We start from the raw sequence: 120,915 nt of genomic DNA, 5'->3' as shown, positions 1-120,915 counted from the left end.
GTTTTCAGTGTACAATTTGTGATTCATTACTAGTATACAGAAATAAAATAATCTTTGTATATTGATCTTGAATCCTACGACCTTGTAAATCAAATTCGTTTTAGTAGTTTTTTTGTAGATTCTATGGACTTTTTTTTTTTTTTTTTAAGTCAAAGCCTTGCTCTGTCGCCCAGGCTGGAATGCAGTGGCTTGATCTCAGATCACTGCAACTTCCGCCTCCCGGGTTCAAGCAGTTCTCCTGCCTCAGCCTCCAGAGTAGCTAGGATTACAGGCGTGCACCACCACGCCTAGTTAATTTGTGTGTGTGTGTGTGTGTGTGTGTGTGTGTGTGTGTGTGTTTTAATACAGAGTTTCGCCATGTTGGCCGGGCTGATCTTGAATTTCTGACCTCAGATGATCCGCCTGCCTCGGCCTCCCAAAGTGCCAGGATTACAGGCATGAGCCACCGTGCTGGGCCTCTATAGGCTTTTCTTCATAGATAATTGTGTCTGCAAGTAAAGAAAGGTTACTTCTTTTCCAATCTGAATGCCTTTTATAACATGTTAACCTCTTATTGCACTGGCTTCAACCTCTAGGACAGTGTTAAATAGAAAGGGTAAGAGGACATCTTTACCTTGTTTCCAGTCATGGGGTGGAGGTAGTCTTTCGGCCTTCCTCAGTTTTTATCCCTCCTGGCAAGTTCTTGAAAAACTCAAGTAGGTGGCCTTATCAGGATTGACTGGAAAACCGCAGAGTTTGCCTCTTAAGTTATTCACTACTTTGGGTGATTTGCTTTTCCCCACCCCACTTCGTTCATTTTTCACAATTGAGATACAGTTTGCATACTATAAAATTCACATTTTAAAGTGTACAATTCAGTGTTTTTACAAGGTTGTACAACTGTTACTAATATCTGACTCCAGAATATTTTCATCACCCCAGGAAAAACTCTTTTACCCATTAGTAGTCAGTTCCCACTTCCCCTTCCTCTCAGTCCCTGGCAACTACTAATTTACTATCTTTATGGGTTTGTCCATTCCGGACATTTCACATAAATGGAATAATAAAATTTGGCCTTTTGTGTCCCGCTTCTTTCACTTATTACTTTCAAAGTTCATCCAAGGGACAGCATGTATCACTACCTCATTCTTTTTTATGGCTGAATAATATTCAGTTGTATGGATATGCCACATTTTTGTTTATCCATTCATTAGTTGATGGACATTTGGGTTGTTTCCACTTTTTGGCTATTATGAGTAGAACTGCTATGAACATTTGTGTACAAGCTTTTGTGTGAACGTATGTTTTCTACTTTCTTTCAGTAATAGGGGTTGCAGAATTATTGGATCAGAATGGCAACTCTCTGTTTAAGTTTTTGAGGAGCTGCCAAACTTCCAAAGCAGCTGCACCATTTTACATTCCCATCAGCAGTGTATATGGTTTTTAATTTCTACACATCCTCACCAATACTTATTATTGCCCACCTTTTTTTATCGTAGCCACCCTAACAAAATCTTTGCCCTTGTTTTAGAACAAGTATGAATTAGGATCAAAATTATGTTTATTGAAGTAGTCATCCCAATCCACTGCTTAATTACAGAAAATAATTGGTCCTATTTTGCCAGGCACTGTGGCTCATGCCTGTAATTCCGGCACAGCAGTTTGGGAGGCTGAGACAGATGGATCACTTGAGGTCCGGAGTTCAAGACTAGCCTGTCCAACATGATGAAACTCCATCTCTACTAAAAATACAAACATTAGCCAGGCGAAGCGGTGCACACCTGTAATCCCAGATTCTTGGGAGGCTGAGGCAGGAGAATTACTTGAACCTGGGAGGCAGAGGTTGCAGTGAGCCGAGATTGTGCCACTGCGCTCCAGCCTGGGTGACAGAGCAGGACTGCATCTCAAAGAACAAAAAACAGCTGATACAAAAGGGACACCCTGGCCTTTTTAAAAATAAAAACAAATTGGTCCTATTTTACAGATGGGAAACTGATACAAAAGAGATCTAATGGCAGGTAGTAAGATTAAATTTTAGGCTATTTTTGAACTTGGGTCACTATTAAAAATAGAATATTAATTCAGGTTGCTTTGTAAGTCTCCTGTCTGGTTTGTGTTTCCTGTACTGTGAAGCATACCTGCAGTGGCAGAATTTTTCTTACCAAGTTCCTTCCTTGTGCAATGTGGTACTGGAAATTCTACAGTAAAGTAATCCAGTCACACTGAGCTCTTCCTTCTCATTGACCTGAGTCTATTTCAAAACATGGCTTAGGTTTTACCTCTTCCTGAAATGTTCTCGAGTAACCCTATTTGGCCCTTTTAATACCTTTAACACTTGAACATTTCATTGATGCTGTTTTCTCCTAGGAGAGTCTCTTGCACTTGGTGTTACTGCCAGTTTTTTTTCCAAATGAAGTATGAGCTCATTAAAAGCAGGGGCTATCTTTTTAAAAGTTTATCCCCCACAATACTTATTCAGAGCGTAATAAATAGTGTCATTCACTGGCAGTGCTTATGCAATTCAGATGTTAATTATTGCATCCCCAGCTTCTATGCCAGTAGATCGTAAATTCTAACTTCCCTAAGCATCATACGAGAGATTTTTAGATTTCCAACCCCCTAGATTGTAAGATTCTCAAGTGACTCTGTGCAAACATTTCAAGAACTACTGTTTGAGAAATATTTAGAGTGTCATTGTAAACATTTCTGTAATAGGAACTTCCTAATCTGAACTGTGGAGACAAGAACACCAATGGGGCAATGTCCTCTGGATTCATTTATTCAGCAAACTTTACTAAGCATCCATTAGCCTATACCAGACTCTGGACTTAGTGTATTGGTTCATCCTCAAAACAATGACAGATTGGAAAATAAAGATGCTATTGCAAACATTCTCTGTAGCTCAAGTTGTGGGGTAACCGCTTGGCTGTTGTACCATGACTAATTTCCAGGAGATGGCACCAGAGGTCCAAGACTAACTGCTTCTCTCTATATTAATATTGCTATTGGAGGGATCTTAATATGTGCCTCTTCTCCAGTAAATAACTATTAAGGTGTCCATACTATTTGAAAAGAGGTTTCTTACGTTTTTCTAACACATTGATGAGATCATTATACTTAAGAAAGCAGTTAGACACATGGAAGGAAAGATAAGGTGCTTATCAAATAACAGAAGGCATTTTACATTAACCACATAAACCAGCAACCCCAAATGGTAGGAAGATACCCCATTTTGCAGACAAGGAACCTGAAGACTGCAAGCTCATACAGCTCCTAAGTAGAGCTGGGATTTGATACCAGGTGTATCTGATGCCAAAGTCTGTGCTCTTAAGCAGTTTCCCAGAGGAAAAGGAGAGGTGCTGAGAGTCTCTTGCTTTTCATTGATTCTTCTGATATCAATTGACTTTCAGCCACTTCTTTGATTTTTGGCAAAAGGCATCAAAATCTATAAACTCAGCTGGGTGCAGTGGCTCATGCCTGTAATCCCAGCACTTGGGAAGGCTGAAGCAGGAGGATCGCTTGAGGCCAAGAGTTTGAGACCAACCTGGGTAACATAATGAGACCCTGTCTCTACTTTAAAAAAAAAAAAAAAAAAAGCCGGGCATGGTGGTGTATGCCCGTAGACCCAGCTACTCACGAGGATGAGGCAGAAGGACTGCTTGAGTCCAGGAGGTTGAGGCTGCAGTGAGCCATGATTATGCCACTGCACTCCAACCTGGGCAACAGAGCTGAGACCCTGTCTCTAAAAACAAGCAAAAAACCTATAAACGTGACGAAATTCATAGTACTCTAGAGATAGATTTCTCCTTACAGACATCCCTTGATAGAGCTCAGGCAGGAGAATTCTGTGACTTGCATATCAGTTTTTAGGGAGTCCTTTTGGTCTGAGTGGTACCTACAGGCTAATAGGAAAGTGAAACAAATTCCAACTACACACTTTGCTCCATTCTCTCTCTAGAGAGCAAAACCCATGTTAGGAAAGAAACTATAAGAAAATATATTTGAAATCACTTTAACAACATGCTATGTCATAACTCATGCTTAAGCTCTGCACATAACATAAAATCAAGCCTTCTGAACTACTTCCCGGGAGGCCTCTAGTGAATAGTATACTACCAATAGGCATCACCACTTGGTAGGATAAAGGGAGTTTTCACGATGATGCCTAAGTGGACATGAAAAGGTTAAGCTTAAAAGCTTCATGTCTTTGAAGCTTTCCTGACAAATAACAAATTCAATATATCCATCACTTTGCAGTCTCAACTTGTAGAGGCCTTTTCATTTTAAGATCTTGCTCATGAAGGAGGCACTCTCTGAATTTGCCTAGATTATGGCTCAGTCTGAGCAGTTAAGAAATATAATAGCCTGTCTAGACTCAACATCATAGCTGTCCTTAAGGTTTGCTTTCTTTGCCTTCCAAATTTCACCTTTTCCCTAAAATCCCAGATAGCAAAAGGGCCAAACCAGTCAGTTTGTCAGCATTTCACAATACATAATATCCTTATGTGTGTTCTTATTTGGAGTTCAACATAAGTGAAACGATTTAGATGAGATGATCTGTAACAATTCTCTCCAGGCTACAATGTAATACAATTCTATGACTAAGAAAAGGCTGCTGGGGGCCGGGCGCGGTGGCTCACGCCTGTAATGCCAGCACTTTGGGAGGCCAAGGTGGGCGGATCATGAGGTCAGGAGATCGAGACCATCCTGGGTAACACGGTGAAACCCGGTCTCTACTAAAAAATACAAAAAATTATCCAGGCGTGGTGGCGGGTGCCTGTACTCCCAGCTACTCGGGAGGCTGAGGCAGGAGAATGGCGTGAACCCAGGAGGCAGAGCTTGCAGTAAGCCAAGATTGTGCCACTGCACTCCAGCCTGGGCGACAGAGCAAGACTCTGTCTCAAAAAAAAAAAGGGCTGCTGGGTTTGATCAAGGATGTTGAGAGGAGTTTTAATTCAATAGTGATGGGAGGCAGAAGCCAAAATTCCTTCAAAAAAGGAATCAATGAGAGGTGGGGAAAATGGAGAATGATTTTATTTTTCATTTTGTCTTGTAAACAAAGTTATCCAGTTTTGAAAGCAATGGTATAAGGAAAGGTGGAAGGTTGAGAAGAACTTTTCTTTAGGTGAGGAATAGCTACATAGGTTTATAGGCTGAGAGGATGGCAGCAATGAAAAGGGAGATATGAAAGTATTATTCTCAGAGGAGAGACCTAGAAGAAAAGGGAGGGATAAGATTGGGGTCAGCATTAGAAAGGAGGGGTAAGACTACTTTCAGAGAGGAACAGTTGGAGGCAGAGGATCTGGTGATGAGTCAAGAGGAGGGGAAGCTGATTGGAGCAGTCCTATGGGATGGTCCATTACTTCAGTTAAGATCAGGAGCCTGAGGGTGACCATGGGAGCATGTGGTAACAACTCCAGAGGCCAGACATTAAGAGGCTGGACATAGGAGGTATGGAATCCTGCATTCAAGATCTGCACACAGGAAACTTTCACATTGCCCACGAGCCAGAAATAGTAATGACATTAGTCTCTTAAAAGTGTGCAATTTAGGAAGTATTTTCATGTTATTTTGCAACAAATTTGTCATCCCAGATGATATTTATCTAACATTCAAAAATAAGCAAACTTAAGCCCAGAGTGATTGTGATTTGCTCGGATGTTTTACACCTAGTAAATAATTGTCACACAGTTTTAATTCAAGGGCTTTTCGTTTCTTTCCTTTCCTTTTCTAACATTTTGTCTTTCACCCTTTTTGTCTAGAAACTTTGTTCATAAAGTCCCTAAGGCATGAGTTAAGCTCTGATGATTAAATGACCCACACTCTGTATAGAATTACTTTTGAGACTTTTCTCCTTCCAGATACACAATTTACAGCAAACCAATTAGATATAACAAGTGCTGACATTCTACTAAAATACTTTAGGTAATATATGTACCCACAAATATAATTATAAAATTACTAAGCATCATTCATTCAGTGAATAACTTACTGAATCTATTATGCCAGGCATTTTGCTGAGCACTGTGGGAAACAGAACTGAACCAGATATTTTATGTCAGACAAGTAAACTCAAAAACACCAAAACAATGTGGGTAAGACATCCTGTGCAAACGCAGTTAATCTTGGGTGAGTGTTCCATGTTTGTGTAATGAAATGTCTGCCAGGATGAAATATTAGATGTGGGGACTGAGAGCAAGGGAAGTTTAGAAGCCCAGGTTTCTTAGGCCAGTGTGTGAATGCTGGTACCTTTTGTGGAACTATGGGATAAGTGAAGTCTGAGTTTCAGGGAACAGAGAGTTCCATTTAGGGCATGTATAGTTACAGTATCTGAGACATCTGTGTAGAGATGAACAGTTTGAAGTTGGCTTTACAGGTCGAAGCTCAGGAAAGATTTAAAGGCTGAAGAAAGAAGAGAATCAGAAGCAGACTGAGAGGTTAAGTGTTTGGGTATAGTACAAACAATAAAAATCTCAGTGGCTTAACAAAAAAAGCATAAGCTTGTTCATTCTGTGTGTCCAATGTGGAGTGGCAGAACCCTGCTTCAAACCAGCATTCAAAGAACCAGGCTGACCGAGCCAGTCATCTTGTAACTGCACTGACTGCAACAGGAAGCCTTGTCACTGTAGCAAGGGAAAAGATCAGGGAGGGTTTGGGGCCAGATCTTGCATACTTTGGCTCAGAAGTGACACATCACTTTTACCTAAACCCTACTGGCAGAAGTAGTCATGTGGCCCCAACCAATTACAAAGAGGCTGAAAAGTACAATCTTGTGTATGCTCAGAAGGGGAAGAAAACCAGGTCTTAGTTAAGAGTAGAATGCCAGAGTATAATTAAAATTGTGATATTTTCTGCCATTTTATATGCAGCATGCAATTTTCTGTTCTATCCAGCTGTCACACAAGCCACATGTTCCAATAATATTAAGATTCATGCAGTTCTCTGAACATGCCAAGTAACTTCACACTTTCATTCAACCTGCACCTTCAATATGCACTTTGATACCCTTGCATCTCGTTTCCTCTGCCTGGCACGTCCTTTTCTCTTATCCATATGACATACTCAAGCTGTGGAAGAACTGTGCCCCATAAGAAACCTTTCCTAACCCTCTCTCAGGCAGGCCTGGGCATTCCTCTTGCTCTGTGTTACCACTATAAATACCAAAATTGCCAGTTTACATTCACTGATCTGCTTTTACTCATCTGTAGCTGTTAAGGAATTAAGGAACTGAACCATTAGTCCATTCACATATTTAATATTTTCTATTACACAGCACAGAGTATATGAACTCAAAAGATAGACTGCCCAGGTTTGGATCTTGGAGAGCACTTGCAACATTTGTAAATCCTCATTAATTTATACAACCTTCTGTTCCATTGTTTCCTCATCTGTAGCAGAGTTACGAAGATTAAATTAGACAATGTGTGATAAATGACACACAGTGCCTAGCACAAAGCTCAACAAAATCACCTACAGTTATTAATGTCACTGTGTCAGGCACCAAAAGAGAAAGTTCCCTTATGTCTCTAAAGTTAATTTCAAGTTGCTTTGTATAGGAAAAGAGTGGTCCCATTTCTGTAAGTAAACTCCATACATAGGATACGTTTCTAACAATCCACGATTTACTTTTATAAAAATTCAGTCACATTAAAAAGGAAAAATTTTGTTTGAAGACTAAAGTCCCATTACAGATTTTTCACTTATGAACAAAGAAAGCAGTTTCAAAGAAAAATGGCACAGTTTGAAAGATACTGTTTACCCAAGATGAGTTAAAATATTCTGTAACTATAAAAGATTAGATAAAATAATAATGAATATGGAAATAGTAAACGTGATACTAACTTTTATCTTCACTTCTAAGTGAATGAGAAAATGCTCCAGAAAGGGGGAACGCACTATAAACCGCAGCAATAAATGACAGTACACTGATGGAGATTGAAATTCCTTCACTTTGACCCAGTCAACAAAGGAGCTTTCAACATATATGAGTTCTTCATGTTCTTTCTTTTACAGTAAAGGAATAAATACAGTCATAAAAGCAGAAAAAAATGGGGGGAAGGGGGACATTCAAATATTTGGTAAAATATGGAGGTAATAATTCAGATATAAATGCAGGCTTAGTTTGCTTTAATACAGTGGTTGGTTTTTTGCTTATATAAGCAATATATAAAGGAAAGTAGCTTTTTAAAATCTAGTAAAAAGTGGTAGAAATTTTTGGCAATTTTTGTTCTTACCTATTAGGCAATGTTTCCATATTAGAAAAAATAAATTCCTCTTATAGCTCTAAATATTTCATTTCTTGTTATAGACTTCAGTGTTGCATTTCATTTTAACTGACTGCAATCCACAAGTACTAGTACAAAATGGGATTTATGTGTATCTTAGCAGGATATGTGATATAATAATCACTGTTAATGACTTCCACTTTTAAAAAAGCCTGTTAAAGAAATTCATTTCTATCAAACTTAAGAGGACTCCTTCATAGCCCAAAGAAATGCAACTTAACTCAAAATTTTAACAAGTAATTAAAATAATATGTATATTATAAATTAAAATGTATTTTTAACAAGTTTCAAATATACTTATTTGGCTCTGGTACATAAGAAAATATTTATAACTAATAAAAAGCAGATTGTAGAATATACATGTTCTATGTAGGAAAATAAGTAAAATGTTTTATAGTGCAGACCAAAAGATCTTTTCTAGGCCAGGTTTTATCCATGCAACTCTGTTACAATACCATCTCATTAACATGCCTGGAACACGTACATGCATGGAAGAAATCTAATTATCTTGATTTAAAGCTCATACTGCCTTTTTAGGGCTTGTATATCTTCTAAAGTAAAATGGTTGTTTGGTGTGTCTGAAAGGTCCTTAAACAGCTGTTCAATTAGCTCCTCTTGGCCCTTGCTAATTAGTGTCAACATCATCTAAAAGAAGCAAAAAAAGAAAAAAAAAAACTATGTGAGCATAAGTAACATTTTTAAGTTACAAAAACCCTAATAAGACCAATCTCTATTAATAAAATACTTAGCCACTTACCTTAAACCTTTCTGCTTTACTCAGATATAAAAGATGCTGATATACCAGTGAGGGATCTTTTTCAATAAGATTATTTTTCAGAGACTGAATGAGGAGGAGGAATGTGTCCCCTTCAAGTTTGTTACTTAACAACGTCGGCAAATCTTTTGGTGCAGTGATGGCTAAAAGATGTGCACAGGCTTCTTTATCCTTCCTGGTACTGAGAGCATTTATAATCTGACCAAATTCATAGGCATTATTAGGCTTGGCTATCGGAAGTTTCTCAGGGTCTTCTGGTGACCCACTGCTTTTGTCTCCCTTCTCAGAAGCAAGGCATCCTGTGGAGACCTCCCCTGTGGGTCTTCCAGGCTCCTCCTCATTGCCTTCATTCACCTTCATGAGGTAAAAAGAACGCACTGTGACACCGAACCACAATCACCACACATACCCTAAGTGCGTCTGTCCGAATGAGAATTGAAAACTACAAGTAGACTGTATTGTAGTCCAGTTCCAAGTGAAAAATTTTTAATAATTTTTTTTAGGAAGAGAAGTTTTAGGGTATAAGATCCAATTCATAAAAGTTTTTAAAAATTATTTGACATTGAAACTATGACAACAAAATTTAATTTTTAGACCTTCCCATAAATACAATTGTTGTATAAATGCCTATATCAGTTTTATCTCCTTTTCACAATAAATTTTAACAGACAAATTAGCTTACATTGCTCGATTATCCTAAAACAGTTTTTTCTTCCTTCCTTAAAGAGAGAGAAAAAAAAAAACCTTCCTAGTTTCTCTTACATATTAGCCTCTTACTCTTAGTGGAAATGTGAGACTATAAATGGGGTATTAGCATTCATGAATGTACAGGGATTCACAGCCTAACATTCTTCCCTAATATTAGAGAAAAACATTTTAGTTATCTGAATCACAAAGGCAGTTTGATCCTGAGGTGGTTTGAGATCTCTGATGAGACAGTCATATTTCAGAGTGCTAAAAAGGTCTGAATCAAATCTGAAAAACCTCTATGAGGTGAGGTTTTCAGGGCCCCTGTAACAAAATCAGTCCCATCAGGATTCTCCAGGTCTACCCTGAAGCAAAGTCAGTGGCCGTTGGTTCCCAGTGTACTCTGGAGTGGGAGCAGTACAGATGGAGGCCAAAGAAAGGAAGAACTGCAGTAACGCAGAGATTCCCAGTACCATCCATGGACCCACGTTGGGAAATACAATGGCTATCATTGCAAAGGAGACGTTTTGTTGCTGGTTAAAATTTTGTCACTGATCATCAGAATAAAAATTAAAAATCAAAAATGTTTTAGAACTCATAGGAACATGACCTTAGAATCCAGTCTAAGGTCCCCAAAAGAGTACTTTAAAAGATAATCAAAATACAAATACCTCTTGAATCTCAATTTTCCTTCTCTCCTTTTCTTTGTTGAATGATGCTGTCTTATCCTTAAGATTAAGGAGTCTAGTTACCTCTTCCAGTTCCATCTTTGCCTCAATAATACTTGAGTCTAGTAGGAGAACTTTATTGAGATCAATTAAGCTTTTCTGATAATTCTGTAAGTAGGAAGACAAGAAAAAATAACTTTCATAAATAGAAGGAGCCTAGAGTAACCTGAGTGGGAGTGGGCTTGATGAAGTGAGTTGTGCAGTATCTGTGCAGGGTCCACATTAATACCACTCTTATAAAAAGTGAGCCTAAGGAGTGAGTATGCAGCTGAAATATTATAACCCATAATACAGTGAACATCTACTATAAGAGAAAAAGCACAGGATCTGGAGTTAGAAAACGCAAGTTAAATTCTGTATCACCACAACCTTCCCAGTCCCTGACACATTAAGCACTTGTTGCTTGCTGAATGAATGAATGACAGAATGAACTCATTCTTGTATTAGCACCTACTAGCAATGAAACTTAAACAAGATCCTACTTAACCTTTCTGGGCTTCAGTCTTCTTATCTTTAACATAAGGGGAACAAAAGCTCTATTCAAATTTTTACAAGGCTGTACCAAGAAATAAATGAATAAATGATAAGTGGCTTAAACCTATAAAGGACTACGCAAATGGTAGTTATTATTATACTTTTGTTCCATAAAATCCTTCCAGGTTGTTTATTCTTTGAAATTGGCTAAAGTCAACATTTAATCTTCCATGAGTCACACAATACATTGAAGAAGTTGAGGGGAAAGAAAGGGATTTAACAAGACATGACCACTGAATCTAGTAGCAGAGACAGATGCCCCAAAGTCAGTCTGCTGTGACAAGCTGTGTTCTAAACTACAGACTAGACCCATGTTTTGAATAAACCAAACTGTGAAGAGGCAAAGAACTGCAAGGATGTGTAACCTCTTTAAGTATTCATGACACATCAGTAACAGCATGCACAAGAGGCTGAGCACAGATAAGCTGAGCTAGTGATTATATGACATTCCTGGGGCCTAGCTGTAATCCCACATGCCTTTCCCCTCCCCCACAACAACACACCAGAGCAAGAGGGATATATTTAAAGGGATAACCTTAAATCTGCTCTAATTTATAAAAGTAAATTATTTACAAAGTATAACAAATCTCCAGATACCACTGTCCTACACCAGCACTGCAACCTACTAGGGGGGAAAATGACACTGTATTTATATCCTAAGTGTTCTAGGCAGGGAGCCATACCTGAAAGGCAAGGGAGTGGAGCAGGAGGGCAAGCTGAGGAAGTAATAAAAGCTAATTCTTACCATTTTAAGCATTTTACAAGTATTACTTTACTCTCCCAACAGCCCTATAAATATTACCTTTTATTGTTCCCATTTTAAAAATGAAGAATGGGATGGTCACGACAGCAATGACCAGAAAGTGGATGATTACACAGTGTGGAGCTCAAGGGAAAGGACTGGAAATAGAGACCTGTGAGCCACAGCCTTGGAAATGGAAGCTCAACACCCTAGGAGTCAGTGGGATCATTTTCATGAATCCAGAAAGTCTCTGCCTAAAGAGCAGCCTGACTGGAAGAGACATAAGAAAACAAAAAATGCACATTGACAAGTGTTAGCACTGCAGACAAGCATGAAGAGAGGGTAGAATGGCAGCAAGGGCGTAGACAGAATTGGGCAAGGAGGCAGCTAAGAGGGGGCCAGGCTCATTCACTCACAGATGGTCTCTGAGCATGACCATGTGCCAGGAGCTACGAGGACCACGGACAAGACGAGGAAAACAGACTTAGGCCTTGCATTTATGGAAGCTTACGTCCTATGAGGGGAAGCAATTAAAAACATGTAAACAAATGAATAAATAATTACAGACTGTCATTGATGCCATGAAGAAAACTAAAGGTGGAGATGGATACTAACAAGAGAGCCTCCTTTTTCTATAGTTACAGGTGTCAGAGAAGTCAAGACCTGAAGATAACCCAGCCATGCAGTGTAGAGGGAAGAGCAGAGCTCATACAAACAGAAAGTGTGTCCCAGCACATTGGGAGGCTGAGGTGGGTGGATCACCTGAGGCCAAGAGTTCGAGACCAGCCTGACCAACAAAGCTAAACCCTGTCTCTACTAAACATACAAAAATTAGCCAGGCGTGGTGGTGTATGTCTGTAGTCCCAGCTACTCGGGAGGCTGAGACAGGAGAATCACTTGAACTCGGGAGGTAGAGGTTGCAGTGAGCCAAGATCATGCCACTGCATTCCAGCCTGAGTGACAGAGCAAGACTCTGTCTCAAAAATAAACAACAAACAATAACAACAAAAAACCAGAAAATGTGGCTTTGACAAGAAAGGCAATAAAAGTTGCTAACAACCTCATTAGGCCTTTAAAAAGGGATGTATTTTGATCACATGTTTGTGATAATATTTACCATTAATAGTTTTGCTGAAACCATAAAAGCAATAGTTATTTTATGATATTATTTTTGATATTTGTATTGATACATAACAATTGTATGTATCATCCTCTATAGCATCCTCTTTTGGGTGGATCTTGCAGCATCCTCTCTTGGGTGTAAATTCCCTAAGTAGGCATCATGTCTTTATTCACTTTTATACTCCTAACACGTAGCACATAATTGGCACTCAATAAGAGAAATAAATTGTAAATAAAAGCAAAATGTTCAGTGATCTTTTCTTACAAAGAATAGCTATACATTAAAGAAAGCTCATATTTTTCAAAGCTAGCACCATTAAAAATAACTATTAAAGTCAGAAAACAAACAGAAGATCTGAGAAAAGCATAGTGTGGAGCTGGGAGCTAAAGGCAGGGCACCTACCACTGTGAGCCCCTGTGCCACTTCCTCATTGCAGTCACACTGGGCAAACAGGCCTGGGTGTGAGTTCTGACACATTCTGTAAGCAGTTGTGGCCTTTGAAGATCCTGAAATTAGGCCAAGCATGGTGACTTACATCTGTAATCCTAGCATTTTGAGAGGCCAAAGTGGGAGGATTGCTTGAGGCCAGGAGTTTAACACCAACCCTGGCCAACATAGTGAGACCCTGTCTCTCTTAAACATTTTTTAAAATTCTGAAATTCACCTGGCACATACCTCAAATTACTGGACAACAAATCAAGCTGTAAGCTACCAGCCTCATAATCTGGTGGGATAGGATTACTCAAATTTGGGATTATTTTTGTGCATCATAATACAATTTCTAGAATTCATTCCAAGGAAATAGAAAAGTCCAATGAAGTATTAATGATGATACCCACACAAATTAAAGTCCAGTCTTTCATTAGGGTGCAGCTTCTGACCTTTAGTCAGCTCACCAGGTTCAGAAAGTCAGGCAGCCACTAAGAGGTAAACATGCTCCAAGAGTTTGGCCATCTGTAAACTCATAAGTCATATAAATCCTCATTTACCAAATCTACTAAGCTCAAAGAGGTGAGTACATTTCAAGGAGTCTCTTTTAATTTGTGGTGCCATACACCATCTAGGAAATTTTTTTACAAGTGAGTGTGTTGCTAACCAAAAAAAAGAGGGCCAGCGGGGAGGCATGTGTTAGGGTCACATGGACACTGTGTGGCTCTGTCAGCATGGGGCGGGGGTCACAGGGCAGCACGGGGGTCCTGGCAGGACATGCAGGCATGACTGCACTACAGCCAGAGTGGATCTATGATCTGGAAAAGCTGGCCATTCAGTGCACCTGGGTGGTCCTCATTGCTATCCTATGCAACATGACTGCTCTTCTCCCTGCAGAACCTAGATAGTTCCCTTTTCAGTGATGGGCATGGAATTAAAACAACTATCTCAGACTAAATCAGTCAAAACAATCCTCTCCCCACTCCCAAGCTGCCCTGGTCCTGAGTGCTCCCCACTATCACACCACTGCCCTCAGCCACCCAGCCAGAACCTGGGAGGCATCCCCTTCATCACTTCCCCTAGACATTTGACTGCTATGTCCTGTCAACTTTACCATCAGCCCATGAATTGGCCCCTTCCCTTCTGTTATGGGCTGAACTATGTCCCCACAGAAATTCCTGTGTTGAAGTTCTAACCTCCAGTACCTCAAAATGTAACCATATTTGGAGACAGGGCCTTTAAAGAGGTAATCGAGTTAAAATCAGTAGGCCCCACCTAGTCCAAGATGACTGTGACTTTATAAAAAGAGAAGATTTGGGCACACACACACATAGAGGGAAGGCCACATGGAGACCCAGGGAGAGGACAGCATCTGTAAGCCAGAGACATAGGCCTCTGAAGAGAGCACCCCTATTAACACCATACGCTGAGACTTCCCACTTCCAGAATAGATTTCTGTGGTTCAGGCCACCCGGTCTGTGGTGCTTTGTTATAGCTGCCACAGCAGCTAACATACTTCTCCCTTTCCTTGGACATTACTTTCCTTCAGGTACCTGCTTCTCACCTTGATGATCTCTCACTTGCCTTCCTCCTCATCCTGGGCCCCTCTGATCAACCTTCCATGAGGTCCCCAAATCTGATCCATTACACCACCATTTACCCTGCTCTGGAGGTTCTGCCACCTTCAGAATTAAGTCCAGCCTTCTGAGCATGGCCTACCAAGCCCCTCAGGATCTGACCATCTCCCTCTATCCCCACTCCTAGTCGCATCTGGCCTCCAGCTGTACAGTTTGTAAACAAGTCCATCCATTAAAAATGTGCACAAGAATGTCACAGCAGCTTTATTCCTAACAGCCCCAAACTGGAAACAACCTAAGTGTTATCAACTGGTGAATATATACATAAATTGTGATATATTCATACAACACAGTCATAAAAAGGAACAGTTCCTGATACCCACACAGTATAAACAAATATCAGGTTATGCTGAAAGAAGCCAAACAGTAGAGTCCATTCTATATGATTTATGGTAATGTCCAAAAGAATCAAAACTAATCTATAGTGGTAGAAATCAGATGAATGGCTGCCTGAGGGTAGGGGCAGAGGGAGGGAGATTTGTTGTACAGGGGCACAGAGAACTTTCTAGAAAGATGAAAATGTTATTTTTAATTTTTAGCACACAGCACCTTCGGAAGAAAATGTTCTTTATCTTGATTGGGATATTGGCTACAAAAGGATATGCACATACCAAAAGTCAATGACCTGCATACTTACAATGTATGACCTTCATCATATTACACCTTAATAAAATTGAGTTTTAAGAAAATTATTTCAGGAAATACTATTTTCCAGTATGTTCTGGTTTTTCTTTGTGATGTTATTTTCTATAAATATGAACACTCATTCATCAGGATTTCCATGCAGAAGAATCTGCATGAAGAAAAGTGTAATTACACAATGTCCACTTTCTTCTAAACTAATGGTATGGTTTTCTTAGAGAAGAATGGCATTTTACAGACGTACACTGACCATCAGCTGGTTTAAGGTCCAGATCACTAAAAGCTTTCAAGTCACTGACATGTCTCAACTTCCGCTGGGTCACCCATCTTCCATTCTGATGCCTTCCCCACCCAAACTCCAACACCAATCCTTGCTGGAGGAACCAGCAGCATTACCACTAGCTTTGGCTAATTCAGTACCAAACCTTCCTGTATCTTAAAATGAACCTACTAACAATATTCCTCAGAAAACTAGAGAATAAATCATCATTTTGGAGCTGGAAGGAATCTTAGAAGCAATCTAGTTTCGCATTATGGTTAGGGGTGAAATCTGAGGCCTCTATCAAGGTTTTAGAACTGGTTAGTACAGTTCTAGGATTAAATCCAAGAATAATCTCAATCCCATCCCAAGATCTGGAGATTTATCCTTTGAAAACCACTTGATTTGTTCAGAACTGAAGTTTATGCATTAAAATGAAGATTTCCTCACCTTGAGTCCTTTATGAGCCAGAGCTCGTCTATAGCAGGCTTTCACGTTCCCATCATCTAGCTGAAGTGCCTGATCACAGTCCTGCTTTGCTTCTTCAAACTGGTACAGCTTCAAGTAACAGAGAGCTCTGGCATAATGCAACGGAACTCAGTATTATGAAAGGTAAAGATTGGATATCTATAAGTTTAGATAGCTAAGAAAAATCAGAAAATAGCTGAATATGTCTGTTTCTATACCACTGCGGTTTCCATTGAAACTTAACATTTGATTTAATTATATGGCACTGGGGATACAACTGCAAACAAAATACAGTCACAGCCCTCAAGGAGGATGCAATCAAGTGGAAGAGACAGACCATTAAAACAAGTGAACACAGTAAAATCTGTGCAAAGTACTCTGGGAGCACACGGCTGAGAACTACATCAGATTCAGTGGGGCTGAGACAAGGCGCAGAGCAGGCAGGCAAGGAATAAGTGACATTTAAGTCAAAATCTAGAGTACGAAGTTAAGAATTATCCAATGTAAACGCACTGGGTTGAAAGAGTTCAGACAGAGGTGGCGGGGACTGGGGCCAGGACACAGCAAGTACCCAGCCCTGCGGTGGGAGAGAATCTGGTGTTCTTGAAGAATTAAGAAGAGTTCCATATGGCTGGAATGCAGGGATGGGGCTGGAAGAGCAGGCAGGCCAGATCATGAAGGGCACTGGAAGTCACGGCAAGGAGGCTGAGCTTTATAAACTGAGCTTAATGGAAGTCCGATGAAGGGTTTTTAATAGGGGCTGACACGTTTGCCATGTTTGAGACAGTCCCTCTGGCTACAGCTTGGAGAATGAGATGATGGAACAAAGCTATGCAAGGACACCAGGACGGTGCTGTGGACATTTAGGAGAGGAAAGTGGCCCAGAGCAAGGGAATGACAGGAGGGTGGTGGCAAGGAGACAGGGTCATGCTGAAGATGGGTTTGGGATTTGGAAGGTAGGAGCATCCGAGCTTGCTGACTGCAAGAGGGAGGTCGGGGATGATATCCAGCCCTGAGTGCAGAAGAGACGGGGAGCGCTTCGGTCTGGAACTCAGAAGACAGAGATTTGGGAGACATCATTGTAAGGCAGTAAGTGGACCTGGGGAGAGGATGCAATGGCTTCTAGAGTATGTAGAAAGGAAAAAGGATCTAGACCCTCAGAACTATGAGAATTCTAGGGAAAGAAAAGCCTACAGAAGGAGAGGGAGAGGAAGAGAACCTGGCAATGAGCTGCCTGCCTCCTCCTCTGCAGCCAAGAGGAGGAGGAGTCTTCACAGAAAACTGAGTGGCCAATAATGCCCAATCCTACAGAGGCTGAACAGGAGAAGGGCAGAAAAACATCTGTTGGATTTAGTGACATCTTTTGGATTTAGTGACATCTTTTGTCCAATATTCTATCACCATATTCTATATAGGTATCTTTTACCATGTGGTAAAGATGGTACCTGAGCAACAATCTGTCCATTCCTGCTGCACACTATCAATGACGCTGGTGCCTTCCCACAGCACTTCAGAAGGAAAAGGGCATTCTCCGTAAGACACTATTTTGAGAGGTCATTGATTCCTGCTCCTCCCACACTGGACAATGCCCAGGCCCAGCTAGCTGCAACGAGGCCGGCAAGCCAGGAAATGCTGAATCAGAGTTGCACAAGCCAAAGCAGCCATGGTCGCTTTTGAGAACCTGGTGGCACATACTATGTCAGACCTCCCATCCCGCCCACACCTCAGGCTTCCAGTCTCTGTAGAACTCCCTCAGTCTCATTTCTTTCAGAAACCCTTGGTTAGGACAGCTTGCTATAGAAATTCCTAGAACCATCACAAAAACTTTGGCAATTATTTGTGTTAATAAGTTACTTAAAATATTTTTAATCAAAACTATTAACATAAGAAATATATAAAGTTACAAAGAACTTGCCTGTTTGTATATATGGCACATTCCTTATTGTTAATCTTTAAGCATTCGCTGTATTTCCTGAGGGCGTCTTTATAGTTTTTGTCATTTACACATTGATTTCCTTCTTCCTTAAGGGCTTTAAATGTTTTTTCATCTATAGAACAAAAAAACAAAAAAGAGGAAGTATTTGTACAAGGACCTCTATGAAACCTTAAGTAGAGCTGTAAGTAAATCCTCTATTGCAAATTAACTTGACCACACAGCATGCAGAGCAAAAATCTAAATGGAACAAAACTTTGTAGACAAATTAAAATGACAAATAGGCTATAAGTAAAAGTAATTATATAATTATGATACTATTATTTTCTAATTAGAAAATAAGATACAAATGCCGTGTGTGGTGGCTCACACCTGTAATCTTAGCACTTTGGGAGGCCGAGGCGGGCAGATCACCTGAAGTCAGGAGTTCAAGACCACCCTGACCAACATGGAGAAACCCCATCTTAACTAAAAATACAAAATTAGCCAGCGTGGTGGCGCATGCCTGTAATCCCAGCTACTCAGGAGGCTGAGGCAGAAGAAGCGCTTGAACCTAGGAGGCGGAGGTTACGGTGAGCCAAGATCATGCCATTGCACTCTAGCCTGGGCAACAAGAGCAAAACCCCATCTCAAAAAAAAAGAAAAAAGAAAAAAAAGATACAAGTAATAATTTTGTCATGTTATCCATCTTGACATGCCATCTTTTCTCTACTAGGATTCTAAAGACAGTAACAGAGGCCAGAACCACCTTAGAGATGGAGAGAATTGAGCAAACAATCCTAACAGGGCTCAGGTGACTATATGACAAGAGGCAGAGTCTCCAGTAAGGCTGCACATGTGAACTAGCAACCCTCAGTGTTTTCTGTCATCTCCATCTATGCTGCCTCACACAGCACTTTTACAGTGGTACAGGAGCACTTCAGACCTCTGGTTAAGCTTGGATATGACAGAACCTGTCCATGAAATGGGATACTAATATCCACAGTGTTCTGCTTGGCAACTATTTTGTGAATAGTGAACACTCCTCTTAAAGCCTGAAGTGAACATCTATCCGGCACCCCAAATTTCCTTGGGAAATCGTATCTCTTTCATTCTCTGCTCCTTTGGTTTAAGTGAAGCAAACCTCACTCCAGCCCTAACCTTTGGGATAATCATTTTATTAATCAGCACATCAGTCCTATGGCCATAGTAATCCAATTGTTCAGGGATGGGTCTATAAGAGCTGATAAAATGTTTTGAAAGATTCTTGTAAAATAATTCTTGTTCTTTCCTGTGGAATTTAAGGCTCAAAAGAGGAGCTATTTTGCCATCTTGTGATAAAAAGGGATGCTGTAAGAATGGGGCCATCAGAGCAAGTAAGAGGCCAAGATGGAGAACTAGAATCTCTGAGTCCTGAATCCAGCCATCCCTGCAACCACTCCATCTGTGGACTTGTCCATAGTAAGTGCCCATAAACAGTTTTTTGCTTACTTGAGGCATTATAAGTTGGGCTTTCTGTTATCTGCAATCAGAGTCTGAACTGCTCATTACCAGAATTACAGACTATCCCTATTATCTTGCCGTGAACATTGCTGACACCCTGCTCAGAATCTGTTTCTGGGACCTCAATATTCATTCAGCTATCACCCCTCTCCTATTCAGAGCACATGTTCAGGGAAGGCTGACCTCACAGGTCAAAACCCCAGGTCTAAGCCAGTCAGTGCATGGGGCGTTTCCTCATCAAAGAGATTGGCTCAGGGATGGGCACATGGCCCAATTCAGATGAATAGAATAACAGATTTAAAAGCCTGGGCTTTGAGGAAATGTACTTCCTCATTCTTTTGGTGTTTTTTTTTGAGACGGAGTCCCGCTCTGTTGCCCAGGCTGGAGTGCGGTGGCGCAATCTTGGCTCACTGCAAGCTCCGCCTCCCAGGTTCACGCCATTCTCCTGCCCCAGCCTCCAGAGTAGCTGGGACTACAGGCGCCCGCCACCGCGCCCGGCTAGTTTTTGTATTTTTAGTAGAGACAGGGTTTCACCGTGTTAGCCAGGATGGTCTCGATCTCCTGACCTCGGTGATCCTCCTGCCTTGGCCTCCCAAAGTGCTGGCATTACAGTCGTGAGCCACCAAGCCCGGGCTACTTCCTCATTCTTAATGCCATCAAAAGCAATGGTTTCCCTCTCTCTTTGGACATTGACATGCGCAGCTGTAAAGCCTAAAACTGCTACAGTTCTATTGTTTCCTGCTACAGCCTAAGCCTTGATGAGCTGAGCCTGATTTACAGCCTGTCTGGGCCCTTTCAGTGACATGAGCCGAGACCGTCCCTTACACTTTAAGTCAACAGATTTTCTGTTACTTACAACCAAGTTTTCAAACATATACAAAATATTAAAATTTTAAGTTTTAAACCTAGGTAATAAGTTTATCCTATGGAATAATCTGATATATAATAAAAATCCATAAATTAAACTTTTGGATTTTGCAATCTTAAAATCTTCTGATAAATTTATTTTTTTTATTATTATTTTTTTGAGATGGGGTCTGGCTCTGTCACCCAGGCTAGAGTGCAGTGGTGCAATCTCAGCTCACCGCAACCTCTGCCTCCTGGACTCAAGCCATCTTCTCACCTCAGCCTCCTAAGTAGCTGGGACTACAGGCACATGCCACCATGTCCAGCTAATTTTTGTATTTTTAGTATAGACAGGGTTTTGCCATGTTGCCTAGGTTAGTCTCAAACTCCTGAGCTCCAGTGATCTGCCTGCCTCAGCCTCCCAAAGTGCAGGGATTACAGCCATGAGCCACCGCACCCAGCCAATTTTTTTTTTTTTTGGTAGAAATGGGGGTCTTGCTTTGTTTCACAGGCTGGTCTTGAACTCTTGGCGTCAAGCGATCCTCCTGCCATGGCCTCCCAAACTACTGGGATTACTGCCAAGAGCCACCATGCCCAGTCCCCTAAATTTATAATGTAAACTCAGAATGTAAACAATAATCTTATTTGTCTCTCTGCACAAATTGTATAAAATGCTAGTTTACTTTTCATCTTTTATTTCAAATCACAGAATATTTCTGCCCATGTTTCATGTTTCAAAAGATCTCACACAGTCTAGGCTACTCATACCTGTTACCCCAGCACTTTCAGAGGTTGAGGCAGAAGGATTACTTGAGCCCAGGAATTCGAGACCAGCCTGGGCAACATAATGAGATCCTGTCTCTATAAAAAATACAAAATTAGCCAGACATGGTGGCACACACCTGTAGTCCCAGCGACTCAGAAGACTGAGGTGGGAAGACTGCCTGAACCCAGGAGGTTGAAGCTGCAGTGAGCCAAAATTGCACCCCCACACCCCAGCCTGGGCAACACAGCAAGATCCTGTCTCAAAAAAAAAAAAATTCTGACATAATAGGGTTAAATAGTACTTTCCCAATCCTGGTATATAAACCCTGAAATAAAATATTAGGGAAGATTTTGCTGAAAAATTTTCCTCAAGCTTTTATCCTCCAGTGTCTTTAAACCTTTGGTATCCATTCTCACTATCAATCAGTAAACAAATATGGACAGAAAAATTCAAACACAGTTGATTATACCTGTGATATGGTGTGCTAACTCACAGCTGTAGATGCATTTTGTTAGTAAGAAGTAGCTCTTATTTACTGAGCAAATGCTTTGTGTCAGGCCCTATTAATAACGGGCTCTAGAAAACTACAGATCTCCAGATCATCTACTTGGCAGATGTCCCCTGTCTGCTCTTTCTTGGCAGTAAAGAAAATGAGGGTTCAACACTAGCTATCTGGACATCATGGCTCAGGAACCTCAGGGCATCTATAAAATGAAGCACAACTTGGGGACACATATGGAGTTTCTAAGCTTTGTGGGAGAAATGGGGCCTCAGCTGGCTTTAAAGCAGAAGGCAAGGGTGAAGTCACATTTATTAAATGCTTACTTACTGTGCTCAAAGTAATAATGTAGGCACTAAGGAATACAAATTTTTTTAACAACTACGATAAAGGCAGAAGGAAGTACCTGCATTACACAGTCATTCATCACTCAACAATGGATACGTTCTGCGAAATTTGTCATTAGGCAATTTTGCTGTTGTGCAAACATCATAGAGTGTGGCTACACAAACCTAGATGGTATATCCTACTACACATCCAGGCTGTATGGTGCAAGCTAATGCTCCTAGGCTACAAACCTATAACAGCATGTTATTGTACTGAATACCGTGGGCAACTGTAACACAATGGTATTTGTGTATCTAAACACAGAAAAGGTATGGTAAGGGTATAGTACAGTAAAAACACAGTAAATTTATAGTATTATAATCTTATGGGATCACTGTCATAGATGTGCTCCACTGTTGACTGGAATACCATTATGAGCACATGACTATATTTATGTTGTGGGGCTTTATTTTATTATTTTAAACATATCAGTCTTACTCTTTAGCCTCATCACATACAGGGTCTACTGTAGAGCTACATGTTATTTAACTTCTTTTTTTTTTTTTTTTTTTTTGAGACAGCGTTTCATTCTGTCACCCAGGCTGGAGTGCAGTGACACCATCACAGCTCACTGCAGCCTCAACCTTCCTGGGCTCAGGGGATCCTCCCACCTCAGCCTCCCAAGCAGTTGGGACTATACACATGCACCACCACAGTTGGCTAATTCTTATATTTTTTGTAAAGATAGGGTTTCGCCATGTTGCCACGGCTGGTCTTGAACTCCTGGGCTCAAGTGATCCACCTGCCTCCCAAAGTGCTGGGATTACAGGAATGACCAACTGCACCTGGCCTTCTTTTTCTTATTAGTTATGTTAACAATGTTTAAGAGGTTACTACAGGTTTACACAGTCAGAATATAGTATTTTATATAGACATCTCCATTTATTTCTGAGAACCTCCTTGTGAGACATTTATTAATACATTTCCCTGCCTCAAACCATGCATGGTGGCTCATGCCTATAATCCCAGCACTTTGGGAGGCTGAGCCAGGAGAATCACTTTAGCCCTGGAGTTTGAGACCAGCCTGGGCAACATAGGGAGACTCCGTCTCTACAAAAAATTTAAAAATTAGCCAGGCATGGTGGTATGCACCTGTGGTTCCAGCTACTCAGTAGGCTAAGGCAGGAGTATTGCTTGAGCTTGGGAGGTCAAGACTGCAGTGAACCATGATTGCACCACTGGACCCCACCCTGGGTGACAGAGCAGGACCCTGTCTCAAAACACAACAAAACAAAAAACCCTTTTACATGTATACGAGTAGGACACAGGAGGTATATAGCAACTTCTTAAGACTATGTAGTTTTAAAGAGGGAGAACATAATTCCAGCACTTTGGGAGGTCAAGGCAGGCAGATCATTTGAGGTCAGGAGTTTGAGACCAGCCAAAGAGGGAGAACAGGGACTTCACTTAAACCTAGGTCTGATTCTAGAATTAATGCTCTTATCTCTCTGCTTTACTGTGAAAGTACACACACAGCTCAAGGTAACCTTGAGAAGAAATGAGTGTAGGCGTCCCCCACCTGTGATGTCCTGCTGGTGATGACTGCTGGAGTCTCCTGCTTGTTTTGAGATCATCTCTGTTGCCGGATGCCAAGCCTGCAGTGGCACAGAAGCAGGCACAGCAGGAATAGGTGACAGCTTCTCCCGCCAATTTGGTCCATCCAGCTCCATTAAAATTCTTGATAGCCTAAAAAGAAAATGAATTTTCTCTGTTGATCATTTAGTTTGCTTTTTATATTACTGAAGGTCAGATTAAAAGTAAAATTTACAAATGCTATGCAAATGTGTACTTCCTTATAGAAAACATGCAATCCTGAGCATTTTCTGTCCACATAAACTGTTTTCAAAAATATTTTTACAAGTTATCATAAATGATGCAACTTAGACTATTTTTTAATCAAAACAAAAAATTAAGACATTTTTAATTTGTTAAAAAAATTTAATGTATACATAATAAAATTTTATTTTTTGAGAAAGTTATAAATATGTTAATAAAACTAAAATTTAGGCCTAGAAGAAATGTCTCCTGTAATATTTAAAATCATTACTAAATTGATAATGTGTTACTCTTGAGAATGATCAGAAGTATTTTAGAATTTCTATGCCCAAACTGTACATTATGATAACCACATTACCAACTACTGTGGTTGACAACAGGTGTACAACACTGGTTGCCAACACTGGTAAGGGCTCGCTGTCATGTGAATAATGCTTTTTCTCAAAACATTTACATGTGGTTAAGATACTCTTTCTTGCTCTGTATTTTTTTCATTTCTATAATTATCAGTTTATTCTTTTGTTTGTTTGTTTTGTTTTTCAGATGGAGTCTCACTCTGTCGCCCAGGCTGGAAAGCAGTGATACAATCTTGGCTCACTGCAACCTCTGCCTCCCGGGTTCAGGCAATTCTCCTGCCTCAGCCCCCCAAGTAGTTGGGATCACAGGCATGCGCTGCCAGGCCCAGTTAATTTTTGTATTTTTAGTAGAGACAGGGTTTTGCCATGTTGGCCAGTCTGGTCTCAAACTCCTGACCTCAGGTGATCTCAGCCTACCAAAGTGCTGAGATTACAGGCATAAGCCACCACACCCAGCCCCATCTATTCTCTTTTCATATGAATAAAGATGAAAAAATAAGATACTAGATTCTACTACAAGAGCTTTTTTATTAATGGCATTTACTGATGGCCATCATAAAATTTAGATTAATATCCTCAGTGATCACTTATTCATTATTTTAAACATACAGAATGTCATAATTAGATTTAAAAACAAAATTAAAAATTATGTCTTTTGAACACATCTGGTTAAAAAGAACTGCTTCATAAGACTGAACTGGTTTACTGGCAATTAGTTAGAATAAAGTCAAGTTAGTTAAATCTAGTCGCATATACTTTTTGTGTGAAAAACTTTTATATTTACATGTAGACAAATGTAATGCACATACTTTCCCTGTAGTTTCTTAGACTTAAATTTCCATAGTGATCTTTTGTTATAATAATTGAATCTTATGCTTTAAGGTAAAAAAAATTTTTTTAATTAATGTATAACCACCCAGAATTGCAGAAGAAAAAGAAGTTTGAGAAAAAATAATTTTCAAGCAAAACTTGTATTACCAGCAGAGAGGAAGGAAGAAGCAGCTGAAAAGAGATGATGTGTTGCCAGGGAATAAATAAGTATATGCAGGGAAATTTAACATATAAGATTCCTGGAGAGGAAGAGAGGAATATGGTTAATGGAAGACAGAAACAAAATAAATACAGATGTTTAAATTAAAAAAAAAAAAGCTGCTGCTGCTTAATTTTCCATAATGAACTGGAATAGATGGAAAAGCAAGCAGAAATATGGGATTCACAAATAAGAAATAGTGAAAAATTTTAAATAGATATTGTATATAAAAATATACATGGCAAAACCAAAGCCTCCTCATCAACAAAATATCAACAAGAACCATTCAATTAAAAAAAAGAGTCTTAAAAGTCAATTACTTTAAATGAACCTTCTTGAGTACATATAATAAATATAATAGTCTTCAAAAAGTTAAACATAGTATTACCCAGCAATTCTACTCCTAGGCATATACGAAAAGGAACTGAAAGTAAGGATGCAAACAAAAATTTGTCCATCAATGTTCACAGCAGCACTGTTCACAATAGCCAAAAGGTGGAAATGACCCAAATGTTCATCAACCAGCGAATGGATAAACAAGATGTGATATGATATATACATGCATATAATGGAATGTTAGCCATAAAAAGCAATGAAGTACTGATCCATGCTATGCCGTGGATGAACCCTGAAGACATGCTAAGTGAAAGAAGCCCGACACAAATGCCATATATGATTCCATTTAGATGAAACATCAGAACAGATAAACCCATAGAGACAGAACACAGATTGTGGTTGCCAGGGGCTAGGGGGAAAGGAAAATGGGGTGTGGCTGCTTACTGGATACAGGGCTTCCTTTTGGGGTGGTGGAAATGTTTTGGAACTAGAAAGAAGTGATGACTGCCCAAGATGGTGAGTGCACAAAATGCCACTGCATTGTGCACCTTAGTTAATTTTATGTACATGAATTCTACCTCAATTTTTTAGAAAAACCATAATGCAAAAAGGTCAGAAATGTCAGTAATCATGGTCTCTCAGACCCATTTCTCCCTTCAACCATTCAGCCTACTATTAATTAGACTTCCTAAAATACCTTTTCATCAGGCCCTCCTCTCTGCCAGATACTTCCAGTGTCTCCCCATTTTCCATTTCACGATAACTTCTAACACTGTGAGAAGATCTTACTTTCTCCAGCCCTACCTTGAAAACTACCAAGCCGAGGATGGGGCAAATTAAAAGCAACAAGCAATGCCCCAAAGCAAAGGAGTGAACCCTGTCCTCTCTGTTTGAAAATGCACTCATTTTTATTGAGGATGTCTGCCGGACACGAGTGAACCCTGTCTTCTCTGTTGGAAAATGCACTCATTTTTATTGAGGATGTCTGCCGGACACGAGTGAACCCTGTCTTCTCTGTTGGAAAATGCACTCATTTTTATTGAGGATGTCTGCCGGACACAGACATAGGGGCAGTGCAGCAACAAAGATGAAAAAACACAATTTCTGACCTCAGGGAACACCTGCTAGAGCCACAGGAAAAGAATTTTACACAGAGAGACAGCAAACTTAAAAACAATATGGAAGCTGGGTAAAAAAAGAGGGCCCAGTGTTATGGGGGCACTGAGAAAGGGAACCTAAGGCGCACCTATGGAGTAGGGAGACAGTAGATTAGGGAAAGTAGTTTCCTAGAGGAGGCAAGTCCTTTCCTGATAGATGAGAAGGAATTCAAAGACAAAAAGGAGAAAGGGCCTGCAGGCACATAAAAGGAGGCAGCAGATGGCGCCCTGTGGGGTGGCTGTGCAGGGCCAGGTGACACTGCCTGATCAAGGCCAAGGAGGCTCAAGGTCAAGGAGACTGTGGGTGCCAGAGGTTCAGTCTCATCTCACCCCATCACAGATAATGGATGTATGTCCCTTTCTTCTAGGCAGGCTGGGATCAGACAGGTTCCCTGTGACTACCAAGAGAGCGGTTGTCAGCTCTGCCTATGTATCTTTCCAGCAGGGCTGGGACCACATGGGAAGGTAAGGTCTGATTTTAAAACTTACCTTGAATGACTATTCTCATTTTCGACAATTTTGTTTAAGGTCTCTTCACGTTCTCTCAGCATCCTTCAAAGCCCCCTCAAGTGCTCTCTCCACAAGTTCAGCCCATACAGACACAGGTGGCGTGGTCGCTCTGTGATCCCTTCCCCCAGCCTGGGGATAAACTGCTGTACACTGTTTCTACCCAGCTATATTCTAGTGTGCTTAAAGACGGAGATCATGTCATTTTTTCCCTTTTTTTCTTTTTTGAGGGGAGCAGGCCGTGGTCCACTAGACCAGCACAGGATACAGTGTAACATATAAATATTTCAGATGTTACACTTTAAGCAAATGGGATCAGAAAACATCATACATAACTAGAAATGTTATCCAACTAGTAATTTTTCAAATTTCACTGGAAAGCAATTGATGAAGTCTGGAAGTTTTTACCTTCCCATTCTCATGCTGGGGGTAAATAGGTCATAATATAAATTAAATCCAAATTATTTGCTATTTCACCATTATAAATTACTACTCATCCTAGATAAGTGTCTATTTACAAGGGCATATGACAGAAATATCTGGCAGGCTCATGAAGATATCTGTTTTCCTCAGGAGAAACAACAGATATGTTTCCACTGTCAGATATGGTGCCAATGAACACCTGCAAATCCTGTGGGAGGAGAGGATTCAACACAGCAGTTTTCACCACATTTTTGGATCTTATTCTACAGCTAGTACTGATTGATTTACTTATTTAATTTTAATTTTTTTTTTTTTTGAGATGGAATCTTGCTCTGTTGTCCAGGTTGGAATGCAGTGGTGTGATCTCAGCTTACTGCAGTCTCCACAGCCTGGGTTCAAGCAATTCTCCTGCCTCCTGAGTAGCTGGGATTACAGGCGCCTGCCACTACACCCAGCTAATTTTTGTATTTTTAGTTGAGATGAAGTTTCGCCATGTTGGCCAGGCTGGTCTCAAACTCCTGACCTCAAGTGATCTGCCCGCCTTGGCCTCCCAAAGTGCTAGGATTACAGGCATCAGCCACCGTACCCAGCTACTAGTACTGATTTTATGATATCAATGTAAATACCTTCTTATCACCACATATATTTAAGTAGCACATATGAGTTATATCCTGTGTTACTAAGACCAAAAAAAATATATATATATATATATATAGATTGAGCAGTAATAAATAGATCAGAAAACAAATACAAAGGCATTATAGCACAACTCAGAATGTATTAAGGGAGAGTCAGAAATTAAGTTAAGGAAGAGAACCATTTGATGTAATGGAGTAAAAGAAGGCAATCACTGAGGTGATAAAAGTAACTGAGAACACAGCTACACTTTGACATGTTCTTGAAGGAGGGGAAGGGAAAAACCGTACAAAACAAGTAGATTTTAGGTAGCTGCCTCAGATTAATTACCTGTTAACACTGTCATTTGCTAGCTGGAGTCCACAGTCTATCTGCAACACTGTTTTATAATCCACATAAGCTTTCCCATACTGCTCTAGAATTTCACAGGCCATTGCCCGCCGCAGAAGAGGTTTCATTGAGAATGGATGAAGTTCCAGAGCCCTAAAGAAGACAAGAATATTATATACCATTTGTTTTGAAAAATGGTCTTTCGGTTATACTTCAGTGAATAGATACTGCGTACTGAACTCTCAAATATGTACACATCCGAGACTTCGTCTTGGGAACCAGGCAACATGCCAGAAAGGCAAATCCAGAGTAAGACAGCAATCACATTTGTGTTCCTTTCTTTCAAACCAGTAGCAAAGCACTCTGCATTTACTCTTTCCCACTGAGGCGGGAGCTCCCTGGCAGCATGCCCTGGCATCCCCAGTCCCCTAACAGAGCAGCATGGCACAAGGCACAGAGCAGGGTTTCAACACATTCTTGTCGTTGACAGATTAAAAAGAAAATTCTTATTTGCATCTATGTATTTAATAATAAAGTACAGAACCATAAAAGTTGCATCACATTTTGAAAATCGGCACTCTAAAACTTATTAGTTTATTATGATTCACTTGCTGCAAACGGGCTTCAAAAACAGACCAAAAGGGAATCAAGGAACTAAACATACAATGATTTCTTCTAAGTCATGAATTTTCATCTTGCATGTTTTAGTCTATGAAGTGTTTCCAGTATCACTAAAGATGTACCTCATGGTTGTTTTTTGGTTTTGTTTGAAGTGTTTAAAGCTACTTCAGCATTTAACGTACTTCATTATATTCTGAAGTAAAACAGTAAAAAAACTGTACATATAATCCTCGATTTACAATATGGTTATGTCCCAATAATCCCATGGTAAACTGAAAATATGTTTAAGTCAAAAGGCAGCACAGAGTCTTTGGTTAAAGAATCACCAGTGCTTAAAGACTGAAACCTTGTGGTTGTGTATCCCTTTCACACCATGGTAAAGTTAAAAAACCATAAGTTGAACCACTGTAAGTTAAGGACCATCTGTATTTATGAATGAAAACTATAGTACTCTTGGTTTTAACAAAATCAACAGAAGCTGCAAAGAAGTCCTCCATTCAGAGATCCTATGAAGAGCCTCCTTTCTATATAACCTACTAACTAGCATCTGCACCAGACTGTCTACATTGAAGATTCTGGATTTATTCTTTCAGCTCATGCTATACGCAATTAATATATCAAGTAGTTAACTTTCCAGGAAAGCATGAGCATGGAAAATAACTTGTTTTTTTTCCAATAGTCTTAGAAATCTGCTCTTTATTCCTGTCTACAATGATTCAGCAATGAGGAAACATTGACAGAGTATCTGCTATGTGCTAATCACTGTAGACTTCCCCATCTAATCTCACAACAAACCTGTCGGGTAAATATTAATATGTTCATTATGTGGGTGAAGAAACAGAAACATGAGGAGTGATGTGCCCACAGGTCAGTTCTTTCTAAGGGAGCTTCGTGAAGGCAAGGGCATCGCCTGTCCTGAGCACCGCTATATTCCTAGTCCTAGATCAACACCTGGGTCATGAGAGGCACTTGGCAAACTTCTCCGTGAGCCCTCAAGAGCCTATACTCTGCCTAACGCAGTACACACAGAAACACTGCAAATGAAGGAACTCTCAGTCATCTGCCACTCAGACCACTCCCCACATCATACAGATACTCAGCTGCACTTATGGGAGCCCTTCTGGCATATCATAGAAATTATTCTAGAAATGCTGTCAAACTTAACCTGCTTCACTTCTCTGAAAAAATAACCAATTTCACTCTGCCTAGGTGTTAGGATTGTGATTGATTTTAATGATCATCTTTGTGCTGTGCTAGTTTTTTCTTAAGTTTTCTATAATAAGTAATTGGTGTTTTTTTAAACAGTAAATGTTATTTAAAATATAAAACTAAAATCAAGTAAACATATAGACACTAGACAATAGATTCGTGGGTATCAGGATTCAACACTAGACAATAGATTCGTGGGTATCAGGATCTGTCACCTGTACCACTGCCTTAAATGTAGTTTAGTTTATTGTTTAGGTAATATTAACTTTATGAGCAGAGTCACAACCATGCGACTACCTTCACTTCACAGAAGACTTCCAGTGACCAAGGTGCCATTTATCTATTCAAGATGGCCTTAAGCCAAGCTTGGGATCTAAAATTGATGAGATGATGTATTTAATTTTTAGCACTTTCTGCCCAGTAAATGCAAGATTTTTTTCTTTAACCACAATCCTGCAAATGAATATGAACTTATTAATGGAAATTCCATTAAGGAAAAAAAACACCCATGCATAAAAGTAAGCACAGAGAACTTTTGAAGCAGAGCTTACAAAAGAGGCTATCTAATCAAGGTAACACGGTTAAGACTCTAAAGAATCTTCTAATTTCAAGACTGTTAGAGTAGCAAAGATAAGAAAAAGCAGAGAACTGGCCAGGCATGGTGGCTCAAGCCTATATGTAATCCCAGAACTTTGGGAGGCTGAGGCTGGTAGACCACTTGAGGCCAGGAGTTCAAGACCAGCCTGGCCAAGACGGTAAAACCCTGTTTCTACTAAAAAAAAAAAAAAGTACAAAAATTAGCTCAGTGAGGTGGTGCACACCTCTAATCCCAGCTACTTGGGAGGCTGAGGTACAAGAATCGCTTGAACCCAGGAGGTCCAGAGGCTGCAATGAGCCGAGATCATGCCATCACACTCCAACCTGGGTGACAGAGAGAGACCCTGTCTCAAAAAAAAAAAAAAGAAGAAAAAGAAAAAGAAAGAAAAGAAAAAAGAAAAAGCAGAGAATTACTAGGCAACATTCATTTGTATTTAGTCTGTTGAAATGTCCTCAATGGAAAGTCACCAAAAGACTTTTGGTGTGGTTGAGATAAATCAGAAAGGTTCTGATAGATAAGAAGAGTGAAGTTTTTTCTTTCTCAGTGTTTGACTCCTGATACCACTTATCTGGTAATAAGAACTTTTGGGCCAGGCGCAGTGGCTCATCCCTGTAATCCCAGCACTTTGGGAGGCCAAGCCAGGTGGATCACTTGAGGTCAGGAGTTCAAGACCAGCCTGGCCTGCAGCGTGGTGAAACCCCTTCTCTACAAGAAATATGAAAAATTAGCCAGGCGCGGTGGCAAGTGCCTGTAATCCCAGCTACTCAGGAGGTTGAGGAAGGAGAATCACTTGAACCCGGGAGGCAGAGATTGCAATGAGCCGAGATCGCGCCACTGGACTCCAGCCTGGGGGACAGAGCAAGACTCAGTCTCAAACAAACAAACAAACAAACACTCATGGAACTCTCCAAAGAGCAAAAGATAATTAACTGAAAAACAAAAAACAAAACAAAACAAAACAAAAAAACACAAAAACTCCCTTTAACATGTATGCAATCTATTTGAATATAGTCACTTGAGCTAAAAAGATGTTCACAAAAGCAGAGTGGCTTCTCTGGCCTTAAACAAGATTGAGAATCACTGCTTTAGTGTAAAATCACCCCTGCTGGGCCTCATCTCCATTTCTCTTACATTGGGATTGGTAGGCCAGCTATCAAAGAAAACATCTGAGTAGATCGGTCTCTACGGAGGTCAGCACCAACCAGCAAGGCCAGGTTCCTTGCCTAGAAAACAGCTCTTAAGTTAGTTAGCACAACCTACCTAAACCAACGTCCACTTCCCTCTCAGGCGAGCCATCTCCTGCCCTCCCCTAGGACAAGCCCCCACTCTAGCTTCCCTGGACACCATGGCTGGAGTCCCATCCTTGACTTTCTCCTGTGTCTACACTGAAATGCAGCCAATTTTAGCCAGTAAATGTTCATCGCCTTAGAGGATCTCAGGTAAGGACAACACAAATCCACTCTTCTGCAGCAGCTCTAATGTTAGGGGTCTCAAGTTTTAACTAAAGTGTCCTAACCTCCCTCACTGTGGAAAGGCCTAAAACAAGTCTGAAGGGTTATGTATTAGAACCAGACACTTGAGTTCAAAGGATGTTGGCTGCAAATCACCACGGGCTTTGTATCCAACAAATCCACATGGTCTGGTCTGTTAAGAGCACTGGTAAAAGCCCTTAACAACTAGCTCTCTGGGTAAAGAAAAAAGAGGGGTGGGAAGCCCAGATTTGTGGCATTTGCTAATTTCATGGTATTAAATGGTATCCCACCATGGCAGATTTCAAAATATCAACTTGACATCAATCAGCTCACAAAATCCTGGAAAATGTAATAATTAGCAAGTATGAGCCAACACAACTGAGGATGCGGTCTCATGTCAGGCCAAAGAGAATATAAGTATTACTCACTTCAAATTTAGATATGTAAAACTGGCAAAAAAAAATCCAAGTGCCTCAAGGCCTTCTTTTTAAACTTAGGCACAGATACTAGCAAGCTTTACCCGTATTCAATAAACTGATACAGTCAATGAAAACAATAATAAATTACTCACCTTGTAAACAGTGTCCACATAATTTACTGTTCAAACTAGAGTTTCTGAGAGTATTATATGAGACAACATGGGTAAACCAGAGTTGTGTTAGTCAAACTAGGACATGACTTCTTCTTTTGGGCTTCTTATTACTTAATGGTGGAAAACAATGTTTTATTTATGTAGATATTTACCATCCAGGCAGGTAACTTATTGAGTACCATGGGTGACTAATATGCTTCGAGGGGTACAAAGCTGTGTAAGACACGGTTCCTCAGAGGCTACCAGAGGCTGGGAAGGGTAGGGGGAAGTGGGGGACAGGCAGAGATTTGTTAAAGGATACAAAATTACAGCTAGATAGGAGGCACAAGTTCTAGTATTCTATAGCACTGTAGGATGACTGTAGTTAACAATGATAGTTTCATATATATGTATACATATGTATATGTATACGTGTATATATGTGTATCTATACGTGTATATATATATGTATATATACATGTATACATGTACTTCATATATATGGATCTGTGGATATATATGGATAATTTCATATATATATGGAGAAGTTATCAGGCTTCTCCAGTGGTCTAGGAGTAATATGAAAAGAGCACGAATTAGGGCGGTAGCAGTGGAAATGAAAAAAGTTTGCACAATCTTCTATAACTCTCTTCATATATACACATACATATACACATATATACATAAATATACATACACATGTATGTGTATATACATATATACACATATATGTATATATATAAATATGTGTGTGTATATATATGTAAAGTTTACAGTAGAGTCTCTTGTCTGTTGCCCAGGCTGGAGTGCAGTCGTGGGATCTCGGCTCACTGCAACGATGTCTGCCTCCCAGGTTCAAGCGATTCTCCTGCTTCAGCATCCCGAGTAGCTGGGACTACAAGGGTGTGCTACCACACCCAGCTAATTTTTGTATTTTTAGTAGAGACCAGGTTTCATCATGTTGGCCAGGACGGTCTCAAACTGACCTGAAGCAATCTGCCCACCTGGGCCTCCCAAAATGCTGGGATTACAAGCGTGAGCCACTGCACCTGGCCACATCATATATATTGAAGCATCACTCGGTACCCCATAAATATGTACAGTGCTTAGTTGTCTATTAAAAAAAGAAAAGACATGGTTCCTAACCTCAATGTGTTTAAACCCCCTTCAGTGGATAACAGGACTTAGAGGTGTGACCAAGTGTCAGTGTAGGTGTTACAGACCTGCAGATGACCAGGAAGTCTGGGGCACCCAAGAAGGTAGAGAGAAGGGGTAGCTGAGCAAGAACTTCAGAAGCTAAGATATGCAAAGTGCATTACCACCATTAGGGGCAACCTGGGCAAGGGCTCAGAGAACAGGGTGGGCGAGAGTAAGCAAGTGGTCCAGTAGACCAAATGGAAGCAGAAACTTGCTTGGAGGCAGTGTGGTGACAGAGAAGTTTACAGTTATTTCGAAGCCAATACTGAGCCATTAAAGGCCTGATGGAAACAATCTGAACAAAGTAATGTTTCAGGAGAGTTATTCTGATGCCGCAATGGATTGGAATTAGTTATCAGGTTTCTCCAGTAGTCTAGGAGTGATATGAAAAGAGCACGAATTAGGCAGTAGCAGTGGAAATGAAAAAAGTTTGCACAGTCTTCTATGACTCTCTTCATATACATGAGATAATTTCTGATTTTTATGCGTCAATCAATTAACATACCATAAAGCTCTTAAGAAATTAGATCCTTAGGCAGAAAATTTAGGATCTTGGATATTGCATTCACCACAATGAAATTATAACAATCTCTTGACAAACCTGAAAACGTGCAGTTTACCTGTTACAATCTTGAATGCAGCCACTGCAGTTTCCTTCTTTTAGGTAACATGCTGCTCTATTTGAATATAAGATACTTAGATCATCTGCAATTTCACTTCCTAAAAATCACATTTAATTAAATACAGTTAAAATCCATTAGCAAGATCACAGTTCACCAGAATTACAAGACGGCCGAGGTCTCCGGTGGGGTGGCACTGCAGTCCTACAGACTGATCATGCAGAACTCCGCGGAGCTGCTACCCGCAATAGCCACCAAGGGAAAGCCCGGCGGGGACGGAGGCAAATGTGCCTGGCCGGGAACATGCCCGCATTCCAAGGTGCTGCTCACTGAGGTCAGGTGGCACGGCGCTCTTAGTCACCTGGGAGGAATGCAGCGATGCCGGCGCCTGTCATTCAGGAGGCGGCAGCGCCTCTCCCACGGGGCCCCTGGGGGTCGGGTGAATCGCAGCGCCAGGGGCCCGGGAAGCGGCGGGGCGCGGCGCACCTACCTGCCGGCTCCAGGAGCGCGATTGCCGCCGAGTACTTGCCGGCCGCCTCGGCGAACTGCCCGCTTCGGAACAGCTCGTTGCCCTGGCTCTTCAGGCCGGCGGGGCTAAGCGGGGCGGCGGGGTTCTCCGCGCCCAGCCCGCCGCCTGGATGCCCGGTGGCGCCACCGCCGGCCGCCGCGGCCGCCGCCGCAGAGGCCCGCCGCGGGCTCCGCTTGTCCGCGCCCGCCGCCGGGGTCTGGCCCCGCCGCGGCGCGCCCCTTGCCGGCCGCTTGCCACTCTCGGCTTTGCCAGTCAGCTTCTTCTGGATGTTGCCCATGGCGCACGGCTGGGCGGCACGCGCGGCTCCCGCCGGCTCCGCGGGCTCTGTGGGGAAGTGGATGCGGGAAGTGAGGATTTGCATCACTGGGAACAGCTGCCGCGGAGGCCGCGGGGGCGCCCAGCGCGGAGGGCGGGCTCTGGGGAAGCCGGGTCGGGCACCGCCCCTGCGGGCGGAGCTGGTGCTGGAAGACCTCTGCCGCCCGTCCGCCCAGTCTGCGCCCTCGGGGCCTCTGCGGCTTCCTGAAGACTCGGCTCCCGTGCTCCAGCCAGAAACCTACCCTGTCTAACTATTTAAGCGCTGAAGGGCCTGTGGCTGAAAACCGGCACCTCAGAGCCATCCCCTTCGTCAAGCCCACCTGTCCAGTTAGAGCTTACAAAATACGTACTTTTTTGAATGGAGTTGCAAAAACTTGAATACAATTATAGTACCTAACACGGAGGCACCTTTCCTTATTTTAAAATATTAGGAGAAAAAGCTTTGAAAGAAAAATAAAGGGTAAGTGATTTTTAAGTCATTTTAAAAGTGAATTTAGCAAAAAAGTCACAAATTAGGCACCTAGTTTTTAAGCTTAAAAGGGAGCCTTAAAAACAGTAAATTTTCCATCCCATTGCCTTATTCAAACTAAAAATTTCTTTGATTTTGATTAGGAGTTCGGGTATTAATAGCTTTAATATTTGTTGAATCTATTTTTAAATATGAAAAGGATGTATAAATATTTAATTTATGGTGTCTTATCAATATTTAAAACAAAGCAATTAATCATTTCAAAGCACTGTTAAAACGTACTTAAATATAGAGATTTCCAAGCTTTCTCTTTTAACTCTTATCTGATTCTTAATGGATATATTTTCCATTCTCTTTCATGAATGGTAAAGCCAAAATTTTAAGCATACAGACAGAGGAAATAGAAAAGCACAATTATTTAAGTGAAAATCAGTGGGTGATCACCTTAAGACAAGTATCAAGTATAAAAACACATTAATAAATACTGTTTCCTATACAGCAGAATGACATTCAATTTGGATCACCAGCCAAAGGGATCTTAATGAAAACAATAAAAAATATTTTGCTATAAAGATAAGTCTGCAGATTAAACCCAGCAGGGTTATTAGAGTAAGGCTCCAGTTTTCATCTGGTTTCTGTTAGTCAGGTTCTCCACCAGGAACTGGGTGAAAGCACAAAAGTCAGGGTCGGCAGAAACAATGGTCAGCTTGGTATTACTTTCCACCCCTTTGTACAGTATCCCCTCAGGTCTGACCAATACTATCACGGCAGTTCATTTAGAACTAATATGGGTCACAGTAATCCTAATACCAAGTATTATCATTCCCACTTTACAAATGAGGCAACAGAGAAACAAGGAAGAAGCTAAGGAATGCACTCTAGTACACAGAGCTAGAAGCCAGCATAACTCGGATTTGTTTTTATTTTTATTATTTTTATGTATTTATTTTGACACAGGGTCTTGCTCTGCTGCTCAGGGTGGAGTGCAATGGGGCCATCATAGCTCACTGCAGCCTTGACCTCTGTGGCAGGCAATCCTCCCCTTAGCTTCCAGAGTAGCTGGGACGACAGGCGAGAGCCAGCCACGATGTCTGGCTAATTTTTAAAATTTTTTATACAGATGAGGTCTTGCTGTGTTGTCCAGGATGGTCTCAAAGTCCTGGTCTCAAGCAGTCCTCTCTCCTTGGCCTCCCAAAGTGCTGGCATTGCAGGCATAAGCCACTGTGCCCAGCCATAACCCAGATTTGAACGGAATGCAAAGCATTCTTTCCTTAAGACTGAAATGGCCCTGAACAACTCTAATAGTCTCTGGACAGGTAAAGAGAGGCCCAAACATGAAAGACTTGTGAGTTCTGTTGGGTATTGGGATACCCATGGGACAATGCAGTGGAGCTGTTCAGGGGGTGGCTCCACATGTAGATCAGAGAAGTGGCCTTATCCAGAGACAGTGACTTGGGAGTTACTAATATATAAAAGTTTGGGGCCAGGCACGGTGGCTCATGCCTGTAATCCCAGCACTTTAGGAAGCTGAGGCAAGCGGATCACGAGTTCAGCAGTTCGAGACCACCCTGGCCAACATGGTGAAACCCTGTTCCTACTAAAAATACAAAAATTAGCTGGGCATGGTATCGGGTGCCTGTAATCCCAGCTACTCAAGAGGCTGAGGCAGGAGAATCGTTTGGACCCCAAGAGGTGGAGGTTGCAGTGAGCCAGGATTACACCATTGCACTCCACCCTGGGCGACAAGGCAAAACTCCATCTCAAAAAAAAAAAAAGTGTGGATGTGGAACTGGGCAAGGTGGCTTACTCCTGTAATCCCAGCATTCTGGCAGGCTGAGGCAGGATGACTGCTTGAGGCCACTAGTTTGAAGCAAACCTGGGCAACATAGCAAGACTCCATCTCTACAAAAAATAAAAATAAAAGTTTGGATGTGGATGGGATCACTCAAAGGCTCACAAGGATCCCTGAGATATACTAACACTTAAAGGATGAACAGAGGAAAAATCTACAGTGTAGGCACAGAAATGCCTAGAAATGAAAGAAAAAAACAGGAGCGCATACTGCCTCAGAAACATCGAGAATAGTTTGGGAAGAAAGGAGTCAACAATAACAACTATCAAAGGAATGAATGGCCAACAGTGTAGCCTCAAGTAGGGTAGTGTGAGCAGTTGATAGACCAAAAATCCTCAGCAAAATACTAGCAAACAGATTCAACAGCATACTAAATGGATTATACCCCATGGCCAAGTGGGATTTATCCCAGGAATACAAAGGTAGTTCAGCATTAGAAAATCAATCAATGCCAACACACCTCATTAACAGAAAAAGTGAAGAACTGCATACATGATCCCACAATTGATGCTGAAAAGGCATGACAAAATCCAACATGCTTTCATGATTAAAAAAAAAAAACTCAGAAAACTAGGAATAGAAGTGAAATTCTTCAACATAATAAGGTATATTTATGAAAAACCCAGAGCCAACATCACATTCAAAGATAAAAGTAATGAAAGCTTTCCCCTAAACATCATCAACAAGACAAGGATGCCCATTTTCACCACGGCTATTCAACACTGTACTAAAAGTTGTAGACTGATCAATTAGGCACTAAAATGAAATAAAAGGCATCCAAATTGGAAAGAAAATAAAACTATCTCTATTCATAATTATATGATCCTATTTATATTTTTAAAAAAAGAATCCACCCCTCTTCACCACCCCCACCAAAAAAAAAAAAAAACTACAGCAATAAACAAATTCAGCTAAGTTGTAGGGTATAAGATCAACAAGCCAAAATCAATGTTTCTATACACTAGCAATCAACAGAGCAAAAAGGAAATCAAGGAAACAATTATATTTATAATAGCATCCAAAAGAATAAAATATCTAGGAATAAATTTAACCAAGGAGATAAAAGTATTACTTTAAGAAATTTTTAAAAAGGCTTGAATAAATGGAAATATATCCTGTAGGCCGGGCGCGGTGGCTCAAGCCTGTAATCCCAGCACTTTGGGAGGCTGAGACGGGCGAATCACGAGGTCAGGAGATCGAGACCATCCTGGCTAATACGGTGAAACCCCGTCTCTACTTAAAAATACAAAAAACTAGCCGGGCGACGAGGCGGGCGCCTGTAGTCCCAGCTACTCGGGAGGCTGAGGCAGGAGAATGGCGTAAACCCGGGAGGCGGAGCTTGCAGTGAGCTGAGATCCGGCCACTGCACTCCAGTCTGGGTGGCAGAGCAAGACTCCGTCTCAAAAAGAAAAAAAAAAAAAGGAAATATATCCTGTAATCATGGATAGGAAGACTTGTTGTTATTAAGGTTAAAATATCAGTACTACTCAAGGCAACCTACAGATGCAACACAATCCTATCAAAACTTTTTGCAGAAATGGAAAAGACAATTCTTAAATTCATACAAAATTGAAAGGAATTCAGAATAGCCAAAAAGATCCTGAAAAAATAAAGTAAAATCAAAGGACTCTCTTTTCTCTCTTTTTTTTTTAGACAGGGTCTCACTTTAATGATATATTAGTCAGGGTTCTCTCTAGAGGGACAGAATTAATAGGATATATATATGTAAAGGGGAGTTTATTCAGTATTAACTTACACAATCACAAGGTCCCACAATAGGCTGTCTGCAAGCTTGGGGAGCGTGGAGAGCCAGACCAAGTCTCGAAACAGAAGAACTGGGAGTGTGATGTGATGTTCGAGGGCAGGAAGCACCCAGCACGGAAGAAAGATGTAGGCTGGGAGGGCAGTCTCTCCTTTTCATGTTTTTCTGCCTGCTTTATATTCGCTGGCAGCTGATTAGATTGTGCCCACCAGATTAAGGGTGGATCTGCCTTACCCAGCCTATTGACTTAAATATTAATCTCTTTTGGCAACACCCTCACAGACACACCCAGGATCAATACTTTGTATCCTTCAATTCAATCAAGTTGACACTCAGTATTAACCGTAACAACCACCCCTTGTCAACCTGAATCCATATACATTTCCCGAGATTATACATAATCTTCAAATAAAGACAATAATAAGGTCATAATTATACCTAACATAATACAACTGTCCTTTGTACAACCAGAAATGCGCCAATCCCCAACCCAAATACTATAACATAAAGTGAATAATACTTAAATGCTGATATGAAGTCAATCTTATGTCACATGATAAAGGAAAAAGGAAATAAAATGAAGACTTTTTTTAGTACAAATGTATACCTGCACAAACATGTTTTTAACAAAAGGAGAGAATACTCATGACAATTACAGTCCCCATTTCTGCAGCTGGTCACGTGGTCATAGCTGGTATTGATGACTACCTTCTTCTACTACCCATTCTGTATTCCCTTTGCCTTCAGTAAGCACCTCAGCAGGCCGTGGTTTTTTTTCTGATGGAGTGCCCCAAACCTTCATTCCTGAAGGGTCTGGGCCATTTGTAGTCCTGGCTGGATTGGGTTGTTGCAGTTTCCCATTGACCTTAATCAGAGGACATAGTAATACTAAGAGACGCCCTCATGGATCTCCTGCATTCCATTCACACTCTTCCTTACCTCCATTGTGGAGTAGACTGATTTCATCTTGAGAGTCCAGGTCAATCACCCCAGCCAACACTGTGACTCCATTCTTAGCCGGTTGACTTAAAGGTAGGAGGAGCCCGAAGTGTCCAGGTGGCAATCTTAACTTCCAGTTTAATGGGATCATTGTGTCTCCTGGTGGCAGCATTCCTCCCTCTGGAACTAAGACCTCTAGGCCAGCAGAATGTAATGTCACAGGAACAGGAAGCAAAAATTTTGCTAGTGGATTGCTAGGGGTGATGGTGAGTGGTACCACTTCCGAAACTCCCACCCCTTGATTCCTGGACCCACGAATCCTGACTATGGGAGGAAGAGTACCATATATTGGACACTGATTCAGAGCATATATGGCCTTCTGGAGAACTTTGCCCCAGCCCTGCAAAGTATTGTCACCTAGTTGATGTTGTAATTGTGACTTCAAAAGGCCATTCCACCATTCTATCAATTCAGCTGCTTCAGGATGATGGAGAACATGGTAAGACCAGTAAATTCCATGAGCATGAGCCCACTGCCAAACTTCTTTAGGCATAAAGTGAGTGCCTTGGTCAGAGGCAATGCTGTGTGGAATACCATGATGGTGGAGAAGGCATTCCATGAGTCCATGGAGGGTAGTCCTGGCAAAAGCACTGGGTGCTTCTTCCAAGTCCCTGACCATCCAGCCAAACCATTGGCTACAACCCATGGATCAGTATATAATCACACATCTGGCCATTTCTCCTTCCATGCAAAGTGTACAACCAGGTGCAGCGTTTGAAGTTCTGCCCACTGGGAAGATTTCCCTTCACTGCCATCCTTCAGGGATGTCCTAGAAAGGGGCTGTAGTGCCACGGCTGTCCACTTTTGGATGGTGCCTGCATATCGTGCAGAACCATCTGTGAACCAGGCCCTAGTCTTCTCTTCCTCTGTCAACTGATCACAGGAAACTCCCCAGGAGGCCATCAGTGCAGGCTAGGGGAGAGAAGGCAGGGTGGCAGGAGTGGAGACTATGGGCATTTGAGCCACTTCCTCATGTAACTTATTTGTGCCTTCAGAACTTGCTTGAGCCTGATCACATACAGGCCACTTCCATTTGATGATGGAAGGCTGCTATGTACAACCCACCTGGTAGCTAGATGGGTCAGAAAGCACTCAGTTCATGATAGGCAGTTCAGGTCACATGGTTACTTGATGACCCATAGTCAAATGTTCAGTTTCCACCAAAGCTCAGTAACAGGCCAAGAGCTGTCTCTCAAGAGGAGAGTAGTTACCTGCAGAAGATGGCAGGGCCTTGCTCCAAAATCCTAGAGGCCTCCACTGTGATTCATCTATGGGGGCCTGCCAAAGGCTCCAAACAGCATCCCTATCTGCCACTGACACCTCAAGCACCGCTGGATCTGCTGGGTCATATGGCCCAAGGAGCAGAGCAGCTTGCACAGCAGCCTGGGCCTGTGGCAGAACCTTTTCCTGTTCTCAACCCTGCTCAAAATCGGCCGCCTTTCAGGTCACTTGATAAATGGGCTGGAGTAACATACTCAAATGAGGAATGTGTTGCTTCCAAAATCCAAATAGGCCCACTAGGCATTGTGTCTCTTTCTTGGTTGTAGGAGGGGCCAAAGGCCCCTTCACCTTGGAAGGAATATCTCAACAGGCCCCACACCACTGGACCCCTAGAAATTTTACTGAGGTAGAAGGTCCCTGAATTTTAGTCAGATTTATTTCCCATCCTCTTGCACACAAATGTCTCACCAATAAGTCCAGTGTGTTTGCTACTTCTTGCTCACTGGATGCAATCAGCATAATGTCATCAATGTAATGGACCAGTGTGATATCCTGCCAAAGCAAAAAGCAATCAAGGCCTCTCTGAATAAGATTATGACACAAAGCCAGAGAGTTGATATACCCCTGAGGTAGGACAGTAAAGTTATATTGCTGGCCTTGCCAGCTGAAGGCAGATTGCTTCTGGTGGACCTTATGAACAAGAATAGAGAAAAAGGCATTTGCCAAGTCAATGGCTGCATACCAGGTACCAGGAGATGTGTTAATTTGCTCAAGCAATGAAACTACATCTGGTACAGCAGCTGCAATTGGAGTCGCCACCACTTGGTTAAGCTTACAATAATCCACTGTCATTCTCCAAGATCCATCTGTCTTCTGCACAGGCCAAATGAGAGAGTTGAATGGGAATGTGGTGGGACTCACCACCCCTGCATCTTTCTTTTTTCTTTCTTTTTTTTTTTTTTTTGTGACAGTCTCACTCTGTCACCAGGCTGGAGTGCAGTGCCATGATCTCGGCTCACTGCAACCTCTGCCTCCCGAGTTCAAGTAATTCTCCTGCCTCAGCCTCCTGAGTAGGTGGGACTACAGGCGTGCGCTGCCATGTCCAGCTAATTTTTTTTTGTATTTTTAGTAGAGACGGGGTTTCACCATGTTGGCCAGGATAGTCTCGATCTCTTGACCTCATGATCTGCCCGCCTCAGCCTCCCAAAGTTCTGGGATTACAGGCATGAGCCACCGTGCCCAGCCTTATCCCTGCATCTTTCAAGTTCTTGATGGTGGCACTAATCTCTGCAATCCCTCCAGGGATGTAATATTATTTATGATTTACTATTTTTTCTAGGTAGAGGCAGCTCTAGTTGCTTCCATTTAGCCTTTCCTACCATAACTGCCTTCATCCTACCAGTCAGGGAGCTAATGTGGGGGTTGGGCCAGCTGCTAAGTATGTCTATGCCAATTATGCATTCTGGCACTGGGGAAATGACCACAGGATGAGTCCGGGGACCCACTGAACCCACTGTAAGTCCTGAGCTAAAACTCCATTAATTAGCTGACCTCCATAAGCCCCTACTTTAACTGGAGGACCACAATGATGTTTTGGGTCTCCTGGAATCCATATCAGCTCAGAGGCAGTGTCCAGTAGTCCCTGAAATGACATTTCCCTTTCCCCAGTACACAGTTCCCCTGGTAAAAGGCCGGAGTTCTCCTTGGGGAAGGATGGGAGAAAGATTCACTGCATAAATTGTTGGTACTGGGTCGGGCGCAGTGGCTCACGCCTGTAATCCCAGCACTTTGGGAGGCCGAAGCGGGCGGATCATGAGATCAGGAGATTGAGACCATCCTGGCTAACACGGTGAAACCCCATCTCTACTAAAAATACAAAAAATTAGCCAGGCGTGGTGACGGGCACCTGTAGTCCCTGCTACTGGGGAGGCTGAGGCAGAAGAATGGCGTGAACCTGGGAGGCGGAGCTTGCAGTGAGCCGAGATCGCGCCACTGCACTCCAGCCTGGGTGACAGAGCAAGACTCCGTCTCAAAAAAAAAAAAAAAATTATTGGTACTGTAGTGGGGTCCTACCTCAAGGGGACCCAGCCTTCCCTTCATTCAAGGGGTTCTGGGTCTATAAACTGGCTCAAGTCTGGAAGTTAATTGAGAAGCCATGATTCTCTGTTTTTACAATTCAAATTAGTCTTTTGTCCATTTGACCTAGAAGTTTTCTGCTTGTGTAAATTAAATAGGAATGCAGTAGGCTTCCTATCAATTTCACTTCTAGGAACACCATGATGAATTAGCCAATGCCAGAGCTCTACATGAGCCAGACTATTCTGATTGCTGCTTTTGCCTCTACTGTCCATTATGGTAGCTACATCCACCTTACCTTTGACGGTTGAGTGCTGCCACTTGGCCTCCACCACCTCAGGATCCAATTATTCCCACTGTATTTAAATTTTTTTGTTGAGTGACTGCAGTTTCCACTGTTAGATCTGATATACAGAGAAGAGCAATTACACGGCTCTTCAAAGATGCAGGTGTTCCCCTCACAAATCTATTTTACAAGGCATTCATCAAGGGTATATCTTCTGGACCCTCTCAGCTGGGATGAGTAGGTCTAACGTGACTAATCCACTCCACCATCCCAATCTCCGTAAGCCTCTGGATCCCTTCCTCTACATTAAACCAAGGGAGATCAAGCATTTCTAGCTGGCTCACAGTGAGCCATCTTTTAATTCATAATGCAGCTAACCAAGCAAATAAACTATTACAACCTTTTTTTTTTAAACACTCCAAGCTGCAACATTAAAAGCAGAGTCCCTACTTCATGGGTCCAAATCAATAAATTCAGCCTGATCCAACTCTATGTTCTTTCCACCATTATCCCACACCCTTAATATCCATTCCCAGGCCTGTTCTCCAGGTTTCTGTTTATATAAATTAGAGAACTCAAACAGTTATTTTTGAGTGTAGTGCACCTCCTTATGGGTCACACTCTCAACCTCGCCTCTAGGGGTTGGCCAGAGGTCAGCCTGGCAACTGCCTCAGGGGAGGCCATCACTGTTGCCTCAGGCAGTGCAGGGTTTATCTCCTCAGACAAAGGTGGAAAGGCTGATGGCAGCATGAATGGGAGGGGATGTTGCCACTACTGGGTATGGGGAACCTGTTCCTTCTGGCAAAAGAAAGGTTCATCAGAGTTTACAAACTCAGTGTCCCCAGTTTCATCAAGATCCTCCTATACATCCCCATTCCAAGTTGCAGGGTCCCATTCTTTTCCAATCAATGCCCTTATTTTAACAGTAGACACCTGGCAAGGCTGTGCATGCGCCTTTTGTTGCAGATCAGTCAATCGCATGATGAGACCTTGTGTCTGTTTTTCCACAATTTCAGCTCTTTCTCCACAGGAGATAAGACTCTCACTCAGGGCAATCTTAGCAGATTTGAGGCTCAGTACCTGTTTCTGAAGCTGGGAGACAGAATCTCTGAGTTCACTTTCTTTCACCACTTTTTCCACTGAACTTAGGAGCAAGCAACCAACCAGCTTCATTATGTTCCTTGGTTCTTCACATATGGTCAAAGGTATTATGTATACAGTGACTAAACTCCTTGCCTCTCACAAGTGGTGAATCAGGAGTGTCAAATGCATTTATTTTGCACAACTCTCTAAACAGTTCACACCAAGGACTATCAGTATTCTCCATATTATTATAAGTAGAGTCCTTAGCATTTTTGGGTCTAATCATATTAAGCAGCCAACTCTAGAAACCCCAAAACCAATGAAAGAACTTCAACCTTAATATTCTGTTCCTCTAGAACCACTCCGGGTACTAAAATATATACTAGTCAGGGTTCTCTAGAGGGACAGAACTAATAGGATATATATACATATGTATATGTGTGTGTGTGTATATATATATATATGAGTTTATTCAGTATTAACTCACACGATCACCAGCTCCCTCAGTAGGCTGTCTGCAAGCTTGAGGAGCAAGGAGAACCAGTCCAAGTCTCGACATTGAAGAACTTGGAGTCTGATGTTCAAGGGCAGGAAGCACCCAGCATGGGAGAAAGATGTAGGCTGCTGGGAGGCTAGGCTAGTCTCTCCTTTTCACGTTTTTCTGCCTGCTTATATTCACTGGCAGCTGAGTAGATTGTGCCCACCAGGTCTGCTTTCCCCAGCCCACTGGGGTGGATCTGCCTTCCCCAGTCCACTGACTTAAATGTTCATCTCCTTTGGCAACACCCTCACAGACACACCCAGGATCAATACTTTGTATCCTTCCATCCAATCAAGTTAACACTCAGTATTAACCAGCACAAACGCCAAGGCTGGAGTGCAGTAGTAGGTTCAACATAGCCTTGAACTTTTGGCCTCAGCCTCCCAAATTGCTAGTATTACAGGCATGAGCCACTGCACCCAGTCTCACTCTTCTGGATTTCAAAACTTACTAAAAACTAGAGTAATCAAAACAGTGTAGTATTGGCATAAGGAAAGACACAGAGACCAATGGAAAGGAACTGAGAGTTGATAAATAAACCCATATGTCTATGGCCAGTTGATTCTTGACAAGGGTGCCAAGTGTATTCAATAGGAAAAGAACAGTTTTTTTTGTTTTGTTTTTTTGTTTTTGTTTTTGTTTTTTAATAAATGGTGATGTGACAACTGGATTTCCACATACTAAAGACAAACAAAAACAAAACAGAAAACAAAACTAAGTTGGATGCTGTTTTGGAAAAACTCTCAAACTGTTTTTCCTCTACTCTCACACAACCACAATAATCATAAACATAGAAAACTTCTGTGACCAAATGTGTGAGAGTTTATCCCCATGCACCAAGCAGCGGATACTAGCTGGGCATCTTCCAATTCAGTTCTGATGCTATATGCCTAGAGATAGTGTCAGATTCCACAGGATGAGGGCTCAGTTCCCAAGGCCGCCTCCTATATCAAACACCACTTACAAGTCTGGGCCTCCAAAACTTCTCACTAACAGGCTTCAAGTTAGGGTTCCCATGACCCCCGCTCTTTGAGTTCAATTAATTTGCTGGAGCGGCTCACTGAACTCCAGACATGTTTACTGGCTTATTACAAAGGATACTGCAAGGGTTACAGAGGAAGAGGTGCCTAGGGCTAGGCACCTTCCAGGAACTTCCCAGTGTTCAGCTATTGGGAAGGAAAATGTTTGGAGTCAGTATTCCTACTCTCAGGGTATGTGGCAGGACTCTCTCTGGGAGGGTCTTCTGACCCACAATCAGAAAGGCAGGGTAAGATTAGAGTCCTGCCTTGGGGAAAGCGAAAGGAGGTCTGGAGAGATTGTTTCCTGAAGCCTGAGATAGCCAGCATTAGGACAAAAGTCTGTAACAAGGGCTATTGGAGTTGTGTAAGCCAGAACTATGCCCAAAAATATATATATGGATACACACACACACATATATAATACCATACCATTTACCTCATACTGTATATAAAAATTAAAATGGATCAATAACTCAATAACCTAAATACAAGAGCTACAATCATAAAAATCTTAGACAAACACAGGAGTTGGCCAGGCACAGGGCTCATGTCTGTAATCCCAGCACTTTGGGAGGCTGAGATGGGAGAATGTCTTGAGCCCAGGGGTTCAAGACCACTCTGAGCAACATAATGAGACCCCTGTCTCTACAAAAAATAAAAATGAAAAAATTAGGCAGGGATGGTGCCATGTGTCTCTAGTCCAGGCTACTCCAGAGGCTGAGGTAGGAGGATCACTTGAGCCCAGGAGTTAGAGGCTGCAGTGAGCTATGATTGTGCCACTCTGCACTTCAGTCTGGGCAACAGAGAGAGACCTTTTCTAAGAAAAGGAAGGAAGGAAGGAAGGAAGGAAGAAGGAAGGAAGGAAGGAAGGAAGGAGGAAGGAAGGAAGGAAGGAAGGAAGGGAGGGAGGGAGGGAAGGAGGGAGGAAGGAAAAGGAAAACACAGGAGTAAATATTTAAACCTTGAATTTGACAATGGATTCTTATATATTATATCAAAAGTACAAGCAACAAAAGAAAAAATACCTGAAAAAAATCTTTCTTAAGGGAGGCTCTGAAAAAATTAGATAAATTGGACTTCACATACAAATTAAAAACTTGTACTTCAAAGGAAATTATCAAAAAACTTAAAAGATAGCCCACAGAATGGGAAAAGTATTTGCAAATCATATTTAATAAGGGTCTAGTATCTAGAATGTATAAAAAATGCTTACAACTCAACAATAAAAAGATAAATAACCCAATTAAAAATGGGCAAAGAGGCCGGGCGTGGTGGCTCACGTCTGTAATCCCAGCACTTTGGGAGGTCAAGGCAGGTAGATCACCTGAGATCAGGGGTTCGAGACCAGCCTGGCCAACATGGTGAAACTCCATCTCTACTAAAAATACAAAAAATTATCCGGGCATGATGGTGGGAGCCCGTAATCCCAGCTACTCAGGAGGTTGCAGCAGGAGAATTGCTTGAACCTGGGAGGCGGAGGTTGCAGTGAGCCAAGATCATGCCATTGCACTATAGGCTGGGCAACCAGCGAAACTCCATCTCAAAAAAAAAAAAAAAAAGGCAAAGAACTTGAATAGACATTTCTCCAAAGAGGATATACAAATAGCCAATAGGGATTGAAGAGACAGTCAACATAATTAGTTCTTAGGAAAATGCAAATCAAAACCATAAGGAGCTACCACTACATACCCATTAGGATGGCTTTTAACCAAAAAGGCAGACAATAACAAGTGCTGGCAAATATGTAAAGAAATTGGAACGCTTATTGCAGGTGGAAATGTAAAATGGGATAGCCACTTTGGAAAATAGTCTGCATTTCCTCAAAGTTAAACACAGTGTATCACCCAGCAATTCCACTCCCAAATAATGCACAAGAAAATCTAAAACATCTGTTCAAACAAAAATCTGTACATGAGCGTTCACGACAGCATTATTTATAACAGCCAAAAAGTGGAAACAACCCAAAGGTCCAGCAACTGGTGAATAAAGAAAATCTGGTATTATTGGCCGGGCGCGGTGGCTCAAGCCTGTAATCCCAGCACTTTGGGAGGCCGAGACGGGCGGATCACAAGGTCAGGAGATCGAGACCATCCTGGCTAACATGGTGAAACCCCGTCTCTACTAAAAAAAAGAAAATACAAAAAACTAGCTGGGCGAGGAGGCGGGCGCCTGTAGTCCCAGCTCCTCGGGAGGCTGAGGCAGGAGAATGGCGTAACCCGGGAGGCGGAGCTTGCAGTGAGCTGAGATCCGGCCACTGCACTCCAGCCTGGGCGACAGAGCAAGACTCCGTCTCAAAAAAAAAAAGAAAAGAAAGAAAATCTGATATTATCTACACAATGGAATATTATTTCTACAGAAAAAGGAATGAAGTACTAATGCAAGATGCAACACACATGAACCTTGAAAACATTATGTTAAGTGAAAGTCAGATACAAAAGGCTATATACTATGATTCCATTGGTATGAAATACTCAGGATAGGCAAATCCATACAAATAAAAATAGACTAGTGGTTGCCAGGGGCCAGGGGAAGGGTAAAATGGGCAGTAACTGCCAATAGGTATGGAATTTCTTTTGGGGATGATAAAAATGTTCCGAAATTAGATCGTGGTGATAGTTGTACAACTTTGTGAATATTACTAAAATTCACTGAATTTGAAAAGGATGGATTTTACTATATATGAATTATATTAAAATATTTTTAATGCTATTTTACCTCACTTTTGACAACAAAGGGAACTATTTTTTTTTTCTATCTCAGTCAATTTGATAGGAAAGAAAAATAATCTATTTAATTTTCATTTTTATGAGTAATACAAAGTTTATTGATCGTTTCTATTTCTTCATTAGTGATTTGTCTGTTTGTATGCTTTGCCCAGTTTTGTACTAGCACATCACCTTTTTCTGGTTTTGTAGAAACTTTTCATATTATAAGGTTATCAACCCTTTGCCATCTTTCCTAGTTTGTCATTTGTCTTTTAGTTTTTTTACGGCACCTAACATATACATGTTTTTCATTTTCACATAATCAAAATTATTCACCTTTCTCTTTATGATTTTGTTGATTGTTTGAACTCCTGGAAATCTCCAACTTCCACCCTCCTAATCCTGCCGGTTCTAGGACAAGAGAAATACTGATCTATGTTTTATTCTTCTGTTTGTGAGTGACTGTTTGATTTTCCTAGCTTTCATTTTTAAGTAGGAATACCAATAACACTGCAAGGGAGGGTAGATGCTCACTTTCCTCTGATTGCATCTCTGTAAGGAGATAGATGGAATAAATACCAAACTCTTTGACAGCTACAACTGTATGGTGATGGCCACTTCTTCCTTCTAAATGATCTCTACTAGTGAAGGCAAACAGATAGGGAGCTTCCAGGAAAAAGTCCATGAACTCAAATCCCCAGGTGTAATCATCCTGGCCAATAGGCAATTTGTTAATACTGGCCCTTAGAAGGAGAGGCAAAGAAAGCCTATCAATTGTCTTATCTCAGTACCTGACACAGAGTAGGTGCTCAGTAATTGTCAGTTGTTAAATTAAATCCATCAGTTATGTAATACCCTAGTCGGGATGAACTGGGCCTGGCCAATCTGAGTGGAGTTCATAAAGGGACAGCATTACCAGCCAAGGTTACAAAACACAAATTGCTGCCTTTTTCCATGGTCCTGGAACATATCCCATAACGACTGGGAATTCTTTCCTGGAATGTGATGAGATGGAGAACCACATGTAAAGATTCCAACCTGATAACTTTCCTCTGGGCTTTAACATGATTTTCCTAAAAGTGACTCAGGTTGCTTCTCTTGTGTCCAAGGCTCTAGCACCTCTTTTCACACTGTATCAAACAATGTAACTTGTCTGAATGTAACTAGTTCAATGTAACTAGAGGTGAATGTAAACTAGTTCAATTGATTTCATTTCATTTTAGGATGAAAAGATTATGTCTGAGTTTCTGGCTATTTATTCTACTTAATCTCAATTTACTTTTCTGATAAAAGGGAACTTACTGGTCTTAAAATTTATATTATATTATTTTTCTAAAAAAAAAGATGGGGTCTGGCTATGTTGCCCAGGCTGGGATTGAACTTCTGGCCTTAAGCAATCCTCAGCCTCCTGAGCTTCCTGGGACTATGAGTGCATGCCACTGTGCCTAGCTTAAAAATTATATTCTTTGTATCAGAAAGAAACTTACAGCATCCAATGCTCATAGTCAGAGGAGAAATTCTCAAATAAATATTCCAGGCTTCTGTCTTGAGAAACTATCTTATAAAAAGAGGAGCAAGCTGAGTGTGGTGGCATGCCTATAGTCCCAGTTACTCTGGAGCCTGAGGTGGGAGAATCTTTGGCCCAGGAGCTCAAATCCAGCCTGGGTGATATGGCGAGACTCCATCTCAAAATGAAAAAAAGAAAAAGAGAAGCAAATGAACATAAAAACAAGCAGAAGGAAGAATAAAATAAAGAGTAAAAATCAATGAAATTGAAAAAAAGAATTTTAAAGCAGAGAAAAATCCATGAAACAAAAGCTGTTACCTTGAAAACATCAATATACATAGCTAAACCTCTAGCCAGTTTGACAAAGGAATAAAATACAAATTACCAATATCAAAAAGGGGGAGATCACTACAGACCTACCAGACATTAAAATAACAAGGGAGTACTATGAACAGCTCTTATGTAGATAAACTCAACAACTGGAATGAAATGGACCAATTCCTTGAAACTACCAAACTACCAGGATTCAGCTAAGAAAAAATAGATAACCTGAATAGTTGCGTTATCTATGAAAAAAGTCAAGTTCTTCCTTCTATCCTTCCTTCCTTCTTTTTTCCTTTTTTTTCTTTTAAGAGATGGGATCTCGTTATGTTGACCAGGCTGGTCTCAAACTTCTGGCCTCAAGCTCCTGCCTCAGCCTCCCAAAGTAGTGGGATTTCAGGCATGAGTCACCGGCACCCATTTAGAAATAAAATTCTTAATTCAGAATATTTCACAAAACAAACTTCAGTCCTGCATGGCTTCACTGGCAAATTCTACCAAACATGTAAAACATATATATATCAATTCTGTGCAATCTCTTGCACAAATAGAAGTAGAGGAAGCACATTCCAACTCATCTTATGAGGTTGGCATTGTCCTGATACCAAAACCAGGTTTTTAAAATGAAAAAGTAAAGAAAAAAGGAATAAAAACTATAGTTCAATATATCTCATATCCAATATATTAACAGACAACAGAAGAAAACTATATGACCAAATCAAGTGATGCAAAAAAAAAGCATTTAAAAAATCAACATCAATTCAAGATAAAAACTCCCAACCATCTAGAAACAGAAGGCCACTTCATTAAGTTGATACAGGGCATCTATCAAAACCCAACACTTATCATCAAACTTACTGGTAAGACCAAATGCTTGCCCTCTAAGACTGAAAACAAGACACACATGTTCACTTCAGTGCACTAAAGCAAAAGAGAGAGAGCAAGAGAGAGAAGAAATGAAAAAATAAAACTCACCTTATTTGCAAACAACATAATTGTCTATGAAGAAAATTTTGAAGATTCCAAAGAATCTACAAAAAGGATCCTAGAACTTATAAGTAAATTAGCCAGATTGTGCTAGATCAACATAGAAAATAATCAATTATATTTCCATATTCTAGTAATGAACAACTGAATTTTCAATTTTATAAAATTTTTTAAAATATGATTTACAATAACTTCAAAAAGCTAAAATACTGAAGTATAAATCTGTCAAAGCCTGTGTAGTATCTGTATGCTGCAAAACAAAAAACACTAATGGAAGAAATCAAAGAGGACCTAAATAAATGGAGAGACATACCATGTTCATAGATTAGAAAATGCAATATAGTCACAACGTCATTTCTCCTCCAAAGTGATCTATAAATTCAGTTCCATTTCAATCAAATTCCCAGCATGACTTTTTCCCCCTGAGAATGGGAGTCTTGCTGTCACCCATACGGAAGTGCAGTAGCATGATCATGGCTAACTGCAGCCTCAAACTCCTGGGTTCAAGCAATCCTCTTGCCTCAGCCTCCAAGTAGCTAGGACTACAAGCATGCACCACCATGCCTGGCTAATTTTTTTGGATGACTTTTCTTAAATAGAGAAAAACCAATTTTACTTCTTTATATCTGCCATACTATTATTATATTCTATCATAGATCATTATATAATGATATATAGAGGAAAATCCCTTGTATTTTACAATGACTAAAAATACAAGACTTTTTTTTTTTTTTTTTTTTTTTTTTTACAGTGGCGTGATTTCAGGTCACTGCAACCTCTGCCTTCTGGGCTCAAGCAATTCTTCTGCCTCAGCCTCCTGAGTAGCTGGGACTACAGGAGTGCGCTACATGCCCAGCTAGTTTTTGTATTTTTTGTAGAGACAGGGTTTTGCCATGTTGAACTCCTGCACTCAAGCCATCCACCCACCTTCGCCTCCCAAAGTGCTGGGATTACAGGCATGAGCCACAGTGCCTGGCCCATACAAAGACTTGTGGTAAAATAGTCACCAAATATAAGTCATTGTTAAGGAATTTCATGTGATAAATAAATATAATTGAATATTAAGAGAAATGGGAGGAATACAGACCATAAAAAGTAAAATATTCAGAATCTATATCCTAGGGGAAAAAAAGGAAAATATAACAGAAAAAAACTGATTTTAAAACTATGTGTGGCCATGCACGATGGCTTACACCTATAATCCCAGCAATTTGGGGGGCTAAGGCGGGAGGATGGCTTGAGCCCAGGAGTTTGAGAACAGTCTGGGCAACATAGGGAGACTTCATCTCTACAAATAATTTTAAAAATTAGCCAGGTGTGGTGGCACACACATGCAGTCTCAGTCAGGAGACTGAGGCAGGAGGATTGCCTGAGCCCAGGAGGTCAAGGCTACAGTGAGCCGTGATCTCATCACTGCATTCCAGCCTGAGCAGCAGAGTGAAACCCTGTCTCAGAAAAATTAAAATGAAAACTATGTGTGAAGGCAAAGGAACTAGAACAGCCAAAGAATTCTGAAAAAGAAAAATAAAGCTGAAAAAAATCACACAACCTGATTTTAGACTTAACTGCAAATCTGTGTTAATCAAGACAGTGTGGTATTGACGAAGTGACAGACACATAGGTCAATGGAACAGAATGGAGTCCAGAATTGGATTCTACTAACTGGTTATACAAATGTAATCTTTTACAAAGGTGCATAGGCAATTCAAAGGAACAGATAGCTTTCAACAAATGGTTTCAGAAAACAGACCAGGTACAGTGGCTTACTTATCTAATCCCAGTGCTTTGGGAGGTTGAGGTAGGAGGATTGCTTGAGCCCAGGAGGTTGAGTCCAGCCTAGGCAACATGGCAAGATCTTGTCTTTACAACAAATAATTTTTGTTCATTTGTTTGCTTTGTTTTGTTTTTGTTTTTGTTTGAGATAGAGTCTCTCTATCACCCAGGCTGGAGTGCAGTGGCGCAATCTTGGCTCACTGCAACCTCCACTTCCCAGGTTCAAATGATTCTCCTGCCTCTGCCTCCCAAGTAGCTAGGACTACAGGCACACACTATCATGCCTGGCTAATTTTTGTATTTTTGGTAGAGATGGGGTTTCACCATGTTGGCCAGGCTAGTCTTGAACTCCTGACTTCAGGTGACCCACCCCCTCAGCCTCCCAGAGCGCTGGGATTGCAGGCGTGAGCCACTGCACCTGGCCTAAATAATTTTTAAAAATTAGCCAGATATGATGGCACTCAGCTATAGTCCTAGCTGCTTGAGAGCCTGAGGCAGGATCACTTGAGCCCTGGCGGTTGAGGCTGCAGTGAGCCATGATCACACCTCTGCACTCCAGCCTGAACAACAGAGCAAGACCCTATCTCTGAAAAAGAAAAACTTCTAAGAAAATCTTCATGACTTTGATTTAGGCAAAGTGTTCATAGATATAACATCAAAAGCACAGTCCATTTAAAAAATTGGATAAATTGTACTTCTACAAAATGAAAAACCTTTGCTCTGTAAAAGACTGTTAAAAGAATGGAAAAAGCTACAGACAAAAAAATTTTTCAAATCTCATACATAAGAAAGACCTTTCATCAAGATTATAAAAATAATTCTTGGGACTTAACAGTAGGAAAACAACCACCCAATTTTTGAAAAGTGGTGGAATAATTTCAAGAGACACTTCACTAAAAGCAATATAGAGATGGTAAGTGAACACATACAAAGATTCTCATCAGGAAAATGCAAATTAAAACTGATGAGAAACCACTATACACCTAATAGAATGGGTAAAAAGGGGAAAAAAATGCCAATACCAAATGATGGCAAGGATGAGAAGCATCTAGAACTCTCATATGTTACTAATGGCAATGCAAAATGGTATAGCCACTCTGGAAAACAGTCAGGCAATTTCCAATAAAGTTAAACATATACTTGCCATATGGACCAGCAGTCCCACTCTTAGGTATTTACTCAGGGGAAATGAAAACATATGTTTACACAAAAACCTGCACATGAGTGTTTATAGCAGTTTTTACTCATAATTACCGAATGCTGGAAATAACCCGGATGTCCTTGAATAAACGAATGTATAAACTTTGGTACAACTATTAATGGAATGCTACTCAGCAATAAAAAGGAATGAGCCAGTGGTACATGCAGCTACATGAATGAATCTCAGTGACATGCTAAGTGAAGGAAGCTAGACTCAAAACGTGACATACTTTCCAGTTCCATTTATATGACATTCTAGAAAAGGTAAAGCTATAGGAACAGAGAATAGCTGGGGTGAGGGAAGGGTTTCACTGAAAGGACAGCAAGAAGGCCTTTTTGGGTGGTAGAATTGTTCTGTATCCTGACTATGGTGATGGTTATATGAAACCATACATGTATTAGAACTGTATATTCAAAAGATCCATTTTTACTATATATAAAATTTTTTAATAATTTTAAAATAATAGGAATTAATATAGCTTATACTTCATCTTGCTTCAGATAAGATTTAAAATTATTTCCTTTAACTGTAAGACATATGGTTAATTATGCAAAGCTAAATATAAACCCTAAGAAGATTTGCTGCCAGATCGTATTTACAATCTGGCTAAAAGGCAAGTCTGAATCCTTGAAAAACTGTTTACCTTAATTTCTCCCTTTTGAATCCTTTTTTTGTTCTCTTTTCCTTCTCACTTCTCTGATTGTCTTCCTCTTTCTCCCTCCCTCCCTTTCTGTTCCTTTGTCTTTATCCTATCTTAACTGATTGTATTTTAATCTGAAGTGTATACATTACATTATTTTTGTCATGTAAAAAAATTAAAACTTGTTCTTTATTTTTAAAATGGACTGAACATTTTGTATCTCTCTCAAAATTAGAATATTCTGTCAAATTACTTACAAGTTGATTTTTACTTGTGAATGATTTTCAAAATTGATAATATCTCCCCCCTCCACTGCCCTGCCACTGCCGGTTGCTCAGGTGTTCTCAAGAAAGAGGGAAAAGTTTTTTTTTTTTTGAGATGGAGTCTCACTCTATTGCTCAGGCTGGAGTACAGTGGCACCATCTTGGCTCACCACAACCTCCACCTCCCTGGTTTAAGCCACTCTCCTGCCTCAGCCTCCCGAGTAGCTGGGATTACAGGTGCGTGCCACCACACCCAGATAATTTTTGTATTTTGAATAGAGACGGAGTTTCACCATGTTGGCCAGGCTGGTCTTGAACCTCTGACGTCGTGATGCACCCGCCTCAGCCTCCCAAAATGCTGGGATTACAGGTGTGAACCACCACGCCCAGCTGATGGAGAGAAAAGTTTTTATGTCCCTTGTCAAGTGAGGAGGCAAATCTTTCCCCTCAAAGTTGACATAACTTTTGATGTTTTATATTATGAAGATAACGCTTTATCTAGTCTAGATTCTCTCAAAATATTGTATCAAGTGTTAAATTATACTTATTTCTTTTGCATATTTAAAATATTTTTGAGAAACACACATAGCAATTTTCTAGTAATGTATTCATTTTTGGCATATAAATGGGGCTACCCATACTTGTTTTGGAAACAACACATTTGTTTGCAGTCAAGAAGATACATACAAAACAATTCTCAAAGAGAGATATTTAAGTTAACTTGCAAATGGTTTGTGTCATATGAACACAGTCATTTACATTTAAAGGTGGTGACCAGGAATTAAACTGAGCACTAGAAAAAGGTGACAGGTTAAGAAGGAAAATGGGTTTGAGAGATTCTGTCAAGCTGTATTAAGAAAAAGATGAGCGAAGCTGGCTTGTGAATTTACAAGGCAAAGCTAGAAAAACTTTGGTAGATTACGAATTTCTGTACAAATAGAAAAATTGAGCCAGCTCATCATATAAAAAGGCAATTTTTTACATAACCTAAATAGAAAAGATATTTTACTCTTATCTCCACCGCCATCTTCATGTTTTCTTCCGCTGTCTTTTCCTTCTTCATCTTCAGAGTTTTCTATTTCCTGAATAACCATCCTTTTCCCTTTGGTTTGAGTCTTAGATACAGCTTCAGAATTTTTCAGATCTCTTTCAACCTCTGACAAGGTTTTCTGCAACATAATTACCATATTAAACAAAATATTTTCCTTTAATAATAAATATAACCATTCTTTCAGGTAAAAACATAAAGATGTTGAAAAATGAATACAACTAAGACACGGCTTTTTTGGGGTGGCCTTTGTCTGATTGTAATCACACATGTCCACTGTCAAAAAACAAAAACAAAACAAACAAACAAAAAAAACCAGTGTAACAAGTATAAAAAATAAAGAAAAAAATCACCTAAAATCTTGCCACTCAGATACTACTATTAACATTTTGATAATCTTCTAGATGTTTCTATGCATATATACCCACAGAGATGTATAGTTTTACACAAATGAAATCATGCTACATATGCTGTTTGTTTATTTAAAATATAGAGATGAGGTCTCACTAGGTTGCCCAGTCTAGTCTCAAACCTGTGGGATCAAGCAATCCTCTCACCTCAGCCTCCTGAAGTTCTGGGATTACACGTGTGAGCTACCACACCCAGCCCACATTACTGTTTTACAGTAATGCTGAAAATTCTGAAATATTTTATGCTGACTCTAATAAAAAATAGATACACCATCCTTTGTTGGATACACAATTTTCAAGTATTTTCTCCCAATTTGTGGTCTGTGGCTTGTTTTTGTTTTTTGTTTTGTTTGTTGTTGTTTTTGAGACAGGGTGTCCCTCTGCTGCCCCAGCTGGAGTACAGTGGTGCAATCACAGCTCACTGCAGCCTTGACCTCCCTGGCTCAAATTATCCTTCCACCCCCACCTCCTGAGTAGCTGGGACTACAGGCCCACACCACCATGTCTGGCTTTTTAAACTTTTTGTGGAGATGAAGTTCAGCTGTGTTTCCCAGGCTGGTCTTAAACTCCTGGGATCAGGTGATCCTCCTGCCTCAGCCTCCTAAAGTGCTTGGATTACAGGTGTGAGCCACCATGCCCAGCTGTGGCTTGTCTTTCATTCTCCTGTGTTTTCGAAAAAGTAGATGTTCTAAATTTTGATGAAGTCCAATATATCAACTTTTTCTTTTACGGATTGTACTTTTCATGTCTTACATAAGAAATATTTGTCTAAGGTCATAAAGATTTTCTCTTATGTTTTCTTTTAGAAGTTTTATGTTTTATATCTTACATCAAAAAGTATATGATCCATTTTGAATTAATCTTTGTATATTGTTAAGATAAAAATTCATTTGAAACCAGGCACAATGGCTCATGCCTGTAATCCTAGCACTTTGGGAGGTGGCGTGCACCTGTGGTCTCAGTTACACAGGAAACTGAGATGGCAGGATTGCTTGAGCCTAGGAGGTGGAGGCTGCAGTAAGCCATGTTCCCACCACATTACAGTTGAGGCATCAGAGAAAGGCCTTGTCTCAAAAATAAATAAATAAACATAACCATTACAAAAAGGAAATACTAAGCCAGGCCCTAAACCTAAACCTAAAATGTTGACTTGACAAAAGCTGCTGATATTCTAGCAACATTAGCTGCCATTCAGAGACCATGGGATAGGTAACCCAATAGGTATATGTGGAAACTTAGTAACAATTTCTCCATGGGTTTCTCTTATTTCTGACTATACTGCCAGCAGAGGCACTAAACCACCTTCTTTCTGGATATCTCTAAGGATGTTTGTACTGAGAACAACCTTGGCAAACTGAAATAGTATTCATCTGCAGCGGAGAGGGCAGGTGTGTTGGCTCTCCAGTGTAATAAAGGTGATGCTTCCATATGGAGCAGAGATTGGGCAGGTTTGCTTACACCCCATCATAAAAGAAGGGAGTTTCCTAAAGTTTTGTTTGTTTGAGATGGAGTCTTACTCTGTCGCCCCTGTTGGAGTGCAGTGTTGGCCAGGCTGGTCTCAAACTCCTGACCTCAGGTGATCTGCCTGCCTCAGCCTCACCAAGTGCTGGGATTACAGGCATGAGTCACTGCACCTGGCTGGTTTCCTAAATTTTTGATTTGTCAGCCACCACATAAATCCACTGAGTGTGCAATATCCATCTGGGCCACTCTATGTCACCCCTGTGGGACTTGGGAGCAAGGGGAACTGACATGAACGTGAAGCTCATCTGCTTGGAGTAACAAAGTCTTTGGTGTTTGACCCAGGATATCTTGTCCTCTGGTAGGCCACCTTGTTCATTTGTAAGCAAGGGAAAATCTGTTCTTGACACTTAACCTCTACTCTTTAGGCCTGAATACAGATCCCCTAGGTGTATAACTGAGTCAGTCTGCTCAGTCAGGTAGCATATGCTGTCGATGATGCTGTGCTTACCATGCTAGTTACAGAGAGAAACGCTCTTCAATGGCCAAGGCGTTCACCTCTAATCCTACCTAGGAAGGTACCTTCTATACTACTCCACATGGCTCAGACAAAAACACTGCCTACAACACTATAGGAAAAAGAAAAATTGATATTTGTCTTTCAGAGGAAGGTTTACAGTTTTGAAAAAAAAATTAAGATTCTGCTTTCTTCCACTTCAAATAGATGTTAACGTTTTGGGGTGTCTGGAATATACCTACCTTTTAAAGCTGTGACCTAATCTTCAACATAATTTGTTTGGCAAGATTGATACCACTTTAAAATAAATACAGAAACAGCCAACTACACAATTAGGTGAGAAATCACTTTCTGCACTTACCTTGGCCAACTCATTATCAGGCTCAACATCCAGTACTTTACTCAAATCTTCTATAGCTTCCTGGAGCTTGTTTTGATGTTTATATGTAGTAGCACGACGCAGAAGAGCTGAACATTTACCAAAATAAAAGGTATGTTTTTTAATATTTGGCATTATGGTTGCAACATATTTTGCAAGTGGAAGAATATGAGCAGCACAGAATACTTTATGATGTAATTACCCAAAGCTCAACTACACCTATTTTCACGTTAATACACACATAGGAGATGACACTGAGGTACATAAGAGAGGCTGCATCAGGCAACTGTCCCCTCTGTAACAATCCTCTGGCCCTCTGGCAGCCCCAGGCCCTGCCAGTGTTTCCAAGGACTAAGAGATTTCATACCTCAACCCTTCACAGGCAACACATTGTATTGCAATATCGGAATGATTTTCACTGATAATAATCCTTTCCTTCTTATAATTATGGTGAGTATTATTTTGCCACTTTTTGAAAACATAAAATCCCTTATCAAAATTTAGTATATTGGCTAAGCACAGTGGCTCACGCCTGTAATCCCTACAATTTGGGAGCCTGAGGTGGGCGGATCACTTGAGGCCAGGAGTTCAAGACCAGCCTGGCCAACACGGCAAAATCCCATCTCTACTAAAAATACAAAAAAATTTTAGCTGGGCATGGTGGCACACATCTATAATCCCAGCTACTTGGGAGACTGAGGCAGGAGAATTGTTTGAGCCTGGGAGGTGGAGGTTGCAGTGAGGCAAGATTGTGCCACTACACTCCAGCCTGGGTGACGGAACAAGACTCTGTCTCCAAAAAAAAAAAGTATGTTACTGACCAGCATCTAGCTCAGAATATGGCTCATTAGTGACATCTGTATAGAATAGAAGGAGTTACTTAGCACAGGGAACTGAGAGAATCCTGATGATCAAGTCAGTTAGGTCCAGAAATTAAACACTTTGATAATTCGTATTTGATTTTTTTGGTAGGTTTCAATGTATAATTTGATAATTATTTAATACTGACAATGAATGCCTCTCTAGACTCATCATTAACTATTATATAAGGAGAACTTTGTGTAATACGTCATTACCTTGAAAAAGAATCAAGTTTGGTAATTCTGAAAAGTGGGAATTTTTTTTTTTTTTTTTTTTTTTTTTTTGAGACAGAGTCTTGCTCTGTTGCCCATGCTGGAGTGCAGTGGCACAATCTCAGCTCACTGCCTCCGCCTCCTGGGTTCAAGCGATTCTCCTGCCTCAGCCTCCCAAGTAGCTGGGACTACAGGCTCATGCCACCATATCCAGCTAATTTTTTTTGGTATTTTTAGTAGATACGGGGTTTCACCATGTTAGCCAGGATGGTCTCAATCTCCTGACCTCATGATCCACCTGCCCCGGTCTCCCAAAGTGCTGGGATTACAGGCATGAGCCACTGCACCTGGCCGAAAGGTGTGAAATTTTATCTGACATATTTTAATATGCTATTTTAAAACATAATTATAAATTTGACCAATTTGAATTTTAGTCTTAGAATGAGCTATGAAAATCTAAATGATAAATCATTTTGTTATAAATTTAATTAAAGCTGTAGCACTGCACTTTAAATATAATTTAGCTATTGCTATTGCTATGCAGATTCCTGAAGAGAATTTCCATGAAGAAATATTCATGACATAATGATTGTCCTTTTTTAAAACTTTTTATCTTGGAATAATTGGATATTTACAGAAAAGTTGCAGAGATAGTACAGAGAGTTCCTGTGTCCCTTAACCTAGCTTTACCTAATGCTAACATCTTCTTTATTTATTTTTGAAACAGAGTCTTGCTCTGTCACCTAGGCTGAAGTGCAGTGACGTGATCTCGGCTCACTACAACTTCTGCCTCCCAGGTTCAAGCAATTCTCCTGCCTTGGCCTCCCAAGAAGCTGGGACTACAGGTGCCCACCACCATATCTAGCTAATTTTTTTTTAATGTATTATGGGTTTTTTTGAGATGTATTCTCATTCTGTCACCCAGGCTGGAGTGCAGTGGCGTGATCTCAGCTCACTGCAACCTCCGCCTCCTGGGTTCCAGTGATTCTCCTGCCTCAGCCTTCCAAGTAGCTGGGATTACAGGTGCCTGCCACCATGCCCAGCTAATTTTTTGTGTTTTTAGTAGAGATGGGGTTTCGCCACATTGGCCAGGCTGGTCTTGTACTCCTGGCCTCAAGTGATCCACCCACCTCAGCCTCCCAAAGTGCTGCAATTACAAGCATGAGCCACTACACCCCTCCTTTTTTTTTTTTTTTTTTTTTTTTTTTTTAATTTTTAGTAGAGATGGAGTTTTGCCATCTTGGCCAGGCTGGTCTCGAATGCCTAACCTCAGGTGATCTGCACATCTCAGCCTCCCAAAGTGCTGGGATTACAGACATGAGCCACTGTGCCCGGCCGAGACTTGTTAAAATTAACAGAGTTAATACACGTAAAGTGCTTGGCACAGGGCCTGGCAGAGCAGTGGTATGGGGTTGGCAAAATCTTCAGTGGGCTGCTGCCTAAAGCTGGGAGCCCAGTCCTACTCTGTGACAGAGACCAGCTTGCATAAAACACAGGCCCAACAGGACTTGATTGGTAAATGGAGGGCAATCCATGACAATGACAGTGGCAGGTGATGCACCAGGCTTCCCCTTAGCACTCCCATGGCTTCTGTCACCTCTACCATGTTTATAGGCAAAAAGGGATACATTCCATGTGAAAAAGTGTTTATATTTATTTGAATCCATAAAAATTTAAAGAAATATAATGTGTCTATTACAATGTATGTCACTCCCTCTTGGAATGAATCCTTCTTGATAACAGAAAAGGAGAATAGAGTCTGATTTGCATACTTCAGGCCTGAACCATGACAAGGTGGTCAGTCACAGAGACAGGGAATCAAAATAGAGTGCAGGTTTCTGGCAGAAAGAGTCATTTTTGGACAAATTTAATTTAGAATTAAGTTATTCAAATTATTAATTTAAAGTGAAAATTAAATTATTTATAGCAAGCTAGGCTTAGTGGCTCATGCCTGTAATCCCAGCACTTTGGGAGGTCGAGGTGGGCAGATCACTTGAGCTCAGGAGTTTGAGACCAGCCTGGTTGGCACAGTGAAACCCCATCTTTAAAGAAATACAAAAAAATTAGCTGGGTGTGGTAGCACATGCTTGTAGTCCCAGCTACTTGGGAGGCTGAGGTGAGAGGATCACTTGAGACTGGGAAGCGGAGGTTGCAGTAAGCCAAGATTGCACCACTGCACAGCAGGCTGGGTGACAGAGTGAGGCCCTATCTCAAAAAACAAAACAAAACAAAACAAAACAAAAACAGGCCGGGAGCGGTAGCTCACGCCTGTAATCCCAGCACTTTGGGAGGCTGAGGCAGGTGGATCACCTGAGGTCAGGAGTTCGAGACCAGCCTGGCCAACATGGTGAAACCCCATCTCTCTACTAAAAATACAACAATTAGCCAGGCGTGGTGGTGCATGCCTGTAGTCCCGGCTACTTGGGAAACTGAGGCAGGAGAACCACTTGAACCCAGGAGGCAGAGGTTGCAGTGAGCCAAGATCACGTCACTGCACTCCAGCCTCGGTGACAGAATGAGACTCTGTCTCAAACAAACAAACAAACAAAATTATATACAGCCACCTAGGTGAAAATATCCACAAAGAAGCTGGGAGAACGTTCTAGAGGTCCAGTGTGGGCTTATCATTTTATTATATTTATAAATACCAGAAAATCTACATTAAGTTATACTTATTATTTTTTTTTTTTTGGATAAAGAGAATGTTCAAATGCAAACTTGAGATTTTTTTTTTTTTTTTCGAGACACAGAGTTCTGCTGTGTTGCCTAGGCTGGTCTCAAACTCCTAGACTTAAGCAATCGTCTCACCTCGGCCTCCCGAAATTCTGGGATTATAGGTGTGAGCCACTGTGCCTGGCCAAGATACTTCTCTTTTATTTTATTTTTGTTGTTGGTTTTTTGTTTACTAAGATACTTCTTAAAAATATATATGTATTTTATTAAATCCTCTGGGATTATTAGCTACTTCCGTACAAATAACCAGGGACTTAACTTACAAGTTAAACTTAAAGGCAACTTTGTGAAGTTGGTGATTCACATACAAAAATTTGAGTTTATCTGAAATATTTTTAATGTAAATATTGCAAGTATCTACGAATGGCCTTTATTAATGAGTCCTGCTGTAAATGTAAAAGAATTCTATAATATTTTTTACCCTTTATGTTTCCAGGTTCTAACTCCAAGACCTTTTCACAATCCTGAAAAGCACTATTCCAGTTCTGTAATTTGATTTCTGCTTGAGCTCGATTGTTATAGGCAACTACAGTGGGAAGCGCCGATATGCTCCTAGAAAAGAAACCGTTACTGGCAACAAGCAAGCCTAAGGTAAACACAAGAATGTAGAGAAATTCAGCTTAAGTTACACATAAAACAATTATAACCTGTGTATGGGCTGAATTGTATCCACCAACATTCATATGTTGAAATCCTAATCCCACAGTATCTCAGAACATGACTGTATTTGGAGATAGGGTCTTTAAAAAGCTAATTAAGGTGAAATGAAGTCATGAGAGGGGGCCCTGATCCCATAAAAGAGGTTTCCTTATAATAAGAAGATATTTGGACATACATGTATGGACAGACTGTAAAGTCACAGGGAGAAGACGGCCACCTAGAAGCCAAGGAGAGAGGCCTTGAAAAAACCAACCCTACTAGCAACTTGATCTCGAACTTCCAGCCTCCAGAAGTGTGAGAAAAGAAATTTCTCTCGTTTAAGCCGCTCAGTCTGTGGTACTTTGTTACGGCAACCTTTGCAAACGAATATAGCCTATATTATCAAAAATAATAAAATACAATTCTACAAGCATACTAAATCAATATTTAAACAGATGCTTAAACATCCAGTAAATAGCCTTAAAGTTAACTCAGGCTTTAGAGGCATTATGGGAATTTAAATACTCATAGATCTGGAATCTGAGCTTTAGTTACTGGAATTAAAATGAAGGTAGACAAAGATAAATACCTATAGATCACCTTAAAAAAAACGTTGATGTCAGTTAACATCAAATATCAAATACCAAACACATTTTTTGGAACCAGGCGTGGTGGCTCACCCCTGTAATCTCAGCACTTTGGGAGACCAAGCTGGGAGCATGGCTTGAGGCTAGGGGTTCGAGACTAGCCTGGGCAACATAGTGAGATCCTGTCTCTACAAAAAAATACAAGAGAAAATTATCCACGTGTGGTGGCTCACACCTGTAGTCCCAGCTGTTCTCAGGAGGCTGAGGTGGGAGGATCCCTTGAGCCCAGGAGTTTGAGGCTGCAGTGAGCTATGATCATACCACTGCACTCTTGCCTGGATAACAGAGTGAGACCCTGTCTCAAAAAAAAAAAAAAAAAAAAAAGAATCTGCCCAAGGTCAGATGTGGTAGTCTGAATTCCCTTAACCATTATACTATGCTGCTTTAATTCTTCAACTACATGACTCCATAAAAGAAGAAAAGAGTTTTACAACCTGTAATAGACAAGAGACTCTCTGGTATAAATCTACAAGAAAAGAAAGAACAGTTATCAAGACTGACATCCACCTCCCTGAACAGGGGAGGTTATACTAAATGAATGATCCATCATATATCCTCTTTACCTCATGTCTTCACTTAAACAGTCTGAGAAAACTTCTTTAGAGACATCAACAACATCGAAAAAAATCTATCTTATTTCCAAAGGTGGAAAAAAGATTGTACAGAGTTTAGGGCTAAGGTGGCATTGGTGATTCTATAAGAACAGTTTATCTGTAACAACATTTTAAAAACTTAGTCTACTTTTCATAGGCTGTTAAGAACTTCAGAAGTTCATATACATACTTATTGAACATCTACCATGAACCAGGTACTTTGTTGGGCCTTGGGGATACAATGATGTAAAAATCCTTGACAAATGGGTTCTGCTCTTACAAATCTTACATTCTAGTTATTATCAAATCACACAAGCTTAAATTATGCTTCTGACAAGTGTTACAAAGGAGAGGTAAGACTGCTATAAGAGCCTATAAATTGGGAGGTGAAGTGGGTGGGGTGGGATGGAGATTTAACCTAGTTTGGAAGGTCAAGTAAGGCTTCTCCAAAGAAGTAAGGTGAAGACTAAGATCTGAAGGATAAATCAGAATTAACTAGATAATGGGAGGAGGGAAGAACATTTTTTTTTTTTCTTAATTTTCTTTTCTCTTTCAAAGGCTAGTCAAGTGAAACGGTGGGAGTGGAGAAGGAACAAGGAAATCTGTATCTGGTTGTGATCAATTAGTTGTAAACACCACTGTACTCTGATCAGCCATGGGAAAAGCATTTTTGATGGAGGACCCAGCATGTGCAAAGGCCCTGTGGTAGGAAGGAGCACCACAAATACTAGAATTAAATCCAGGCAGTCTACAGTAGAACCTAAGTTATTCACTTCCATGTCATATGGGCCTTCTGTTGAATTCCTGTCAGATGGCTTCTATTTTCTCTGCCAGATAGGAAGTTAAGTCCTCTGTCAAAAGTAGGAGTGGAGTGGGAGCTTAAAGGTTTGAGAAAAGTATTGAAAAAATAGGAGAAACACAAGTGAATATATGGTAAATCACAAGTACAATACATTGAGAGATTCTGACATAGACTTTCGCTTATTTATGTATCAACAATTAAAACATTATCATTTTTTAAAAGGCAAGTTTAAACCACAACAAACGTCTGCTCACCTGGTATAATACACCACTGCTTCTTCATAATCTCCTGAGTTGAAAGCTTCGTTTCCTTTCTCCTTTTCACGAATAGCAAGAAAATCCTTTTCTTTCTCAGTTAGACCTAGAAATAAATGTTATCTGCTATATGTAAACATATAATTTAACAGAATTTTTAAAGTTTAAATCTAAGAATGCTTATTTTAACAGAAGCAGAAGAGAGCAGAAAGATCATAAAATAAACAAAAGAAAATAAAAGGTTCTTTAAGCTTAGTGATGTTTTCTTTTTAAATCATTCATAAGTTTTGAGGATTCAGAATTTTTTTAATGATTGATTTTGTCTTACTTTATAGGTGCCATTCATCTGTTGACTACAAACAAAAACAAATAAACTGGCCCATCTTTTTGTTTTGAAGCAAATAGAAAACAATTTGAGGAATTTGGAGGAAAAAGAGGATTGGAAAAAAAGGAATTACAAACAAATGAATTACAATAAGAAAAATAGGTTTATATTTTAAAGTCTTACTACATTTAAAAATTAAGTGGGTAAAAGAGAGAAGCAAATTTGTTGAATGGTCAACTGTCTGAGAAAATCCATAAACTTTTCATGGTAATCTGTGCAGTACTCAAAGACAATGTCTTCTAGATTGACCGTTTTTATTATAATTGAAAAACTTTAAAGACTACTAAATTATTATTTTTTCTCCAATTACCTGCTGTATCTATTCTTGTCTCAATTTTAGACAAGTGTGACTTGTCTATTACCGTCTTTTCTTTGTAATCTTCATCAATTTTCAAACATTCCTTTTCCACGTCAAATCTTAAATGAAAGAACAATAAAAACCAAAAGAAGTACAATACAGGCAAGAAAACAAATATATTATTGATATTCTTATATTTGTACAAGTATGCCTTTGGATCCATATTCAAAGATATGTAGTAACTTTATAGTTCAAGTCATCTGAGTTCCTTCTTAAGAAAATATACAATTTAGTGAGAGCTTAAATGTTAATCAAATCTAAACTGGTCAGAACTTTGAAATTAAAATTGTGACTAACTTATCTCAATTTTACATTTTTGTTCTTTTATAGTTTGGATGGGTATAAAAATTACATTAGGTTTTTTTTTGGTTGGTTTTATTAAAAAAAAAAAAGGATATAGTAGTTTTTTATGTACTGAAAAAAACATCGAAAGGGCTGAGGCCAGATATTCTCAGTACTCTATTGAAGTAATTTGGTATTCTTGACATGTTCAGGTTTATAATAATTATTTAAGAAATTACTGCAGTATTTTGTGGTAGATAACTTTTTTAGTGATACATTTTAAAGACATGTAAAACATACTTATCCCATTCTGCATAATCCCTTGGAGTTTTCTTTTTAGTTGGTCTTTTAGAACATTTTTCCTAAAAGAATAAAATCATATTTTATGAGATATATTTAATATAAGATTATCAGGTTTTACTGTAAATGCAATGTAAAGTATTAGGTTAAGATATACAAATGGAGGCCAGATGCAGTGGCTTACACCTGCAATCCCAGCACTTTGGGAGGCTGAGGTGGACAGATCACTTGAGGCCAGGAGTTCCAGACCAGCCTAGCCAACATGGAGAAATGCCGTCTCTACTAAAAATACAAAAATCAGCTGGGCATGGTGGCGCATGTCTGCAATCCCAGGTACTTAGAGGTTGAGGCATGAGAGCTGCTTGAACCTGGGAGGTGGACGTTGCAGTGAGCAGAGATTGAGCCACTATACTCCAGCCTGGGTGACAAAGAGAGACTGTCTCAAAAAAATAAAATAAAGATATACAAATGGAATGGATAAGAAAAATAGGTACCCTGGAAGTTACTATAACTTCAGCATTAAAGTTATTAAGAATTTTAAATTTGTAGTTAATTCTGGGGACAATCTATAGTTTTTAAAGTATATATATATATATAATTTTAAAACTTATGTGTGAATATGTTATTACTGATTTTCTTATAATAAAAAAGTACTAAATTCTGATTCATTCTTTTCAAACCTAGGCATTGGAGAAACATGAATAACTGCTATGTTAGTCAGAAGTTTGCAATGACAGTAATCTGATTTGGAATAATTACATTAAAAAAGAAGAAAGTATCAGCTTATATAACTAAACGGATGGAAGGGCAGGGGTATTGCTGGATGAGGGGATTCCTATGCCCTTTCTCCAGCTCCCCATGTCCCTCCCAGTCTCTGCTCCTCTCTACCTACTGATTTCACTTTCCCTGATGGGTACTTGCTTTCTTTATGTGGCAGGAAACATCACCAGAAGCATTCTGGAATTATAACCTCACAGCTCTCTCCACCAGAGGAAAGGGAGAGTGACTCTTCTCTCTGTCTTCAGTTAGAGAAATTCCAAGGAAGAACTGATTGGCTAGCTCGGGTCATGGGCCCATCTTGACCAAGCACTAACAGTGGCCCAAAGTAGCCACATTCCCACTGCTGAAGACAGAGGGCAGGTTCTGCACCGGAACAGAATGAGAGAAAGGCAAACAATAGCCATAATGCTCACCAATAATCAGTCTCCGAGAGAAGGTACAATTTTTTGCTAGATAAGTACTAAGGAATATTAACTTTAAAATATTTATCTATATAGTCTGAAGAAAAGGAAGTATAGCAGAATTTATAATAATAAAGTAGGTGCTGATTTGTTTTTAAACTGTTACATATCTTCATTCTTATTAGGCTCAGGTTTGCTAATAGCAATACTAGGAACTATATAAACCACATAAATGAGTACTATGCAGTCCTTACAGGCTCAAAAAGTCTCATTTGATGCTTGCACTCGATTTCCTGCTCATCAAGACAATGTTCTCAATGCTAAGATGATGTTATGGGTTGAATTATGTCTCCCAAAATAGTATGATGAAGTCCTAACCCCGGTACCTGTGAATGAGACCTTATTTGGAAATAGAGTCTTTGCAATATAATCAAGTGAAGATGAAGTCATTAGGGTGGGCCCTAATCCAGTATGACTGTGTCCTTATAAAAAGAGGAGAAGAAGTTCCAACAGAAGGAAGCTGGCGGTGTGAAAATGAAAACAGAGCTTAGAGTTGTACTGCTACAAGCCAAGGAAGGCCAGGGCTTCCAAAAGCTGGAAGAGCCAAAGAAGGATCTTCCCTTACAGGTTTTGGAGGAAGCAAGGCCCTGCCAATACCTTGATTTTGTACTTCTAGCCCCTAGAACTGTGAAAGAATACATTTCTATTGTTTTATGCCAACCACTTCCTGTGGTATTACAGCAGGCCTAGGAAACTAATACAAATGGTATCACTTAGTTTCAAAAGGCATTGATGCGAAATCAGGGGTATTTAATATTCATACGTGGCTCTCAAATACCTACCTGTGACAAAAAATATCCCCCTTTAGGGATCAAGAAATGGACATGAATTAGCTTGACTATGGTAAGCATTTCAAACTGTGTAGATATATCAAAACATCACATTGTACACCATAAATATATGCAAGTGTTATCAATTATAACTGAATAAAGAAGAAAAAAATTTCAATAAATAAAAAAATGAATGTGGAGCAATAAAAGTCTCAAGACATGGACTCAGTATATGGGATAAAATCTAATGTGTAATACTATATTTGGATATTTTAAGAAGGCAATGCTCTCTGACTTTGAAAGATTGGGACATGTGCCTACTATGTATTCTCATAACACTGCATATTTACTGTCATAATCCATTATATGCTACAGCAGTGGGGCTCAAATTTTTCAGTATCATGACACTCTCACACTCCTCAAAATTATCGGTCATTGGAGTTATACAGATTTTCCAAATATTCACAGATTTCATTATACAATTTTATAAATCACAATTTGTTAATATCCGCATGGAGCTCATCAAAAAAGACTTTCAGGTATGTTAAATAAAATTTATAGGAGGTCAGTGATTTGGACTAAGCTCCTGCACTAGGCCCCAACAAACTAAAATGTAGTCACTGGTGCTAAAGTTCCACATCACCAAACCAAAATTAACTTGCTTATCTGACTAGAGAAATCAAAAGACATAGATAATAACCAAATTTCTGCTTTAACCCTTATAAGGAAAATAACCTGTTGTTAAATAGTCTACTTTTTGTATTCCTTGTCCCTGCTCAAGCTACCTCATAAAAACCAGCTGTTCTGCCATGGCCATTGGAGCACATTTTCTAAATTTTTAGAGGAGATGTCATCCTGATTCACGAATTGTTAATATAAGCCAATTAGATCTTGAAATTTGTTGTAATGTTGTCCTTTGACAAGTATCCCCCTTAAGGGCTATTTTCTGTCACAAGCAGAAATTTGAGAAACACATAATATCTAAATTATTAGATATTATTATATTATACTAAATATTTAATACCTAAAGTCCTAATTTGCACTTTGTTTTTAGAGACAGGGTCTTGCTCTGTTGCCCAGACTGGAGTACAGTGGTGTCATCATGGCTCACTGCAGCCTTGACCTCCAGGGCTCAAGCAATCCTCTTACCTCAGTCTCCTGAGTAGCTAGAACTACAACTACAGGCATGTGCCACCACACCACACTAATGAAAAAAAAAGTTTTGTAGAGACGGGGTCTCACTCTGTTGCCCAGGCCTCGAACTCCTGGGCTCAAGTGATCCACGCGCCTTGGCCTCCCAAAGTGCTGGGATTACAGGCATGAGCCACTGCCCCACTTGCCTGGACCTAATTTGCACTTGAAAGCTCAGATTTGCTTACTAGCAACAAATACTGTGAGTTGTTCTCCTTAAAGTGACAGGCCTGCTTCATTCACTTTCAACAAAATTGTTGCCGAAATCCCAACTCTGAATAATGACAGTTTGTCAACCATTATTTCAAGTAAAAACAGCGTTCCAGGAAAACATGGCTATGCATCATATCATAACCATCATATTTCACTATGCAGGGAAGTGCTTTCTGCATACTTCTTACTTTGTCACACAAAATACTAAAAGGACATGTCCTAGAAGTTCAAGATCTAACAAAGTAAATATTCTGTTATTTTATTAAAGGTATTTTTAAGTAATATTGGAATTTGTTTTTACTGTATGTACAGTGTGGTGCCTGCCTTGCTTCATGTTAAAGCAACAGCAGCTTTATCCTCAGGGCAAATGCCAACACAGTGACAAGGACAAAGCACTAGCATTATTTTCAAAATAGCACTGACTTTCTGGATCCCCTGGAAGAATCTCTGGGACTTTAAGGGCTTCCTAGACCATACTTTGAGAACTACCGTACCACTAGTCCATCCACCCCATTGCTCCTTCAGCAATGCTTATTCATTGTTATATTTTTAGGGCACAGTCTTAGTACACAAGGACTATTCTTTTTTTTTTTGAGACAGAGGAGATAATCTCAGCTCGCTGCAACCTCCATCTCCTGGGTTCAAACAATTCTCGTGTCTCAGCCTCCCAGGAAGCTGGGAGATTACAGGCACATGCCACCACACTTGGCTAATGTTTTTGCATTTTTAGTAGAGATGGGGTTTCACCATGTTGGCCAGGCTGGTCTTGAACTCCTGGCCTCAAGTAATCCATCCATCTCAGCCTCCCAAAGTGCTGGGATTACAGGCGTGAGCCACCATGCCCGACCGACTATTCAATAAATACAATTTCATCGATTGCGGACAGTGGCATCCTCACCAGATTACTGTACACCTCAGTTACCTAAGTAATTCCTAATGAGGAGTAAAAAGATCCAGGAAGGTAAATTATCAGAGAGCAGAGTGATGAAGAGCCATGGATATTTTAAAAATAAAATTGATTCAAAGAAAAGATGAGAATAACAAGAATGAGTTAACCTAGAAATGAAAAGACTTGAGGAGTCATCTGAGAAATTACAAGGTCAGATGGATGCCAGGAAACCCAGTTTCAATCTAAAGTTAAATAGAATGGGCCTGGAACTTCAACAGGCCCCTTCTGTATGGAGCCCACGGATTAAAAAGGAGAGATCTATGTGACAAAACAGGGACCAACCACAGAGAAATGGGAATAAGGGGATAAAAACATGCACTAAATAGAGGAATGACATTTATAAGTACTGAAAGTATCTGTTTACTGTTTTAAATCCATAATTAAATTATGTAATATGATATATCCTCTGTAGCCCTACCAGATATATATATAATTGTTCCCTGAAATTTTCACACACTGAATCAGACCTTTTGCTCTCATCAAAATTGGACAGAAGAGACAGGATGTATAAAAAAAAAAAAAAAAAAAGACTAAAGGCAGTAAATAAGCCCAAGATGCAAGACTTCAAAGGAAAAAACTGTTTCATTTTGATCTCCAAGTAATGAGATACAGCCTAGTAAAGAAGGTGCTAGTTCCCAGCCAGCTGAACAAACTCCCCAACTCTCCTAGAGGACATCATACATAGGCTGCATCGATTAAACTGAGATTGTCCCTTAATAAACAGCAACAATCCTCTCCCACTACCACCCACAAAGATATCAAAAAGGCCTACCTTGCCAACATGAAGACAGCTGTTTGAACCACGAACTGGAGGCAAATTATCTTTCATTGCTGGAAATGTCTCGGTTTCATGAAAGTGCATTTTATCTTCTTCTTTTTTAATTTCCGATACCCAACTCTGAGAATAGAGAAAAAGGTAAATATATAGTGTGAAATAATTATAACCAAGCATAAGAAAGAACTATAGCTGACCCTTGAACAATGCAAGTTTGAACTGCATGGGTCTATTTATATGTGGATTTTTTTCAGTAAAAATATTGGAAAAATATTTGGAGATTTGTGACAGTTTGAAAAAAACTCACAGATGATTAGAAATATCAAAAAATTAAGATAAAGTTAGGTATTTCATGAATGCATAAAATATATGTAGATACTAGCCTAGTTTATCATTTACTACAATAAAGTATACACAAGTTATAAAAAGTTAAAATTTATCAAAACTTACCCACACAAACACTTACAGACCATAAACAGCACCATTCACAGTAAAGAGAAATGTAAAAAAAAAGACATAAGGATGCAGTATTAAATCATAACTGCATAAAACTGACTGTATTACACACTACAATACATAATAATTTCACAGCCACCTCCTGTTGCTGTTGTTGTAAGCTTTAAGTTACAAGTATCTGCTTAAAATGCCTTGTGACACTAGTCATCTCTGCAGAAGCAGTTTATCTCTAGTAAACTGCATCTTGTCATAAAAAGTGATCTCTCACAGTTCTCACATATTTTTATGATGTTTAGTGCAACACTGTAAACCTTAAATAACACCATGGGACCCATACGAAGTGTCACTAGTGATGCTGGAAGTGCTCCCAAGAAGCAGAGAAAACACATGATATTACAAAAGAAAAAGTTGAATTGCTTGATATGTGCCAGAGATTAAGATCTGGCATAAGCTACAGTTGCAGTTGCCCACCATTTCAAAATAAATGAATCCAGAATAAGGACCACTGAAAAAAAAGAAAGAAAAGAAAAAAGAGGGAGAGGAGAGGGAGAGGAAAGGGGGAGGGAAAGGGAGAGAGGAAGAGGGAGGGGGAGAGGGGGGGAGGGGGAAGGAAGAGGGAGAAGAGGAGAGGAGAGGGAAATTTATGAGGCCATCATTGCATCACTGCGGCTACACCATCAGGTGCAAAGACTTTGCACTTCTTGTGAAATGTCTTTTTATCTTGTATTGAAAATGCAGCCTTCATGTGGGTGCAAGATTGATGTAAGGAAGGCATTCCTGACTGGGCGTGGTGGCTCACTCCTGTAATGCCAGCACTTTGGAAGGCCGAAGCGGGCAGATCACTTGATGTCAGGAGTTCCAGACCAGCCTGGCCAACGTGGTGAAACCCCGTCTCTACTAAAAATACAAAATTAGCCAGGCGTGGTGGCGGGCGCCTGTAATCCTAGCTACCGGGGAGTCTGAGGCAGAAGAATTGCTTGAACCCAGGAGGCGGAGGTTGCAGTGAGCCGAGGTGGCACCACTGTGCCCCAGCCTGGGCGACAGAGCAAGACTCATTCTCAAAAAAAAAAAAAAAGAGAGAAAAAGACATTCCTATAGATTCTAATATGATTCCAGAAAAAGCAAAGTCACTATATGACAACTTAAAGCAAAAGAAGATCATGAACCTATAAAGCTGAAGAATTGAATGCCAGCAAAGGATGGTTTGAATTTTAGAAAAAGGTTTGGCTTTTAAAATGTCAAGAGAACAGGAGAAGCAGCTTCTCCCAACCAAAAGGCAGCAGACAAGTTTCCAGGTGCCATTGAGAAAATCACTAAAGAGAAAGAATATCTGTCTGAGCAGATTTTTAATGCAGATGAAAGTGCTGTATTCTAGGGGGAAAAAAAATGCCACAAAGGATATTTATTAGTAAGGAACAGAAGCAAGCACCAGGATTTAAGGCAGGAAGGGAAAGGGAAACTCAACTATTTTGTGCAAACGCAGTTGGGTTTATGATCAGGACTGACTTTATCTGTAAAGCTGCTAACCCTCAAGCCTTGAGGGGAAAAGATAGATATCAGCTGCCAGTCTTTTGACTGTACAGCAAGAAGGCCTATTCAAGAACCCTTTTTCTGTATTGGTTCCATCAATGCTTTGTTCCTGAAGTCAGGATGTACCTTGCCACTAAGGGACTGTCTTTTGATGTTGGACAATGTCCTAGGCCACCCAGAACCCCATGAGTTCAAGACCAAAGGGGTCAAGTGGTCTACTTACCCCAAAACAATGTCTCTAATTCAACCTCTAGATCAGGGGGTCACAAAGATCTTTAAGAACTTTACTGCATGCCAGCTGGGTGTGGTGGCTCACGCCTGTAATCCCAACACTTTAGGAAGCCAAGGCGGGTGGATCACGAGGTCAGGAGATTGAGACCATCCTGGCTAACATGGTGAAACCCCATCTCTACTAAAAATACAAAAAAAATTAGCTGGGCATGGTGGTGGGCACTTATAGTCCCAGTTACTCGGGAGGCTGAGGCAGAAGAATGGTGTGAACCCAGGTGGCCGAGCTTGCAGTGAGCCACTGCACTCCAGGCTGGGTGACAGAGCAAGACTCCATCTCAAAAAAAAAAGAAAGAAAAAAAAAAAAAGAACTTCACTGCATGCCCTACTCTATGGAAAGGACTGTCAACACTACAGAAGAGAACCCTGATAGAACATCATGAACGTCTAGAAGGATTACACCATTGAAAATGCCATCATCATTATAGAAAAAACCATTAAGCCAGGAGTGGTGGCACATGCACCACTAGCCCCAGTTACTCAGGAGGCTGAGGCAGGAGGATCACTTGAGCCCAAGAGTTGTAGCTGTACTGTGTGCTATGACCCTGCCTGTGAATAGCCATTGCATTCCAGCCCTGGCAACATGGCAAAATCCCATCTCTAAGAAAAAAAAAAAAAAAAAAGCCATGAAATAATAAATCCATGCTAGAAAAAAACTGTCCAGATGTTGTCCAGGATTTCATAGGATTTAAAATAGAGCAAATCAAGGAAATCATAAAAGAGATTATGAATATGCCAAAAAAAAGTTGGGGGTGAAGTGTTTCAAGATATGGATGTTGGAGAAATTCAAGTGCTAACGCCACACCACAGTAGTTAACAGAAGATGACTTCATGAAGGTAAGTGCTTCTGAACCAGTGCCAGACAATGAGAAGACACAGAAGAAGCAATGCCAGAAAATAAACTAACATTAGACAATCTGGCAGAAGGGCTCCGATTACTTAAGACTGTTTTTGACTTCTTTCACAACATCTATCCTCTGTGATATGGGGACTAAAACTAAAGCAAATGGTAGAAGAAGGATTGGTACCATATAGTAACATTTTTAGAGAAATGAAAAAGCAAAAGACAGAAATTATGATTGATTTCTATAAAGTTACACCAAGTACACCTGCCTCTCCCGCCTCTCCTACCTCTCCTTTCATCTCCTCCACCTCTTCCATCTCTGCTACCCTTGAGACAGCAAAACCAACACCTCCTGTGCCTCCTCCTCCTCAACCTACTTAATGTGATGATGACGAGGATGAAGACCTTTATGATGATCCACTTCCACTTAATGCATAGAAAATGTATCTTCTCTTCCTTAGGATTTTCCTAATAATATTTTCTTTTCTCTAGCTTACTTTATTGTAAGAATACAGTATATAATCTATATAACATACAAAATATATGTTAATCAACTGTTTATGTTATTGGTAAGGCTTTCAGTCAACAATAGACTATCAGTAGTTAAGTTCTGGGGGAGTCAAAAGTTGTAAGTAGATTTTTGACTGTAAAGGGAGCCAGTGCCCCTAACTCCTTGTGTTGTTCAAGAGTCAACTATATTTATCATAGTTTCCTATGAGTCAATTTTTTAGACAATGTGATCTTGCCATCCTCACTATCTGGAACATACTTCGTACCTTTTATTTTAAATTGTGGTAAATATGCATAACATAATAAAATTGGCCATCTTAACAGTTTTTAAGTCTACAGTTCAGTCTTGTTAAGTATATATACATTGTTGTTGCCGTTCCTACTTTTATTTATCTTGCAAGACCTTATTCATCATTCTTTTCAGCAAGATTTCCCAGAACTTCCTAGTTGGGCTAAAAGTGCTTCTCCTCCATAATATATTAGCATAAATATTTTAAAATCATCTATTGTTAGTCTCTCTTCTTACGCTGTAAATTCCTTGAGGGCAGGGCCTATATCTTAATTTCATCTTTGTGATTCAGTGTCTGACATATAGTAGGTTCTTAATGTTTATTAAATTGTCACAGGTGCCAGAAAAAAAATTGAGTAAGATATTTATTATCCGTGAAATAGTATTACTTATTATTCAGAAAAGATGTATTGAGAGTTCTAATATTTGTTAGACACTCTTAAAAGCACTGGGATACAGAAAAAAAAAAAGAAAAAACAACTATATTGTCTGTCCTATCTGTATATAGAAGGCAGGGAGGATGAAAAAGGGCAAAGAGGAGAAATATGAGAAGAAAAAGAAAAGCAATAAGGTTAGAATGGTAAAAGCTAAGAGGAAGATTTATAGAGGAGGAAGGGAGCAAGAAAGAATAGAGAAAAGGGGACAAGTGACAAAGTATGAAAGAAAGGCAAGTGAAAAGGAAACTAACTTGCGAAGTGACCAACAGGAGTTCTAGACCAGCCTGGGCAACATAGCAAGACCCATGTCTCTACAAAAAACTTAGCTGAGTGTGGTGGTGAATGCCTGTAATCCCAGCTACTTGGGAGAATGAGGAGGATCACTTGAGCCCAAGAGTTCAAGGCTGCAGCGAGCTATGATTGTGCCACTGCACTCCAGCCTGGGTGACACAGCAAGACCCCATCTCAAAAAAAAAAAAAAAGTGGTCAAGAAGAGCAAAGACACACACTGGGGAAAAACATAGGCTCTTCAACTAAAATCAAGCTGTCTACATCCTGAAAACCAGGCCAAAAAGTCTGGACATAAAGTGCTATTTTTGACTGGTAGATTAATTACCATATTTTTGAGCTCAAGCCAACAAAATGAGAAGGCTGAAAGTTTAAAAAGCAGCATTGTAAGTTACAGAATGCATATACCTCAACATTGTTTTTAGATGTTTTAAAATCATTTTTAACCCCAGAAAAATATAAATAAAATAAAATAAACAAAAAAACTGGTTCTCCAGAATCTGTGAGATACATATATTTTATATATATATGCACACACACACATATATATACACATACACACACATACATATATATATACACACACACACACATATATATATATATATATTTTTTTTTCTTTATTTTAGGCAGAGTCTAGCTCTGACTCCCAGGCTGGAGTACAATGGTGCAATCTTTGCTCACTACAACCTCCACCTCCTGGGTTCAACTGATTCTCATGCCTCAGCCCCCTGAGTAGCTGGGATTACAGGCATGCACCCCCACACCTGGCTGATTGTTTGTATTTTTAGTAGAGACAGGGTTTCACCATGTTGGCCAGGGTGGTCTCGAACTCCTGACCTTAGGTGATCCGCCCTCCTCGGCCTCCCAAACTGATGGGATTACAGGCATGAGCCACTCATGCCCAGCCCAAAAATAATTTCTTAAGCAAAATGAAACTGAAGAAACTCTAAGAAAATATAAGTAAATATGTATCTGGTGGAGAGCAAACCTTCCTAACTATAAAAGCTGATGAAAAGATCTTAAAGAATAAAATTAAGAGGATAGCATAAAAATTTTAAAAAATAAAAAACACCACACACAACATTTAAAAGGTAAACAACAAGCTAGAGGAAAATTTACAATATACAGTACAGAATTCTTAAAAAACAATGAGAAATACATTAATAGAAAAAACGCAAAAATTAGCTGGGTGCGGTGGCACGTGCCTGTAATCCCAACTACTCGGGAGGCTGAGGTGGGAGAATCACCTGAACCAGGGAGGCACAGGACAGTGATCATTGACAGAAAGGGGAACAAATGAGGTAAGCCCTACAGTTGCTCCAACTCACTCACTCACTGCAGTTTCCAAGCTGCAGCACAGTAAAAGTACCCAAACAGAACCCTGTGGTCTTGCTGAATTCAGCAGACAAAGTTTGGACGTTAGGGAGACCAAGACTGTGAGGTTTCAGGGGAAAAAAATATCAGAGAGGAGGAAGCTGTACAGAAAGAGAGCTCTAAAGATAACCTGAACAGCCTTGTATCTATTTGAAAAATTGAATTCACAGTTAAAATCTTTCCTACAAAGAAAATCCCAGGCCTATACAGTGTCAACAGTGAACTGAAAACATTTAAGAAAGAAATAATACCAATTATATACCAACTTTTTTAGAAAACAGAAGAGGAGACAATACTTCCCAACTCCTTCTATGAGACCAGCATTACCCTGCTACCAAAACCAGACAATGGCATTACAGGAAAATAAAACTACTGACCAATATCTCTCATGATCATAGACACAAAAACCCTTCACAGAATTTTAGCAAATCAAATCCAGGAATATATTTGTAAAAGATATATCACGACCAAGTAGAGTTTATCCTGGAATGAAAGGTTGGTATAATATTTGAAAACAATCTACATAATTTACCTTATTAACAGACTACAAAGAAAATCATCTGTTCATCTCAATAAATGCAGAAAAAGCATTTCACAAAATTGAAAACCCATTCATGATAAAAAATTCTCATCAAACAAGGAACAGAAGAAAACTTCAACTTGATAAAGGGCATCTACACAAAATTTAAAGCTCACATTATATTTCATAGTGAAATTCAAAATGATTTCCCTGTAAGACTGGGAAATAGGCAAGGATATCTGCTCTTACCACTTCTACTGAACTGGAGGTTCTAGCCAGTTCGATAAGGCAAGTAAAATAAATAAATAAATAAATGGCAGACTGGAAAAGAAGCAAATCTCTCATTTTTCACAGATGGCATGATCCTGCAGGTAGAAAATCCAATGAATCTACAAAAACATTCCTAGAACTAATCCATGACTTTAACAAAATTGCAGGATATGAAGTCAATATGAAAAAGCAATTAGATAAGTATAAACTTGTACAATTAAAAATTGAAATTAAAATTAGGTATCTGGAGTAGTCAAACTTACAGGAACGGCAATAGAATGGTGCTTGCTAGGGGATAGGGGAGTGGGGAAAATGGGGAGTTGTTTAATGAGTGTAGCATTTGTTTTGCAGAATGAAAAAGTTCTGAAGAGTGGTTGCATAACCATGTGAAAATGCTTAACACTACTGAACTGTACACTTAAAACTGGTAAAGATAATACATTTCATGTAATATGTATTTCACTATAATGAAAAAAAACAAACTTTCATAACTGAGGTGACAGGATGAGCAAAACATTGAAATTACAAAAATATTAAGATTTATAATAGCATGAGCTACATGTAATGTTTAGGAATAAGTTTAGCAAAACCATGCACGAACTATATACTGAAAACTATAAGACATTGCTGTAAAAAAAATGGAAGACTTAAATGAATGGAGAAATATACAATGTTCATGGATCCGAAACCTCAGTATTAAGATGTCAGTTCTTCCAAAATTGATCCATGAATTCAACACAATCCCAATTCAAACACAAGCAAGTTATTTTGTAATAAGCAAAAGACCTAAAATAGCCAAAACAACTTTTAAAAAGAACAAAGGTGGAAGACTTGCACTACCTCCAGCCTCTTTTTTTTTCCAGCCTTTTATTACAGTAAAATTTCAAGAGTTACTGTAAAACGATTGCAATGAAGACAAGAAGGTAATAAAGATGTACATTTAATATAATGAAACATGCTACTGTGGACAGACTGCCTATGGGATAGTCTTGCTTATCAAGGAGTATAAAATAAATAAATAAATATAAAAATTAAAATAATGAAACAGAATTGAGGGAGTCAGAAATAGACGCACACATAAGATCAATTGATTCTTTTTTTTTTTTTTGAGACAGTCTTGCTCTGTCATCCAGACTGGAGTTCAGTGGCACCATCTCAGCTCACTGCAACCTCTGCCTCCTGGGTTCAAGCAATTCTTGTGCCTCAGCCTCCTGAGTAGCTGGGACTACAGGCACATGCCACCATGCTCAGCTAATTTTTGGTATTTAGTAGAGATGGGGTTTTGCCACGTTGGCCAGGCTGGTCTTGAGCTCCTGAACTCAAGTGATCCACCCACCTCAGCCTCCCAAAGTGCTGGATTACAGGCGTGAGCCACTGTGCTCAGTCCAGTTGATTTTTTTAAAACAGATTTTTTAGAGATGAGGTCTTGCTGTGTTGTCCAGCCTAGAGTTAAACAGCTATTCACAGGCTTGGTAATAGTGCACCATAGCCTAAAACTCCTGGGCTCAAGTCATCTCCTTGTCTCAGCCTCCAGAGAAACTGGGACTACAGGCATGCACCACCACACCCAGCTTTGGTCAACTGAGTTTTGACAATGGTACCAAGAAATTTAAAGATAATATTTTATTAAACGGTGCTTGAATACTTTTTGTTCAAACACCAATACAAAAATTAAAACTGATTATAGACCTAGATATAAGAATTAAAACTATAAACTTTCTAGGAGAAAAAATTAGAGGTCTTGGATTAAACAAAGATTTCTTAGATAAAACACAAAAGCCCAAACAATAAAAAAAAGATTTCATCAAAAGTTAAAACTTGTACTCTTCCAAAGATACTGTTAAAAAAAAAAAAATGAAAAGAGGCTGGGCGTGGTGGCGCACATCGGTAATCCCAGCACTTTGGGAGGCCAAGACGGGCAGATCACCTGAGGTTGGGAGTTTGAGACCAGCCTGACCAACATGGAGAAACCCCATCTCTACTAAAAATACAAAATTAGCCGGGCGTGGTGGCACATGCCTGTAATTCCAGCTACTCAGGAAGCTGAGGCAGAAGAATTGCTTGAACCTGGGAGGCGGAGGTTGCGATGAGCTGAGATTGCGCCATTGCACTCCAGCCTGGGCAACAAGAGCGAAACTGTCTCAAAATAAATAAATAAATAAATAAACAAACAAACAAATAAATAAGAAAAGATAGCTGGGCATGGTGGCTCATGCCTGTAATCCCAGCACTTTGAGGGGCCAAAGCAGCCCAGGTATTCAAGACTAGCCTGGACAACATAGTGAAGCCCTGTCTCTACAAACAATTAAAAAAAAAATAGCCAAGCATAGTGGTGCACGCCTGCGGTCCCAGCTACTCTGTAGGCTGAAGTGGGAGAATTGCTTGAGTCTGGGAGGTCAAGGCTGCAGTGAGTCATGATGGTATCACTGCACTCCAGCCTGGGCAACAGAGCAATGTATCTGATAAAGAACAAGTACTTCGTAACTCAGTAAGAACACAATGCAATTTTTTTTTTAATGGGCAAAGGATGTAAAGACACTTCACAATAGAAGTTACATGAAAAGACACTCAATGTCATTAGTCATTAGAGATACGCAAATTAAAACCACAATGAGATACCTGGTAAAGTGGCTAAAACTAACAAAACTGACAATACTATGTGCTGACCAGGATATAAAGCAGGTGGAAATTTTATATATTGCTGTCAGGATTGCACAATGGTACAGCCACTTTGGAAAATATTTTGGCAGTTGAAACACAGTATATTTACGGCTCAGTATTATCTAGGTTTTAGGCATCCACTGGGGGTCTTACCAAAGGTAAGTGGGTAAACAAACTGTAGGATATTCATACAATTCAATACTACTCAGCAACTCAGAGGAATGAACTATAGACACAAGCAACCACATAGATGAATCTCAGAAGCATTATGTAAGTGAAAGAAGACACACAGGAACAACAACATACTGTATGATTACATTTACACACAAGTCTAGAAAAGGCAAAACTATGCTGACAGTTCAGTGGTTGCCAAAGCCCAGGCAGTGGGGTCTGCACTGACCACAAATGGGCAAAAGAAAATGGAAATGTTCTGTATCACATACATTTGTCAAAACTCAGTGAAATGTACACTATAAAGTTAGTAATTTTTATGGAATATAAATTTTACTTCAATAAAGCTGATTAAAAGAAATCTGTAAATATTTAAGAAATTTAAGTGACAGATCCATGAAAGATAACTCAACTTTACTAGTAATAAAAAAATATACTACAATAGTCCTCCCCTTATCTGTAATTTTGCCTTCTGTGGTTTCAGTTACCCACAGTCAACTGCAGTCCAAAAATAGGTGAGTACAATACAGTAAGATATTTTGAGAGAAAGAGAGCTCATATTCACATAACTCTTACAACAGTATGTTGTTATAATTGTTCTGTTTTTTTAGTTATTGTTAATCTTTTACTGTGCCTAATTTATAAGTTAAATTTTATCATAGACATGCATATAGAGGAAAAAACATGGTATATTTAGGCTTCAGTACTATCTGCAGTTTTAGGCATCTACTGGGGGTCTTGGAAAGTATGCCCCAAAGATAAGAAGGGACTATGGTACTACCATTTTTTCAACTATTTAATTGACTAAAAATGATTACAGTATCCAACAAAAAGAACCTAAAAATGGGCATTTTTTTTTTAAAAATAAAGAAACCAGGTCTCTCTGTATTGTCTAGGCTGGCCTCAAACTCTTGGGTTCAAGCAATCCTCCCTGAGTAACTGGGACTATAGGCACACACCACTGCACCTGGCTTGGGCATTCTTATACACTGTTGGAGTTGATGTATGAAGGTACAAATTTTCTGAGAACATACATTTGAAAAGCCTTAAAAACATTCAAACCCTTTGATCAAACAATTAAATTTTTTTTTTCTCTCTCTCTTGCTTTTTGTTTTTAGACTGGGTCTCACTCTGTCACCCAGGCCAGAGTGCAATGACACCATCACAGCTCACGGCAGCCTCAATCTCTCAGGATAAAGCGATCCTCCTGTCTCAGCCTCCTGAATGGCTGGGACTACAGGCACATGTCACCATGTCCAGGTAAGTTTTGTATTTTTGTAGAGACAACTCTGACTATGTTGCCCAGGCTGGTCTCCTGGCCTGAAGTGATCCTTCTGACTCAGCCTCCCAAAGTACTGGGATTACAGGTGGTGTGAGCAACCATACCTGACCAAGCAATTTGAATTCTAATAATTTATCCTGAGGAAATAATCAGGGAGGTGCAAAAAGTAGGCCAGGCATGGTGGCTCATGCCTGTAATCCCAGCGCTTTGGGAGGCCGAGGTGGGCGGATCACCTGAGGTCAGGAGTTTGAGAAGTCTGGCCAACATGGTGAAACCCCATCTCTACTAAAAATACGAAAATTAGCCAGGCATGGTGGCATGTGCCTGTAATCCCAGCTACTCGGGAGGCTGAGGCAGGAGAATCACTTGAACCCGGGAGGCAGAGGTTGCAGTGAGCCGAAGTCACACCACTGCACTCCAGCCTGGGCGACAAAGCGAGACTCCATCTCAAAAAAAAAAAAAAAAAAATTACAAATAAACATGTTTATTCAGCACTATTTATTGAAGATGATTAAATTATAGGTTTTTTTAATAGGATGGAATATTATTCAGCTAATTTAAATGCACACATGTATGGACGTGCACACACACGCAAATTTGCAATGTTCCCCTGGGTGTAAAAAGCGACCAATCCTGCCTAATTGACACTAGAAGCCCTTTACAGACAAACAAGAAGCCTAGGATTTCAGATAAGTAAACACATATACAATGTCTCAACAATATCTGTGGAAAATTGGTATTACTCTATACCTTTATATCATCATCAATTTTTTCCCATTCTTCAGCTGTAAAACTGGCTGCTGTTGCTGCTGGTTTATCTTTCCTCAAAGCTCTACTTTCAGGGGCCAAGGCTTGAAGGTGCTTTTCACAAAATTCTGTAAGTTCAGGATAACATCCTTCCTCGCCAGACCTTTAAAAGAAATAAATAAGTTTTAGAGTTAGCACCTTATTTAGGATCATCTAGACCAGTGGTTTGCAGGCTGGGTTCCATGGAGCCCTAAGGTTCTGTGGAGATCTCAAGGGCTGCTTCCCAGTCTCTTTCCTCAACCTGCACAGTCTCAATTTTTACCCATTAATCTACGGAACGATACAATGAAGAAAAAAAGGAACTTCAAAGAAACCAGTTTTCATCACACACTTGAAAAATTGGATAAGGGTGAGTAGGGCGGGGTGGTCCCCAGCACCGTGGAGGAAGTGGGGCTGCTCCGCGGAGTTGGCGTGGGTTCTGGGTTCATCCCGGCACCACCATGTCAATGGGTTCCTTTAAGATCACTCTGAGGTCTGACCCGCGGCTGGCATAAAAAGTACTCTGTTCCTGAAAGTACACCTTTCACAGCAGTCTTATAGTTTGCAACAGAAGAATTTCAAGTTCCTGCTCCAAGAAGTGCAATTATTATCAATGATGGAATATGAATAAATCCCGTACAGACCGCTGGAAATGTTTTTCTAAAACATGGTTCAGAACTGCGAATTATTCCTAGAGTCGTGATGGAAGTTGTTAATATTGGCCGCTTGGAACATACAATTACCTTTCAGAATAAATATTGGTATTTTTTTTTGCCGTAAAATTGAAATCAGGCATTTAAGACACGATGAAAACACCAAGAGTCAATGAATAATGAGACTCATCTGTCCCTTTTTGTTGTCTGTACTCTTCATGTGAAGAGGGAATGCATATGAATTAAGGGTAGTAGTGTCACAGAAGATTGCTACCTCACACACAAACAGGTAGTTCATTTGGGGTAAATGGATTATCCAACTATTTTATAACTGGGCGCTTCTGATAATTTTTTGGAAAACATTTGAAACATTAAAATTTACTGAATCTTACATATTTGTCTGAGTTAAAAATATAAAAAGAATTATGGATCATGGATGGCAATTTGCTTGACAGCATCTGGTTTGCAGACTCATAGTTTGATTTTTAATTAAATATATAGCTTATGATGAAGTCAATAAACATATCAATGAATAGTTAACTATATTAAATTTTTATCAGGCTGGGCGCTGTGACTCAGGTCTGTATTCCCAGCACTTTGGGAGGCCCAGGCAGGCGGATCACTTGAGGTCAGGAGTTCGAGAACAGCCTGGCCAACATGGTGAAATGGACTCTCTACTAAAAGTACAAAAATTAGCCAGGCAAGGTAGTGAGCGCCTGTAATCCCAGCTACATGGGAGGCTGAGGCAGGAGAATCGCTTGATCCAGAAGGCAGAGGTTGCAGTGAGCCAAGATCACACCACTGTACTCCAGCCTGGGTGACAGGGAGAGACTCTGTCTCAAAAAAAAAAAAAAAAAATTTGTCATTTACTTTTTTTAAGTTTCAAATCTCATGTATCACATAAATTTCAGTTTAATATCAACCAAAGAAACAAAACTTTAATAAAAATGGAATAATATTTTCTCTTCAACATATGTATGTTCATATGTTCATTTTGTACATGATATTAAACTCATAAATTCAGTATTAGAGACTGGCAGAAACATAATTTGGACTTCCTTTTCAACAAGAATTTTCTGTTCATAGTTAAATTTTTTTTTTCAAAGAGGTAGGAAGAAAATGGCAGATAAACAGCTTAAACAACACACCCTGAAATTCAACCACTCAAGGAACAGAATTCTTTCCTTAGAGAGTTAAATGGAGACATCTGTTCCTTTTATTTTAAGGAAAAGCAGTCTTTTCCCATTCTTTTGTAGGTCTGTTCATTCTTACATTTCTAGAAAAATATAAATAAATTTCATTTCCAAATTAAATGTTAAAAAACAATTCCAAGTTCAATATATTATCACTGAATTAGGCTATTCATAGAATTTCTTGGAACCAACATTATTATAACTGTAGCTTTCCAACTGTTTCATCCAATAAACTTTTCATTTTTATTTATTCGTCCTTGACCAAGTATACATGATAATATTCTGCTAAAAAAGGGAAAACAGTTGATATTACTGATTTTTCACTTTCCATCAGTGTCTGGCTGGGGAGCAACAGGGAAGACAGGAAGCTAAAGGTGATGAAACAGAAAAAGGAAAGAACTCAATGATAAGGAATAGGGATAGAGGAAATAAAGAACCGCCACAGAGCAAAAGGAATTCTAGATTCCTGGAAAGTAGCTCATGCTCCACAAGTGTCTTCTGCAATAGAACTCTGGTCTCCAAATGAAAATAGCTCAAGAGATCCAAAGAGGCCCCAGCACTTTGGGAGGCCAAAGCAGGAGGATTGCTCAAGTCCAGGAGTTTGACATCAGCCTGGACAACATAGTGAGATCCAGTCTTAAAAAAAAAAACAACAAAAACAAAAACAAAAAAGAAGCAAGAAAGAGATAGAAAGAGAGAGAGAGATAGGAAGGAAGGAAGGACGGAAGGAAGGACGGGCGGAAGGAAGGCAGGAAGGAAGGAAGGAAGGAAAAAAGAAAAGAAATCCAAAAGAGGTGTCACAGGTTGGTACTCCTCAGGACAGTGTTCTTGAAGTGGGTTCCTTGAACACCTGCATATCAGTCAGCCAGCTCCACTGTTAAATCATATGTTCCCTGGCCCTATCCCAGATTTTTTGAAGCAGCATTGCTGGGAATAGGGTCCTCAAATGTGCATTTTTAACAACCACATTTGATGTATATTCAGTGGGACAGTCACTAGGATGGGGCTCTACCCTGAAAAGGTCCTGATTCCCTGCCTTCTGATGTTACCTTCAGGCCTCCCCGCCACCCTCCATGTGGTCAGCGTGTGGTGGGTCACCCTCCTTTGTTGTCAGGTGATATGAAGTGGGAAAGTGCCACCAGCCTAGGTTGGTGAGATAAGCTTATCTCCTAATAGCTTTTTTTTTTTTTTGATTTTTTGAGACTGTCACCCAGGCTGGAGTGCAGTGACACAACCAGGGATCACTCTAGCCTCCAAGGCTAAAGCAATCCTCCCACCTCAGCCTTCTGAGTAGCTGGGATTACAGGTCGAGATAATTTTTATATTTTTTGTAGAGACAGGATTTTACTCTGTTACTCAGGCTGGTCTTGAACTCCTGAACTCAAATGATCCACCTGCTTCGGCCTCCCAAAATGCTAGTGTTGCAGGCATGAGCCATCACACCCCACCCTAATGGCTGCTTTCACAGCTACTTTACCTTCTCCTAGAAAATGTAGAGAAGCCAAGAAAAATGCCCTCCTGGATACTAATTAGCCTACGTCTCATGCTGGCAGTAGACCTAGGTGAAACTCTCCAAACTAACCATAGGATCAAAATCACTATTTTGGGACCTACCATGCATGGGCAAAAACAACAATCTCAATATTTGAGAATTTTCTTCAGTATTTCTTGTGGGCGGCAAGCCACCTAGGTGCTGAGGCAAGAGACCGACGGCATGAGCTATTCCAGTATAATAAAATATATAAAATAAAAATAGTTATACTAGATATAGATCATAGATATGATTATATATGAATACCATTAATCATTAGTTTGTAGCAATTACTCTTTATTCCAGTATTATAATACTCCTCACTTTACAATCATAACCTAGGAAAAACCAGGCCATACAGAGATTGGAGCTGAGGGGACATAGTGAGAAATGATCAGAAGACCAGAGTGCAAGCCTTCTGTTATGCCCTGGCAGGGCCGCCAGAGAGCTCCTTTGTCTAGCGGTAATGCCAGCGTCTGGGAAGATGTCTGTTGCCAAGCGGACTGTGGTCTAGTGGTAGCGTCAGTGTCAAGGAAGAACACCCGCTACTTAGCAGACCAGGAAAGGGAGTCTCCCTTTCCCCGGGGGAGTTTAGAGAAAACTCTACTCCTCCACCTCTTGTGGAGGGCCTGACATCAGTTATCCGGAGGCCTAACCATCTCCCTGTGATGCTGTACTTCAGTGGTCACGCTCTTAGTCCGCCTTCATGTTCCATCCTGTACACCTGGCTCTGCCTTCTAGATAGCAGTAGCAAATTAGTGAAAGTACTAAAAGTCTTTGATATGCAGAAATAATGGTGTAAACTGTCTCTATCTCCTCCCTTTCTCTCTGTCTCGGCTGCCAGGCAGGGAAAGGCCCCCTGTCCAGTGGACATGTGACCCACGTGACCTTACCTATCATTGGAGATGGCTCACACTCCTTACCCTGCCCCTTTGGCTTGTATCCAATAAATATCAGCGCAGCCTGGCATTCGGGGCCACTACCGGTCTCCGCGTCTTGGTGGTAGTGGTCCCCCGGGCCCAGCTGCCTTTTCTTTTATCTCTTTGTCTTGAGTCTTTATTTCTACAATCTCTCGTCTCCGCACACGGGGAGAAAAACTCACTGACCCTGTGGGGCTGGACCCTACAATTTCTAATGTAGCTTTTACCTTTAGAAGGCAACAACAGGGTAATTAAAACGGTCATACTAAAACATGAAATGATTTTTAAATGCTTACCTGAGCACGCAAAGAATTTTTTCCAGATGTTTAACATCTGAACATTTTTCAATGTATTTGAAATCCAGATGTTCAATGGGAATTTTAAATGTTTTTGTTGTTCCAAAGCCCCACAATGATGGATAATCTTTGGTGGTCATAGCTGAAATACAATATTTAAAAGTTATTAATCTAATGTATAAATAATACTCAATTTGGATAGTAGTAACCATGTAGGTACTTCTTTGTATTTTTTGAAGTTTTTAAATTTTTTTGTAGAGACAGGGTCTCCCTATGTTGCCCAGGCTGGTCTCTAACTTCTGGCCTCAAGCAATCCTCCTGCTTCAGGCTCCCAAAGTGCTGGGATTACAAGCATGAGCCATTGTACCTGTACCACCTAGGTGTTCCTGGACCAAACTGAGGGTTGGCCTGCTAGTTTTTGTGGCCCAATAATGAGATGCAGATGAATTGAGGAGGAAGAGAGTATTTATTTCTGCAACTGGTTACAGGGAAAAGGCCTGGAAATTATCGCCAGACCAACTCAAAATTACAAAGCTTTCCAGAGCTTATATACCTTCTAAGCTATATGTCCATGTGTAAGTGTGCATTCATCTAAAGACATAAGTGATTAACTTCTTTTAATGTACAACTAAGGTGTGAGTCCTGAAGACCTTCCTCTGGGGTCTCAGTAAATTTACTTAATTTAAATGGGTCCAGGTGCTGGGGCGATTACCCTTATCTTGTCTCCTGCTAAATTACGGAGGTTTGGGGAGTTCCTTCAGACCCCCCAAAAACTTATTTGTGGAGGTCTGGGGAGTTTCTTCAGACCCACAATAAAACTTCTTTAATCCTAAACGGGTCCTGTTAAAAATTCCTTTGCTATCTTGTCGTGCTTTAAGGCCCAGGGAAGGCCTAGGCAAAACTCTTGGTGGGATTTTGTTATATCCCAGCCTTTGTCTAAGGGTACGGGCTTTTAATATTTAACTTAACCCCTCAGTCAGTACTGAAACCGTTGTTATGGAGGCCTGTGTTAGTGAGACCTGGCCTGCCACATAGGTACTTCTGTATAAAAGGAGGTGGAGTGTTTTGTTTGTTTTTGTTTTTGAGATGGTGTCACTCTGTCAGCCAAGCTGAAATGCAGTGGTGCAATCGGGGGCCACTGCAGCCTGACCTTCTGGACTCGGTGATCCTCCCACCTCAGACTCCTGAGTAGCTGGGACTACAGGCACGTGCCACCACTCCCAGATAATTTCTCTTAGATTTTTTTGTAGAGATGGGGTTTCGCCATGTTCCCCAGGCTGGTCTCGAACTCCTGGGCTCAAGTGATCCTCCTGCCTTGGCCTCCCAAAGTGCTGGGATTACAGGTGTCAGCCATCACACCCAGCCCTTCTAGGTACTTCTGTAGGAAAAGAAGGTAGAGGGTTTTTTCCATGGAGGAAGTCTACTAATTTTGAATTCTCTGTCCCTGATAACAACAGTTAACATTTATGGAGTTAAATTACTATGGGCCATACATGGATTACCTCACTTAATCTTTACTTACGCAAAGCTGGAATACAATGACAGAGAAGGTTGTGGTGCCAAAACTGCTTTTTAAGATTTTTTTAATGTTAATTTTGAATGACCTTCTGCTAGTTTAGCTGTCTGTTAACATCCCAATCATTCTTTGTGATTCACCACAAACATAAATAATAACATCCTTTCTGTAACTTGCCTTAACACAATCCTTTTTCCCAACCCCTGCCTCCTCCTTCTCCCCACCACACCATGAACTATGTTCTAAGGCCACTAAGGGCACTCTGTACATACCTCTCTCTCTCTCTCTCTCTTTTTTTTTTTTTGAGATAGAGTCTTGCTCTGTCACCCAGGCTGGAGTGCAGTGACACAATCTCGGCTTACTGACACCTCCTCCTCCTGGGTTCAAGCGATTCTTCTGCTTCAGCCTCTCGAGTAGCTGGCATTACAGGTGTGGGCCACCACGCCCAACTAATTTTTGTATTTTTAGTAGAGATAGGTGGTCTTGAACTCCTGACCTCAAGTGATCTGGCCTGCCTTGGCCTCCCAAAGTGCTGGGATCACAGGCGTGAGCCACCGGGCCGGGCTCTGTACTTACCTCTCTCTTAGCACATATTTGAATTATGTTTATTTGTCTTCCCTTCTAGATTGTGAAAGAGCTTACTTTATTTATCCCCATAGCTCCAGGGCTAACATAATAAGTAGTGCCTATACCCCTTCAGAAACATTCACTAAATTTAATTGAATTGGGAATAAGGAGGCCTTGGAGAACTTCACTTTAAAGATACTGCTGCTAATGCTAATGCTAATAATAATAGCAACAAATATATAGTTATTAATGTATGCTAGGCACCATTCTTAGTACTTTACATATATTACTTCATTTAATCCCTCAATTACTGTATTGGGTAGATTTTATTTTAAGTGACATTAGTAATAACAGTTAACATTTATGGAGCTAAATTACCATGTGCCATAGATGATCTCACCTAATCTTCAAAACCTCTCTCATAAAGGATATTAATAATTACTCCTATTTTATAAATGAGCAAGTCGACAAGTGAACTAAGGATACCAGTCTCAGTAGGCTAACTACAGAGCCTACATACTTAACCACTGTACCAGTGATTTTCAAACTGCAGGTAGCAACCCATAAATAATTTAGTGAGTTGCAATTAACATTGTTTTATAATGAGATGGAATACAATAAAAAATGGACTACCTGACATATAATATTAAAGTAAATATTGCTTTATAAAAACTTTTACTTCATGTCTACACAAATGGAAATTATGTGTGTATATAAATGCATGAGGTTACCAAGTAAACTATATTTCTTATTGTGGGTCACTGTCAAAGGTTAAAACAAAACCCACTGTACTTGGGCAATAATTTTAAAAACAAGAAGTAGCAACGGGTCTAATTCATAGAAGTATTTCTTTCAACCCTCTGGGAGTCTGTTCATATATCAGACCTCTGCAGAAAAGGATGACACTGTCCACTTCTCCAAATTCCTGCCGGCTTTGACTTAGGTATAAGATATAGACGAAAGTTCTTAGACTTCAGGATGAGATCTAGCTGATAAATTAGATGTGGCTTTCACCCCATACTTGCAGGGCCTATTGATGAATGGCTCCCATGACAAGGATAACCTTAAGGGTAGAAGTTACAGGAAAGCAAGATGAAGAACTTGTAAATTATTAATGCTGCCCAGAATAGAATGGGTTGCCTTAGGAGGATTTTTCCAAAGAGTGGGGGATCTTTGGTGGGAGAGATGTAAGCATCTAATGGGATTAAAATAGATTACCTTGAATTGAAGGTATTTTGCAACCCCTGAGATTTTATGATTTCAATAAAATGTGATTAAAAACACATGAAATGATAGAGCCATCTCTTACCTAATCAAATGAATTTTATTCTGAACACCGTTTTAACATTTCTGAGAATTTTTTTTTTTTAAAGACTAATCAAGTGCAGTAGTGAGAAGGGGAGAAAGAGTACAACAAGGAGTTGGACCTATAACTGAACAATTAAGTGAGAGAATTCACTACCTTTGGACCAAGTCTCTCTGAGAATCCTTTTTGAAAACTACCATTTTTTTCTTTTCTTTCCGTAGGATACACCTTCTCAAGACTACTGAATATCCATCTCAAGTTCCAAAAAACAAGTTATACAATACTTTAGAACTCTTCCACCTCTGTTTGCAAAGTCTTTTGTCTCTGACTGGAAAAACCTTCGGTCCCAGCTGGATTTACAGCTTAGTAATACCTCCAGTTCAAACTGCTGGGGCCTACTAACGCGAAAAGCTGGGTCTCACCCACCGAGGCACCCTCTTTCCTGCATCCACGGGGCCGAGCGCCCCCTGCAGTCGGGGACCGAAAAGAAACGGCATCCTCCCGCGGTGGCAACGGTTTCTATGTACAGCGGCGCCAGGACCCGCCGGGACCGGGGAACACCACAGCCCAGCCGCAACGGTCTCAGATGGCTCCCCAGTCCCTGGCTTGGGTCACCAGGGCTGACTGCGCTAGTGGACCCGGGAACTCCAGCGTTGCCACCGCGCCCCGCCACCCGCCACCTTCCCCCGCGGCCTGGAAAGCCCCGTGTGTACCCTGGCCCTGAAGGACGTCCACCCCATGGCTCCCTCTCCCTCGCGGCCCACCTCCCTTTCGCCTCCCCGCCTCGACCTCTCACCCCTGCTCCTGGAAGTAAGGACTGAGATGCGACAGGTCCTCTATTCCCGGCCGGCAGGTACACACACAGGCACTCACCTGGTTCTCAGCGCGCCGCCTCGGGGAGGTCGCGGCCGCCGCACAGACTCTGGCTACGCTGCAGGTGCTGAGGGAGGGGCTGGTCGCCCGGCCCGAGCCAAAGGCGACAGGCTGACGGCCGGGGCGGGGACTAGGCCTCTGCCACGCCCCGACCCGCCGTCCGGCAGATCTGCCCACCGGCCCCAAGTTCACCTTCCCCTCCTTCACTGGCAGAGGACCATTTGGGCATAAGAGTTGGTGTGAGATGTCCCCTTGCTCTCGTTTGAGTTTCAATTTGTTGTAGAGAGTTAAAACGCTGGAATTGGCCAGGCCCAGGGGGCTCAGGCCTGTAATCCTAGCACTTTGGGAGGCCGAGGCAGGAGGAGGGCTTGAGGCCAGGAGTTCCAGACCAGCCGGGGCAACACAGTGAGAGCCTGCCTCTACTATATATATATAAATATATATAAATATTTTTTTTAAATTTTTTATTGTATTCATGTATTTAATTTTTTGGAGACAGAGTCTCGCTCTGTCGCCCAGGCTGGAGTGCAGTGTCGTGATCTTGGCTCACTGCAACCTCTGCCTCCCGGGTTCAAGCGATTCTCATGCCTCAGCCCCCCAAGTAGCTAGTATTACAGGTGCCCACCACCATGCCCGGCTAATTTTTTTGCATTTTTAGTAGAGATGGGTTTCGCCATGTTGTCCAGGCTGGTCTTGAACTCCTGACCTCAAGTGATCTGCCAGCCTTGGCCTCCCAAAGTGCTAGGATTACAGGCATAAGCCACTACACCTGGCCCATAAATAAAATATTTTTTAAAGTGCTGTTACTGGTCTGTTATCCTGGACTGCTATATTCCCTGCTAAGTAAATTGATTACTCCTATTTAACTATAAAAATGTAATTAAAATTTCAGAGTGCACTGCAACCAAGATTTACTTACCTCTTCCTCTTTAAAGAAAAGAGTAAACGAAACACAAGATTCCCTCTTCCTTTTCATGCATTCCACATTTTCTGAGTGCTGGTTATGAGTCAGGCACCATACTTAGCACAGGGATGAAAAGGTGAATAAGACAAAATACTAATACAACTCAGATGAGTAAAACAATAGAGATTACTTGTCAGGAAATTTACTTCAGTTTTATAATTTCAAATAGTTAAAATAGATCATGAAGATCAAAGTTCATTTACAGTGCCTGGCAGTTCTGTAAATTTATTTCTCTTTCCCTTTTGCACTTAAATTACAGACCTGCAGTCTGCTACCAAGCACTGTTAGTGGCAAAAATTCTAATGCTCGGCAGGACATGGTGGCTCATGCCTGTAATTCCAGCACTTTGGGAGGCCAAGGCAGGCAGATTGCTTGAGCCCAGGAGTTCAGACCAGCCTGTGCAATATAGTGAGAGGCTTGCTCTATAAAAGAAATTTAAAAATTTTTAAAAGAAGATCACTTTAGTCTTCATAGAGATAAAAGAAGGTATCATCCAAGAAACAAGGAGATAAAGCGAGGCCTGGTAAGGTCACTTAGCCAAGTAACAAGGGGTGGTGCGGGTATTTGGACCCAAAGCCTTACACCAAAGTCCATATTGTTTACTGAGCTCTTAATTACTAACCAGTCCATCAGTAAGTCCCATTGGCTCAATCTCAAAATGTAACCCACAGCCAGATACTTCTCACCACCTCCACAACTACAGCCCTGGCCCAACCACCATTATCACTAACTTTTAACTATTATAGATGGTCTGTTGTTTCTTTGTTGCCACCTGTCCTATATAGTCTATTCTCACACAACAGCCTAGTGATTCTTCAGATCAGACCAGGTCACTCTCCTGCTTACTGTCCCAATGGCTTCGCATCACAACACCCTAAGTGAGCTGGCCTCTGCCCATCTCTGGAACTTCATCTCCTTCCATTATCCCTCCTGTCATGAAGTTGGAGTCACATGGGCCTCATTCTGAAGTAGGAACAAGATTAAGCTCACTTTCCACCCCAGGGCTTTTACATGGAGTGTTTTCCCTGTTTCAATAATGTTATTTCTCATTCTTCAGTCCACTTTGTTCAAATAACCACTCCACCTAAACTTATTACACAGAACTTATTCTAAGGAAGGGTGAGGACATGTGTGTATTATGTATGATGAGGCAACTTGTCGCCCAAGCTGGAGTGCAGTGGTGCAATCTTGGCTCACTGCAACCTCCACTTCCTGGGTTCAAGCGATTTTCATGCCTCAGCCTCCCGATTAGCTGGAATTACAGGCATGTACCATCACACCCAGGTAATTTCTGTATTTTTAGTAGAGACAGGGTTTCACCATGTTGGCCAGACTGGTCTTGCACTCCTGAGCTCAAGCGATCTTCTCACCTTGGCCTCCCAAAGTGCTAGGACTACAAGTGTGAACCACCACTCCTGGCTTCATTTCTGACTTCATTTTTGAATTTTTCATAATTCGAATCTCTTAAGATAGCTATCGTAAAGCACTTTATCTCTATACTCCCTAAGATTACTTATAATTCTTTCAGTTTGATAATGAAGCTGAAGTTAAAAGAAATAAGGTGAATTGGCCAGTCATTGAGGGGCAGGGCTGAATTTGAACAAATCTCCATTCAGTACTTTTCCCATGGACAAGGATGTGCTTTTCAGTGTGTCCAGTCAGTAAGCAGTTTATAGGGTACCAAGTGATGTGCTAACATCAAGCTCAAACTTACTAATTTTCATATTGACAGAGCACTATTCAAAAGAATATTTTTAAAGCAATTTTGTATCAGTTTTTTCCTTGAAACTGTCTAGGTAGGTAAGAGGTAAAATTTCTAGTTAATAGATGAAGGGAGCACAAAAAGGTAAGTGGCTGACTGAAAGCAGTCTGAGTTCAAAACTGTAATACTTTTTGCATTAAGTTCTTCTGTCCAGTTAACCAGATTAACAATATTTAATTAAACTACTGATATGCAAAGGACTTAGTCTAAAATTAGAAGAGTTAAGAGAAGTACATTATCCCATAAGTTGGGGTTTATCTGTTTAGGGAATTGTCATAAAGAAATACCATGTATTGGGACTCCCATATCTAAAAAGTTCAAGAAGTAATATACCAGAATTATAAAATTATGAAACCTCAATTTCATTACCAGCCTGGGCAATGTAGTGAGACCTCATTTCTACTAAAAATCAAAAGAATCAGCCAGCATGGTGGTATGTGCTTGCCGGCTATTCAGGAAGCTGAGGTGAGAGGATTGTGTAACCCTGGGAGATGGAGGCTGTAGTAAGCTATGATCATGCCACTGCACTCCAGTCTGCACAACAGAGGGAGACACTGTCTTAAAAAAAAAAAAAAAAAAATCTGAGCATGGCACTATTTCATACAGCATGTAATAAACTTATAGAATTTAATATATGAAGATGGTAGTAAAAATACAGGTGTTTTTTTTTTTTTTTTTTTACAAAATATCATGGACAACATTTTGAATGTCAAAGACACACATAGCTATAATAAAGTTGGAATATATCTAATCTTTAAAATGCACATCAGGCTGGCCAACATGACATTTCACAACCATGGAATCCTTGAACAGAATAGCATATAGGTGTGACCATTAATTGTACATCCCAAAGATCAAGGTTAAAGACTTAAACATTTACCCAACAATTCAGTGTAAACCAATGCTCCCCTCCCCAGCCCTTGACTCAGGGTGTTGCTCTGTCCATCAGGCTGGAGTGCAGCAGCACGATTGTGGCTCACTGTAGCCTCAAACTCTTGGGCTCAGGTGATCCTCCCATCTCAGCCTCCCGAGTCACTGCCTGTTCTTTTTATATCCTAAAAGTAGAACTGTTGACCTTAATGCGTGGTTACACCTGGGAAACTGCACTTGGCTTAATAGCCTGCTTCATTCACTTTGCTTGGGGTTGATTTTGCCTTACAGAAAACAAAGTTTCCCTTCATGATTCTGATATTTAAAAGACAGTCAAACACTATATGAAAATACAGAAAGGCCTATACCTAGTAATAAATGAAAAACTGAACTCAAGATGATGTATGCGTATTGACAACAAGCAAAATGGTATACTCCATATCAAATGACACAGTGACACAGGAGAGTGGTTTCCAATATATTTATTTAATCAGAACTTCAGAGGGTTCTAGAAACCTGCATTTTTAACAAGGAATGCAGATGATTCTAGGTTTTGATTAAAAGTGTGGTTTGGGGAAGCAACTTTACCCTTTATTGTGTGTCAGATTACATATACAATAAAACAAAAAGTAATGTAATGGAACAAAAAATTGCTTTATACAAAATACTAGTAGATACCCAAATACAATATGGTCTTAAAAATAAAATCATATGTATATATAGTTGTATTCCTAAGTACAGTAGTGCCCCCCTCATCCAAAGTTTCCCTTTCTGTGGTTTCAGTTACCTGTAGTCAACCACATTCTAAAATAGGTAAGTACTGTAAAAGAAGATATTTTGAGAACGAGAGACCAATCACATTCACATAACTTTTATTACAGTATGTTATCATTGTCCTATTACATTGTTATTAATCTCTTGCTATGCTTAATTTATACATTATACTTTATCATATATATATCTCATATATATATCATAGTATATATAGAAAAAACAGTGTATAAAGGTTTGGTACTGAGGTTTCAGGAGTTCACTGGGGGCCTTGGAATGTATCCCCCAAAGATAAGGGAGAACTACTGTATGCAAAATCGAAAGCTATACAACAATCAGAAACGTTAAGAGAGCAAATCCAAGTATAAGTGAAGACACTCCTCTGAATTCCCAGGTTTCATCGAGCATCAAAAACAACCACTGTATTAATTTGAGTTAAGGACAAAAACGGTACTTAAACATTATTAAAACTGAAGATTTCAGTCACTTTCTCTTTGCAATAAGCTGGTTTGTTATTTAACTTAAAATACAAAAAAGAATGGAATTCACTATTTACTGTGACAATTGGTTTTTAAATAAACTAAAAACACTTTCAATTTTTATCACCACCTTTTCCATAAAATGTATCAAAAAACACTAAAGCAGGCCAGGCCCGGTGGCTCACGCCTGTAATCCCAGCACTTTGGGAGGCTGAAGTGGGCAGATCATGAGGTCTGGAGATGGAGACCATCCTGGCTAACATGGTGAAACCTCGTCTTTACTAAAAAATACAAAAAATTAGCCAGGCATGGTGGCGGGCACCTGTAGCCTCAGCTACTCGGGAGGCTAAGGCAGGAGAATGGCGTGAACCCGGGAGGCAGAGCTTGCAGTGAGCCAAGATTGCACCACTGCACTCCAGCCTGGGCAACAGAGTGAGAGTCCGTCTCAAAAAAAAAAAAAAAAAAAAAAAAAAAAAAAAAAAACACTAAAGCAATGTTAAAGGTGATAATCTGTCGATTTAAAAAAAAATGTGCTAGTTATAACAATTTACTCAGTATTTTCTTTTTCTACATGGGGTCACACTATGTTGCCCAGGCTGGTCTTGAACTTCTGTAGCCTCCCAAAGTGCTAGGATTATAGGTGTGAGCCACCACGCTTGGCCTACTCTCAATGTTTGAACAATTCACATGCTCAACTTTTTCCATTAGGTGGTATACACAATATTTGTATTTCTCCTTGTGAACTTTAGCTTGTCCATAAAATCAAGCTCAAGAATGAATACTTATACAAATGTAGTCATGCATCCATAATGACGTTTTGGTCAAAGATGGATCACATATAAACAGTGGTCACATAAGATGATACATTTTTGCTGTACCTTTTCTATGTTCAGATATACAAAAACACTGTATTACAACTGTCTATGGTATTCAGTACAATAACACGCTGTACAGGTGTGTAGCCTAGCAGCAATAAGCTATACCATATAGCCTAGATGTGTATGTATAGTAGGATATACGGTCTACGTTTCTGTAGGAATGATGAAATTGCTTAAGGACACAATTCTCAGAATGTATCCCTATCATCTTTATCAACCCCAGCATTACTCATTTCCTCCTACCTCATATGTAGAAAGCACAGTTAAAAGGATACATCTTTTAGTCCTTTTCTTGTACATTATTCTGTATCCACATTCTCTGCATCTGATTGGATCCCTAGATTTTATTTCATTTTCTGTGTGACATTCTAGAATTAAAAAAAAAAAAAAATTTACTCAATGCCTAAAAGGAAAATATTACAGACAAATTATCTTAACTATATTTTTCACCTAAGGCAATTCAAAACACTAAAATATACTCAATCTCAAGGGTGTGCTGCTATTATTAAATGTATTAGGTAGGAAAGAAAAGGGTTGTAGGCCATGCATATTTCCAGGAGAGAGAATGAAATCTCAACGAGTTTTGTTTTTTTCTGTTAGTAAACGGAAGACCAAGGACGAACCCAAATCTACTGACCTCAAGGAGATTTTTTTTTATGGTTGCTAAATGTTCTACTGTATAACTTTGAAGACCAGTAACTCATTTAAGCAAAGAATAAATGTAACAATTTCAAAAAAACTTAAATAAAATATTCTTACTTTATGTAAGTGTTACTCCTACCTCCACAGATATATATCATTGGTTGCTGCTTTGGAGGTTGAACGTCCTTCTGGGTGTCCATTGTTAGCCCCTGAAATCACAGACTCAAATACTGAATATCTCAAAACGGCTTCTCACAAGTCCATCTGGGCCCATTTTTCTCAGGAGAAGCTAAAAAGATCCCAATTCCTAATCTGCTCCTTTCCCCAAATCCTATAGGTCTCAAGCACGAAACGCATACACACAAGTATTGAGCGTTTACCCGAAACTGGACATAATAACTACTCCATACATGATAGGCCATTATAATCTTCGTAACAATGCTCGGAGACATCACTCTTATCTTATAGATGAAGCAACCGATACTTAGACACGTTAATTTCCGCAGAATCACTCAGCTACTACAAGTCAAAGGAATACAGATCTGACTGCAAAGTTCGCGTCTTCGTTTAACACAAGTTCTATTTTTCCCAAACTCTAGTAGAAGTTAGCCAAAAACAATTACATCCCTCAACAAGGGAACAGGCTAACCGAAGGGAAGAACAATGAAATAACTCCTATTGGCTAAACATCTAAACTAAAATAGGGAAAAGAACGATAGCATGGACTGTATCCCCAGGCACTCTCAACTCGACCTCCATACCGGACCTTTTTACCCCAAGTGTCTTTCCAGTTTTGGCCCAAATATCCACCACAAACCCCAATACGCCAATTCGCTACCTACACAGCACGGAAAAACTTCTCACTCCGCGTTTCCAAATACAACCCTCTCGTCCAGGTGTCGAGACCAACTTCCGGCGCTGGTACATGACGCACAGTGGAGTCTGTCTCTCTCTCTCTCGTTTTCCCCGCCTCTTCCGCCCCAGGCGTGGCCCGAGAGTCCGGATTGCGCAAAGGCGGTAAAGCAGGTGGCTTTGTATTAGATTTTACGGGTTTAAGTTCCTGTTTGGTCCCCAGCTATTTTAATTTTGCAGGAAAGCAGAGCATTGTAACAGTTATGCAAGTACAAGGCGGTGTGTGTTTCTGACTAATGTAGTGGTACAAAGTAACACTTTTCCAGAAACGTAGAGGGTTAGGAGAAAAACCGAGATGACACTTTTCATGAAGTACTGGGCTAGCCGTTACTCGGACGAACGTAATAGAATCGACTACACCAATGATTTTCACGTGGGAAAACACTTTTCCAGATTGTTTTTAAAAATTGATACCTGTGGTGTGGCAGTGGGGCAGCTGCCTCTTATCCTCTTGATTTGTCTTGATTTGACAACGTGCCAGCAGCCCTCGCTCGCTCTCGGCGCCTCCTCGGCCTCCGCGTCCGCTCTGGCCACGCTGGAAGTGCCCTTCAGCACGCGGCTGCGCTGTGGGGGCCCCTCTCGGGCTGGCCGAGGCCGAAGCCGGCTCCGTCTGCTCGCTGGGAGGTGTGGAGAGAGAGGCGCGGGAGGGAGCCGGGGCTGCGCGGGGCGCTCGCGGTCCGGCGCTGTTTCCGGGTGCGCGCGGCCCGCCGGCGCCTTTTGGGCTTGATCTGGGGAGGAGTCCCCTCTAGGCTGCCGGAGTGCCCGGGACTAGGTGCTGCAAAGTCCCGAGGCCACTGCCAGTGAGAAGTGAAGCCACCTGGGCTTCTGGGACGAGTGGGGACTTGGAGAACTTTTCTGTATGGCTAAAGGATTGTAAACCCACCAATCAGCACTCTGTGTCTAGCTAAAGGTTTGTAAACGCACCAGTCAGCGCTGTGTCTAGCTAATCCGGTGGGGGCTTGGAGAACTTTTCTGTCTAGCTAAAGTACTGTAAACGCATCAGTCAGTGTTCTGTGTCTAGCTAAAGTTTTGTAAATGCACCAATCAGCACCCTAAAATAGACCAATCAGCAGGATGTGGGTGGGGCCAGGTAAGGGAATAAAAGGCCAGCGGAGCCAGCAGCGGCAACCTGGTTGGGGTCCCTTAGCATGCTGGAAAAGCTTTGTTCTTTTGCTCTTGGCAATAAATGTTAATGCTGCTCACTGTTTGGGTCCCAGCTGCCTTTATGAGCTGTAACACTCACCGCAAAGGTCTGCAGCTTCTCTCCTGAAGCCAGGGAGACCACAAACCCACCAGGAGGGACAAACAACTCCGGATGGGCCACCTTTGTGAACTGTAACACCACAAAGGCCTGCAGCTTCACTCCTGAGGCCAGTGAGACCGTGAAGGAACGAACGACTGGGAGGAACGAACAACTCGAGACGCACTGTCTTTAAGAACTGTAACACTCACTGCCAGGGTCCACGGCTTCATTCTGGAAGTCAGCGAGAACAAGAACCCACCAATTCTGGACACACTACTGTTAAATCCTTTGCCGAATCCGTTTACTTGTTTTAAAGTAAAGGCTAGCATGATGGTAGCTACATGAACAACTCCCACTTAAATCTGAGAGATTTTGGTAGCTTTTGTTGTCTACTCTCCCTCCCTCCGTTCTATGTATTCCGCCATAGAACAACAAAACACTCTGCTCAGTGGAGGTGTGTTCTTTCAAATATCAAAATTTCAATATGATGGATCAGTTGGTTCAGAACATTTACGTTGGTTTCCCTTTTTTGCAGAAGATATTTTACTTAGTAGGGTGAAGAAAATGAAGCTACCTAAAAAAATTAAAAAACAACTTGTTAACTATTTTAAAATTAATGAAAGAAGTAGGCACTCTTTGCCCCAACACGCACTATGTCTGATATTTTATTAAGCAGGTTATACTCCTTTCGGGCTCTCCATCCAGAAATCTGAGAGCTTTGAGCTTCATCTTTCAGTTCCAGAAGTTCAAACTCCTTTTGTTGCATCTCCCCAGACCAGCTTGAGAGATTTAAGTTGATCTTTCCAGGAAGATGCCATTTAAAAACCTTTCAGGGAAACAAGCAGTTCCTGGCTTCTTTCTTCACAGACAGGCTTACAGAGCATAAATATTTTAACCATTAGCACTGTTACAAAGTACCTCTCCTCTTAACTAAAGAGGTGATCAAACAGAAGAGGCACAATAGGCTTCCCTTTAAGAACTATTAGATGGAACCATTGTTAACCTAAGAGAGATGACAGAGTGTTCCCAAAAGTCATACTTTCATATTTACAAGCTATGTTGTATTCTAACTCTCCAGTTGAAATATCAAGATAAATCTGATGCAGAACAATTTATGGAGATCAGAATGGATCAACATAGGTACAATACAAATGGGTCCTGGGGCCCTACAAAAGGGCAAGGTAATGACAAGTCATAGCAAGAAGATTCAGAATTTCAACAAGAATTCATGTTGGTGCTAGTTCCCGATCCAACATACTCTTTCCTATCAGCAAAGACTGGTAGTTTTAGGATCACTTGGGAGTATGGTCAGTGTAAGCTACCCTATTATCAATGATAGCATTAACTAACTTTTTCTGAGCATGTACTACATGCCAGACATCATTGTATTGTTCTGTTCTAATGGGGGTAGTTGTCTTGCCCTCCTGCACAATAGTGCTTTTTAATTCTTTATTCAGAAGGTTATGGAGATGCAAGTTGCTGTTTTTTTTTCACCTGAATCTCTGTGTTTCCCTTTTCCTTGATTATATTCACTTAAATATATCCAGAGAGCTTGAATATCATGGTAATTTGGGAAATCTCCCATTATGTTTTATTGGATGGTCCCAAAAAGAAGCATCAGATTTTGTGGTAAGCAGACAGCTTTTAGAGTTCTGAAGTCAATGATGGTATGACACCCAATGCAAGAAAGGAAAGCAAAGGGCTGGGCACGGTGGCTCATGCCTGTAATCTCAGCACTTTGGGAGGCTGAGGTGGGCACATTGCTTCAGGTCAGGAGTTCAAGACCATCCTGGCCAACATGGTGAAACCCCCTCTCTACTAAAAATACAAAAAATTAGCCAGACATGGTGGCATGCACATGTAATCTCAGCTACTCAGAAGGCTGAGTTGCAAGAATCGCTTGAACCCGGGAGGCAGAGGTTGCAGTGAGCTGAGATTGTCCCACTGCACTCCAGCTTGGGTGACAATGCGAGACTCTGTCAAAAAAAAAAGGGAAGCAAAAAGGCAAAAAGACTGTGGTGAGCAAAGAATATGAAATTACAGCTCAGTGACTTAAATCCGGAGTATGTAAGTAAAGCTCAGGCATACTACATGTAACTAGGTGTCTTTTTGCCCGTTTTTAAAGGTGGGGAGAGGTGACAATTATTCTTCCTTGAACAATATAGAGGAGATATGATATGGTCTTTTACTCCTCAGTCATAATAAAAATATCTCAAGAAAAATTAATTAACTGGAGAAAAAAGAAAAGGGCAAAGTTTAAATGGTTTTGGGGTTATGTGGATTTTATTTAACCATAGGCAAAATTCCCTGCCCTGTTTACATTGGGATGGAGATGGGGAGCAGACATTAAAAATGAGTAGATAATATGGGATTTTAGAAGATAATAAACTACACAGAGAAAATTCGGTAGAATTCTGCAGAATTGCAAATGTGGGGCAGGAAAGGGTAAAATGGCTGTAGTAGAGATTTGTTTGAAGAGCTAGAGAGGGTACTATTCACTCTACCAGTGCGTGTGAGGGTAGGCTTCAGAGAGGTGCTGTCTTGAAGAATGTGTAATTCATTAATTCTTTACAGTCCTACAGGTACCTCAAACTTAACCTCACACTAAATGCATCTTATTTTCTCCCAAGCCTATACTCTTCATTCCCTCACTCCTTGCCCCATGCAGTTGATTCTGCCAACTGAATATGTCACGTCTTGGTTCTGCTGCACCCCCACTGCCTTCTGGAGAAATGCAGTAGCTTTCTACTGGTCTCCTGGCAGCCACCCTTGCCTCTCTCCATTCTGTCCTCCATTCTGCCACCAGAGTGGACTTCCTAAAAATGCTCTTCAAACTCTTAATGTGCATCCAGAACTTTCCAAGACTTAGCTTCTTCTCTTCTCAGGAATTTTCTCTAATCTTTTCCTCCAACAACTCTTAGTTTCTGCATATAACAAATTATTTGCAGTTTCTCCATGTGCCCAATTGCTCTTGCACATTTTGTTTTGAGTTTGAAATTTTCCTGCCCTTGCACATTTTAAGTTAGGAATTTCCTGTTGTCTGCCTTTTAAATTGCCACTTGTACATCAAAATCTATCTCATGCACTCTGTTCTCCAGTAGGATTAGCTGGTTCTTCTTTGTGCTGCTACTGTTCCTGTCACAGCACTTGTTGTATACCAATGAGCTCCTCAACAGCAGTAACTGTGGCTGTGTCAGCTTTGTATTCCCAGTACCTAGCCCAGTAATTGGCACATAGTTGGAAATTAACCGTTAGTGAACGGGCACAGTGGCTCACGCCTGTAATCTCAGCACTTTGGGAGGCTGAGGCGGTGGATCACCTGAGGTCAGGAGTTCGAGACCAGACTGGCCAACCTGGCAAAACTCCGTCTCTACTAAAAATACAAAAATTAGCTAGGCTTGGTGGCGGGGGCCTGTAATCCCAGCTACTCGGGAGGCTGAGGCAGGAGAATCGTTTTTGAACCTGGGAGGTGGAGGTTGCAGTGAGCCAAGATCACGCCACTGCACTCCAGCCTGGGTGACAGAGCAAGACCCTGTCTCGTAATAATAAAATGTTAGTTTGATTTTGGATGACTGAGGGACATCCAGATGGAGAAATGTCCAGTCAGAGAAGAGTGGTGGCAGTGCCTGTTACTGGCTTAAAAGTGATGGTTGAAGTTCTGAATAAGAATTACATAAGCATGGGATGATAAACTAATAAAAATGCTGAGGTAGGACCTCTCATTTAGGGAGTAGGCCAAGAAAAGAAGCCAGAAAAAGGAGACTAGGAAGAAGCTGCCAAGAGCAGCAGGAGTGTCCCTGGCATATAATAGATGCCCAGTAAATATTTACTGAATGAAAAAATTAGGGTTTAAAAAATTTATTTGGCATTGAGGGTACTTGGGAGTTCATGATGCCCAAAAAGGGATGTTTGTAAACAACGAACACATTTCAGTCCGGTTTTTTTTATTTTTTTATTTTTTTGAAGGAAAATTTGTATTTTAATTATTTTTATGTACAGAAAACTCAACAGTGTACATTTAACCCAGATTAGTGGCAAGTTCTTTAGCCTTTGCCTTTTCGAGCTTGGCGATATGAGCCACAGACTTGGGACCCAGGACATTGCCGCCCCAGTGACGGCGGATCTCATCGTATCTGTCGTTGTAATTGGTCCTGATAGCTTCCACTAGCTTAGCCAAAGCGCCTTTGTCTTCCGAGTTCACCTGTGTGAAGGCGGCAGTGGTGCAGGTCTTCCTGTGGACTAGACAGCCCAGTCTGGCCTTCCCCTTGATAATGCAGTAAGGGACCCCCATTTTACGACACAGGGCAAGCAAGAAGACAACCAGCTTGATGGGATCCACGTCGTGTGCAATCACCACCAGCTGAGCTTTCTTGTTCTCCACCAAGGTGGTGACGGTGTTAACTCCTGCTCGAAGGACAGGTGGTCTCTTAGTGGTGACATCCCCTTTGCCAGCAGCTTTCTTCTCGGCCCGGGCCAACAGCCTCTGCTTCTTCTCTTGCTTTGTCTCTGGTCTGTACTTGTGGGCCAGCTTAAGCAGCTGAGTAGCTGTTTGGCGGTCCAGGGCCTGGGTGAACTGGTTAATAGCAGGAGGCACTTTCAGCTGCTTATAGAGGATGGCTGTCTGCCGCTGCAACCTGATATAGCGAGGCCATTTCACAAAGCGGGTGAGGTCTCTTTTGGGCTGGATGTCCTGTCCAATGCCAAAATTCTTAGGTCTTTTCTCAAACAGGGGATTCACCACTTTCTTGGCCTCCTGCTTTTTCACGACAGCAGGGGCCGGAGCCACCTTCTTTCCCTTGGCCTTCTTTCCTTTCAGCATTTTGGGCGGCGGGGATCAGTCCGGTTTTTATTAATAGATTTTTTTAAAATCTTTTTTTTTTTGAGACAGGGGTCTCACTATGTTGCCCAGGCTAGTCTCCAATTCCTTGGTTCAAGTGATCCTCTCATGTGTGCCTCTCAAAGTCCTGGGATTACAGATGTGAGCCACCAGACCCGGCTCACTTTTTTATCACAAAACCTGTATATATTCATTGTTGAAACACGAGAAGAAAACACAGATAAAAAGACACAACTAAAAAGCAAGCATAATCCTGTACAAAGGTACCGTATCCAAGTTATTCATACCTTTCAGACCTCATCCTGTGTATATCCATATTTTTAACCTAAAAAGGGTCAGTTTGTAACTTGCTTTTTACATTTGGCAGTTTGGAGAAACATTTCCAGGCGAACATTCTCATACATGATTTCTAATGGCATCCCACTGTAGGCCACGTTAGCCTTCCTAAATACGGTAATGCTTCCCAATGTGGGAATGGGGAGAGGCAGAGCCTTTCTGACTCGCATTAGGGCGGGTGCAGGGGTGAGCAAGAGAGGTGGGCGCCTTCCGCTCAGGCGAGGACCGAGGCCTGCCGGCGGCCGGGCGGGGTCGCTGCAGAGTCGGAGGAAGGGGCGGGGCGACGCGGGGCGGGGCTGCGCGTAGCGGTTACTCTGGGCGGGCTGTTCAAACCCGAGGAGTGAAAGGCGGCGGCCCCAAGCGAAGCTGGTGTGGGGGTTGCCATAGGCCGCATCCCAGGGGGCGAGGCCGGGGCTCCTCCCCGGCGCATCCAGCAGCGGCTGCCCGGCTCCCCTCCCAGCTGTCCGCTTCGGCGCTTCGCCCGACCCTGCGGCCTCCAGGCGGGCGGCGGGGGGACCCCAGGCGAGTGCCAGTTAGCGGGTCTCCCAGCGGCCCCGGCCCCGCGTCCCTCTGTGTCTTCCAGGTGGTAGGCCTACGGAGGCGCACGGCAGCCCTCACTCCTCCGCTCCCGGTGACGCCAGCCCATCCGCTGCCGCCCTTGGCTTTCTGGGCCTAGCGGATTTTTTGACGCCCTGCTGAGACCGTTACCCACCCGCCCGCCATAGCTCTTCAGGGGAGTCAGTGCCAGGCTGCAGCACACATTGCCTTTTCAGGAACCCGAATTTGGGGAGTTTAGTCATGTCTAAGTGCTGCTGGAGAAAACAAGGATATTACGATAACTATTTTCTGGAGGGCTGAATTCAAAATGATTTAGACCTTCTCAAATGTTAGGAATAATCCCTGCGGCATGCACACTGTGTACCTTTCGACTTTGAGCAGTCATGGTGCTGCCGCACCTTTCAATTAATTGTGCAAACGAAAGTTTTCCTGTTTGAGTGGCATTATTTTGGCATGAATTTCAAAGACAAAGATGAGAGAATTTCTTGTTTGGAAGCTACGTAACTTTGACATCTAAGAGCTCAAGATTTACTGATGGTAAGAGTTTCCACTTTAACAAATGAAGGACATTTGGGTTTAATGTATTTCATTCTCTGATTTGATAGGTGCTTTTTTTTTTTTTTTTTTTTAAAGACAGAGTCTCTCTGTTGCCCAGGCTGGAGTGCAGTGGCGCGATCTCAGCTCACTGCAAGCTTCGCCTGCCGGGTTCACGGCATTCTCCTGCAGGCGCCCACCACCACGCCCGGCTAATTTTTTGTATTTTTAGTAGAGACGGGGTTTCACCATGTTAGCCAGGATGGTCTCCATCTCCAGACCTCGTGATCCGTCTGCCTGGGGCTCCCAGAGTGCTGGAATTACAGGCGTGAGCCACCGCGCCCGGCCGCTGCTTTTTTCTTTCTTTCTTTTTTTTTCTTGAAGAACTCTTTAGGGATAAATTTTCACAGCCTTTTATCAGAGGCCTAGTTTTTTGAAATGAATGTGGAAGAGGCTTGATTGAATTTATCCGTGAACTGTTGAGTCCGTAAAATACAACACACAGTCCATGATTTTACATGAATGATTTTAAAATTCAGTTGGGAAGAACCACGTTTGAGACCAACGTCTTGGGGTAGTAGAAAGATGAAAATGATAGCAGAGAAAGGACTTTGGAGGCAACTTTAAGTGTGTAGATGAACAGAAACAAATTGTGTTTTTGTTTGTTTGAAGAGATGGGGTCTCACTATGTTACCCAGGCTGGTCCCAAACTCCTGGACTCAAGCATTTCTCCCGCCGCGGCCTCCTAAAGTTCTGGGATTACAGGCGTGAGCCACCGGCCAGATTAGATTTTTGGATAACATTTTAGGGAAAGAGATAATATCTGCATTCCCCACTTTGTTTTTAACAATTTGCCTCTTGAGTTTCCCAAATTCTAGCATTGTGAGACACCTAGTGGTGAAGTAGCAGTACAATTGCCATAACCTTCTAAAAGGACCCTGACCGGCCAGGTGCGGTGGCTCAAGCCTGTAATCCCAGTACTTTGGGAGGCCAAGGTGGGTGGATCACCTGAGGTCAAGAGTTCGAGACCAACCTGGCCAACATGGCGAAAGCCCGTCTCTACTAAAAATACACAAATTAGCCGGGCGTGGTGGTGGGCGCCTCTAATCCCAGCCAGTGGGGAGGCTGAGGCAGGAGAATTGGTTGAACCCGGGAGGCAGAGGCTGCAGTGAGGCGAAATCGCACCACTGTACTCCAGCCTGGGCAACAAGAGCGAGACTCCCATCTCAAATAAATAAATAAATAAATAATATAAAAATAAAAACAAAAGGACTGTGATCCAAATTGAGTGAAAAGTGTTATTTAGCAGAATTACTTTCAGAGAGGGAGAAAAGAGTTCATGGGTGGAGGTGTAATTTGAATATGCATTCTAGTTTATTCATATTTGTAACACAAAATTGCTTAAAAAGAGAACAAAATTATAAAAAGCAGTTTGATAAATCTTCTTGGCTTATGACCATATGCAGAAGTTAGCAGTGATCTGAGAGGATGTAGATCAGAAGGGGACATGTATGACATTTATCAAAAATGAGTATAGACTTAAAAGGTTAAAAAATACTTAGACTTTGTTTAGTAAAAATAATCTTTTAATGATCATCAAACCATAAAGAAATAATTTGTGTTTAGAGTAACAATTTGCTTTTGTAACAAAGATCATTCACTCATATATTTGATTAAATTTAAGCATAAATAAATTACTGTCACATTACAGCCAACTAAATAGATCTTCCCAGGATCTTTAATGGAGAAAAATTGTGCATTTGTCCTGGAGAAAACTTTGAAGGAATGACAGTCTTCTTCGTGTCCTTTGAATCATCTGGAAAAATATCAAAAACTATAATAAATTTTTTTCTTAACACTATTTTTGTCAAAACAAATTTGTTAGCTTTCTTTAAGATTTATTTCAAGTTTCTAAAAAGAAGGAATGTGATGATACTGTTGAAAAGGTTGAAGAGTAAAATATTTCTTAGTGTCATTCCTTGCTCATGTAACTAATGAGTAACTGTTCTTTAAGTAATTGAGTTGCATTCTTTATTTGCAACTTCAAGAATATTTTAAATGGTGGTTTTCCCATAAATAGTTGCCTGTTAACTGTGAATTCAAGTTAACTGAAACTGGACCTTGCATCACAAAATATTTAGAAAGTGAGATATGAATAAGTACAACATGCCAAGTTTGAAATGGCCCTATCTGTGGTGCATTATGGTTAGCTCAAGAAGAATGTGTTAGTAGTTTATTGATGAGCCAGAGTCTTTGTAAAGGCTTAAGTCTGGGAATTCACACCTTGTGAATGGTTATGGGGACTAGATTTCTATAGCAGGTCTATGTTACATGTTTGAACATTACTCGAGTTGTTCAGCCTGATTGCAGGTAGATGTAGTGGCAGCACTCATTATTTGACACATTTCCCAAAGATGTTTAAAAAGTAGCATATAGTGTTTTTTGAGTAGACTAATATAGGCTGGCACAAATAAGCTAGAATATTAAAATGAAAATTGTTTAGTTCTGTGAAAATCATAAGGTAATAATATCAAAATAATGCTTCTAGGTTTTTTCACTTTAGGGTAGTTCAATAAAATATGTGTACATGATGCTTAGCCTATGGTTAATCAAGTGATCTTTGTATATTTATAACCTGAACATTTTGGCTTTTTGATGTCAAGAACTCACTTTTAAGTAGGATATACAACAGTTTTTTATGGAGTAGAATTTTTTTTAAAGTAACTTTTCAAAAATTGTCTTACAATTTTCCATTATTATCTGTACTCATAACAAATAATGTATTTTGGTGTAAGCTGCCTGGATTCTCATTTCAAAGGCAGAATAACTTTGTTGTCACTTTGCAGAAACAGAGATTTTGAAGATGTCTCAAAAACACTCAGGTCAAGCTGGCACTGAAGCAGGAAATGGGGTGGACTCTCCTCCAATTGTCAACTCCAAGTACTCCACCTTCAGAGATTTTTGTTCCACATCTTCATTTCAAGATAGTGGCTACAATGAGTTAAAATCTTGTAGCTTTGATAATACAGATAAAGAATATCTTGGAAAGAAAGAAAAATGCCCAACATTACTCCATGAGCACCCTGAAACTTCAGGCCTGGGCTTAACACATTCTTTAGAGTCTCCCACTCAAAAAAAGAAATTTATCTTGCCTAGGAAGGAAAATGATAAAACCCCAGAACTTTGTGAAACACCTAAAATCAGTGGGAAAAAATGTTTACCTCGCAGAAGGTTGCATGTATCTTTCTCTCTTCTAAAGGGGGACTTTGAATCACAAAATAGTGCTCTAGAAAGTAGTATAAGCCAAGTTCTCAACTTAGAAAAAAATATTCCAAGCAGTGCTTCAGGTTTTTCCAGGGCAAATAATTTTAGCCCTTTAGTTACTAGCACTTTAAAAACAGAAGAAGTGACTTCATGCAGTCAAAAATTGAGGCTTAATTTTTCTCAGCAAAAGACTTCCACAATTGATGATACCAAAGATGATTGTAGCCTATTTGAAGTTGAATGTATATCTCCAATTCAGGGCAATAATTTTAAAGACTCTATCACGCATGACTTTAGTGATAGCAGTTTATGCATTAATGATGAGAATACATGTCCAGAGCTCCTGGGCTCCTCTGTTAGTGGAACAACTTGTGGAACAGATGAGGACATATTTGTGACTCCGATAAGTAATCTTGTGGCAAACATTAGATTTAATGCAAGTCAAATACTTTCTCCTTCACCTGAAGTGAGAGGCAATATTTCAACGCCTGAAGACAGTGGTTTTAACTCACTTAGCTTGGAGAAATCAGAAGATTCCCTCTCTGACCAGGAGGGTTCTTTTCAAGAACTACTTCAGAAACATAAGGGGACTCCCAAAGTAGGGGACACAATAAGAAAGACAAGACATCTTGGAAGGTCGAGAAGACTGTCCACCCTTCGGGAGCAAAGCTCGCAGTCAGAGACAGAAGAGGAAAAGCAGATTGTCCACCCTGACTCTGAAAAAATAGCAGCAGCTGCTTCTGCCATCTCAGAGGGTCAGCTGAGCGGTGATGAGAGTGGGCATTTGACCTTTAGCTTAAAGAATTTATCGAAGACCCCAGCCTTGCAATTGGTGCATGAGCTGTTCATGAAAAGCAAAAGAAAAAGATTCCAGGAAAATAGTGCACATGAATTCTTAGAGCAAGGGGATGGGGAGAAAATAGCTGTGCTACAGTGTATACTTGCAGGACTGATTGGCAAGAAAATGGGTATAGAAAAACTGGACATCTTAACAGAATTAAAATACAGAAATTTAAAGCATATTCTTGCTATGGTTTTAGATTCCTTGACTGCAGAGAGCCTATGCAGGTAAGAAGTAAGAGTTATTTATGAAATAAAACTTATCTTTTTTTAAGTTGGAAAGTTTTTCTGTGACTTGAGTGGTTGTCCTTTATTTTGTTTTATTATCTCTGTCTTTTGTTGTCTTATATCAAAGGTAGTTTAAGTGAACTTCCCAGCAAAGCTAGCTAGTACAGATCCTTCTGTTTTTTGTTTTGTTTTGTTTTGTTTTTGTTTTTGTTTTTGAGATGGAGTCTTGCTGTGTCACCCAGGCTCAAGTGCAGTGGTGTGATCTCGGCTCACTGCAAGCTCAGCCTCCCAGGTTCATGCCATTCTCCTGGCTCAGCCTCCTAAGTAGCTGGGACTACAGGTGTCCGCCACCATGCTCAGCTAATTTTTTGTATTTTTAGGAGGGATGGGATTTCACCATGTTAGCCAGGATGGTCTCGATCTCCTGACCTTGTGATCCACCTGCCTCGGCCTCCCAAAGTGCTGGGATTACAGGCATGAGCCACCATGCCCGGCCAATCCTTCTGTTTAAAAGCCTGCTTAAGTAGCAATACGGTAGTCTTTTTTTCTGAATAAAGTTCTTATCACTGTCATTTGGAAAGAGAGTTGCTAAAAGTTGAATTTTAAATTTTCAAGATGGCAAGCTCTATTCCATGTAAGTTGTTTAATGATTTAATAGTTCAGATCATATTGTCAGATTGCAAGTAGTATTAAAGTTATGACACTTTGTCAGAAATAATGTAATGCATTGTGGTGACTGAGAAATGGCAGTGTACAAAGAATACCACTTAATTATTTAAGTTCTAGAATTTAAAAACAGTGGTTAGCTTTCATTTTAGGGTTTGATCTTTCCAGAGATCAGGGGAATATGGATTATTTCATTTTTATTGTTAACACAGCAGTGAAAGTTAATTACTTTGGGGAATTTCAAGAAATTAGAAACTGAAGAATTTGTGTTCACAGGTGTTGCAGTAGATTGAATGCTGCTGCATAATAAAGAGAAAGACATTTCAGAATATTGAGGGTGGGAACTAGGGTTACAAAGACTAAAATGAGCCTCTGTTCATGCCAATTTGGGGGAGTTACAGGACAATCAGAAGACAAGACCCATGGGAATGCCATGGCAATGAAGGAGAGAAGTCATGTGGAACAGAATTTCTGCAAAGTGATGGTTATGGAGGAACATGCAGGAAGTTAGTGAACCTCTTTCTTGACAGGTATATGTCAAGAGTTTTTTGTAGGGTCCTTGGTTTTTTTGTTTTGTCTTGTTTTTAGTTTTTGTAGAGATGGGGTCTCACTGTGTTACCCAGGCTGGTCTGGAACTCCTGGGCTCAAGTGATCCTCCCCCCTCAGCCTCCCAAAGTGCTGGGATTACAGGTGTGAGCCACTGCTTGTTCTGTCCTTGTTGTTTTTATGGCCACTACTTCTATCAAAGCCCTTCTTTATCTTTCCTCCACACATTAATTGTATGGCTATTGTAGAGAACTGTAGGATTTCTTAGCTGGAAGTCTTCTAAGGTATCTAGTTCAATCACATGTTTCACAGAGGAGGAAATAAGCCCCAGAGAAGTGACCTTCTGACAGCCACTCAAGGAGATAGGAATAGATCTAGGTCTATAATGAGCTCTCTGATTTCTAATCTAGTATTTTTCCATAAACTTTTATTAAGGTTTAAGGCTTTCTGAAATAGATTTGATCAAGAATGTATTTGGTATATCTTAAGTAGGATAATAAACAGATTAGTGCACCCATGTTGTATGCCTTTTAAAAATGTTCAAATGATAAACTGTTTAAAAAATTAAGAAGATGGCTGGGATACAGAATTTTAAAAATATTTTTGGTATGGATGGGGTCTTACTACATTGCCCAGGCTGGTCTCAAACTCCTGGGCTCTAGCAATCCTCCTGCCTTGGCCTCCCGAAGTGCTGGGGTCACAGGTGTGAGCAACTGTGACCGGCCAGGAATGCTATTTTTATATGCTGGAGTATTTGCATCAGTTAAAATTAAAATTGGGTGACACTTTTGGGTGCTTGCTTATATGAGCAGTTGATTTTCAGTCATATTGCAACAATTGTCTCTCCTTCCCATCTCTCCAAAAGTACAGTATTGGTACTACAACTATGTTGGCAGTACTGTTCTTCCTGGTAACTTGAGAGTTGATGACCAGTTGCAGTATCTGTGACAAATACCCAATTATGTAGTTCATTTCTTCCCCATTATTGGGTGACTTTATGTCTGTTCCTTTCCTTCCCTCTGATATAGGGCACATATATCAGCTTAGAGAGAGTCAATGGCAATTGAAGTGGCCATGGTAGCTGGAAGAATAGTTGTTTTGACAACTGGGACCCTCTGTAAGAAGTGACTTTTTTATTTCAATCTTTTCTGACCTTACTCCTTTTGATTTGTTAGAATAACAACAGCAAAAAAAAGACCAAATTAACAGTCAAAGTGTTACTTTTTAATAATAATATTATCAAAGCTATTGATAAATCAGCAATCACTGGACAAAAATTGTGTTTTTAGCTGCTTCATTCTCATAAACTTTGATTAATGAAGTAGGAACTCTGGTGCGACCCATAATAGTATTTATATTTGGCACTTAGTAATGCCAGTGACGGATTAATTGTGCTTGTGTTTATGTAATCAAAATGACAGAGATAAACACAGGAATAGGAGAAATTGATGAAACCTCTTGTGTTATAGATGACAATCATTTCCTGTTTCTCTTGTTCCAAATTTTTAATGTTACATTTGAAGTTAAATCCTCTTAGTCAGTCTCCCAGTAGATTCATATTGGCTTTATATGACCATTTATAAAAGAGTAATCTATCTATATAATGTTGGCATATACTTTACATTTTAATAGGAATTCTTTTATATGATGAATCAGTATGAAATAACAGTGTTGACTAAGTCATATTTTTAATCTAAATTTTTAGGTTTAAATTTACTGCCCGAAATCTTTAAGACAAATTTTTCTCATTAGTTAGCATACACAACAAAATGTTAATCCTATAGAATGTATACAATATAAGGATGGATCTTTTTGTTATAGTGTTTGGAAAGTAAGCAGAAATTGGCGTGAAATTGTTGTTCAAGATAAAAATGCAAATCGGAGGAGAAAATTTTATATCACACAACTGAAAACAGATTCCGAGGTAATGTATATAGTACTTCTCTAAAATGGATTTGTATAAATACATAATAATCTCATGTTGCTAGACAACCTAATTTGGTTTTCCTGCTATCTTTTAACCTTTTCCATTTAACAAACATTTACTCATAAATTCTTTAGCTTTCCCAAACTCAATTTTCACCCAGTCTGTAAATGGAATAAACAACATAGCATCAAGAACATTTTTTTGGGCTTTGTTGCTGCTTACGTGTATGTGCTCTTAGCAACATTTGAATACCAATTATATGCTGGATCCTAATCATAATGAGATATCCTTATAGTATTTTTAATCCAGTCTTTTGAGTGGACATTACATGCTAGTAACTGTGCCAGTACTCAGATTACAATGGTGAACATTTCTGATATGGTTCCTGCTCTTTTGGAGCACACACCCAAATAGGTGACTACAATCCAGGTGTGTTAAAGGAAGCCCAGAGTTATTTAAAGGAGTTTTTGACTGATACTTGGGAATCAAGAGAAGTGCGTCTCTACTGAGACCTGAATGATGAGTTAGCAATTAGCCAGGTGAACACAGAGAAGAGGGTTTTAGCAGATAAAATAACATATGTACAAGCCTGGAGGTAAGTGAGCAAAGCAGATCAGTACCTGTGAAGCATCATAAACTTGCACTCCCTTGAGGATTTGAATTCTGGCTTTAAAGTTACAAGAAAAGTCCTACAGAAGCTGATGGATTCCTGTCAGCCATGCTGTTTTGTGTAATAGGTATCTGATGACTCTAGCATCCATGTTTGATTATAGATTTAACTTTAGGCCAAAAAAAATTCTGAGAGTTCACTAATACATTCCTGTTCTAGTGAAAAATATTTAATAACATACTATAAGTAAATTTCTAATTTGACTACATATAATAATTGGAATGAAGCATGCCATAAACAAATATGAACACCTAGTTATAGATTGGCAGGTTTTTCATTACAGCAAACTATTAGGGACTGCTATTAACTAAAACTTTGATTTTCTTTTTTATTTTGAAGAAAAGCTTTACCTTTTCACCCGTTCAGAGCTCCTGGCTACTTCTGCAGCTACTGGCTCTGGGAGTTTATAATAGGGAAGATATTAATTGCCTTCTTAACATCTCTTTTTTGAATGCTGCCCTGTATGCTAAGGACAGACTTGAAAAACAGTTGTTTAAGCATGCACTTATTAATATTTAAACATTTGGTTCCATGTACTCCTTAACTCCTCTAAGGAAGAAGCATATGGTTGTGCTGGCAACCCTCCATGTAACTCCAGATAATGAAATATTCAATTCTCAGAAAAAAAAAAAAGAAATATTCTCATATTTGGCCAGGCACAGTGGCTCATGCCTATAATCTCAGCACTTTGGGAAGCCGAGGTTGGTGGATCACTTGACATCAGGAGTTCGAGACCAGCCTGACCAACATGGTGGAACCCCTGTCTCTACTAAAAATACAAAAATTAGCTGGGTGTGGTGGTGCAGGCTTGTAATCCCAGCTACTTGGGAGGCTGAGGCAGGAGGATCGCTTGAACCTGGGAGGTGGAGGTTGCAGTGAGCTGAGATCATGCCACTGCACTCCAGCCTGGGTGACAGAGTTAAACTTTGTCTCAAACAAAAAAAAAAAAAAAAGGAAAAAGAAAAAATTCTATCCTCATACTCTGCAATCACTTTATTAAAAACTCAGTTTCTTAAAGAACTATACTTTTCCTCCTTTCTTATGCTCTTTTTCTTATTTTGACTTGCTTTTTAAAATCTTTTTCAAAGTAATACATGGTTTAAAAAGTCAAATTGGACTATTGTAACAAAATATACCATTATGCCTTCATACTCTTGAGTCTTGTTCTATTAAGACAATCATTTTCAACACTTTCTTCTAGTATTTAGCTCCATATTTCTAAATGATTTTATTTTCTTGTCATTTCTTTACTATTTTCTATAGAAGGATTAGGTTCTCTAACGTCTCACTACTACTACCACTACCAACATAACCCCTCTCTCTCTGAATTCCTTTCTCTCTTTTCCTATCTTATGACTATAATTACACCACCATTTGGGAATGAATCAAAATTAGGTGCTGACATTACAAAGATTGTATTGAGATTATTATAACTTTTTTCACAGCTTTAGTATGTTGTACACTATGATTACACTTTAGTTCTTGTATAACTTTTTCCCTCCAGAGTTAATAATTGCCTAGTTTTCTGTCTCTGTCTTTTATTTATTTATTTTTGCTTAGTGTTTCTCTATACAGATCCCTGATTCATCTCCCATTATCCACCAGAACTGAAAGTCTCCTCTGTGTAAGTCCAAACAAATCAGGTATTCTACCTGTTCCTTCTTTTCCTCAGAGACATCCTTCCTGGGGCCCTTTGCTGTCCTATTCCAACATAGACTGGTTGCTTCCTACTTGAACGATTCCAATGTATTATTAACCAAAACAAAAAAAAATTATACAAGAAAATTATTTGATGGTTTTCTCCACTCTTTTGTTTACTTCTTGCCTACAGCTGCTTTTTCTACGACCGCAGAGTTGAGTAGCTGGAACTACATGGCCCACAAAGTCTAGACTATATATTATCTGGTCCTTTACAGGAAAGGTTTGCTGAACCAACCTTTGAAAAATTGAAAAGTAACCAGACATACAAACTTAGATGTAGAATTTAATTTAAAATTTTTTCTTTTTGTATTAACTTTTATATGTTAGGTGAGAAAAGGTCTTTTTTTTTTTTTCTAAAAAGGAATGGCCTAGGGAGAGAATTCTGATGGCAAAAAAAACCTCTTCAAAGCTTATAAATCCGTGTGCAACAGAAAGCTATCCTGGAACTGTTTTGGTATTGCAGTGTTGATGCCTCTTGTCCTTTACCACAGGGGGCTGTATTAAATGTTGAGGATGCTGCCACTCGGCTCCAGCTTTTAAATCGCTCAGCTTTAAGATCTGTGCAGGCACAGGCTAGGATACCTGGTTCTCAGAGAGAGCAAGGGTCAACATTATCTCCCTGGGGAGAAGTTTTGACACCTCTAGCAAGCTCTTCTGTTACTCACTTAAGTAGTAAACAGGAAGAATATGTTAAGGTGAGTATTTATTATATAATAAGTTATTAGAAATATTTACAGAGTTTGAAATAAAGTGCTCCTCTATATGAAACCAGAAGATTTAGTGTGTGTGCTTTCACTGCAGGTTGCCAAAACACTTTTTATTGATGAAGCATTAAAACCTTGCCCAAGGTGCCAGTCCCCTGCTAAATACCAGCCATATAAGAAAAGGGGACTGTGTAGCCGCACAGCCTGTGGTTTTGACTTTTGTGTGTTATGTTTGTGTGCTTATCATGGGTCTGAAGAATGTAGTAGAGGAGCAGCAAAGCCAAGAAATAGAAAAGATGCTCTCCCAGGAAGTGCCCAGAGTAAGCGGAATTTAAAACGCCTCTGAAGAGACTAAATATAGAAGCACTCCCCCATGCAGTGTTCTATTTATCTGACTTAAAATTATGAATATTTTGAATACATGCAAATCTTCCCATTAATGACAGGTGATGATTTATTTCCTATTTTGTATATATTATAATCCATGGCATTGTATGTTTTCTTTAAAGTTAGTTTTGAAAAAACTTTATTTTATTATGTCATTTTACCCATTTTAATAACTTGGTGTTTTAAATAAAGAATTTTCATTGTTGTTATATGTATGTATTTTATTGTTTTATATAACATTTTAAATTTGTGCATTTCATCACTCTGTTGAAATGTTCTTCAATCATTTTTTAAAAAATAGTTTTTCAAATAGTATTAAAGATTTTGAACTCGAGACAGATGGCCTTTATAGATTTGGAAAATGAGTACTTGACTGAAATGAAATATAAATAAAATATTTTTAGAAGTTCTATTGAATTTATTCTATAATTTCAGTCTCTGGTTAAGTAAAATGTACTGAATATTAATAACTAGGAAGACATAAAGAGTGACTTATTGGAAGTATGTAGTTATTCATAATGGGAGTCTTAGTTAATATACCCTTATAAGTAACACATTTCAAATAAGTACTTTAAAAAATTCTAGAACTATAGGCACAGATTTCATTTATTTAATCTAATCTGGATATTCTGACAAATTTGGGCTGGTTGGAAAAGACAGATTTAAGTAAGAAGGTTTACTAAGTTATTTATAAAGTACTTTAAAAAGTACTTAAATGATTTATAAATCATTTCCAAAAATGATTTGAGTTTGCATGTTCCGTTTATAGAACAGCAGCAAGAAAGAGATAAGTTTTTGTTTTGTTTTGTTTTGTTTTGTTTTGTTTTGTTTTGAGGCATGGTCTAGCTCTGTCTTCTCAGGCTGGAGTGCAGTGGCATGATCTCACGGGATCTCGGCTCACTGCACACTCCGCCTCCCAGATTCAAGTGATTCTCCTTCCTCAGCCTCCAGAGGAGCTGGGATTATAGGCGCGCACCATCATGCCCGTCCAATTTTTGTGTTTTTAGTGGAGATGGGATTTCA

The 120,915-nt window shown here is 40.3% G+C and overlaps 4 protein-coding genes, 1 long non-coding RNA gene and 1 pseudogene across 12 annotated transcripts; 3 read left to right on the top strand and 3 right to left on the bottom strand.

Annotated features, from left to right (window-relative positions):
• Nucleotides 1-7,908: 7,908 nt before the first annotated feature.
• Nucleotides 7,909-94,417, bottom strand: SPAG1 (sperm associated antigen 1). Of its 4 annotated transcripts, none has more exons than XM_033202981.1 (19): nucleotides 93,727-94,124; nucleotides 89,912-90,053; nucleotides 85,283-85,442; nucleotides 73,607-73,732; nucleotides 68,471-68,532; nucleotides 67,841-67,947; nucleotides 67,146-67,251; nucleotides 64,632-64,762; nucleotides 60,387-60,493; nucleotides 57,599-57,758; nucleotides 35,531-35,893; nucleotides 35,041-35,140; nucleotides 28,753-28,905; nucleotides 23,721-23,887; nucleotides 18,204-18,336; nucleotides 16,271-16,397; nucleotides 10,398-10,562; nucleotides 9,022-9,393; nucleotides 7,909-8,909 (listed from the first exon to the last, which is right to left on the bottom strand). In XM_033202981.1, the coding sequence occupies exons 1-19, from the start codon at nucleotides 93,746-93,748 to the stop codon at nucleotides 8,778-8,780; spliced, it is 2,835 nt and encodes a 944-aa protein (XP_033058872.1). In that variant the 5' UTR covers nucleotides 93,749-94,124; the 3' UTR covers nucleotides 7,909-8,777. The 4 variants fall into 4 exon arrangements, with proteins under 4 accessions (XP_033058872.1, XP_033058875.1, XP_033058876.1 ...); XM_033202982.1 differs by lacking the exon at nucleotides 93,727-94,124 and adding an exon at nucleotides 94,174-94,417 and having other exon boundaries at nucleotides 7,915-8,909; XM_033202984.1 differs by lacking the exons at nucleotides 89,912-90,053; nucleotides 93,727-94,124 and adding an exon at nucleotides 94,174-94,411.
• Nucleotides 18,823-67,598, top strand: LOC117079271. Its single transcript, XR_004435347.1, has 4 exons — nucleotides 18,823-19,661; nucleotides 27,225-27,321; nucleotides 64,647-64,801; nucleotides 67,481-67,598. It is a non-coding gene; the product is annotated as an uncharacterized LOC117079271 (long non-coding RNA).
• On the top strand, nucleotides 85,706-86,209 carry LOC117079269 (annotated as a pseudogene).
• Nucleotides 94,418-98,235: 3,818 nt separating the features above from the next.
• POLR2K (RNA polymerase II subunit K) lies at nucleotides 98,236-102,188 on the bottom strand. 5 transcript variants are annotated; one of them, XM_033202992.1, is made up of 4 exons: nucleotides 101,866-102,188; nucleotides 100,679-100,748; nucleotides 100,173-100,265; nucleotides 98,236-98,960 (listed from the first exon to the last, which is right to left on the bottom strand). In XM_033202992.1, the coding sequence occupies exons 2-4, from the start codon at nucleotides 100,737-100,739 to the stop codon at nucleotides 98,938-98,940; spliced, it is 177 nt and encodes a 58-aa protein (XP_033058883.1). In that variant the 5' UTR covers nucleotides 100,740-100,748; nucleotides 101,866-102,188; the 3' UTR covers nucleotides 98,236-98,937. The 5 variants fall into 5 exon arrangements, with proteins under 5 accessions (XP_033058883.1, XP_033058878.1, XP_033058879.1 ...); XM_033202987.1 differs by lacking the exon at nucleotides 101,866-102,188 and adding an exon at nucleotides 101,382-101,517; XM_033202988.1 differs by lacking the exon at nucleotides 101,866-102,188 and adding an exon at nucleotides 101,402-101,478.
• Nucleotides 102,189-106,649: 4,461 nt separating this feature from the next.
• On the bottom strand, nucleotides 106,650-107,524 carry LOC117079268 (60S ribosomal protein L7a-like). The gene has a single exon (XM_033202986.1). It carries the CDS (start codon nucleotides 107,511-107,513, stop codon nucleotides 106,713-106,715), a length of 801 nt encoding a protein of 266 aa, XP_033058877.1. The 5' UTR covers nucleotides 107,514-107,524; the 3' UTR covers nucleotides 106,650-106,712.
• Nucleotides 107,525-108,153: 629 nt separating this feature from the next.
• FBXO43 (F-box protein 43) lies at nucleotides 108,154-120,224 on the top strand. Its single transcript, XM_033203015.1, is given in 6 exon segments — nucleotides 108,154-108,918; nucleotides 108,921-108,962; nucleotides 111,806-113,291; nucleotides 116,325-116,427; nucleotides 119,293-119,496; nucleotides 119,603-120,224. Coding segments are annotated over 6 exon segments (2,124 nt in total). The 5' UTR covers nucleotides 108,154-108,878; the 3' UTR covers nucleotides 119,852-120,224.
• The last annotated feature ends 691 nt before the right edge of the window (nucleotides 120,225-120,915 follow it).

The sequence above is a fragment of the Trachypithecus francoisi genome, unplaced genomic scaffold, assembly GCF_009764315.1.
Source record: "Trachypithecus francoisi isolate TF-2019V2 unplaced genomic scaffold, Tfra_2.0 Lachesis_group7, whole genome shotgun sequence".
Classification (NCBI taxonomy): Eukaryota; Metazoa; Chordata; class Mammalia; order Primates; family Cercopithecidae; genus Trachypithecus; species Trachypithecus francoisi.
This window is presented reverse-complemented; position numbering and strand designations above follow the sequence as displayed.

Excerpts from the sequence above, each read along its gene's own strand:
- SPAG1 (XM_033202981.1), bottom strand. The coding sequence starts at position 93,748 with ATGCAGGAAAGAGGGTGCCTCG. Across the intron at positions 60,494-64,631 it reads AGAACCTGGAAACATAAAGG|CTCTTCTGCGTCGTGCTACT; the intron begins GTAAAAAATATT and ends GTAAATGTTCAG. Across the intron at positions 35,141-35,530 it reads CGCGCTCCTGGAGCCGGCAG|GAAGTGAAATTGCAGATGAT; the intron begins GTAGGTGCGCCG and ends TGTGATTTTTAG.
- POLR2K (XM_033202992.1), bottom strand. The coding sequence starts at position 100,739 with ATGGACACCCAGAAGGACGTTCAACCTCCAAAGCAGCAACCAATGATA. Across the intron at positions 100,266-100,678 it reads AATGATATATATCTGTGGAG|AATGTCACACAGAAAATGAA; the intron begins GTAGGAGTAACA and ends TTTTAATTCTAG. Across the intron at positions 98,961-100,172 it reads CAAGAAAAGGACTAAAAGAT|TGGTTGTTTTTGATGCTCGA; the intron begins GTATCCTTTTAA and ends AAATTAATACAG.
- LOC117079268 (XM_033202986.1), bottom strand. The coding sequence starts at position 107,513 with ATGCTGAAAGGAAAGAAGGCCAAGGGAAAGAAGGTGGCTCCGGCCCCT.